Consider the following 112,789-nt stretch of genomic DNA (forward strand, 5'->3'; position numbering starts at 1 on the left):
CCCGGGTTCTTTGGGTTGTCACACTTGCACAGCAGCTTCGCTTCTTCACTGCCATCCTGGTTCTCTGAGGCACAAGAACAAAATATAAAATAGAAATTAATTTAAATCTGAATCTCGTCACAAAACGGCGAGGTAAGAAAAATAGCTCACCTGGAGAGAAATTACCTTTCTTTTGTGAGGGGAAAAAAAAGAAGCTATTTTTCTGAAGTCATAGGAAGGTCAGAAATGATTTCCTTTTAGGAGAACACAAATTATAAGTTAGCCCATTTCCTGTGCTGCCACATGATGGCCCGTCAACAGCCAGCTTGTGGTCGTTAATTGGGAGGGGCCATTTTGGTTTCAAATGACAATAATGTCAAAAATGAGACAACACAACCCAAAATGCAAGCCTTAGTTTGCTATTAGGCTTTTAAAGATTCAATTTAATACATGACGATGATCTGAACTCATGTGATATAGTGTTAAAAACATAAAAGTTGTAGTTCTCCACAGGTACATTAGGTAACTCATCAAAAAATTACTTTTTTCAGAAATGCAATTTAAAAGTGAAACTTATACATCATTCACACAAAGGAATGCATTCTAAATTTTCCATTTCTGTTTAGTTTGATGATTATGACACAAGCAAAGAAAAACCAACATTTTCCATGTACTATATTGAATATAGAATATTTGTATCACTGCATCAGTGCAGCGTGGCATGTTGGTGATCATTTTGTGGTTTTGATGAATCAAAGCCCAGGCTGCTCTGATAGCAGTCTGCCTCTTGTTAGTGTCTCTCATCTTCCTCTGGTCATTTTGCTTTGGCTATTCAGGTCAGGCCAGTGGCCTCATACAGTATCATCATCTCCAGGTACTTTGGAAGTGTGAGTAGGTGCCAAGAACCGAAGGAAACTGAAATTAGCGTCTTCATAAAGCTTATCAGCAGAGTGAAGGATGAAGTGCTCTAAAATTTCTTGGTTGGAGGCTGCACTGACTTTGGACTCAACAACACTACATGGACCAACACCAGGAGATGACCTGGCCCAAATAACACCGGACCTCAGGCAACTAGTAATCTGTGGCTTCACACTCTTCCTCCAGACTCCCGGACCTTAACTTCCAAATTAAATGAAACATTCACTCTCATCTAAAAATAAGTTTTTAAAATACTCAGCCACGGTCCAGTCTTTGTTCTTTTTAGCCAATGCAGGAAGCTTCTGAAATTGTTCTGGTTCCGGAGTGACTTATTGCAAGAAATGCGACCTGTCCCTGAATGAGTCTCATCCTCCTAGGGTGGCTCTGGAAGTACTGACTCCAGCCACTCTCCTAAACTCTTGTCTCTGTTGCTTATGAACTTTTTCCTGCAAGGCTTTTTTCCTTCCACTCAACCTTCCATCAACATGTTTGTATGCAGACTTCTGTGAACAGTCAGCTGGACTGTTCTTGGCTGCTACTCCTTGTTGACAGTGTCAGTGACTTTCCGCTTGGCAATTGTGAAGTCAGCGGTGTTCTCTGTCTGTAATAGCTGATATCTCTATAAAATATTCTGTCATTTTCTGACAAAAAAATTATATCTTCATTAGCTGTAAGCTACAATCATCAAAGTTGACCAAGAAACAAAACTTAAGATATATCCTTTTAGTTAATATTTTATGAGTTTCGTGTTTTGAAATAAACTAATAAAATGCTTTAACTTCTTAATAATATTAAATTCACCCATATTGTGCACAGAGTGACAGAAATATCCCCTTATGAGTTGCAAAGCTCTGCAGGAATGCGACTTTGTTTAAACTGCCAGAGGCAATTTAAAACTAAAAGGAAAACAGTCGAGCATATAAGACACTTGAAGTGGGTGGAGAAAATCTTCTGCCTCTCATTTACTTTGACTGCTCATCAAGTCACGAAGCTAGTAAACACTGGTCCTGTTTAAGCTTGTTGGTTGGACACAGACAGTTTCATTTCAGGGGATTGAACAGAACTTCGGCAGAACAAAACAAGTGAACGCTTCATGAGAAAAGCAAAAAACAACAACAACTTTACATTTAACTCACCTGCATGAATGGTGGAAGTCAAGAGAAAAACTCCTGCTAACAGAACCGTGAGCAGAGCAGGTCTTCCCATCACTGAGGAAATAAAAGAAAAGCTGTGTTAGCAGCAGTTTTTTTTTGTTTTACTTAGAAAGGGAGAAGTGACCCAGAGAAGCTCAGCTGCGGCTTGATTTCAGTTTACAGATGGTAACTTAATAGTTGTGTCCATGAGGAGCAGAGCAGTGGCTGAAGTCGAGGCCCTAAAGGAAGCTATGAGGTCAAAAACAACAACCAGAGGATCCAGCCTGTCTGACTGTGTTTAATTGCACTGGGTGGGAAAAATAGGGGCTTAAGGGGAAGCGGGCTGAGAAGGCCCTTGAGTGTGTTTGTGTTTGTGCGTTCTTGGACTGCTTGTGGCGCTGTGCTGCACGGGCTCCAGGCCTGACGACTCCACAGCTAGCCTGCTCACAGAGTAAATATTGATGGCTATGCTTCCTGCCATTGAGTGGCCCCACCCGGCTGGCCGGCGAGACTCGGGTCTGCTCATTGTTTAGGGCCATGGTGCTGGCAGTCACGCAAAGTGAGAGGATTGCGATACACACAGTCACACTCGTAACTTAAGAGAGCTCGGAATGAAGCTTTTATTAAAAAAGTGAAGCAACATCTTTCAACAGTATCAGTGGATATCATTCAACTTTAATTCACTTGTATTTTGTTTTTAGCGATTTTCCTTTACATCGACTAAATGAGTTTGGCTCGATTACAATTATTTTTCAAAATATGACAACCATAAAGCAGAATGTTGCAACAATATTTGCATTGCTTATATCTTTTCTACAAAATGATACACAGATGTTTTTGTTTTGTTTTCCTAGACCTTTGACTAGAAAATGTCTTTGCCAAATTCATTTGTTCATTATTGTGTTAGGCTTTTGCCGTATAACTTAAATTGTTTGCGTTTAGTTTCTTATTTTATTATTATTTCTTTCCTACTTTCATGTTTGCATTTTGATTTATTCTCTTATGTTAGTTTCAGGCCTTTTCCCTTTAATTCTATTGAGTCTTAGTTCAGCTTCCTTTGTTTTAATTAGCCTCTTCTAATTAACCACACTGTTCCCTTTGTCATGTTCCACCCATGCCTCAGCATTTAAGCTTTTGGTTTTTATTTGTTCCTTACTGGATTCTCAAATTACTCTGCCTGCCTTACTTCTCCCATTATAAGGTCTTCTGTTGTTCCTTACTATAACACCCTGGATTTGCCACAGTCAGTTCCTCTGCTTGGGTTATTTACTGACCTACAAACGTGACAAACTTGGGCTGAACTGATTTGCGATTTGTTTTATTCTCAGCAACAACACCAGTATTTGGGTTACTCTGATTTAAAAAAAAAAAGACAAACTTGGTTTCCTTAGCAAAGTTTAATAAATAAATAATTAAAATAAAAGCAGATTTAAGTGCACCAGCTTTTTCCTGAAGAAAAATGCTATTTGATAGTGACTTCGAAGAGAATGAATAAAGAATCATTTCATATATTAACAACATTTAGTAAATAAGAAGAATTGAATCTGTCTGTAATAACTTTAATCTAATTAAAAATAAATCATCTCAATCTGTATTAACCACCAGCCCCGGCTGGTCAGTTTTGTATGATTCTTGAGTTGAAAATGATGAATCTGGGACATGGGCTGCAATTGGTACCTGGGCCGCACTTAGGACAGAGGTTCTAAAGACTAGAGAAGAACTTCACATTGCTGGGGGTCAGAGATCCTAAACATAGAGCAAGAGCTCCAATGAAAGGTCTTTTAACCAGTTCAACAAGTTAACGTCTGTAGAAAACTGTTTTGTAAAATCTATAAAAGGAAGGAGCTCAAAGGTGTGTAAAACAGAACGGACGCAGACCACCGCCACCAGACCAGTGCATTTTCATGAATGAAGCAAGTCTAGTTTAAAGAATTGATAAATTAATAAAAAAGGCTTGTTCACCTCCACAATTCGGATCTCTTTACTGGTTATCTTGTGTTGAAATCAGTTGAATTCTGGTTCTCAAGTGGTTTTTTGTGCTTTTATTAAGATTTAAAGCTTGTTTTTTTTTTTTACACTAAATGTAGACGTAGCAAACAGATAGCTACAAATACCTCCTAAAGGAGGAAGGTTTTGATTGAAGAAATTAGTATAAATGGTCCACTGGCTCTCTGGCGCCTCTGCTTCAGTCAGCATTTATTTGGGAATAATGGGTTTAAGCATGACCTTTTTAAATCTCAAATCCAAGTTTATAAAGGCCAACATACTGAGAAGCATTTTAACACCTGCCAAGATATACAAACCTGCCTTTTGAGGTGGTTTGGTTAACCAGATCTGGCGTCAGTTCCTTTCTGTCTCTAGTTTGCGTGATTTCCATGTGCTTTCATGGATTTTCCTGCATTTAAACTAACAGCTAACGTCTGTTAGTTGTTAGCTTTATTGCTAAATTTAAAAAGTGTCTTTTGATGTGTGTGTAGATGATTGTTTGTGTCTGTGTTCCCTGCCACCGGCCCATTGACTACTGGCATATAAGCGACAGCATTTAGCTGACCTTTAACGGCATTATGTGAGTACAGAAAGAGGAGCAGTGGAACTACACGCGTGAATGTAACAGAACCATCATGATTTTGTTTTATTTATATTCCTCCCAGATGTGAAAAATAGACAACTTCAGCAAATGAGTCCAACTCTTGTCCCAGTTAACTGATGTTTTAAGAACATTTTCTGCGATGAGACGTATTGTGAATTTTAGTCACATTACTCAGAGTTGCATCCAGGGAGCCCTTTGGTAACTCCAGAGGAGCTGCAGACATCCACCGCTCATGTGGGAGAATCTGCTGATTGGACAGCTATTAGTTGTGTGGTCTAAATATCTGGATTTTGCAGAAGAATGGCAAGAACAAAACAATTGTTGGTAGGAAGCCATAAGAGATCTCAACACATCTGGCAGTGGAACCAGCACACTTCAGCCCACGGCGTTAGATATCCTCCTTTAGTTTAGATGCATCTGCTTTAAAAAAAATCCAAGTGCAGACTGCAGGAAGCCATCTCGCTGCATTTCAAAGGCAGCGTGAGATGTGACAGAACAGAAACCAGACAAACACCTGGTTTCATTGAACCTTTTTTTCCCTTTGCTGCTCTGAAATTTCTAATTGTTTTTTTTTTTCTCTCTCTCTGAAATTGCACAGTTCCTGCAAGTTGAGTTGAACTTCCTGACGACAGCAGACCATAAAAGGAGTTTCTTCTGAGAAGCAAAGGGTGAACTGGTGTGTTACATCTCCTCTAAATCCAGAGCAATCTGATAGCGTTGTATAGCAACCTCTAGCTCGAGACGCCGCTCCTGTCAGGGTTGAACTCGAAGTACAGAACGTGTTAAAACCACAACCGCCATGTCTTATCGCCCGGCACAAAGTGCTTCCTGAATCATGCAGCTTTTTAAAAATGTAACCTCAACCAAGAACGTAAATCTGATGGTTGGCCTCAACACAAATGCCACACGCAAACTGGACTAATTCTTGATTTAAGTAGTCCACTTGAAGAGCTAGCTATTGCTGAAATGTTTCAGAGATCTCAGTGAAGGGAAATCTCCCACCGCAGGCGTACAGACTTTATACTTAGCTCCTGTTTGTCTCCATTCTGTCCAAAGCTACACCCACGTGACCCAGGGGAAAACATCCACTGTCATCTCTTCCTCTCATCTGCATGGCTCTAATTCAGGGAGGCAGATCTCTCATTCCATCTGAATGACTGTGCGGTTACGGTGGTTGGATGTGTCGGGCACCTCATCACACACTGCTGCAGCTCATCACACACAAGCTTTCCTCTTCTTTAGATTAAATGTTGTTTTGTTTTTTTTCCTCTGAGAATGCATGCTGTTTTATTACAACAGCGTGTTTCATGAGGCCTAAAGCACAAAAGCAGACAACGCTTTTCCCCCCTTAAATCAAACCTGAAATGAATGTTTGTCTGAGAGAGGAAATGGGGAAATTCTTCAAACTCAGCTGCACACACAAACGCTGCCTCCCAAACAGAAGACGGAAAACAATGAAGGGAAATGCATGAAAAGAAAATAACAAACACACAGATATTAGTGTGAACAGCATGCACCTGATGAGCTAACACTAGCAGTGATATGGAAAGATGACCTGAAGTCTGGAAGGTCAAAACGCTCCAGCATGTTTGTGGTGGTGTATGTTCAGTGGGAGAAAAAAGAGAACTTAAATTTAAACACAACCACAAGGCCTTTGGTGCAGACGTTCTCATTTAGGAATTGCCCAAAATATATACCTAGACTGAATTTTTACCTATGACCACCGCAATCGGTTAAGGTAAAACATGTATTCTTTAAAAACGTAGCAACAAACAAACCGACACAGATTCCCTTCAATTATAAAACTGAAGGAGAATTATACACTCTTTGCACAGTTCTTTTTTTTTGTTTTGTTTTTTACAAATCATTTGAAATCTGTATTTGAAATTTGAAATCAATGTCAAACATTTCCCTTCCAAAGTCTCCTAATTAATAAATAGATCCCATCAGCATATAATTTAATTTCAGCATGAATTCAATCATGTTCAGCGAAGATTTCAAAAACAGCCTATTTATGGTCAGATAGCAAGAAGACTCCCAGTGGAGAGAGAAAGTTACATAAAGTCTGGTTTGTAGTTTGTTACAAGCCAAGAAGGGGAAGAAGATGTTCTGCTCACATGAGCTTGGCTCATTTTGCATTGGCTCAAGATCAGTCAATGCTTTACTGAACTAGAGCTCATAGCTAAGTTGCAGCATCTTAATTTAGCTATAAGATGTGCAGAGCTGGAAGATATTTATTGTCTTGTTGCTGTAACTGCAGGGGAAAGTAGCCTCATTAAGTATTGACTCAGTAAAACTGAATATAAATACACACAACACTTCTCATACCTTATTTGTGAAAAAACTAATACAAATCTAAACATTATCTTATCTTCTTTTTGCTACACTACCTTGTGTTTGTAAAGTTTGCGCTTACAGCAAAATGTGGAAAAGTTCAAAGGAAAGGCTAAAAGTACTCTTTTTAAAACAAATACATGAGAAAGAACTAAATATGCTTCCTCTTTTTCAGGCTAAAGCAATTTTGTTTATTATTATTCATTTAAACCTGGAAATTCAATAAAAATCTGAATTGCTCTTGTAAATATTTATATAAGTGAATATTTCCCTAGAATTACAGCAAAGAAATAATGCAAATATCTTGATTAATTACTTACTTCTTCCCATGTGAGCAAAAATCCCATTAAATGGGGTAACAAATAATTTTTTTATGTAAAAAGTTGAGTTTCTATGATCAATAACTGGACATTAGTCCAAATATAGGTGCTGGTAGATGGAAAACTAATAGTTTTCTGTCTATGTGACACCTGTTCACATCTGGAAACATGTGACCCGCTTCGAAAAGTGATTTAAGGAAAATTACTTTGTGTTGTTACCTATCAGCACTAATTAGGTTATTAGGGAAGAGTTAATAGAAAGTCAAAATGTGTTCATTACCTGTTTTCTGCTCCCCTTTTAACTTGTCAGATGGAGCCGCCACACGTAGCCCATATCACAAACAGGTCGAGTTAGAGTTTAAACCAGCGCCGGAGGTAAACCTGGCCTCATTGTGAGACAGAAATAAACCGGTTAAAAGTTGGGAGGCCCAGCTGCAGATGTTTCATCCGGAGAGACCTCACATCCTCTCCGCTGCCTCGACGACAAACCAGCCGCAGCTTCGTGGAAACAGCGAAACGATTCTGGTAAACCAGAGAGCGGTTTAAAACTTAAAAACGCGTCACTTCAACGCACACACGCGGAAAGATGAAAGTGGCAAGAAGAGGATCTCAGAGCGGGTTGTCTGAGTCCACATCGAGCTGAATGAAACCTATCTCATCTGGGTCAAAATCTGCGCTGATAAAACCCACAACAGGAACATCGTCGAGGGGTCTCGGACCAGACTCCTTCCGCTTCGACTGGCTTCACAAGAGACGGCGGAGGGTACTCGGTTCCCATTAAGTAAGAATTCTTCAGCCGCCGTCCGTGTTCCCGATTAAAAAGCGAGATTAGAGATTTTTAAATAGTTGTAGGCATAGAGTTGTCGTCCCACCCCTTATTGTTCCGTCCAGACTGCGCGCCTGGAATGTGTTCTCTTAGCGGTTTTCCTGTTGCTTACTAAACCTCTCATTTTCCTTTCCCCCTGTGGACTTGTGTTTTTGCTGCACTGACAGGAATGTGCGTCAAAGAGTTTCACCAAACTAACAAAAAAGTAGAGACGGTCCGGCCAGATTTCCACCCTCAGTGAAAGAAATGGTTAAAGTAGTGTTTATTGTGTGTGAATCACAACCTGCTTGCGGTGCTAGAATGCAAGCAAAGAACAAGGACATATTTAATGGATGTAAAACAGGACCTGGAAGCACTCTATTTTCCATTTGAGGAAAACAAAGTATAGTAGTCCTTGCAGATTTCTGGCTGGAACTTATTGCTGTACCCAGAAGTTATATCATTTTCAATGTAAGATCAGTGCAGATTCCACAAACTAAATTATTTCACTCGCATATTGCCAAAAGACACCTCTTCTTAATTCATAGGGTTTAGTATGATCCCACCTTAACCTAACAGCTCAAACCATCCTGGAAACATTTCCAAAAGGATTAAGATTGTTTTTATAGGATTTTTGATGTTATTGTTATTCCATATTTTTTGAGATCTGACAGTGATGTTGGATGAGAAGCCTGCTTGCAGTTTTTTCATCAGAAAAAGTGTTAGGACTTTTCAGATTACCGGTATTCCACATAAAACTCACTCATCCTTGTCTTAATAGCTCTTGCGCCAGCATGTTGAAACAGGAAGAGACCATTGCCTAAGAGCTGTTCCCACAAAATTGGGTGAATGAGATTGTCCAAAATTTCTTGGTGGGCCAAAGCATTAAGAGATTCTTTCTTTTTTTTATCATGTCCTGTCTGACAGTGTAGCACTCAGAATTGTTATCTGAACTTCCCTAATTGTCCAGAAGGCAACCCCCAACTAGCACACAAAATTAAAACGCATGTCCTTGAACACAAATGCCATAAATTAAGAACTTCTTAACCAAAGGGGCAACCCCATCTTTTGAAATAAATAAATAAATAAATAAATAAATAATAATAATAATAATAATAATAATAATAATAATAATAATAATAATAATAATAATTAAAAAAAAACCTGCAGAAGACCCTAACTTTAACTTCAACATATTGCAGTCAGGTAGGTAAGTGCTATTCTCTTGGCCAATCATCAAATCAGACTCATCTATTGGATCTCCAAACAGAGAAGTGCCTGCGTGCTCTACACCAGTGGTCCCCAACCACCAGGCCGTGGACCAATTGGTAATTAAATAATTAAATATGTCCGTTCTATGTATTGAGTCTGGAGGAGCTTTTATTTTGAAAATACTAAACCGGAAGCTGTCGGCTTGCGCGCCAACATGCGGCAGAATGAGTAATAAACAACGGCGTTGTGAGGCTTTGATATAGTTCAAGTACAGGCCATTTACCATTTAGTTGCATAGTTATTTTCTCTGGAAATATGCATGCATTATTCCTGAGCTGATCTGAAAATCACAAGGTCGTCACACAGGCGAACTGCTTGATCCAAGGCTTTGAACATCTCACAGAGTACCGGTACTATTTAGCCTATCGTCTGAAGATAAAAAGTCCTTATCACAACTGTAAATCTTTTGGGATATGGCTGTCAACCTAAACTGACAGGCTGCACAAGGAGAGCATTAATCAAAGAAGCAGTCAAGAGGCCCATGATAACTCTGAAGGAGCTGCAGAGATATCTACCTGAGCAAATCTGACATTTATGAAAGAAGAAAGCTGTTGTTGGAAGAAAGAAAAGTTAGATCTAATTTTTCTTTTCTTTATTTATGTACACAAAAACTCATGGCCCTGGATCTGCCACATAAAACTACTTCAGTAAGTGCAAAAATATCAACCGGTACTCCTTTGGTTGATCCCAGTTCTTGTTTTCTACTGTTTTTCTGTGTACAGCTCATTATTCGACATAATTTACAAATGCACATATAAAATAAGTGACACATATTACATTAAAAGCATTAAATACAATATTACATTTAATGTAACATAAAAGTCTACCAAAACATAAGAAAAAATGTGCACGCTTAGTAACTGTGGGAAGACATGATGACGCTAAATTGACTTACTTTATTGTGTGTGTTTAGCGATTGTGGCAGCTAATACCCATCATGAAGACAAATGCCAAAGGGAGTTCATTGTGAGACATTTCACTTAAAACAACCTTCTGCAGATGCCTTCATGTAATACAAATTTCCCTCCCTGTTCACAGGCTCTGTTTTCTCTCACGTTTGGCTCACGGCTGCAGACACCAGCTGGAAGCTTTCGGCTCAGTTGTCAAGTTGCAAAATGAGCAAATTGTTCTTTGCACTTTTGGGACTTATTTTTCTTAAACCATTAATCTCTGTAATTTGAAGAGCCATGTAATCTTGATGGTTTCCATTTGTAGCACAACTCCTTGGAGTAAATAAAATAACATTTCAGTCCTGTCTAAGCAAAAAAAACAAACCCAAAAAACAACAATTTCAGCAATAAGCGGTTCATTTAAATGCTGACATGTCTTATTCACGAAGGTGAAAATTTCAAGATATTTAGGTCAATTCTATCTGCATGAACAGGTTTGAATCTTAATTTGAGAAATTGTTCAACTAAGATGTGTTTCCTTCTTAACTCGAGCGAGGGATTTATTTTAGGGTTGACCTAAGGTCATCAAGTTCCCCTCTCTTGAAAGGAAGTGAGCTGCAGCTCTGAAAATAAAATAAGACATTGTTTTACACCATACCAGAAAAAGAACACGTTTGGCTTCTCCTTTTCCAACTGCCACTGTGAGCTTTTCTCCCACAAGAAGCTTTATTGTAAAATATAGTTTCATTTAAGTCATAACTTCAGAATTTGCTTAAACATGAGAGGTTGCCTTTGATCACATTTTATCACTAATAAAAGGTAATTGTTGTGTAATGATAATCTTGTGTGGATTAAAAGATTACTGGCAACCAGAGTTCAAAAGCCACCCCATACCACCGCAGAGTATTAAGTAGCTCAGAGTATCCTTATTTTAAATAAGTCAATCAGGTTACAAGACTAATCAGTCACATGTATTCTGCATTAGAAAATATCTCATTTCTAGTTTTTTCACATATCTGAATAAAGGCATAAATCCAAGATTTTTACAGCAGTTACAAATCTTTCCAATGTTATTCATATGTTATTACCACTGAATACCCTTTGCCCTAAAAGTCCCTTCAAAATGTACCAGTGGAAGTATGGCAGCTGAGCATTTCACAAAAATACGAGAAGCATATATGACCTTGTTAAGTAAAATATTTTTAGCAATATTGATTCCGATGGTGTCAAAACCTGACTCTGAATCTGCCTTTTAGTTGATGAAATTATTACTTTTGAAATGCTTGTATGTGAAAACAGTCTGAATCATATGATTTTATGTGTAAATTGATAGCTTGTTAACATTTTGGAAGTCAAAGAGATCTCTCCGAGTCCAAAGAATTAGTTTTAGAAAAGAATAGTTGACTCTGCTTTTCTTTGGCAGTCTAAGGGGATTTAGCTCTAATGTTAGCCAAACTCAGTGTCCAATTGGCTGACCAGTCCCTCATGGCAGCTCCTCTCCAGGAAGTGGTGGATTGCTGTGCTCTGGGAAACTCCCCCTCCCTGCCCCCCGGGACCCATCAACCAGGTTTGGCCAGATATACAAAGTGAGATTTGTTTCCTATAAATGTGTTTTTTTGTTTGTTTTTGTATCATATGTTTTGTTTGCATTTGTTTGTTTTTTTGCTCTATTAATCATTGGTAGCTAAATAAATCATAATCATGAGAAAATTACTGGAATATCCTTATTCTTACCTGATTGTGTAAACCCACATAATAATAAAACCACAACCACAGATCATCCTTCAGATTAATTTTTTTTGATAGATTAGGAGGTTGACTGATTTTTGAAGATGAATATAGCTTAATGTAGTGTAATATGACTATGCCACATCAAGCATGATGCCTTAAAAGAACTCACTCTGTGTTTAAAAGTTCAAGAAAGTTTATTTCAAGCTTGCATTACAAACACTCGTCATTGATTCCACACCTTAAATATGCCACAAAAATCCTGAGTGCTCAAAGTATTTCTTTTTAAAGTAGTCTTCAAACTTTCTATGAAAGAAGAGATTGCCTAATTAGATTGATGTCATAGATAGATATAATCTGTTACAACTGGATATGTTTTGGATTAATTTGCGTTAATAATTGTGTTACTTTAGTTAGCAAACTGAATACAAAAATATAATATTAACACTTTTTTCTAGTTTCCAAAAAAAATCCGATTGTGAAAAGTTCATAATTTAATAACCCTGAGTAACTTTTGGTACAGGCAGTTCCTCTCAGAGGTTCCTCGGGTTCTTCTTTTATCAAAAAGCAAAGTTGCACACAAAGAATGTTCTGTTGACTTTGTCTAACAAAACAAAACATTGTTGCAGACCTCACACCTTGCAAATGTACCATAAGTCCTTCATTCTCCACAATCCAACCGTGCAGATTTAGCACTTTCAGTTGTAAATGTCCGTAATGAGGGTCAAAAACATTTTGGAGTGTCGGAAAGGTGAAAAAGCCATAAAGACATCTGGTAGATGCTACATGTTGCAGGAGAAGTGGGAACTGGGTGGGCAATTAGAAAACAAACATCAGTCAGGAATAACAATATGAATGCCACCGTAATGTATGTGTTAGTCCTAATATACCTCATTGAGGCTTGGACCCCTGAAGGTGTGTCGTGGTACCACAATGTTATTAGTAGACAGTACATGTTGTGAGGTGAAGCCTCCATAGACAATTTGAAGTCAACACCTCATCTTGTGCTTTTCTGTACATAGTCTGTGGCAGTTATGAAGTGGATGGATGAATGGTTGGATGGCAGGACAAAATGTTCCCCACCAGAACATTCTCCAAACTGCCACACATAAGTTCCTTACATAAGCCAACCACATGATAGAAATTAAAAGGTGATCAGAGTAGGGCGTCATCTTCCTTTTGTTCCTCTGTAGTCACATGACTATTGTTGGCACCTTGTTTTGTCTCTTTTAGGTCCTTTGGATATAATAACTTATTTTAATTTAATGAAGATACTGGTGAAATTCTTCATCATATATGTCTCGTTGACAGTACAGGCTATTGGCTCTTTAGTTAGTATTCAGTTACTATAAAGCTTTTCACCAAGTATACATTGGTAAGATCCCCAAGAAAAAAGACGTATCTTTAAAACTGCAGCTCAAGCAGACAGTGTAAAGCAAAAGACTCACCAGGCTTAAGATGTAGAAAGACTAATGATGTTTAAATACAAATATCATTAAGAATAACATAATTTTGTGCCCAAGATGTCAAAAATTGTTTAGAAATATCACGACTTTCCAGTGGATCACAGTTTCTGTTCGAGCCAAAGTCAAATCCATTCATGATATTTGTCAGATGTTCGCTGCCAAAGTTGTTTCGCACCGACTTTTTCTCATGTTACAGAAATCAGTTACCATTATCTCACTGTTTATTTATTTTGTGCATGGCTATATCACAGTGAAATTTTATCTGGCTGACTCAGCGTTTGCTGGAGGATTTTTTGGACCCCTTAGATTTTTTCTCGTCTTCTTTCTCCTGTTCTTGTCTTTTCTTCTCTCTCTTTTTCTCCTCCTTGGCCTCTTTGTACTTCCAGATAGGCGGCTCCAGGTAGCCCATCTGCCTCTTCTTCTTTTTCTCCTTTTTTGGAGTGGGCTCCCCAGACTTTGTCACTTCGATCTTAGGAATGCAACCCGAGGGGAATATGCTGTTCCTGTGTGCCATGCTGCGGGGGAGGAAACTTCTCATGCCACCTGATGGCATGCTCTCCCTGCGCTCTGCCTCCTGGCAGCAGGATGTCAGAGAGACAGAGGTGGTGGACAAAGCTGTTGGAGACGCTGACGTGATGGATCCGTTGCTGTGGGACACAGTGCTCTCCTCCAGCTCCTTGCTGCTGTGCTTTTCAAGCAGTTCTGGCACGGCGTACCGTCTCTTGCCGATTTCAGGGGGACTAGTGGGGCAAAGCGGCCGAGATCCGGTAACTACCAGGGGGCTGTGAATGCTCGTAGTTATCCGAACCATATGATCCATAACCCCGTTGTCTTGGGGGTCATGAGGGAAGCTGAAAGAAAGGCTTTCTTTTAAGCGCTGTCTCAACTTCTGATTGGTTGATTTTGGGGCAGTGGTCTTTTCCACCAGCTGTTTCAGTTCAGGCCACTCGGGCTTGTAGCTTTCACAGAACTGCCCGGCAACCGGGTGAGCCTGCAGGCGCCGTATCCTGTTCAGTGTCTCAAACCGTCCTGTCCGAAGGACCCAGTCCTTAAGCCCTCTGCCTTGGACCAGGTCCACAGCATGCATGTCTGCACCTGTGCAACAAAAAGGATGGAAAACAACGGAAAGCTGTAAAAACAACAACATGAAAATGGGTCTACAGGATGTATTGAAACTAAACAGCTTTCATCAGTATAACACCACCACCATGTGGTTGTTTTAGTCGTGCAAATGGCTGTGTGGCATAACGTGGAGCAAATCAGGTAATTTCACTGTATGGGGGGAAGTTGGTATACAAGGACTTGAAAAATGAGTCACAGCCTCTTAAGCTTTGTCATAATTTCTCAGTTTATATCTCAAAATGGATAAAGTAGTAGTTTTACTTTTTAAAATCCTTTTAAAAGACGCAGGGTCCATTTGTATTCAGTATTCCTCGAGTCAATACTTTGTAGAGCAGCACTTTGGTTCGATCACTGATGCAATTTCTCTACCAGATTTACCCATCCATCATCTGACTTGTTATCTTTTTTTATTCTCAAACGGTTCAGTTGTATTGAATTGAGAGAATCTTTGAATGTTAATATAGATCCTAAAGCATTCCAGTATTGCTCTGGAGTTATGTTTAAAGGGTTTCCTCCAGGGCCACTCTATTTATCACTTGCATGACTTCTAGAAAATTGTTGCACTGAATTTTGCTGATGGGCATCAGAGCAATTGGCACACCACAATTTTGAGATTTTCTGTTAAAAAATATTAAATAATCTTCCGTCAACTGTGTTTTGTTGAATTGGCCTGTCACATAAAATACAAATAAAGAGGTTGTAATATGAAAAAAAAAATAGGAAAAAGTCAAAGTGGTATGAATACTTTTGTTATTGTTTGCAGACTAGAACAATGTTCTGTGTTAATTGAGGTTAGTGGATTTCAATAGTTCTCATATAGTTAATTTATCTTAATGTTACACATGAAAACAATTTTTTTAAAGTAAGCTGATTCTTGATGTGAATGATCAGGAATTAAAATTGTCTTGGATTTGTTTGTGCAATTTTCCTGTAGCAAGTTCTCTGGAATAATATTTTCTTTCTAAACTTTTCAGTCAATGTTATCTTAAATAGAATGCAAATAGAAATGTATTATTGTCCTATTCTAAAAGTGTCCATACAGGTCAGGCTAATCTAATCCCTGCAGCCTGCAGAAGGTACAGATTAGTTCCCAGGTCAGATAAACTTGTTTGACCTGTGTATCCAATGAAACACAGCATTTTAATCTTAGCTGTCTTTTATCGCAGAGTGCGCATTTTAAGACTCCTACTATCATTTTTTGGTTTTTAGACAATCCATTTAAAGTTAATTTTGACTTTCTGTGTGCTCTTGGCTCATACGGTTAAGGCCGCACTTGTCGGTAGAGTCTGAATCAGGTATCGCATTGCTAAACTTACCGTGCATCAGCAGGGCGGTCACACAGTCCTCTCGCCCCTGCAGGCCTGCCTTGATGAGGGCCGTGAAGCCACGAGGGTCTCTGAGCTCTGTCTCCACACCAGGATAGTAGTTCAGGATGTAGTTAAGGATGGTGATGAATCCTAAGGTGAGAGACAAAAAGGATGATTTTGTTTGTATCCTCAAAAGGGTTGAAGGCCTCGGGTTAATCCTGCGTGGCTGGGATTTTCACACGTACCGGCCTGTGCAGCTATCATGAGAGCAGTGTTGCCATCATTGTCTTGGTGGTTGATGTCTACGAATGGACATTTGTGCAGGAGGGTGACGATGTCCACAAACCCCTTGGACACAGCCAGCATCAGTCCATTCTGGTGCAGATAAAACATAAATCAAAAATATTTATCTTATCGTTCGCGAAAAGTAATATATAATTTCTTTGTCGCTTGCTTGCTCACCCTGCCATTGATGTCTAGCTCCATGACCTCCTCCTTGGTGACCCCTCTCTCCAGGATGCTGCTGAGGGATATGGGGTCGTTCCTGGCACAGGCCTCATATATCGTTTTCGGTGGCTCCCTATAGATTGTATCTTGTTCGTAGTCGGGAAGCACAGAGTCGTCAGAGAGTATGCTGCCTGAGTCAGAGTCATCCAGGAGGATCTCTTCGTCATTCGATGGGCCAGGACCCAGGTGTGGGTCATCGGCTGCAGCTGCCATCTTGGCCCCTTCAGTCAGGGATTACACTTGGGGGTCAGGCCCGCTGCACATGAGCCACACCTTAAAGAAAATTCTATATAAGCTGGATTTTTTTTTTCCCACCACAACCACATGCTACAAGAAAGACACGAGGTAACTACAGTATGACTTCATCCCCATAACAGGAAATGTTCTTTGCAAAAACTAAATACACAATTGTTTTACGGCATACACAATTACAACACTGATGTTAGACATTTTTATCAAACCGCTTGACACCGAAAAGGAAGTGCCTGATATTATTTTGTTATTTTAGTATGTGTTTTTGTTTTGGTCACATCCTTTTTCATTTTCTTGAGTTCAGATAATGGCACGGAGAAAGGTAAAGAGGATTAATTGGAGCTGCCAAAGCTTAATGTACCAAATTCCCAACCCAGGAGAAAAGACAAAGATGTTTCAAAAGTCTTAAACTGTGTTTTTCTTTTGGAGCAGTGGCAAAAAATAAATATGCTCCCTCTAAAGGGAACTAGTTTCCCTTTAGAGGGACTATATATGCCTTCTCTTTGGCTCCTTTTCACAGTTTCAGTTGTTTAAGTTGTAACTGTTTAACTGTCTTTTAGACTAGATATTGACAAATGTAGGAGTTCATGTGCTTCCCTCTCATTCCCTGCTAATGGAGGAAATGAGAGGGAAGCATGGGTGGCTGGGTTAAAATTGTGCTTTTGGAAAAAAATAAAAATCACATAGTTTAAGGTTGATCAGAAAAGCATGACCAGCAGAACCAAATAAACTCAGGTAAAACTGAAGCAAAATGCTGTGGGAATTCAACTACTAAGAAATGCTAAAAGTCATGTTTGCCTAGAAGTTTTCAGGATAGACTTCTATAAAAAAAAAAAAAGGGCTCCTTGAGTGGAAATGCACCTATAGATATGACAAGGAAGTTCTGGAGTGTAAATATAATTGTCCTACTAAACAATTATAACCAATAAAAAGCTAAGAAATGATAGACAGCAGTAAAGGTTAAAAATATGAGTTCTTACATGAAGGAAAACAATTTCAGCACATCTCAAGTGGCGCTGAGATTTAGTAATCATTCTATTTCCTCTTGCCTGGTGTTTGACGTTGATGTGCCGTACTAAGAATAGACATCTCGCACCGTAAGACTCACACCTACTATGTTAAATAGATCTGTTGACCTGAAGATATGATGGCTAAAGAGGATGAGGAGCTTTACCTCACCTTAGCCCTCCGGTCACAGCGGCTGATCTGTAAGCCTCTGATTTACACTGAGCATAGCATGAAATGCATATCTGTTTATTTTCTACACAGCAAGGACAAAAAAAAAAATTATTGATTTCTGTACTTAAACATTAACTGAAGCATGAATAGAAAGAACAATGTAGACTTGAGGACATTTTGCCCGTAAAACCAATGTGAATGAAGACATAGTGGGAGGAGGGGACTGGAATGAAAAAGGCCATATGGAGCTGGAAGCAATGGGAGGCCAGTTTAGTAACAGCATGTGTCATTGTCTCTTAACAGAGTCACAAAGCTCTGCAGAACAAGACATTGTGATTCTTGCTTTTGTTTTTATGTGTGATCAATTCCAATTTGGAGTATTCTGAAAGAAAGACAAACCAAGTAAAGTCCCCATAAGTCAATGGTTCATTGATCAATAAACTTGACTCTGCCTAAATAGAGCTTGTCAGTGTCCAGTTTTCATGAGGGTAAGTTCATGAAAATGATTGTTGTACTTTAGCTCTGACTCAACGTCCTGCTGAGCAAAACAATCGGATCAAACTTGTGCCTCTGCATCTTAATAAACAGGAGATTCCTCAGTTGCTTTCAAAATGCAAAATACTGCATGAACCAAACAAGAATTAAAACTTTATAAGACAAAAAATTAAGATCTCACCCAAAGGATTCCAGCCATGGATCAGTTCTCCTCTTCTTCTTTTGTCATAGATTTTTATTTTTTTTTCCCGGGTGTTAAACCATCTTCTGTCCACTCTTGTTGTTTGTGCACAGCAGCGACTGGTTAAGGTTACGTTCCTCAACCAGAACACAACTTCTGCCTCCTCCCTCCCTCCATTTCTCCTGCCGGCCACTTAGGTTGCCTCATCAGCCCGGTCCCAACATAGACTCCGCTGTCCTAAGTCAGGCAACGTGCTCTCTCGTTCTCATCCTGATTACAGAAGATTTGCGGATTAAGAGAAAGAAACAGACAGAAGCCAACCTTGCTCCCCCTGCTATCAGTTTGTTGAGTTATTCTGCTCTTTCTGTCATCTTCTTGACTCTCTCACAGACTCTGCCAGTCCACAGCTCTGAGCTGCCCGTCTGTTGTGTGATAGAAAACCTTGCTTGTTCAAAAAAAAAAAAAAAAAGTGTTCTGACTGAATCATTAAGGCTATGGGTCTGTAAAAAACCTCCAAAAAACTGCTGAATAGCCCCGCCAACCAGAAAAATACAGGTTTATTCAGTGAAATAGGAGGAAAAAAAATTCTCGCAAAATTTATTTGCTGGGGCAACAAAAGTTAGTCAGGCAGTGGTAAATGCTCCCATAGCAGGGATGATGCAGTCTGTGTGCACACACTGCAGAGTCCAGATCCTTACATGAAGGTAAAAGCTTTAGTTAAACCTTCAGAGCTTTCTGTGACATTTATACATTTTAAACTAAATCTTTCCTTTTGTGCTTTTAAAAGGATTAGTGTTATGTGGACTGAAGCAATGCAGAGAGAAATGTTGTGCTAATAAGTTTATTCATAGCGTCAATGACTCTTTGTCCCAAAGGTCATGTAGAAAGATTAACCCTTATATTGAAAGGGAACAAGGCCAAACTAGACTGCTTGTGTATGTTATCATAGTCTGTGTTATCCAATGCCTTGTCTCTGTTTGAGGGAATGTGACTGCCCCCTCCTGATCAAACAAGAGAATGCAATGCTTGTGCGTGAGCCCAGGTTTTACAATCTACGCTCACGGGCCAATTTATTAAGAGCACCTTTTCAATTGCTTGTTAGGGAGAAAGAGAAAGGTCGAAAGATGATCGAAAACCAACATCAGCTCATAGCTAGAACATTGTATTTAACCTCGAAGTAGATGAGCTGCAGCATTAAAAGACGACAATGGCTGCAACGCTTGGTGGATTAAAAAAAGAAACAAGCTACATTTGAAAGTGGGTCTCTAAATATTTGGCAGCAACAATTTTGAAATACATCACCTGGTTTGAGTCGCCCAGTGACTGCTGGAGATAAGCGTAAATGTCACTCCTTGGCAGCCCTACAAGGATAAAGCGGTACAGACAACGGATGGATGGATTACCTGGTTTGACGAATTTCAGATGGAGTCAGAACTTGGTGCAAAAATGAAAGCTCAATACATGAAAAATCAATACATGTCTCCATCCTGCCATGTTTTGACGATTCATAATGGTGGGGTTGGAGTCTTAGTGTGTCTTACCTCACTGCTACCCTGACCATGTAGCAGTGACCACAAAGTATCCATTTTCTCATGTATATTTCCAGCATAATAGAGCAAATCTCAGATCATCCCAAACAAGTTTCTTGGGTTCAATGCACTTCAATGGCCTGCACAGTCATCAGATCTAAATGCTAATGCAGATCTTTAGTATGTGGTGCAACAGGAAATGGATACTTATTGGACAAGCATCCATTGACATATGTTGACATGTCAAAATATTTCAGATGCCTTGTTTGTTTGCTGAATTTTAACTGTTCGGTATCACTTTTAATGAACATACAATCTCAGAAATGTAAATTCATCTTTGCAGTGTATCTAGATAAAAAAATAACACCTCATATAGTAGTTGTTTGAGTCTTTATGAGTATTTTTGATCACAGCCATCTAGTGGTGACACAGACTAAGTTCTCTAAGCTTGGAAAGCTGCATGCAATTTTTTAAATATTTTTATTTTTTTACCCAGATCGCTACCCTATTGGCTGCAAACTGAGGGATTGCCTCCACAACATCACACCAACCTGATCCATTACTCAAAAGGTGATGATCTATGTTTAGACACAAGAGCCTAAGCTGGGTCCTTGCTGATATGAAACTCAGGAAGAGTGAAAAGCGGGGACATTTAGGGGGGCAAAGATTAAAGTGCGAGGGACCAAAACAGAAATAAAATTGACAGGAAATATCAGGGGAGACTGTTTGGCACAGCAGGGTGGGGGTTTAGGATGTTTTTCTCCATGGAGAACCTTTTAGACATGCCAGAAAAGGCAAGCTGACCAACCAGATGAGGGCAGCATTGCTCATTCTGCCACAGTTGATCCCAGAGAACAAAAGCTTTAGCTGTGTAATTTTTTTTTTAGCCAAGAAAATAATCACAGAACATTTGTATCTGTTAGACGGCATTTTATTCTGGGACACACCTAATGAAAGTCATCAGATTTCCTTTTTAGGGTATTGAGCTTTGTTTTCTTTATTCTTTAAATTCTTCTCAGGGACTTTCACTCAACACTTCAAGAGGCAGCTTTTCTTCTCCCCAGACACCCCGGTACCCAGCTGAAGTCAGATGCGGAGCAAAAGAACTTTAAAAGAGACTTGGGAAAAAGTGAACTAAGTTTAGCGAGCTTAGTGACTGATTGTATGGACAGACATGTGCTCAGCTAATATTAGACTGTTGGCAGTCTCTTCGGGGCCGGTCTTAGCAGTGAATTGCTCAGACTCTGGGGGCTATATCATTTCCATCTATGTGACTGGCGACAGATCCTCTTCATGCTGTGTTTTCTGAAACCATCCAAAAGGAATCAGGTGAATGAAAGGAAGCAGGAAGGAAGCAGAGCTGAAGTCGCTCATGTAGGGCAAGGATTTTCTGGGCTGATGTGTGGGAGGGTTTAAAATGGAGAAATTGATGTTGGTGGCTTGTGCTTTGACAAGGCTGACGGGAAAGTTTGTAGCCAGTTTGATAATATACCAAGAAGATAACACTGCAAAAGGAGATTCCATATTACTAGCTATATTAATAAAAAAACTTTATTTTGCTCTAAATATACTCCTCAAAATAAATGTCTCAGTATTTACTGCAGGAAGTGCAGATTTCAAATTACTGATTGAGCTAAACCAGTCAAGACTGAAATTAGTCTTTCAAATTCAAGCACAAAGATACTATTCAACATCAAAGTTTCAATATTTAATATTGTAGAGAGCATATTCCATGTTACTAGCTGAACTCAACAAGATGTCTCCTTTTTTTTAACATGTCTTGCCTGTCAGCTTAAAAGAAACGTGATGGACACATTGACAGAAAAAAAAGGGGGAAAAAAAGGGAGGAAGTTGGGGGGGAAACCATTTAAAGGGAAATAAGGAGATAAGACAAAGTCCGCTTCTAGAACTGCAGAAAGAGAGGGAAAAAAAACAAACCCAGGAATGAGCTTCAAAGATCCATCCTTTATCTACAGAGCATTTTTCTAACACATACTTTGTTGAGAGGACTGAAGGCTCCTTATGGGGTCCAAAGCCCAAGTCCCATAAGTAGGAAGGATATTTTGGGATTACGGGTTAGGTTTAGGACTAAGGTGTGAATTAAGTTTAGGTTTGCTCTGGGGTTAGGCATGTTTTAGGAATGGCTTAGGGTAATGGTCACGTTACTGAACTGAATGACAAATGAATGGCAGTCAATGCAAAGTTAATACAATACAATACACAGACCCTCTGTAAAAGTAAAGCGCATGACAAGTGGCTGGTTTTTTCTGGACTAATGCAAAGTCCTTGTGACGATAGAAAGACATACTATCTGTGGGTGTGTGCGTTTGTTGGTGTGTCTGTCTGATTGCCTTTGATTGACACAGCAGCCAATCTGGTGAGTACTTGACGTCCTGTTCAGACTCACATGATACTGAAGACTTTCACTGGCAAGATAAAAAAACATTTAGAAGGTGCTTTAGAGAAATTGCTTTGTTATAGGCACAGGATGTCTGGTGAAATAATGTGCTAAATGGTGCCACTGATCATAAAAAATGTTCCGTTTGCATCTTGCTGAAAATGATCTAAGACATTTTAAAGGTTGAAACTGAGAATGTCTAATTTTGCTGCAAACACATATTTCCAAGAAGTTGAAACTGCTCGTTTCTTACCCCTAAATTTAAAACATGTTATTATGAAACAGTCTGCTGGCTGCCAGGATTATTTTCTGCATCTTCTCCATGCCCACAGAAACGTCAGAAATAAGCTAAGTGCTCAGAAATGTCTTTTGGTTTTCAGCATCATGTTGGTGAAGAAAGTAATTTCACGAGTACTGTGTAATTATCTTTATCTTTTAATGTAAAACTATTGCTGATGTTGCATAAATGTGTGCACATTGTGCTTCTCCAATTCTTCACCCTATTATCAATGTAGGATATTTCACTTCAGACAATTTAATTTGATTTCATTAAAAAAAACAAAAAAACAACACATTTTATTACTTTTTATTGATTACAAACCTGTGACTAAAGTACAGAGACAAATCTCGGGAGTTCAGTTTTACCAGCCATTTGATAAAAGGAAATACAATATATAAATGACAATTGATAAAAAATATGGGAAACATGGGAACCCTTTTGCAGGGAATGGTGGTGCGTCTGCAACAGTTTAGTCACCAAAAAATCCAGCTAATACAAAAAAGCATAAGTTTTATTAGTAACTATTCAAAAAAATAAAAATTATATATTTTTTTCTTTTCAAAGCTAAAATAAAGTCTTCTTTGTTAGCAATGATCTGGTAACATTAATACACATCTAAGAGTACAATGAGACAAAAAGGCGCTTATTTTTGAAATCCCCAAATCCATACAACTCACATTGCTGTGGCTCTGAAGCTCAATATGAACAGAGCGTTAGAGTTTGCCTGTAACGTTACTTAACATATCCTCTTGTTGAATATTTCACTGCTCACCTCTTACAGACGGTACACATATTTATTGAAACTTTAAATTCAGCCCAGCCCTTCAAATTGGTACACATGCCTCCAGTGGCCTTTGACGATATTTGGGAAATGCGTCTGCTGACCCAGGGTGTCCTTTAGTCTCGGGACAGCTTTAGTTCTCCAACGTCTGAGGCTTAAACAGGCCAAACCGCCTTCAAAATGCTGAGTAAGAAAGCTCTGATCACATGCACTAGTGTGTTATGTGTGTGATTTTTGCCATTTAAATGTGGCAAATAATTTATTCCTCGACAGAAATCATAACTTTTTAATTCCGTGGCAAGAACTGCTGCCGTCTTCGTCAGTTTTGAATCATGCTAGAATTATGAGTTGTTTTGATATAAACAAAGCTGAGTAAAATACAGCTTTAGTTGATTACATTCAGTTCAGTGCCATTCCCTCAGGCCTTAGTTGGGGTTGCCCTTACCGCTGAAGAGTTCACACAGTCAACGTGTTGCTGCGCACGTTTGTTGACAGTCCATCTCATTGTGACACAGTTAAAATGAAGCCCAGAACACAGAGATAAAAAAAAGATTGATTTACTTTGAGAGAGGGCAGAGTTCAGGTACTAAAGACAAGAGGGAAGGGGAATGATAGGAGAGGGAGAACGATGGCAGGAGGTGAGGTTTTTGGGAGGGAGGTGACCTTCATTGACCAATGGAGGATAAGTAAGAAGGATTTCAGGGAGGGAGATGTGAAAAGTCACCATTCTCATTTTCCGACTTCAGTGAAGACAAAATAAGAGGTAGCTTCCCAGACATAATTACTCAATAATGAAAAGTGTCCTCTTGAAGAGAGCTGACAAAGAGGACTCTGCATTCTCACAGGGAGGCCCTTCGAAACCTACTGGTCTCACCGGAAAAAGCTTCCACTGACAGGACGAGGCAGACGCTCACTGGACTCAGGCAGAAACAGACTCACCTCTCTGGAATGAGAAAGGGACAATTTCTGAAGGCTTCTGTGGAAGTGCGCACTCCCAGGTCCGGACAAACGTAAGCACCCCTCCTCTTCCTGGATAAGCTGTTCTTTTGCGTTGGGCTCCAGTGTAGAACGAGGTGGGCTCAGCTCCACACTGTGGCACAGCCTGAGAGGAGTGAAGGTTGTTAGGGCAGCTGAGGAAAAGATGAAGTCTCTGCAGAAGAATCAGGGACGCACCGACCAGATGTTAGGAGCCATGGCTGATGTGCTGACTTCTGTGGCAATGCCCAAACAGCAGTGGGTGAGTTACAACTCTGTTGTGGATCACTGTGTGTGTTTATGATTTGTGTTTATGTGAAAGCGTAGTTAGCACAAATTCACAAAGGAAGCCCACACATATGGAGGTGCTTTTCTGGGCTTGGAGAGCACAGGATTGCATCTTGTATTTGGCTCACTCCATTTCATCTCGAGGTTATTTTGATTTATTTTCCGTAAGTTGGTTTTCCACCTAAAATGGTCAAGGAAGACAAGTAGGGAGATGCCTTGTCCCTGTTCAGTGCTTGGGAGGAATTTTGAATGTTTCTGTGTAAGAGGAAGCGGAGTGGAGACGAACAAAACACGTGACCATAAACAAAGTCATGCTGCGTTAGTTTCCCTCTCAAGCTCTCACATAGCTTTTCTGTTTCAACTTTACTTTCTTGGATCTTCACCTTCACACAAGACTCAAATAAGAGATAGGAACTTGTTAGTTTCTCTATAATATTTGTGATGTCAGTCATGAATATGGATCCTTGCCAAAGGGTTATGTGCGTAGCACTGTTAATACACAAGGTAATTTAAGATGTTTTATGAGAAAACAAAGAACTACAAGAAAAGAAAGTGACATTAAAAATTGAAAATACGTTAAAAAAAGGAAAAATGTAAGCATTATAATAAAAGAAAACCTCATTTGGACGTCTTAAGATGGATGAAAAATATTGATGAAATAATTTATCTTCATGTAAAACCGTCGATAACACAAAAATAATAATGTTTAATTCTTATTAAAACTGATGTATGAACTTAGTCAATGCCTGCAAGAGACTATATTAAAGTGAAACAGGAATATAAAGTTGTCAATAGCGTGGTATTATGGTGAGAGACGTTGTAATTTTGGTAATTTGAGTTTTCTTGGGGGCGAGTGGACCAAGATATTGAATAAAAGTGGCATTAAGATTGAGCCATGGTGAACCCAACAAGTGATTTTTGTTAGTTCAAATTTATATTTAAGTGACAGATAGGATCCATATAAACCTCTTGTCTTCTTCATGCAGATTATATTTTAAGAAGGAGAGGCTCCCTGTCTGAAAGTAAAGTCTGTACATTTAACCACATCTGGCAGCAGAAATCAGACATTCAGAGGTCACAGTGCACCAGAACATCCAGTGCATTTCTCTTTGAAGGTCTCTTTGAAAAATGTTTATCATCATAAATCATTTCTCCCCCTCCTGACAGACAGTCCTAAAAACCACGAGAGGGAATCTGATCTGTTTGCCTGTCTGCAAAACGGAGATAACTCAGCTCTCCTTCGCTAAGCTCCACTTTGGTGCTGCTGGGCTTTAAATACAGAGTGGAACTGCTTTCTCTGTGGCAAAAGCAGGGCCTCATTTCCATTGCATTCCTGCTCTGTGTGTAATGGAGAACTGGATGAAAAAGATGCAGGGAATTGTGGAAAAAAAAAGAAGAAAAAAATCAGCCACTGGTATATTGTTCTGCGGTTATGTGGCCATAAGCGCCCGGTGCAATCTTACAATTGCTTCCTCCTTGAGAGCAGAGCTCCCATGCTGACAATGGCATCTCTGTGTGCAGGTCTCTGAGAGAGGCGAGGCGGACCTCCCATCAAGCGAGGAGGAAAAGGGACCAGTGCAGGGCCAGTGGGACCAGGATGCGCCGGGGTGGGAGCAACAGGCCACGGCCACACAGAACCCAAACGGGAGTGAACGAACAGGTAAGACCTGAAGTAGTTGCACTTTTGTCACCATAAACCTTCAGTGCTGTTTAAACATCACCCATCGCCAAACCAGTCAGAGCTAAGCCATGTCCCGGAACGCAAACTTTGAGATTCAGCTTTGATTTATTGTTGGAAACATCTCAGATTTCTCTGCAGCAACGTCCCCCCCCCAAAAAAAAAACGGTGGCAGTGACAATGATTTACACATGCAACACTGATGGATGTGTTTCCAGCGGGAGTCAGGGTGATAAACATGCATTGGATCTACCAGTGTGGTTGTGCAACGTGACGCAGCAGCCAGACTTTCTGCATGCTGACCATATGTGAGAGTCGAAACAGAACCAAATGCCATCTGCCATATCTGATGGAGGTCATTAGATGATAATAACTTCAGGGGAAAGTATCAGATTAGAGACACCTGAGAGTTAGTTCAATTTTATTAAGCTCCGCCCTCTTGATCTAGTAGTGCTGATGGCAGTAAATTGCTTAGGTATAATTTACAATCCATAAGTATGTGCGAGCGATAGAGGGAGAGAGAGTTCTCGTGTGTGTACACACATACACAAGCAATTCTTTCCAGATGGGGCAAGAAAACACACTTAGCTGCCTCCCTTCCCCTTTCTGCACCATCAGTGGTGGTGCAACTTCTTTTCGTTTTGCTGCAGCGGGCTTGCATGTGTTGTGATTTTTCCTGGAGTGAAATGGAACAAAAGGAGCTTTGTAGCTGGATCTGGGTTTGGGTTAGATTGCGTGTGTGTGTGTGTGTGTGTGTGTGTGTGTCTGTGTGTATATATGCATGGGTGACGTGAGTGGTCCACTAGCTATTGTGCAGAACAGTATAAGGTGCACAAAAGGATGTGAGTGAGGCCAGAGGAAACTGTTAGCGATGCTTATCTGTAATAGTCTCACTCGGTTATTAATGCAGTCAAAATATTGCTTTTGGTCACAGTTTCCAGTCCTAAAGAAGAATAAAAAAAAAGTTGTTATAGGTTTCACTGAGGGCTGGAGAAGGGGATGATAAGGTTAATGGAAATTGTTTATTTTATTTAGCATTGGGCTTTCTGATTGCCAGTTTTCCTCTGGGAAGCCAAATGGAAAGTCGGTGAAACATGTTCAACATCTAGACAATTTCTATTTGTCTGAGTACTGGATTTAAGACATATTTAGAGTCTTTAATATTTTAATATTTTAAAAAGTTTTGAAAACTTTGTATCCATCACCTTGCACTTCATAGTTATATGCTACCGTATTAGAAAATGTGAAGACGTTTTAGGGGTTTACATAACAAATGAGGAGATGGAAGACCTTTGAAATAAGACAACCTGCATGTTGCCTCCTTGGAAACACAAGACAGCGTCAAATCTGCCAACTCTGATAATCTTCCTTGTTTTGACACATTCCCAATCCTGTTCTGCTTTGCTTTGCTTTCCTCTGCCTTTCAGATCACTCCATCACACTTTCTCTCATCTAGTCCTGCTTCTTCCACATTCACATGCATCTTTTCTTTTAACTAAGCAGCAAGACAATGCTAATAGCTACCTCTTTTATTCATTCAGCAGATGTCATATATATGTTTTACTCGCTGTCCTCTGGTCATGTCTTTTTTTTTCTATCTTCCTTTTTATTACCGGGACATTACTGTCAAGAACAGAACAGCAGCAAAACTCTCTTATTACTAGATGTGAGAGATGGGAGACACCTACTGCTCTCAATATGCTTGGAAATAACAGACAAACTTGCCCTTTTGAAGTTAGCTTCATCCCAGTTTCAAATGTAACCGTTTAGTTTTCTACTCCAAAGAGTGCGAGTGTAAGTAGTGACGATGTGAGCCGTGGAGGCAGTCCCGGGCTTTGTCCATATCAGGTTTTGAGGGAGACTGGGAGCGTGTGTCCTCCAGGGAGAGAAGGAGATACAGAGGACTCTGGGAATACACTGCCTGTCTGTGTGTGACCTTAAAAGGACAAAGATCAACCTGAAGCTGCATCACATCAGGTTACCAGAGCCTGAGATTAGATAGCATTCGCCTCACTCAGGTGACCTACTCGGCTATGTGTGTGCAGTGCTGTCCTGCCTTGCAGAGAAGCAAGAAAAAAAGTTTGAAATCTTCATAAATCTTGGTACGTAATCTAATTCTAAAAGATTTTTTGCATTTGATTAAGCATTAAATTGATTAATTAATATGAGACAATATTGATAGGAGTGACTGGTGTACTGTATATAAAATGAATGCTTTAAGTTATGGCTTATAACAGGACAATCTGATTCCAATCAATTCTTAACATGACAAATGTAAGTGCTGTTTTTCCTGTTTTAATTAAGCTGATTGATATTAACAATTAGTTGGACAAAATACGCTAATTATCTCTATTGAATTACCTGCTTCTTTGACATTAATCAGGTTGTTTTTAAGTAGCTCCTTGTGGCCATTATCCTCTAATTACATACATTTAAATCCATTTAAACTGGTAATATTGATTAGGTTTCTAAATGTATTGTTTCACAGGCAACTATAGATTTTTTTAGAGCTGTTTCTGTGATTAGTGGATCTAATGATATTTTTTTTATTCTTTTACATAGATTACAAATAATATTAATAAAAAAGCTTAGCTTTAACTGCTTTTACGCAACACTTTACCCAGTCTTTATCAATTTTGCTTCATATTTTCTTTTCTCTCTCTCTCTTTTTTTTTTTTTTACTCCAGTAGGAAATCCAATGCCTTTTAGCTGCTGGGCAGCAGATCATTGAAAGTATGTTTTTGTTCTTCAGAACAGAGAGTAGTACAGGCGGATTGCTGTGTTTTCAGAACAAGCCGCCTCCTGCTGTGGCTAAAAATTACTCTACGTGAAGAATGGAAGTGGACCACAACAACAAAGTACGAACAGTTACAGTTACTCGAAGCTCACCAAAAAAAAAAAAAAAAAACATACTTTTTATTTCTGCTTCAAATAAATAAGTTATTCAACAGCAAATGCTTGTGTTAGCTTTGTTTTTATTTGTATGACACAGTGGTTCGGTGTGCTCTATTGTGTCTACCAAAAGTATTCAACCCCCTGGATGTTTTTCCCTTTTTTTGCTTTTATAAATCAATCAGGATGAACTGAATGGAACTGAGTAATAAAATGACCTGTAAGGTTTCTGTGAATTACTGAATAACTCAAACTAACTCAGTTAACTGAGCCCATTTCCCCAGAAAAATGCAGTGCCTACAAAAATATTCACCCCTTTGCATGTTCTACCCTTTTAATTGCTTTTACAAATTAAGTCACGATCAATAAAATGTGGCTTTTTGACACAGAAGATCACAAAAAAAAAAGACTCTTAAATGTCAAGGTGGAAAATTGATTTCTATAAAATAAGGCACAACTAAATAAAAAATATTTTATTTAGGGGGACTGGGTTGAGTTAACTGAGTTAGTTTGAACACACAGAAACATTACAGGTCACTGTACTTTTCAGTTCAGTTTATTTATATAACTCAAATTCACAACCAATGTCATCTTGAGGCACTTTATAAAAAATGTGAAAAAATATTTTTGTAAACTGCACATTCCAATTGATCGTAGTTATCAAACAGTACAGTTTCCACAGTTAATTATTGCTGGGTTTTTATTTATAGAGAAACATTTTTCCTCTCCCAAAATAAGCTGAGAAAGAGGCACAAGATGATTGCATGCTCACACGTGAGCCTTTTAAGTATTTGAGTATATTTGAGGTTGTGTGTATTAATCTGACACGGTGGGGATAGCAGAGATGCCAAAATATATTGAAACTTCATTTGAGCTGTTTGGTGTATAATCATTACACCCTGAAAAAAATGTTTACTCTAAAATATATGATTGTGACATTCATGTGAATTGTAATTGCACAAATATTAACTTTGTACTTATACTAAAATTTGAAAAATGAATCAGGCTCATTTTACTACATGGCATTTCTATAATATAGAACAAATGCTTCAGTCCTGGGCTTTTCAGTGTGTTTAATTAAGTTTTATAGTAACATTAAACCAAAGCTCTGGACAGAGCCAGCAGCAGACCCACACTCTCATTCTGCTGCTAGAGCAACATCTATATGAATATTTGAAGAAATTTGTGTAGAGGTGAAGTAGGGGGTTTCAGGAAGAGTATTTTTATAACTACAGCTCAAGTCATTTCCATACTTTTTTTTTCTTTTTTTTTTTAAAGAGAGCATATTTCTGCAAGAGCAGCTCTCAGTGTGTATGCTTTAGTGCAGCAGTGTCATATGAGAGCTGTTTACTTTATAAGACACAAGTCTACACGGTGGCTGCAGAGCTCACACTGTCAGAGAAGCACTAATGATGAGATGCTCTCACACTTGCCTGCACACACATAAAGCACACTATCGACACACCTGCCTGTCTCTGTGGTTTATGCTTGCACTGTGACTGTGGCCTAATGGATTAAAAAAAATATATATCCTCAAATCTTCCTGCAGCACAGTGCAAATAAGAACAGGATATTTACCCTAACTTCTTCTGTTCTATAGTGGAACCAGAGCCAAAAAACATTGAGAGAGAAAGAGAAAGAGAGAGAGGTAGAGAAAGAGAGAGAGAGAGAGAAAAATCCTCCTAAAAACAGCTTGTTCAGAATGCCAGTTTGCCTTAATTGGAGCTCAGTTTAGAAATGGGGGGGAGGGCGAAAGGAAAAGGGAGGGAAAAGAACTAAAGAGGAAAAGCAAAGGAGAAGAAGCTTGGAGAGTGAAGTGTAAGTGAGTATACTTTGGCTGGGTTTCAGCTGGTTGATGGGGTGAGGAGAGGCTAATGTCAATAGGGGGTTGGTGAACACACTAAATAAGTAACTGCAAACTCTGCTGAAGTGAGAATCGGTACCTTGACATCCAAACCTTGAAGTCTGAACTTTATAATTGCAGGTTAAGCATAACTTTTCAAATGCATTCCGAGGGTGTCACATCAAATAAAGATTAGGAAAACATATTTGGTTGCAGGAGTGGACTAAAATCATTAATCACTTCATATCAGAGCACACCCTATAAATCCATCCTCAGCAGCTTGGCGTTTAGGTAGAAAATTATCGAAACTTATTGAATGGATTATATTTCAAACGCACAGATAAATGTTAAAGAGAAGTCCACACCAAATACATATTTAAAGCTTTTCTCCAGTTGTCTGCATCTGTACATGCCTTCATGTGAATCGCATTAAATGCATTTGAGAGAGTGTTTCTGGGTTGGATGCAGAAAGAAGAAGGAGCAAAGGAGAGATAAAAAGAAGCAAGATGAATGTGTGCTAATGCAAGTATCACCTCACATCCCCCGCTCCTCCCTGAAAGCTAGAGGAGGAACATTTTTTCCATATTTCTCAGAACACTGTCATGTCTGCATGGGCTAATTTTAGTGTTTATTTATTAAAAGACTCCGCTCCACATGGCAGAAGAGATACTGGATTGGTGCTAAATGTCAGCACAGAAACAGCGATCAGAGTAACAAAATGTTTGATGCAGAACACAGATTTCCATCACGGGTGTGGCCATTTGTTGTCTTGTCTTTTTATTTATTTATTTGTAATGACTTAAATGGAAGGAGTTGATAGAGATTTCATTTCTAAATGACAAAAAGGACATGTTATTTTTAAAAATACCTTGCTGTTTCTGTCTTTGGTGCGCAGGTCCAACAACAAATCCCTCCATTTAAAGAACATTAGTAAAATGATCCAGCTCTTTAGGTTGCTGGCCTGTGCTTGGAGTATAATCTGGTTTTTTGTGTTGTTTTTTTTAAATCCTTGCAAGGAGAAATTCTAACAAAAAAGCTGAAATACCCTGGGTGTGCCAGTAGATGGCAATGACTTTGGTTTACAATTCCTTCAAACTGGTTACCCGTCAACCACAAAAGACTTATATTGTTGTTTTGTCTTCAAGCCCAAAAAGCAAAAATTAACATGTTGGCAGTAGATCTCTTGTATTTCTCAAATCATTTATAGAATCAACATGAACTGAACATTTAGCATTCTGTTGAAGGAAGATTCAGGGATTACAAAACAAATTGGACTCTGTGAGACATCTGAAGCTTAAATCAGTCTGATGTTTTTTTTCCTTTCATCAAAATACCACTTTAAATCCTCTGTAATTGAATATTTTAATGTCATTTTGCACAGACGGTATCAAGCAAAGCTCTGACAAGACAAATATAGATGCAAGTCCATTGTGGAGGACTAGGAAGAGATGATTGGTAATTATAGCCAGTGCTGTTTCTGTGACTCAATGATGTTTAACCCAGTCTTACAAAGTTAATTAGCAACAATTTTTAATTTGGTAATAAAGATTCATTGTAGGTCTGTAATAGTCCAAATTGCTTATGTTTTTAAGTAAATTAAAAATATTCATTAGATTCAAAGGGGAACAGCATCATGTGAAAATAGCCACCATATAAGAAGCAGGAAGCTAGAAAAAGAACAGCTGTTGTTTAAACTGCTGCGGTTAATGTACCAATAATAGTTGGCAGATATCATATAGTATCCAACTAATGATAATAAAATTATGTGTAAAATACAAGAAAAAATGTTCGTGTAGTTGTCACCACTAGAGGGTTATGGAACACATGACCCAACCTAATCTAATAAGTCAACTAATGCTGCAGTATGTTACTTTTTAAAAAATATATTTTTAAAAATATTTTTAAAACTGCCACAATGTCATAGCAGTACTACAAGAGAGAGAGAGATATTTTGTAAAATAAAAATAAAAAATTGAGCTCCTTTGCCTCCTTCCTTTTTCTACTATCATCTGTGGAAATCCAGCAAACCAGAAACAACCAATAAAAGCCAGGAGGAAGGTCATAGCTCTGCCAATCAAGCTCGTGTGTGTGCTGCTCGAGGTTGCCGGTTTGGTACAGCTGTGCTAATGCTAACTTACTGCTACAGAAAAACTATTTATCTACCGTCATGGGTGGCTATGCTTACTAGTTTGAGAATTAACGGCAGAGAGCAAGGGAACGTGAGAGCAGCATGTACTTAAGCATTATTGACAGCGCTGATACTCTTGTTGTGGCACTAAATAATTTTTTCTGACTGAGTGGAATATTTCTGCAGATGACGGTAAGAGCAGATTATTTCACAGATTATCTGTTTCATGTCACAGATATGAAACAAATCTGTAAAAAATCCCAAAACGTTTAAAAAATAAAAATTACTGGCTGCAGCTGTGATCAATTCTAAGTTTATAAAATAATTTCCTATGTAGATGTGTTGATAGTTTATCCTTTTAGCCTAATTGAAAGTTGCTTTAGATAATCATGACCTTTTCTTTTTGACTTCTGAGGAAAAGGCAGCCATTCATTAAAACAGAAGTCAGAAAATTCTTAATTTAATTGTAAACTCGACTGTTTTGGAGTTAAAATCTGATCTGTATCACGAGCACTCTCTGGGATGAAAAGGCATAAAGTAATTTAATTAATCTCTAAGCATGGGGGTATTTTAAAGGCTTATTAGTAGAGAGAGTGAGTCTTTTGTGTCTGAGAAGAGGGAAAGTGCAGAGTGTGAGAAACCAGCCTGCTAACTGAGTCTGAGAATAGATGACTTATTTTTCACTGTGGGGCTTCTCCTCTGCAGAACTTTCTTTCTTTTTTTTTGGAGTGTGTGTTATAGCTGCTTTGGCCTCTCTGTGCTTGTAAATGAAGACACAGTGAGACTGTTGTGCAAGTCAGCGAACTGTGTAATGGATGTGTGTGTGTGTCCCGCTTGCAAGGCAGATGGGTGAGGCCTCTCTGTTTGCTTTGTCACCTATAGATGACAGAGACAACGTGACAGCAGTCTGCCCCCACCCTGTCGCCGTGACGACATGGAGGCACTTGATGGTGTGCTTTGGAGTGTGTGTGGTGGTTGGATTGCTGCTGATCCTCACCTGTCTCTATACCATTCCAGGAATTAGCTGGTGATTTATACGGTTGCAGCTTTTGGTGAAAGAGAAGTGCAGCAAAATTGAAGTCATATCTTACGCCGAGTCACGATCTGAGCAGCTTGAAGTCTGAGAATGCCATCTCCAGGCCAGAATGTCATAGCATTTCATAAAACCTTTTTCATTTTTCTTCCTGCGCCGGGTCTGTCTGGAGTTATTTACTCAAAAGAACGTGTTTTACTTTACGGGCCCGCTCTGATTTCATCTGTAAGAAAGGCTAAAAATGTAAACTGTGTTTCTGGTGTTTTGATGTTCACATCTAAACATGGTTTGCTTTGTTTGTTCCACAGTGTTGGAAACTGCTTTTTTTTCTTTTTTTTTAGATGTAGGACTCCTCTGCTAGGTGTGCACATGTTTCTGGCGCCAGACAGAAAGAATGTCCAGTGCACGACTACAAATCGAACCCTGAACATTTCTAAGAGTTGGGAAAAGTAAAAAAGTACCTGCTTCATGCTTGAACAAAGATGCAGATGCAGTGGAACAAAAATTCTGTACTCACGAACAAATTTCACCAGATTCACTAATAAGGTTGATTTAGATTCACGAGTATTTTGGTTCAAAACATTTACTTCAGTTGTTAAGGCAAATGCATTGATGTAGCTGGTAAATTTGTACTAACCATGCAAACCGTAAAGTAACTCTGATTAGAAGTAAAATAGATTATATTTATTATTATAATTATTTGTACACATATCTAGATTTGTGAGGTTGTTTTTAGAGAAGTGATTATCAACACATTTATTAAAGCAGTCAAATTCACAGAAACAATACATAGCTTTACCTCTTATATACATAGAGATGCTTTGGCAGAAACATTGAAAGCTGTTGAAGTGAACAATGCATTAAAAACATTAAATAATACTGGAAACATGTTAGTTTCCCAGAATGTAGAGATTAGTATTCCAGAGCTTAGACATTGCAATCTGTGTACTTACAGGTTACTGGGCCCAGAGTTATGGGGAACTTTACAGAAACCAACTTTGTTTGGTTAAAACCAACATGTTGCAGTCTTAAACCGAGAGGCTGCTTTTTATAGCTATGACACGTTGTTTTCCCAAACTTTGGTGATTACTTAACTGGAACTTACAAGCTGCATGACTTACATGTTTCCATGTGAAATCTCTGTAACTCAGTGATTTTTTAAAAACATTTTTTGCCAGAACATGGAGATTTGCTTACCACATGTTAAACTTAAACGTTTCCAGAAGAGGTTACAGCAACATATAACAAACTTATATGTTGCTGTTCTGGAATTTCTGAGCTATCTCTTAGGACTATGCAACTTACCATTTTTGAACTTATGTGTTGTTTTCTCAGAACTTTGAGGTAAGTCTTCTTGAAATTAGAGATTGCTTTCTGGGACCTTTACTTTTCCAGAAGAGGTTATACTCTAAAGACATTCAGGATATTGTCCTGGATTTTTACAGTGGGACAGTTCAGGACTGAACATTACTGGTTACTATCCATGAGATTACATGTTACTTTCTCAGAATATTGAAATAAATTTTCTGGAAGAAAAAGGCTCTGCCCTTAAGAAGCATTAAAGTAACCTTCACACTCTTCTATGCTTTGCTTCTTGCAGAGGGACTGGACCCTAAGCTATTGAGAGACGATTGTTTTTGATTTTACTCTATTGCTAACGTTTGGCCAGGACCTATGTAATGCACCAGTTTGACATTATGAAGCTTACCAGAAATTGAACTATAATCAAACCACCCTACCCTCTGAGGACAAAAGTACAAAGCCAAATAAGATGGAATTGAGTGACTTTGTTCACTTCCTCTGCTGCCATTGCTAAAACTACAGGCAGAACACAATTGTAAAACAGGGCAGAAATAGTTAACAATTATCTAGCAATGATTGTTGCTAGATAATTGATTATTCATTATGCTAGATAATGATTATCTAGCATTAATTATGATTATGTATGTGCATAAATTCATAATAACATTTTTAAACAATCAATAATATGGACATTCAGTAGCAGTAAATAGTTTGGTTACATTATAGAAGGAATAATAATAATATAACAGTGGAAGTCTTTCATACCACATATTCTGAATTCATTGACCCCTTTGTTTTTTCTAATATGAATGAACAAGTTTTTGAAAAAATACTTGTACACAGAAGTTGTGATGGATCTAGAACATCAGCAATGCAATTAAGGTACAGATGGACAAGTCTGCACATTAGGAAGCCTTTATCTCTTCCGTAAATTATTCATCATTAAAAACCATTAATATTTAACCACAGACTCACAGGGTACTTCCCTGGAATCTCTGAGCTAATCCTTTGCTTATGTTTTTATGTAAGTATGTTACTCCATGTCAGACAAAGAGTTAGAAGTCTGCATGTTGAGAGTTACACACAGACACACACACTGTGAAGGAGTAGCAACATTATGAAATATGAGACTGTTTATTCGCTCCATGGAGATAGAGAAATAAAACGGCTACCTTAAGGATCATAAATGAACACGACTCTCTATGAAGAGGTGTGACCCAGAACCCAAAAACATGTCTTAAAGAAACTGAACCCATGTCTAACTTACTGAAAAACGCATGACACCCAACCTAATTCTGCATATGGCCTTTAAATAGCAATCAGTATAACTACAGACCTGGGTGTTACTATTTACAGATTCAGAAGTGAGCAGACGTAGGAGAGCACATTTAATCTAGTCCTGTCTAAGGCTCCCCATTAAGGATTGCTACAATGAGACTCAAGCATGTAGGAAAGAGGATAACAGACATGGCAGAGGGGGTCGCCGACAAGAGAGGAAATGGAACAGAGGAAGCTAGAAAAATCAACTAGGGGAGTGGGAGAAAGGATCGGAGGACCGTAGAGAAAAAAGAAAAAGCAAGGGAGTGGAAACCTTATACTGGAATAGCCGACAACTAGATCCGTAGACTCCACCCTTCTCACCCCTCCCCTTACTCTCTCTCTCTCTCTATCTCTCCCCTGCTATCTCCGTCTCCCGCTCTCTCTCTGAAACAGTCTCCCCGTCTGTCATTTGACCAGGCAGTTCACAGAGGCGAGAGCTCAGCACCAGAGAGAAAGCAGAGGCAGGAAAAACACAGAGAGACAGGGAGAAGAGAATACACGTTCAGTGTAATGATGAGCTCGCAGGAATATTTCACCACCTTTTAAAAAGAAAAAAAACAAAACAAAAAAAACAAATCCCCTGCTGGTGTGGATTCCCTCTTGCCTGCTTCTTTTGAGGACTGCCAGTGTCTTGGATGTGGGCTCCAGCACTGTTAATAGTCAACTGAGGAGAAAAAAAGGGGAGAAGAAGGAGGAAAAAGAAGAACAAGAAGAAGGAGGAGGAGAAGAAGAAGAGGATCAGCTGACACCTTTTTTTTTTTTGAGATTTACACTTTTGCTGGAGTAAAGCTGAAAAAGAGAGGTGGGGGGGATAGAGACTGATTGCTGGGCCCCATGCCCACCTCTGCTCATGGTTCAACAGCATGAAAGGGGGCCACCACCATCACCATCGCCACCACAGAGGCTGTGGCTGCCAGCACTTGTTCCGAAAAATCCTAGTTAAGTGTGGCTGCTGCTATGCCAGAGTCAGAGGTCAGTATTATGCTCATCCCAACACATAAGAAAAAAAAAAAAAAATCTTCTTTGAGTTGTTGTCAATCACTAAACTTAAAGCAGTACCTGAACCTCTCCTGCATGTTTAGCTAGACTGTTTTCTGAGTCGGTTTTCCAAATATATGCAGAGTTTGAAAATGTGGACTTCAGTTTGCACCTCTATCTAAAGCAACAGATGTGTGTGTGTGCAGGCATGCGTGTTTGAGTGTGTGTGATACACGTCCACAACCAAGCAGGCAAAGCATGTCTTTCCCCCCAGAAGACTGAACAGTGGGAAACAGGAAGGACAGAGTGCATCACACACACACACCCACACGCACACACACCCACACACGCACACCCCCCCACACACACACACTCCCCTTTAAGTCAGAGAGGGGAACACAAGTTTGCTTGTGAGTAGGATTTGGAAAGTGGACCTCGTCATTGTGATGAGTGTGTGTCACTAGATGATGTTTTGCGCGTGAAAGGCAGAACCGGTCTGAAACAACTGGTTTTTCTATTCCCACTGACACTAGAAGATGTGGACTCGAATCAGACTCAGTGCAAACATTTGATGACTTTGGACTGAATTTGATATATCACAGCAGACTCTGAGGTTCATGGTTTCAGCCTGAATGACTCGTGATGCCACATGGAACCTTCTGATTAGAAAAAATGACATATTAACATAAAGCCTTATCCGAGTAAACCTCACTCAAATTTATGAATTTGTATCCATCTTATACGATCTCTACATCCAATTCAGTTGCATATTATATGACCCTTTCACTGGACCTGTATAATGTCTACTAATTGCTGCATTTGGAGTTCAGTCTCTATCCGCAGAACCTCATCTGAAACCCAAGCAGTACTTTAGGGAGGCTGGATAGCAGGAAAACATAATAGCTTTCATGTTATGGTCATGTTAAACACAGACCCCAGATGGTGAGTACCAGATACTGGAGAAAAATAAAAGAAGATAGTGCCGTTCCAACAGAGTAGTTTGGTGCGGACACTCTTCTGTTAGTGACACACTGACACCCCAAAGCAGCATGGACATCTTAATACATTTTGTGAAGCACTAAACATAAAGCATCACCTCTACTGGCATACAAAGCAAATGCAGTGTATTTACATTGTCAGCTCATATTTATTGCTAACCCTTGGATAAATATGAGCTATATTATGCAGCTGTGCAGTGCATCCAATGTTGATACAGAAGGTGATTTAATGATTTCTTATAAAATTACTACCCTCTTTCCAATTAGCCTGCTTTACGGTCTGATATTGCTTGCCTATCATCATAGCTATTTTTTATTAATTAATGCAGATAATATTTATTGGACAAATTAATTTCAAAATTGATGTCAGAGCTTCTTCTGACCTCATGCTTGGATCAGATTGATGTGGAGCCACAGATACATCCACCAATCCAGACAACATGGTGTCGTTTCGCCTGAGGCCAACTGACTGACTTCGCTCCAGACATTTATGCTTTCAGCCCCCCAAAGACTGCATGTTGCTGCCCTGCATCACTCTCTGTAGTGCTGAAAAGTGATGAAAAGGAGAAAGGACACATTTTTAAGTGTTTTATGCAAATGTGTTGAGGAGTGGAAGTTATCTCAGATTGCTACAGTAATAACCGAGGAAAGAACTCCAGAACTCAACAAAGGAGCAACAAGAAGCTTCAAGAATCAGAACAAAGACGAACTGGAAAAAAAAGTGGGGTTGAAAAACCCAAAAGATATAGGACTTGATCTGCTTTAGGTAAACCAAAGACAGACTATGATACTTCTGTTCATACTATGGTCCTGGCATGTTTTCTTGTTACTGATTTCTTTATAAAGGATGTTGTCATATGCAAAGTAAGGACTATAGTCTCTTAACTTTGAAATGTCTAATTATTCTCATGTCCTTCCACTCTCTTTTTGCTGCTGTAGAATCCAGCATCAGTGTGCCAAGTGGAGACTTCTCCTTTCTTCTCTTGCAGAATTCACAATCAAAGTTACAGATCTTGTTGTGGTAGCGACAAGTAGTCATATGATCCTTTCAAATGCGCAGAGTATTGGCTGGAACTAATGACAAAAGTGTGTGAATAGCCAATCATTAAAACACAAAGTTTACTATTTTAAACTACCGGAAACCGCTATTTGAAGTAGGCCCTGATTTCTTCATGACTTTGGTATAAATGAGTATTTTCTCCAAAAGTTATGATTTTAGGCTTTTCCCCTGTCCTGGCAGGTTGTTCCTGGTTTTGCCATGGTGTTTTAACTTCACTTGTGATCAGAATCTCTTTCTTTGTGATTTGATTTGATAGTGGGAAGACTCAAACTTTACTGGCAGCTTGCAAAGCGAGGACTTGGTCCTATGTTTGTCCATCTCAGCCTTCGTGCCTTCTTTGTCTCCAAATCATGCTTTCTCGTTGTAAAGAAAAGCAGCATAAACTGCTGTAGAGCTGAAAGTTCTCCTGCTTAGTTGTCGCTAACTGTGTGCCAGTCGCCTCACTGTCCTTGCTGTTGCTTTGCACTCTTATAGAGTATGACCTCTGCTGCCGTGGCCCAAAGCAAAGTTAAAACAACAGTGGTGTCTAATTGCATGATATGAGTTTATGCCTTGGTTCCCTGCTGTGTGTTTGTTCCCTTTACATCAAAGGCATGTACAGTGGAGCTACCCACCGAGTCTCCGTACTCAGGGGGGCTCCTGGAGTTGACTTTCACGTTATTGGCCAGGGTTCTTGGTCGCATACCTTACATTCCTTTGGTTTTAATCTCTTATGTAATGGATATTCTCTTTTTCCATCGTCTGCTGCTCCCCTACTACACCTTCTCCATGTGTAATCATAGCAAATACACACACACACACGCTTAGCTCGCAATATGTAAACATGTGGGGGATTGGAGGAATTAAACATTTCAGACTATTAAAAGGTGCCTTAATAAACACAGTTTTCCCAATTTTAAACAACTTATAGTGTTTCAGGACTGTATTGGCAGTCAAGTACAACATGAGAGCCTACTCTCATTCTGAACACAGCGAAGTACTCTGTTGTTTCTCAATGAGCCACGTTAAGCAAAACAGTGGGCACTCAAGGTGCTCAGACATCTGCCAAAGAAAACAGTGTGTTGCTAGTTGACACGTTTCAGCCTTGGGAACTGTCAGCGGGATTGGCCGCAAAAATTATTTGTTTGGAGCAAAAATATCAACAGCTGTTGAACAGTTTGTGCTCCTTCAGAATGAGAGCTGGAGTTCACGGTCTGAGCTTGAGTCTATTAGTTGGAAATACTTCAGTCTCTGCAAATTAGCACATTTTTTTGACCGTCAGCCATGCACAACTACGCTTGGTAAGCTGAATGTCATCAATGCCCATTAACAGCTCGAGAAAGAAACCTTATTCCTTCATACAACAAAATGTGCTATTTCATGACTACATTGCTATTTAAAGAAGAACATGATGACAATGCAGGAATACAAAACCCAAACCTCTAATAGCTGCTGGAGTCTGACTCCAAATCGCCTCCAGCTTTAGAGGACTAACATTAATAAACACTTAGCTTCTCTCTTGACATGTTAAATTTTTTTTTCTTAACCACTTCAGTCTAAACACAGTCAACGCTGGCTCCAGAACAGCGAGGCAGTACCTACCAAGTGCTGACTTTAAAATTTCCCACAAGCTTTAATTAATTTTTTTTGCTATTTCATTTGATAAAACAATGCAACAACGAGCATAACTGTGATAACAGTTCTGAAAATGTGTTTTTAGACGATGTTGTTTAAAGAAATCTATAAGTAGTCATGTTTGATACAATTCATTTTGGGGACGATCATCTGGAAGAATGTCCTCCGGTCAGTGCAACCAGAACCTTTTGGCCGACATTCAAAGCTATATATGTAGAATATTACTAACACATCACATTATTAAATAAATCACATCCACACTGAAACGTGAAGGTGGCAGCATCATGCTGTCGGATGCTTCTCTTCGTCAACAACAGGGGAAAAAGATCAGCATTGATGGGAAGGTGGATGAACAGATTTTCTTTTGCGTTTCACCTCCCAGCAGGAGAACCAGCCTAAACATTCAGCCAGAGCTTTGATCAAAGTGACTATATGCTAGAGAGGCCTAGTCAAAGTCCAGACCTACCTCCAATTCATAACCAGTGTCAAGACCTGAACATTTATGTTCACAGATGTTCTTTGTTCAGCATGACAGCAAGAATTATTTCACATAATTTCTTTTAAATGCATAAATTACTGCGACAGACAGGCGACCTGTCCAGGGTGAACCCCGCCTCTCGCCCGGAACGCAGCTGGGGATAGGCACCAGCAACCCTCCCGACCCCATTAGGGACAAGGGTGTATAGACAATGGATGGATGGATGCATAAATTATTTTTGTATTTTTTTTTATGTGAATTTTATTTTGCTATTTTGAACATCATTTTAAAGATGCAGCTCAAACAAAAATATCTCATCTTTTCGCATAACTTCTCAAAGTTTTAGGGAAGCTATTTCAGTCTGGTAGAAACACAAAATGTATTTTATTTTGAAAATATCTTTTAAAACCATATAGCTTTTTTCTTTCGTCTCTCCTTCAGTGCTGTTAGTGTACCACATGAAGTCTACTGTAACAATTTCTTATGTCCTACTGTACTACTCCCTTGCACACTTTCTATTAATTGTCTGGAATTGTCTGCAACAACTTATGTACTAAACATCATTTCAGAGGGAAAATATTAGCCGGGGTAGTGCTCTACAACTGTTTTTAATCACCACCATTAAAATCTCATTACTTGCTTTGTTTCTTCTGACATCGCATAATAAATTTAAACCTGTTTACTGGAACATGCCCTCTGGTAGTACAACACAGAAGACCTCACTGTTTCTTCTCCCAGGCTGGATCTGGATATGCTGCTGTTTTCAGCGTCTTTTTTTGTGCCCGTCTGCTTGTATGTCTGCTGGGTTATGTGAATACTACCTACCGGTAACTAATGAACCAAGGCCAAGAGGTGAGAAAGGGAATACATTTTTTTAACGCTAACGTTGATCAGAACTCTAATACAACTCAACAAGCACACATAACATGGAAGAAACAGTGACCTCTGCAATAACTTTTAGGCGCTGTTGTGTTGTTTATAGGAAACACTGAACAATGCAGGCCGGACTTGTAGTTCCTCAGCCCTCACCATTGTTCTCATAGGTCAGGCATGTCACTGCAGCACATAATGTCTTTTTTGTCTTTGGAAGAGTGTTTCTAACAAACATTAGCTGAGACACTGTCTGGAAATCTCAGCTGGAATAGTTGAGGTTAAACGATAAACAGTGCCATTAAAAAACCCACTTGCAGTTTTCTTTGGTTTTTGAACGCTTAAATATTTCAGGTCACAACACTAGTTTTTATATGAGGCAATCATAATCTGAGTCAACACAAAATGCATGCAACTAATTATACTATGAACTACTGACAAAGAGTCTTTTTTTTATTGTTGTGGATACATTTTGACTCACTCCTTATTTTGAACCACACTGCAGGGTCGCATGGGAATGCTTACAGTTGTGACATATTAGTTGTAAGTTCAAACTTTGATTAGACCATTCTAAAAATATTTATTCTGTTTTTGTTCTGAGCTATTTTAGAGTGGAATTGCAGAGCTGGGGGTGAAGATCTCAAACTAATGGTGGGAAATTGTTCCTCAAGATGTTTTGGTAGACAGTTAAATTCAACCCTAACCCTAGCTGCCCCACACCATCACATTACCAAAGGCATGCTTAATGTTTGACCACAGTTATGTTGTTCTTTTTTTTAAAGGCTGGGTTTAGTTTTAAGCCACGTGTAACTGGACACCACTTCCAAAAAAATTCATTTTTGATTTGTCAGTCGACTGAATTCTGAAAAGTCATCAAAATGTTTTTTTGGGGGTGAAAATCTGAGATGGGCTTTCCATTTCTTTGCTGTCAACAGCAGTTTTGGTCTTCAAACTCCTCTGCGAATACCTTTTCTGCTTTCATGAGTTATCGACATCAGAACTAAGGATAAAATTGGCACTGGAAGTCTCCACAATTGACCATTTTTTCCAAATTTCTTTCCTACTTCATGTGTTAATATGTTCCATTGAAGTAATTTCTTGATTTTTGGGTGATGCAGTTCTCTGTGTATGGGTGGTGAAACTCAACAGATTAAGCACAATTTACACAGGATTTCTTTTCACAAAGGTCGTGGGTTATTTGGTTATCCTGTTTTATTAAGTGAAATCAGTAGCTCGATATAACAATAATGTAAATACAGGTCTTCCATTTATTCAATTCTATTTGGTGTTCCCCCAGGTTTGGTTTTTGGACCTGTTCTGTTTTTATAGTATTTGCTCTCCCTTGTGCCTGTCAAACTTTAAATACATTATTATGCAGAAGATATTCATTTGGTTTACCCAGATAAAATATCTGAACTCCACTGTTTGGTAAATTGCTTAGCCTTTACTAAAGAGTAGCTGGCAAACTTCTTTCGTCAATTAAATGAAAATAAAACTGAAATGATTATCTTTACAACAGGAAAATTTATGTTTGGGACTAAAGAGACCTTTGGACCTCTTAGTTATTTTGCCAAAATTCTTTGCAGGAACACTGTGATGCACTTTGATTCTGTTTTTTACTTTGGATGCATGTCAAGTCTCTGTTTTGTTCTTGTTCTTACCATCCGAGAAATATTGCCAATCTAAATACCATTTTCTCTCATCCAAAACATGATTATTCATGTTTTTGCTTCCTCATGACTAGATTATTGCAACACACTACAAATATGTCTCCTTAGAATAGCTGCGAGTTGTTCAACAGGCTGCTGCCAGGCTTCTATTAAAATCCTCCAGGTTTCCACATGTGACTCCAATCTGGATGCAAGTACATCTGGGTTCAAGTTTATTTCAGACTGCAAGTCTTTTTACTGACTTGGAGAGCTCGTCACAGAGAGGCACCAGATTTTCTCAGAGGGGTTCTTCACCTTTAAGTCCCATGCTCAGGTTCTACTGATGGTTCAAGATGACCACAAAGGAAGACAGAGCTTTCTGTTCACTGACACCGAGACTCTGAAACTCTCTGCTTTTGAACTTGTTTGTTAGTAGAAACATACTTTTTAAATATTATTTTTTCTAATTTTTCTCAGTTTCTTTGTACATAGCTTGCTGTGGTCACTCACATTTACCAATTTTAAGTCTTGAAAGGCGCCATATAACTTAATTGCATTTTACATGAATATAGCTTTTTGTATTTACTCAGGTTCTCTTTGTCTCTTTTATAAACAGAACCATTTAATTTTGAAAGAAAGGGAAAAAAAATAGATAAAAATACATAATGGGGTAAATACCTTTTCAAAGGACTGTGTGGCAAAGAAGTGTGAGCTGCCAGATTTCTGATGTGACCATCATCGCCATCGTCGTCAAAGCTCTTGTTTGGTTGTCCTGGACAAATCTGTCAATGAAAAATGTTGTGAGTCATCACTTCTGAAAAGGCTTTGCTGTAGACTCTGGAGGGAATGTCAGAGAGCAGGATGATTCATTTCCTACCTATCATGGAAATGATTACTTTATATGCTAAATGATGACATATCTATTTGCCTTCTTGAAACTTGCATGCAGAGAGAAATCAACTCCTCTCACACTTTTCAGAGAGAAAAAAAATAGAGAAACTTGTGTGATTTCAGCTGCTGTTATTGAGACTAAATGCCGTGCTAGATGGCCGTCGTTCCTGCGTGTAAACCATTAGTTTTTCCTCAGAAGATTGTGGGGCTAATCAGAGTCTTTCTGTGGCTTCATACACAGACACCCTTGCCACAAATTGTTTCCACATTTTAATCAATATGACATGAAATGCAAGCAGTACTTATTTGGAAAGCATGTCAGTGTGCGTGTGTGGGCGTGTGTGCGTGTGTGTGATGGGTTGCATGACTGAGACAATTTAGAAAGAATAATGCTTACCGTAAACATGGCACTGAGCAAAAGTTTCAAACCACAGCTGATTTATTCACGAAATTTGTTTAGGGGAGTAAGAAGTTGTTTTGATCGATGGTTCTCCAGGCCTTCTGAAGGTCTTTCAAAGTTTTCTATGGACTTTGTCAATGATGCAGTGTGAACAAGTGGATTGTTAACAAAGACATTAGTATTGTTTTCAGCAGATTAAAGGTATATGAACAGTATGTCTTCAGAAGACTAAAAAAGTTTAGACTTTACACAGATCCTATGCTCCTGCAATGTTCTACTGTTTACCAAGTTTTCAGCTAAGAGCTCTACGTAAATATGCGTCATACATCATGTTTGGCATTTTAAACTCTTCAGTTATACAAGAGGAAGGTGAACTGTCTTTGTGAGATGTTTGTATGCTAGCTATCTGTTATGAGTAAACACAAACTGGAGCTTGCCCCTCGAGTTTTAGAGTCTTTTTCCACTTCGCTCAGAGTTAAAATTCCTAACAAGGCAACTGAACAAGTGATTTATCAAAAAATATTCACATACCGGTAAAACTAATCTTTAATCCTTAGATCCAACACAGAAATGTGTGGGGAAAGACTCAAGAAGTTTGCACACTACTCTACTTGACATAAGGACAACACAGCATGGAAAGGACTATTGACTGAGTAGTCAATGTGATAGAGACAGCCAAGAGGACACTGTAGACAGGTCGAGGGATGGTAAAATGAGAGACAAAAGCACGTTCCACTTTAACTCTGCGCAACACATTAGCTGGCTACCTACCAGAGGGCCATTAGGGAGACCTGCTTCCCAGCAAAGACTGTTGACAAACCATTTGGAAAATGGTGTGCTTATGATGCCCACAGTCAATTAGACTCACGGTCCAGAGACTGGAAATCCAAGCTGCCCATTTAATAATGAAATAGATTTGGATAATGCTTATTTTTTTATGTGAGAGAATGCAGGAAAATAGTAGCATTTTGTGAAAGTAAAAGAAAACTCAAAGGCCATTCATAATAGAATGATCTCTGAGTTATAAACATCGGGAAAAATTCACAAAATGATGGAGTCATAATTGACTGGATGAATGGATGAATGGATGGATGGATGGACTGACTGACGGACGGATGGATGAATCAATAAAACTGACAGTAAGGAACAAGATATTCCTCCACCCAAAGATCCCAAACCAGAAAGTAGCACTTTCAGATGAAGAATCTTGACATTTGACTCAATCTGCTAATAAACGTAGCAAACTGCTTCACCTGAGCTCTGAGCTACTGGAAGAAAAGTGACTTTACATGGGGGGTGGCAGGTTAGAATCTATAGATTGAACTCTGCAGCTTTAATCTTTATCTATCTTTTCTGCAGTTTGTCTCCTGTTCTTCTCTAAAATGCCTCTTTCAAGTCTTCCTCTTGCATCTAAACTGTACATGTTCCTTTTCCCATCTGAGCTTGTTTGTGAGTAACGGGAACTGATGTTGACTCATGCATGCAGCGAGAACAAGGATCCCCCACAGCAATGACACACACGCATATACACACCACCACACACACGCACACACACACACACACACACACGCACACACACACATTTACATGGCTGAATTGTGAAGCTAGGGAGAACAAAGGCTTCTAAATAAAAAAATTGCTGAAAATATTTGATTAAGCTTTGCGTTTTAGGATATTATGACAGTTTTGCTGCGTGTGTGTGTGTCTAATTATAAAAGCCAAATCTCCAAATCTAGAATGACACACTTGCCTTCGAGGCAAATCATCCTCAACCTGCTGCACATAAGAGGGCACAATTAGATCACCCCCAGCCCCCAGAAAAAACAAACAAACAAAAAAAAAACAGCAGAGAGAATGCAATACACAGACAGTGATTAGAACACATGACTCATTGATTAGAAAGGAAAAAAAAAAACGTGAACATTTTTTTACAATTTTTGTGCATTTGGCCTTAGGGGATTAGTGGTGATGTGTTACAGACACAGAGGTGGAAGGGTTCAGTCTATTGCATTACCATGTCTGCTTTCAGTTTCAGTCGCCCCGACCCCCAAGTTTTTGGTTTCTAACCTGCGACCTCGGAGACGCGTGAATACACGTTGATAACAAGCCGGGGCCACTTTTGACAGAAAACAGCCCAGCTGGCAAATGCTGGGGGAAAAGTTCCTGTGACAGTCTTTTTATGTCTCAGCCGGAGGAATCGTCTTTGCTGTCATCAGCTTATAAGGCAGACTTCAGACAGTATGGAAAAAAAGCAACCAAAATAGCTGAAATTGAAGGTATGCTGGCCGGCTGTGGCCCTAGCCTTGTGTTTCTGAGATATTTTTAAACTTTGCACTCCCAGCCCCTCCTCACCTCTCTCTCCACATCACTACCTCCTCTACCCCCCCTACCACAGCCCCCCCTGCCTCTTCTGTATCGTGCAGCTGAGATGTTCTTTATACTGTTGCTCTTTGCACAGAGGAAAGCAGCGACGGACAGAAATGCAATCTGAGTGTGTGTGGGGGAGGGGAGGTGCGCGTGCGTGTGAGTGTGTGTGTGAAATGTGAAATGTAGTATGGAGGTGTGGAAGGGGAGTGGACCAATTGTTCCCAGTCTCCTGCTGTATGAAGAAATTTGCTGGTCAGAAGTTTGGGTTGATCTGCCAACTTGAACATTAGGATCCCTCCTGGGCCACTCTCATTTTCTCTTTTCTTTGTTTCCCCGCTGCTCTCTCTTTTTCATTCTGGTCAGCACACAGTCAGTCATCCAGTTATTAATCATATCTTAACCCTCCCACCTTTCCTTCTTTTTTTTCTTCATTATTTTCACTTTTCATTCTTCCTTCCTTTTTCCTCTACTTAATCGCCTTGCCCTGACATGTTTCCAGGGCTCCCATCTATGTCAGCCCCACCGTCTCCCACAATCTTTCTCCCTCTTTTTCCTTCTTCCTCAGAACTCTGTTTGTAAACGTGCAGACGAGAAGAATGAGGGAACAAATTATGAAACACAGGAGTGCATTCCATACCTTGTTTAGAAAGAATTCTCCAACAGTGCAGAGGGGGAGAGCAACCACTTTACCCCGGCAACCCTGTCCCCTCGTTTAGCGCAAATAGCTCATTTTATGTATGCGGCCATCAGGGAAATCTATGAAAATGATTCTTTCTGTACTCGGTTGCTGCCTTGTCTTATCTACTCGTTGCATTCTGGTAAAATACTAACTATCAATCAGTGCTGTGCTGAGGTGACTTTAGCAGGAATACAGTATTTGGTTATTTTACAGCTCTTTCCTTTTTAATCAGGTTTTTGCTCACAAAATATGTAGTTGTTTCCATGTCAGAAATGAACAAAGATGTAAAATGCATAAAAGAAAGAAAAAGTGAGGTCACGGCAGCCAAAGTGTAATGCGATTAGTTTTAGAGCATCAAATTCAGGCATCAGTGCGTACAGAAACACAATGGGCCACCCAAGTACAAAGTAGTGATGGGAAAATGTCCAGATCAAACCTGACTCTTAGTTTATATATCAAAGATTTAAATAGGGATTTGTTCAATGACCAGGAGGAAGTCAAATAAATAGTTCTCTTAGAGCAGTGGATGGAAACCTAGCAAACCGGTATACCACACATTTCCCTTTGGAGAAAAACTATAGTTTGAAAAGTTCTAGCAACTTTTCACATTTTTACTGATGTGATGCCCATGAGAAACGTTTGGTCCAAACAACTGGGTCGTCAGAATATGATGAGTGAATAAAGAATCTGTTAAAATCCATTTCAAACCAATACTCTACATGTGAAGAATGGAAGAGAATTTTAAAGACTCATTATCAAAAGTCTAACAACACCTCGCCTTGGTGGTGTCGCACGAATTATGTTTTATCATCATTCCTCAACTTTGATGGCTCCTTCTCTTAATTTTATGATTATTATTAATTTATAATCTCGCATGCATGTGTTTCCAAGTGAGAAACCTTTTCCTGGTGAGGAATGAGAAACGTTCCTGCACAGAGAATCATTTCTGTAAAAGTGCTAATTTTATCCTTTTTATGTTTAAGCAATAATTGGCCTGCATGATCTTTTAAAACGTTTTTTTAATAAGGGCAATCTTTTCTGTGAAAACCAGAAAGACACAGACTTGTCATACATATATGGCAGGGACTTTATGTTTCAGTGGAAATGACCTAGAAAGATTTTTTTTTGTTTTATAAAAGAACATTATCTGCCAATTTAAAGGTTAAGTGAAATTTATGTGTTTACTTAATCTGGATCTGAAATCAGACTGTACAGTATTGCAGCTATTAAAGTATCTTTTTATTTATCAGTGTCACTAGTGCATTTTTTCTGTGACTGTAGATTGACAACACATCAGTGCGGCTGACAGACCAGAGGGGGGTTTCTGATCCTGGTGACTCTCCTCTGCATTCTCTGCAGCTCTCTGCAGAGAATACTCAATGGAGAAACTTTCCAAAACAGTACACGAAGCAAAGCAAACGATGGGAAGTGACATTATTGAGAGCAGTGTTGGCATAGTTACTTTGAAAAAGTAACTTTAATCGGACTACTGATTACTCCTTGAAAAAGTAACTTAGTTAGATTACTGACTACTTGATTTGGAAAGTAACTAAGTTACACTAAAAGTAACTTTTTAGTTACTTTCAGCAGCTATGAGCTTTGCCAAAACTTAATTGTAAGCTTTTTTATAATGAACAATGTGTCTCCACTGATAAGGTTGAACTGAAGAGGAGATTGTAGAAAAAAACAGTACAAAAAAATAAAAAACCTGAGTAATTTGTGTGGTCCACTGTTGTCTGGAATTAATATTATACAAGTCACTTTATCCCATTTGGATTGTAAAACCCCACCCCCACCTTCACTCTGCAGCTCCACAGCTCAGATGGCTGCACAGATTTGTGACACTTATCTTAATATTAATAATTAGAATAGCGTTAAATTGCCATTATAATCATTGCCAACTACGGACACGTTTATTCGTGGCTGTTTTCACGTTTATTGCGCTGTTCATATTAGTCTCGATGTTTGCAGTTTTCTGGATCGCAAAGTGAATCTCGATGTCATTCATAGATAATACATTAACTTGACATTAACAAAGACACAGCGGGACGGATCATCCGGAAATGATGGACAAGGAGAGACTGAGTAAAACTACCTTAATGACGGACAAATTCTGGGATTTATTATGAGTCTCTGCTTATTTCCAAGCCCAAATGAGCAACTTCACGTTCAAAAACGAGCCAAAAAAAGGCGCAACCCGCCATTCATTAAATCTGCAAGCGACTTTAAAAAAAAGAGGAAGCCCAAAGCCGCTTATAATACTCGGACTTGGCGACAGAAACTCAAAATAGTTCCAGTTTTTCCACCAACAAAATGCGCACCTCCCTCCATTGTTTACATTTCTGTCGCATAGAGACATCGGTCACTCGACAAGACGAGTAGAGGAAATACGATTAAATAACAAAAGGAGATAGTAACGCACAGTGATTTTGATAAGTAACTGTAGTCTGACTACTCGATTTGAAATAGCAACGCGTTATATTACTCGTTACTGAAAAAAGTGGTCCGACGTCAGTAACGCGTTACAAATTAACGCGTTACTGACATCACTGATTGAGAGTGAACTTTGGTGCAATCTAAACTACACGTACCAGTTTCATCTGGTGGGATTTCATTGCACAAAGCTCTAAATTAACACATTTTCTGTTAACTTCTAGATGTTCAGAAAAAGACTCTTGAACATGATTAACTGCAAAATGATTAGGTGGTAAAAAAAAATACACTGTATACAGTTTGAAAGATATTAAGTTGTTTTCATTTGACTTGATTCTATAATTGTTAGTACACAATTAAGCACATGTAAAGCCCTTTGTCTTAAAACAAATACTACTGATTTACTATTTTTGGTTTTTGGTGATTCTTGACCCTCTCTTTGTAAGAATTAATATTATACAAGTCACTTTATCCCATTTTGGTGTTTGAAATCTAAAATCCATTCCTCAAATCTGCTGCGTTAAGTCAACCCAAAGTTTAATCATTTCATATTTCTCTGAATACTGGATCTGAAAATAACCCAAATGTGGTTATTTTTTCACACATATGTTTTTTTCGGTGTGTGCTTTAATACGAAAAATTCATTCAGAGTTCTGGTTCTGATAACATTTTTATTTGCCTAATTAATGAGTCAGTTGATGGCAGATTCTACTGACCTCAACTCTGACTGTCTGTAAAACGCACCTGTTCAAAGAAATAATATTGCCTCCAGTTCACTCTCTCCATCCACAACAGGCAAGACAAAAGATCTGTTCATGAAATCAGAGAGACAAGACTAGATCTGCAGAATGGAAGAGACCATCAGTACCAAGCCTCAGTTACCCTCAGCCTTCAGTCTATAAGATCTAATAGTAATCGAAAAGCTCTATATTGTCCCAAAGCTACACAGAAAGAAGGTTCTTCATGATCTAAAGGCAACTTGGTCTAGCAGAACCACCAGTGGATACGATCTACCTATGCAATATTAGATAAAAGCCTTGCAGCACCCTGTTGGAGAAGACATATTGACATAAATATCTTAAGCTATGTTAAGTTTATTTAAATTAGGATGACATCCTCATCAAAAAAAAGAAAAAAACAGCACGAGGTTGACCAGTTAATCTTTCACTACATGAAGATTAACTGATGGTTTATCAGTGACACGCCACAGTATTGTCTTCAGGATTAGTGGATTAGCAAAGCTTTGTTCTCTGTGAACCTCATTGATATTACAGTATTAGCCACAAAATAACCTTTGTGTAAACCTTTTCCTCTGTATTCTGCCTGATCAATGTATCATCGGTACACTACACACTGACTTGTCTCCTGTTTGTCATCAGATGACGCAGCGATTGTCACTGATCCATACGTACTATTGATCACTGCAATTGACACAAGCTTTCACTTTAAAGGTAGTCTTGGGAAACCTCACTGCAGCTAATAAACAGCTGCCCTGACGGACCAGATGATCACACTGGAGCACACACATCTCTTTGGCTTGAGCTGGTATTGGGAACAAGGTTCAAATAATGGGATTTCCTTTATTTCCTACAAATTAATTGTTATTAGCATATCCAAAAACATAGCTGCAATACTTGAGAAGTAAGAAACACTCCCCCCCCAAAAAAAAAAAATCAAATGGGACCAGGTGATAAAGATATTGAGCATTAATAAAGCTGTAACAGCTTTTTATTCACTGTAACCTTAAGGTCTGATTAACCTGAAAGCCTCAAGTAAAGATCCAGAGCGTGGATGTGGCCTGGGATGTAAATGTGGAGATGAGTGCTGAAGCTCGCCCTGCAACACTTGAATAGATTTTGATTATTCATAAGACATCCTGAGAATGGCCATATGGAGAGGATCTGATCTGAAGCACACAAAGGCTGACAGGTGCAGATGGTTTTTCTGAATGTGGAATTAGCTCTTCAGATGCATCCTCTCTGCACGCACCGTATTGTTTTACAAATGTCCACTAAAACCTGACAGTTTTATATCTGGGTGCTGGGTTTATACCAATCCACGCTAATGACTCATTTTGTGTGAATGTGTGAGAAAGAGTGCGGGAGCGCCACGTATGTAGCTTTATTGTATCATGATTTATTGTACGTGCCCACATGTGTAGGTTGAGCTTTTTTTTTTTTTTTTTTTAATGGCTAATCTCTTGTGCTGCTGTCCCTCTCTCCCTCTTCTACTGGGTTTAGTTGCTATGGCAATGAGTACGGGGAGAAATGCAGAGCTGTGGAAAGGAATGAAAATATGTGTCTGGAAATACCATCAGGTCTAACTGAGGATCGTTATACCACCATGTCTGGAGGCCAAGACTGTGTACCAGAGCAGAAGGAGGGATAAACTTCTACTTCAACTTTTGCTTTGTGGGTGTGTATGTCTAAATCTTGCAGTTGACAGATGTGATCTTCTGGAGAGCGTGTGTGTGATGTGTGCGATCCAGGTCGGGGCCAGTTGGAGAAGCTCCACGTCTTTGCAGCCCAGCAGGAAACTGCAGTTTTTGTGCCCGACTCTCCTTTCAGGCTTCCTTGCTGGCACTGCCACAGCTGCTAAGCGAAATCATAATTGGTTTTAATTTGCTGTGTGTTCTCAGGCACCCCAGGCCTTAATGGCAGCCTTGTTTGCCCCAAGAAATAAGTGTGTTCTTGGCGTTCCTTTTGGGGGAGGGAGGGGGTTTGCTGTGATAATCAGCCCTCTGTGAGCACTCTTGCAGCTGACGCAGAGAAGATCTTTACTATACTAACCAGGGCACACAAGCAGAGACATAAATACACTTTTACACACGATAAAATAATTTGTTATCTGATTCTGACAGTTATTTATTTATTTTATTTATTGTAAGTAATTTAAACGTACAAAATGGCCAAAACTAAGCAGGTCCGACAGACAGATTTAGACAGTTCTTTGAGCATCCGGTGTTATTAACACATGTCCAGCATTATTTTGGTGAGAAGTGTATGTTTCACCTCATGATATTCAGATTATAAATAAAAAAAAAAAAAAAATCATCAATCAGAATTTTCTGGTGTGTTTCTGATGAAAGCAGAACAGAGCATAACAACATAGAATAATGCTTAAATGAGAAAAGCATAAAACAACACTAGATTCATTATGGTAAATGTAGGATTAGTGGTATTTTAGAAAATGGTCGGGATACGTTTAATACTCCAGCTGGACGTTTTTGATTTATTTGAGAGAGTTCAGTTAAAATCACAGCGCCTGACCTTTTGTGAAAGTAATCCAAGAGAGAAAAATAATCAGCACCTACTCTGTGTGATTGAATGGATACGTTTTTCAAGGGCTTAAAATAAATAAATAAATAAATAAATAAATAAATAAATAAATAAATAAATAAATAAATAAATACCCCAACAGAACCTGAAACTCATCCTGAAGGGTTCTAAAGGAATGTCTGGAGATTTCAGTCCCAGTTACCACAAACACAATTCCAGTCTCCCACTCTGGTCTGAGGAAAACCCGTGCCTGTGGTTAGATTTTCTGTGTCACTCTGTCTCTGTTGCTCTATCTTTCTGTCTAGATCGTCTTTTTTTTCCCCATGAAAAGATCCAATTCAGATGCATAGTGAGCTCTGAAAGAACAATCGAAAGCTCATCTGAAATGTCAGGAGGATTATTTCAGCAGGGAGCAACATCTGTGACGTAAACATGCACCCTTCATAAATTCAGATGTATCACCATTCTGCTGTTGACCTGGTTCTGAGTGACACTCGGCATGCTTGATATTTGTCTAATAATTAAAGTTGTTTAAATCTCATAATGAGGAGACTCTCGATCCATTTTTTTTCACTTCCTTATAAAGACGACAGGATTAACAAAAGCATAATTTCTCTTTTTTTTGTTTGTTTTGTTGCTGGAGAATGACATCGCTTTGATCCTGATTAAAAAAAACAAAATCTGCCACAGAAGGTGACTGTGAGTGCTGACAGCAGGAAGCCGACCCTGGCGACTTGTTTGTGCGCCGCTTGATGTGTCTACCACGTATTTCCTTCTGTGCCCTGGGAATCACAGCACTTGTGTGTATGTGTGTGTGTCTGCTTGAAGTAGGTCAACAGGAGGACAGGAAACCACTGCTCACTTGTCTGAGCGCGGTGTGTGACTTTATGGACATAAAAACACTCGCATATGGCACACACAGGAACAACAACAATCGTGGAGCTGTCCTTCCTCCTGTCTTCTGTTAAACACAGTAAGACGATACCAACTCTCTCAGTGTTTGCTCTCTTTGTACTTTAATTTTCTCCTCAGTCCTTCTGGCAAGTGTTGACCTCTGTCTACTTTGTAATATTTCATAATGATGCTATAAAACGCAGACAAATTCCTGCGTTTTCCATTTGCCCAAGATTCACCTAAACACTTATTTGGTCTACTCTAATATACCCAGACGAAGTTTTTTTTTAAAAATCTACGTTTTCAAACGGTAGGTTTCAGTTTCTTTTTTTTTTTTTTTTCAGGGACCTTCACTCTGATATCTCTAAATAAAATAAAATAAAATGCAGTGCTACCATTTGCCCTCAGAAGTCAAATTATTTAGGAAATGCAGCCAGGCTTGGTGTAAGTTAATATCAGTGTAAATCAACCTTTTCTGTGGAGGCCTCAGGTTTGTCAAAGGACACCTGGGAACAAATTGCATCATGAAGATTAAGAGACCCAACATTTTAAGTTATGGGATTAAGTTATGAATTTGAAGCAGCTGAGAGACCCAGCAGTAAGAATCTGTGAAAATCTAAAAATCAGGTTGGAAAACCTGTCAATTCAATTAGAAGACCATAAACATGATCTTTATGGAAGAAAACTATTTTTAAAAGAAAAACCAGTTTGTAGCATTCCTCAAGCAATGCTAAGGACACCACACATATAGAAGAAGGTGTTCTTGTTAAGATGAGACCCAAAATAACGACTGCATGGTTAAAAACGAATACTTTAAGTTTAGAGCACCTGAACACACCACCGTCATGGCGATTTCCTTCAAAGACAGCTGACGGAAGCCTGCTTGAGGCCGCATAGCACTTCAAGATTAGAGTGGAAAGGTGGTTATAAAAAGTATTCGTATGCAAACACACCTTTCAGATCTGGAAAGGTTAAAGCCATGTCTCATTTTTCTTACTGATTCACAGCTGTGTGCTGGTCCGTCACAGAAATCTTGATAAAATGTTTTGTAAATTAGTGGCTGGGACGTCACAAAATGTGAGAAAGCTGGAGAGGGTATAAACACTTCATACTCATCCAAAGTCTTAATGTGAAATGAAAAAGGAATGCCTAGGAGATATTGGAGACACTTTTCCCTTTCCTCCTGTGTCACTGCTTCCTCTGCTGGATCATTTTGCATGCCAGAAACTGCGCTGGTCTCAGCAGCTTTGGGTCACAGCAGCGGAGGACATTGCATCAGAGCAAAGTGCTGAGCTTCCTGATTCTAAAGAGCAGGAAGTGGTTCCATTTTGGAAAAAAATGCTGCAATGCATAGAACAGAAGATTGGAGGGCAGGAAAGAGGGACAGGTGGAGGTGAGAAGTACAAAAAGGAGGCATATTGCAGGTTTCATAAATCAGGAGCGGAGCAAAAAGAAAAAGAAAAGAACATGCCTGGGGCCAACAGGATGTGAGATAATGAAAAAATAAATGTTCACAAGGACAGAAATATGAGAGAAAAATCTCTGTATTAGGGATCAGTATAAAGCAAGATTTTAAATTTTATGCTACAAACCACCTGGAGGTGAATGCTTAAAGTACTCTCGCATGCTTGAGTGCACATAGTGTCTGTCTGCAGCCTAGGCCTGCTGGTATATTTGCTCTGAGGGGATAAAGTGTAATTTTACTGGAGAATAAAGCTCTTTCTGGTACAATGATGGATTCACTTGAGAAAGTTACTATGCTTCATATTGCTTTGAGAGTTCTTCCAGTCAGCGAGGGCAGAGATGTGAAATTACAGCTCTAATACCTTGCACTTATTATCCGTGAGGTGCTGACAATGGCTGGCAGCTCCATCTCATACTCAGCTGGACATTTGACACGTTTTCCACTTCACAGGTGGCCACACTGCAGACTCGCACCATCTGGGTTGTGGAAAAAAATAAAATAAAATCAAATGCCCTTGAGCAGTTCGTCTTAACACACGCACGTTTCTGGGCACGTCTGCATGTTTGTGTTTATCAGAGGAGTGCTGCAATGCCTAAATTGCCTTTGGTCCTGAGAGACCGCGCAGGCTCGACAAAGAGCTCCACCGCGCAAGGGCTGCGAACAAGTTTGCTCCATTACAGCCAACGCTTTTAGGCTGATTTGCCGGCTCAGCAGCTCTCACTCTGCAGCCGATCGATACGGGGAAGTTGGAGGAGATGACTTCCGGTGGATCGTCAGTGAAAGCTCATAAATCAACTTCATTGTCCTAAATGTCTCTACTTTTTTCCTTTGTGATTCAATAATGTTAGGGATTCTCATTTGAACTTCAGTTTCTATTCAATATATTGTTATAATCTTTGCGAGAGAGTACTGTAACATCAGATTTCCCTATTCATCATTCCATTCATCAGCAATCAAACCCAGAGTCGATTCACCCTGAAGCACGATGGAAAAGATGGACACCGGTAGTTCAAAGTTCAAACCGGTCTGGGTGAAAACTCAAGACTCCATCCTGATTCAGTTTGAAAGGATGCACTGCTTGACTCGGTTTTTATGAATTAATTGGTCTTAAACTTCTGTTGAGTGAAAATAAATTAAAAAACAAACTGCTATTGATTAGATAGTGTGATTTTGAAGCTTGGAAATGGTTACAGAAACAAATGAGGTCATATTCAGTGTAAGAGGAATGTTGCTACCTAAAGTAGCATAATAACGTATTCACAGTCGTCCATTTTTCACACTTTGTCACATTTAAAGCACAAAATGTGATATATTTGATGAGGATTTTATGGTACAGATGTCATAAATGAACAACAGTCAAATGTGTTTTTTTTTTCTTCAAAGAAAAAAGGTTAGAAAGTGTGCAGCACATTTGTATTCACCCCCTTTTATTCTAGAATATACTTACAATACAGGGGAAATAAAAAAGTGCAGAAAGATATTGGCTCATGCAGGTCAAATCCAATACTTTTATAAGATTACAGATTTTTATTTGTAAAAATGTGTATTTGAAAGTCTTTAATGTAAAACATACTGACCACTTTGTGTTTAATTGAGAATCTAATAGATAAATTCTGAGTAAAGTTCATCAAATCAAGCAATCTGTATGTGCAGAAAATTTGAGAATTCAATGGAAATGAACACTCCTGCAAGGGAGTGATATATATATATATTTTAAAATGTTCTTACAAAGAACAATTTCTCAGTAGGCATTTACTTGCCTAATGGGAAGATCAGATATCAGTTGGGTGAAAGATATCAGAGGAAAATCTGTAACCACTGCACAACATCTCCTCGTACTGGATGTGAAGTCACAGAGTGCAGCACTTTTGGATGAGCCTCCCCTGCTCCCCGAGGAGGCACAGCAGAGCTTCTCAGACAATGAGTGGGCGACCGGTGAAAGCCCAGCATTAACAAATCACAGAGCGGGGCGGCTTAATGCGGTCTCGTCGCCCTGCGCCTTTGACTGTTAATTTTGCGAGCACCTAAACAACATTCAAGTTGCATTAGCAAAATCAGCCTGGGTAATCTTTGCTCAGTAGGACCATTACGGAGATGAATATCATCAGATTCCATCAGCATACAGCAAGGCAGCAAGTGGGAGGAATGTTTTTTCTTTTCTCAATTTCCTCTATTGTAGGTGTATAACAATATCGGTGTTACATATCTGGCAGTGTGTGTGGGGGGGAACAGAGGAGTGTTTCTTTTTTCTGTGGGGAGGCTCATCATTTTTCCTATTTATCAATTTTTTGCTATTTCACTATAAAAATCTCTCTAATAGCTCCTTCTGAGACAGTACTTAGGATATTGAGAGTAAACTTTTGCAGGGTCAGCAGAGAAGCTCATCTATAGCGTGAGCACAGTGATAATGCAGCATTGCCATGGAGACAGATCGAAAGGATCGTCATTATGAGCCCTGTGGATGATGTATGCTCTGTGATTCCTAGCTGTACACTTAACTGCATCACTGTCAGAGCGAATTTCCACACTGACTGGCCACATTATTAGGCACTGTTTTTTTTCTACTGCTCGACTGGACTTTCTCTTTGCCTTCAGAAATGATTTGTGACATAGTCATGAAGAAGCCACTAGCATCCTTCAGGGATTTTGGTTCACATTGGTGTGTTATTATGACACAGTTGTTGCAGATGTTGGCTGCATATCCATGCTTATAGTCTACCATTCCACAATATCCTAGAGGTGCACTACCCAGCTCAAAGTAACCACAAGTTACCAGTTAGCATTGCTGCTAAAAGAGGCTAAAAGTGAGAAAATATCCCTCACACCAGTGTGCCCCCAGCACCAGGTTAAATTAGTGACTGATGAAAGGAAAGATGTTTTCTTGTTCTTATGGCAAATGAGAAATCAAGACTCATCAAACCAAGCAACATTTTTCCAATCAGTTATTCTCCAATTTAAAAAGCCATGCGAATTGTAATCTCAGTTTCTTGTTCTCCGCTGATAGAAGTCAAACCCGGACAATTCTTCTATTTCCCATCTGCTTTAGGGCTGGACATGTGGTTCATTAGATGGCTATAATAACTGGTTATTGTTGCCTCTTTATCATCCCAAACCATTCTGATCATTCTCTTCTGACCAATATCCACACATCTGCTGGATATTTTTCTGCTTATGACTATGATGTAAACACAATGGATGGCTGTGTCTAGATAAGCAGTTTGTAAGGCCAGTCTATTTAGCACCAACCACCATGGCTCATTGATGCAAAAATTGCCTCTATGCATCTTTGTGGATTTCAGTCTATAAACACTGAGCAGGGAAATGTAAACTTTAAGGTTTGGTGCCTTGTGGACGATTATGTCCTCTCTATCTTGTAAAACTCACAGATGATTAATTATTTGTTTTGTCTTTTTGTACATCCCACAAGTCTGTATGTCATGTTTCTTATCACTCCCGTCTGCCCAGCTACTTGTTATGGTATGCTCAGATATCCTTACTGCCTCCAACTTAATAAAACAGGGTGGAATTTGTTGAAAGGGGAGATGCCAATTAGTTATACCAGCAACACGGACGTCTGGAACAATAATAGGGAGAAAAAACATTTTCAACCAAAATCTTTGTGTTCTGACAGGTATGAAATATCAGCAAAGCTACTGCTGGTTTTCTCCATTAAGATAAAGATTCTTGCATCTGTTATACACAGACTAGTAGTGTGTTTTGTTTAAGAGAAAAAAAAGTGTTTACAGGACAGAGGAGAGCTTTAAGTGCAGTCCTACTCTGAATGGTTTGTACTTTGTTTGCAGTCTGGGTCCACTTTGCTCAGGGCCAGGATAAGATCTCACTTTGAGGCCACCATAATAAACACTGTTATCTCCTTATAAACAAAACTGCAACAGATTTACAAACCTAGTAGAAACTTCCGCTGCAGAGTGCGTACTCAAAAACAAAAAGAAGTTAATTCAGCAGCCACAGCAGGTCGAAACCGGAGGTGAAGTAGATGATGTATTGGACCAGATTGTGAGCTAACAGCATGAGAAATGAATCCCTCTGTGGGTGATTAAGGGTCAGAGGTCTAAAAGCATAAAGATGGATGGCAAACATGACTGCACTGGAAATGATCACACGCTTTAGAAGAAGATTGCAGGACCGAGGACTGCTGAAGAAAATTTGCGGTACGATGGCGGGGGAAGAGGATGAGGCAGGATGGGAACTGAAGACAATGTAGAAAAAACAAACAGACTCAGGCAAGGATCCCCAGCCCCCTCCTACCAACCCATCATCTCCACAAAAGATTAAAGTGGATGTCCGGTCTCAACTAAACCTCCTGCTCACTTCCCATGTGCGTTTGACATCGCTGTGCAGCACAGATTCTGTAAATCCTCCAGTGTATTTTTATTTTTAGGCCAGATGTCAGCCGTCCTCACTCCTGTTGTCTTTCCTGCCTTGGAGTGGAGATATGTGTTGATGACACATGTATGGTAATAATGTAAAATTTACACTTTGGTTTCCTTTCTATGTGAGGCTGATTTTGAGGTCAAAGTGGATTTTTGTTTTTAGATTTTTCCACTTGTGTTCACTCTAAAAACTGCTGGGTTTGCGTTGTTCCCTCAAATATTGTGTTTAGGTTGTCAGGTCAGATGAAGTGGTGCTAACTAATCTAAACTGGATAAAAAAAAAACCTGTGACCCAGTTTGTTGGGTTAGAGAAGATGCCATATGCATCGTTCCTCACATATGGCCCATCCTCACCTACACAAAGACCTGATGAGATAAAATAGCAAAGATTCATTACAAATATGTGCACTATAATGATGCTAATGTTAGCAGGTTGTGTTATTGACTTTACAGTGACTAGAAAATGTATTTGTTTATGTAGGATAACTTCAGTCTTTTAACTGTGAAGTAGTTAGCAAATGCTAATGATAGTGATCAGAATTTACAAGTTGGTCTTAATAGTAATAGTTTTATGAAATAACTATGAGTTATACAATTTATGAGGTTGTCTTTTTTTCTTTAATAACTGATTATCTTTAATCTCGTTGGATTACAAATATAAAAGCTGCTCAGGGTGTACAGTAGTACAAACTACAGTTATTACTGTTGCTTCGAAGCAAGAAGATCCTAGATTTTTGTCCAAGCTGGGGTCTTTTGGAATGAAGTTGCACATTCTCCTTAAGTACTCTTCCCACAATGAGGTATTTTGGTTTCTACAGATTGCCCCAAGCTCTGAGTTTCTTTATGAGTTGCATGTCCTGAATGCAGTTTTTGTTAAATACTAAATAGTTCACTGCCCAGAGTATCATCAATCATTCTACTGTAAAAATAGGATTCCTCAAAAGGTTTGATTAACTCTTACTTTATTTGACAAAGCACATAAATAGGACTTTAGAGTTGTAGGAGTTTTTTGGTGTGTGACAAAACTACTTTAGTACAGGCAGGCAAAATACCATGATATGTGCATAGACTGGCCAAATATATTGTGAATCATAAAAAAAATGTTTAACAAAGAAAACTGTTGTTTTTTTGCCGAGCAGTTTTTACAGTGTCGACTCAGCTCTCTCATCACCAGATCTGCAGTTCAATTATCAGTCAAACGCTATCTTTCCTAAACAAAAATCTCTTTGCACTTTTGACACTTTTATTGATTAACAGAGAGCGTACCCTGCCCTGTGATGCAGTTACTCCTTATCTTGCAGTTATCACATTGATTTCTTTCTGCCCGTGTCCTCTCTGCAGACTCGTACTCGGCAGCGGGCAGCGAGGGCAGCATTTCCACCTCTGTGGCGTCGCTGCCACCACAGCCTTCAGGCAGCTCGGCCCCCAGCTCACCGAGCTCCAGACGCTCTGTTAGCGCCCTGACGAAGTGGCTTACCAACCCTGTGCGCAAACTCAGCGCTGGATCCACCGTCAAGGGGGACCGCCAGGTCCGGAAACTTGAGGGAAAAACTCCGCCTCTTTCATCCCAGAGCCAGGAACTTTTCAGCCCAGTGAGGCCCGATGAAGCGTTCACCATTCTACCTGTCACCCACAGAGAACAAGTGAGAGCAAGCAGTATCACTTACCACCAGGATGTTTTCTTTAATTTGTGGTCACATGAGCTAGTCAGACAAGTCTTGAGTTTGTAGTCTGGGTTTTACCTTATACAGGTGACTTGGTCCTCCTCATAAGTAAACTCAGAGATCCAAATTAGACCTAGATATTCTCATGACATGGTCCTATTGAAACCGGTTCTGAAGTAAATATGCAAAGTTTCTGCCTTGAATAAACAGAAATCCTGGCCATGTTCATGGTAAGCTGCTTCTTGTTGACCTTAGGTAGCTAAAGAGTGTAAGCAGAGATGAAAGTTTGACATCTTCAGTCCTACGCTGGACAGCAGCTGACTCAGCTGTTCTTAATGCAACAATTTCTGACCCCTGCTCCCCTTTTTCTGTTTTCTGCATTAGATTGACTGTGTCTCAGTTCCACATGGTGATTTCCATAATTTTTGTCTATATAAGTGTGTGTGTGTTTGGGTTTAAGGAGTGGAAAGATGGCCTGGCCAGCCCTGAGGACCTGTCGCCAGAATCCCTGCAGCCATCTGGTTTCATGACTGCCTTGCCGGTGGATTTCACAGCACTGCCAAACACACAGGTCTGTCAAACGCTCAATTTTAATACATCGTACTTGAACTTTTGGACATTTTCCCAAATGTACTCTTGGCCTACATGTTTTTTTTTTTTTTTTTTTTTTTTTTTAAATTGGGCAATTTTAAAGTTGAGTTAAATTGAACTGCAGTAGCTTTCCTGCAATGGAATCCATCCTTTACTCATATACTAATGCAGATCAGCTAATTACCTTCTGATTTCACTAAATCATGGAGTATTGAAGACCAAGTGCATTATGAAGACCAATTGGCAAAGCAGACAGGTCAGAGATGAAGACTTGGAGATGTTTAAAGCACAGTTGAGTTTAAAGCACTATAAAAAGCTTATATAATCTCACTGGGTGTTGTCCAAAGCATCGCTTGAAAATAAAAATACATACCAAAACTACTATAACACTTATTGAAAACCTGAAGTGGGCAAAACTGGTCATGCATTGAACAAGTCTATACAAGAAGAAGAAGACTCTTGTTGACAGAAAGTCAGAAGATATTGTTGTTCAACAGGGTTAGCGACTATTTATGGAGCCAGGGAGCTGATACCCTCATAGAAATGGTGTATCTATACTACAGATGAAATCACAGAAAAGTGAAATAAACTTTTAAATGAAATTGGTTGTACTAGAAATTACTTTGGGGCCTCAGACAAATGTAGTTAGATACAAGTGTGTACTTTCTGATTTTCATTTGTATAAAAAACAAACAAAAAAAACAAACAGTTGAGAGCCATGTATTTTTTACATAGTTAAGCTCTTGTGTTGCTCTATCACATCAAATTCCATAAAAATACATGTATTGGTTGTAAAGTGACAAAATGTAGAAAAAGTTGAAAGAGTATGAATAATTTTACAAAGTACTACAATCTATAAAATCTGAATCTAATACTAAAACATCTATGTGCACATATCTCCTCTGAGAACAAGCAGAAATAATTTCCTATCCTGGTGTGTAGTCTGTGCCTCCACTGTCCTCCATTACTGTCTGGAAATGGCTAACCCTGCTGCTGCTGAAGTAGCTCAGTGACCAAGTAATGGAAATATATAAAAGCCCCATTCTTATACAAGCACATGGCTGTGGGCCACTACTGTTTCATACAGAGCACACATCTACATCTCAGGCTGTCTAAATGGGTGCAAGGTTGTCTCACAGCAGAATGTTGTAAGAAGGATTAGAGGGAAGAGTCTGACAGCAACCTGTGTGATTCATGACTCACGTTTAAAATATTACAAAAGGACCAGCCCGAGAGGTAAACAGGAAACAGCACGGCATGGCAGATGAGATGAAAGAACGGCATATGAAACACACGAGTTTCCACTTCTCCATTAAGTCTCTTGAAGTCATCTGCTTGAGGGAAAGGAGCATCCCAGGTTGGGTGCTCATATGTTGCCTCTCGGCTGTAAATAAATGCTTGCCAGACGGCGAAGCTGCTTGCAAAGTGAAAACGTTGCATTAATCAGCTGCGCCCGAGGCATGTCAGAATGAAACAGCAACACGGATGTCTGAGTGCTATGGAGCATCTCCTGTTTAGGAATCAACACCTGAATCAAAATTTCTCTCCTGAAAGCACATCAAAAGGGGATTACATCAGTAGGATGAGGTCAGTTCTTTGGTGTTTTTATTGCTAGGCTTTGAAGACAGAGTTAAAACTAAACAAGGGAAGAGAGACAGAGAGCAGGCTGTAAAATCATGTAAACTTACTTTGTTACACATTTGTTTTATGGACTTAGCTCACCATTCATTCAGCAAACGGCGCTGTCTCACATGCACAATCAATCAAACTGATTTTTAAATGCTAGACATTTGTCAAAGTTTCAGCTGTTGAAGTAAAATATTGGGAAAAAAGCATTCTTGCTCTATTTAATGGGTTAGGACAAAAAAAACTGGTCTTATGATGGTTGTTGGGTCATTCTCTAAATTTGGTGCATGTTGAGTCCCACAGGTTTTCAAAGATTTTCATATAGCGCAAACCACATTTTTTGAGAAAATCAAGAAATGGAAATATCCATGTGTCTTGATAATATAACATGCAAATATATTTTAAAAATTGTGTTTTGAAAAATTGTATGGGTTGTTGAAGCGTAGAGATCAGCCAAATGACCATGTCCCCACTGACCAATGTTAATTTTTCACTGAATATAAAACAAATAAAAATAGTTAATAACTGCAAGTTATTTATACCATTATAGACATTTTTGGTATACTTTAACCTAACTAAAAGAAATCTGAGAAAAATACATGAATTATTTATAAAATAGCACTTCTCAAGTGCTATTTTAAAGCACTAAGTTACTAAGTAACGCGTTACTGACATCACTGGTTGGGAACTGGACCAACCCTGAATCCCAAAAGGGTGTGCCGTAGACCAACATCCTCCTTAAATGGAGCGGCCGCTCTACTTCTACATCAGTGACGTGCAGTGAGGTGCAAAGCTGGTGAGGCAATGACTTAATCATAATCAGGCATACGATTGTAGACCACCTGCATGTTATTGTTTACATAAGGACATTTCGAGCATGCGGACAACGCGGGAGAGCAAAAAGACAGTTCTTTTACATGCCATCCATAGCCGCGTTGCCGCGGTAGAGTAATTCCGTTAACGCAATGAAACTTGGAAATGTAGGTATTATTAATTTCGTGCTATGCTCCACAGCAAAGGGAAAACCCGTTGAAGTACAACTCAAAACCACTGCTTTCTTGCTCTCTGCATTGGCCAGGCGACACGCAGACTCGTTGTCATAGCAACTGACAACAAGGTCCCTAAAAAAACAGAAATATTTCCCACAGAACATTCAGTCTGTTGCAGTAGTATGGTTTTAGGCTTAATGTCTATTTCGCAATTATTAATAATTGATTGCTGTGGTACGTGGAGAAAATTATAAATATTTCGCTGCACTTGACTGTATAGCTAGCTCGCTGTTACTATATCTTACTCTGCAGTTGTGGAGTCACAATGTCTGGGACCACGAGCGCCCTCTGCCGTGAGGCAAGAGAACTGCTCTAATCTGTTCTCTGCCATTTCTGATCGCTTCTCCGCACACGAAACACGTTACACACACAGTTGGTGACAAAAAGCAATGTACATTATATACATACGCTAAATTAAGGGAAATTGGTTAATTTCCCTTCCAATAAAATGTTTTTTTTTTAACCATTTGATTGGCGACGTACAGACAACAGGAGCATGCGCTCATAGAATGGCAGCCAGTGCAGTTAGCGAGAGGTTGCGCAATCTCAGCTCGCTGCTGCCCCACCAACTGCACTTCCGAGCATTTTAATGGGAAAATGCGAAAGTTCAGCGATTTTGAAGAAAAAATGATCAAAATTTGTTAAGCTAATATTTCACAGTACAAACAGGGTGAAAATAGCAATATAATTTATTTTATCATTATATTTTTCCATTATGACAGGTGAGGCTCTGCCTCACTTGCCTCCCCTGACCGCACGTCACTGCTCTACACACCATGAACAAAAACACCTCTTACAAAATTTCAAACATGTTGATGGACGTGATCTGGACTCGCAGTCCAGCTAACCATTAATGCCTCTGTATTCTAGAGTCAAATGTGAGGCCGTCTCTTTAACTACAAGAGCCTTCCTGCAGTGGAGTCAGACAACAGAACGACGAACAGAATGACTGAAAAATATATTAATGTCCCACGTAATGTCCCACTTTAAGGTACTGGTGGTAGTTTTCCAAATCTCTGATTTGGATGTGAAATACTGGATTCAGCTTTACTTTACAAATAGTGACATTCCAGAAATTTTTTTTTTTTTTTTTTTTTTTTTAGACTTAAGGTTTGATTTTAAAACAGGGTAAGACAAAATTAGTCTTATAATGTACTGATAAAGAATAGTATGACTGAAGGAGCTATACTTTTTTCCCCCAAAATGACTGAAACTGTGATGTAAAGTACTTACATACTTGATATGCATTTATATTAGTTTTGTCATATTTTGTCGCTAACTGAAAATCAAAAAGCCAAAACAAATGAGTTGACTGCTGCTTAGTCAATCAGAATAACACTGTGTTATTCTTGCATCTCTGAGATTGGGGTGACATCATATGAAGAAGCATCAGAGAAGCATGTCTTCTTTTCTTTTTTTACATATTTTCTTTAGCTATGTCAGTGTGTGTGTGTGTGTGCGTGTGCGTGCGTGTGCGTGTGTGTGTGTGTTTTGGGATGCGCAAACATTTTCTTCATAATGACTTGTTTAATTAATAATGACATGGGGGAATCTGCGGTGTTTATAATTTTACCCATCGGAAATGGTCTCTAGCACAAGCTGTAATTTCCACAAAAGGCTTCTGTCTGGTTTTAATGCAGTGCTGTCTCAGCTCACAGGCATTCACATTTGCTTTCCAGCTCTCCCCCCTACATCTAGAGACATTTTTAAGACAATACATCTTTAGGTTATGTGATAACAAACTTTGCTTTGATTTGGTCTCAAAGCCAAACTAACCATATTAAATATGTTGGATTATCAGTATTTTACCAAACCATGTGCAAAGTGTTGTTTAGATTTTGTACATCTAATTTAAATAGAGAAAGAGATAGAGAGGGGAAGAGGGAGGGAGAGAGAGAGAGATCTGAGTTATTTTTAATGACTTGAATCAGACAAAGTACATCCAGTATAGCTTTGTGATCACTTTTGCAATAAATGTACAGTCTAAACATTTTTTGACCCCAATGTTTGTCATGTACCTCCAAACTGACTAACCTGTTAGGATAGATATTAGAAAAATAGTTCTTAAAATCATTAATTCACATTATTCTAGAATTGTTGTCCTCTTTTTCCCCCCTCTCCTGTGCTTTCTGAATATTAAAAACAAAATTTAGAAGAGAGGCAGATGGGAATTTTTCCTGTGGGTCTTTGCCACAGAACATCTGGAAATGATCAGGGAGCCAGGGAGACCTGTCAGCCAGGCCTGGGCTCCAAAAGCAGGGAGAGATGAGCCAATAGGAGCGGGGGGTCCAAACAGAGCCTCTCTGTCTCCCCCCTTCACTTTGCTTTGTCTCATTCCCTGTGACACAACAGAAAGTTCAACACTTTGCAAATGAGTTTATCAAAGAGACGACAGGTGAACAAGTTGAACTAGACCAGGGATGAAAAGGACAAACCGCTCTGCTGCTTTCAGCTGGATCGTGTGCAAGTGTCCGCCCATCTGTTTATTTCCCTGTGAGGTTCCCGTCTGCACGGGCTGTTAGAGAAATGTCTGTGGTGTGTGTGTGTTTAAGGTGCAAAAGCAATGCCTGTGTAGGACAAGGAGACGCAGAGAACTTTACGTGGAGACGGACGGTCGCTTTTGTAAGTTTACTTTGTCAGGAGGGTGAAAAGGAAACATGTGGCTGGAGGGAAAAAAAGGGCTAAAATTAACCCATTTTCACAACATATTACTGTGAGTAATTTTATTAGCACATATGTAGCATACTGCAGTTTTATGAAGTAGGCTAACAAAGAGTAGCACATAGCTTTGAAGGAAAGGCATATGATGCTTTTGACATTCTTTGGAAATAGAAATTTAAAGATTGCATTATTATGCACATTCAGCCAACTTAGTAGCAAATGGACACAAATTTCACCTTTCTGGTGTGCAAAGATGGCAGAGAGATGCTCCAAATGGCTTCTCTATTAGCAGAAAAATAAAATTAATTCATCCGAAAACTACACCTCAGACTGCAGACTTTTACTGCATTTAGAAAAAAACTAAAATCTAATTAAAATTTTTAGAAGTTCAGTGTTAAAACATTTGACCTATCCTTTTTCCTTTCACTTCACAATTACGTTCGTCTTCATGTGTCATACAAAATCCCAGCGAAACACATGGAGTTTGTGGTTGTAACGTGAAAAAGTTTAAGGGGTGAGAATATTTTTGCAAGGCATTGTATCCGCTTCGTCAGTTTGTTTTTAGGAGAGGCTTTGTGCCAAATAAATAAATAGTTAGTGGGTAAATGTGAATTCACACAGCTAGAGAAGATTTCAGCTTGTTTAGGCGAAACCTTGTGTACAGCGTCTATATTTTCCAGGAGAGCCCCATGCAAGGAAATGACATCAATTCCTGGAAAAAACAAGAAAAAATTAGATCATGTATACAACGCATGAACACAATTGATTAGGTTGAGGTAACCTTGTGTTTATCCTGTTTGCTTTGCAGCCGCACAGACCACACTTAGAGATGCTGACATAGATACAGTCGGAGAGATGGTACATAAAGAAAGTGAGAAGAAAGAAACCCCCCCCCCCACCCCAACAAAACATCTAAATATTTCTTAGCGTATTCTGTTTGTTTCTTTTTCAGATGTTGAAAACGCTGAGCCCAGTCTGCTGTGGTTGTAATTCCACTTTCCCTGGAGCAACAACTTTATCAAGAGTCTTTACAGTTTTATTAGATCCCACAGCTGTTTTGCTTGTCGAGTTCTGACTCTTGATTTATCTTTTGCAATGTGTGGCACAGCGCCGATCATTAACAGCAGCAATCTGATTCCAATCTCTTTATCTATCAATTTCTGCTCCTCATACCCGTCTGCTCCCCACCCAACCCCCCCGGTCCCCTTAGCAACCTGCATCATTACCATTGCTCTTCTGCTCTTTATCTCCCTTTGTTTGTTTTATTCCTGGCATGATCCACATTACTGGCACAAGGCTCCTGATAAACAATCCGTCTATCTGTCTGTCTCTGCCTCCTCAGGACACTCAGTCTGCCGGTCTTCCGCCCAAGGACAGCGATTCCGTCTTGATGGACGATACCTCCAGCCAATGGTCCGCTGTGGCTGACACCGAAGAGGAGAGGAGAAGTGCCTTCGAGAAAAGCATGTATGTGTTTAATCAGGATGAATGTCCACACATTATGCATGGCCCGGCAGTTGTCGTCGGAATATTGCAGTCGTACATTAAACGTGGCCCGGCACAAACAGCGTTACGTGTGGTCGCAGCTGCAGAACGTCACTTAGGCCAAGATTGAACCCCAGAGGCTTCGCCTGTTTGCTGGCTCTTATTGGAATTAATGAGCAACTTTTCGACTTAATGAGCGCTTAAAACAAGACGCCAAGAAATAATCAAATGATGACAGTTACATGACAGGGGCATTATCTGAGTCAGGCTACAAACCAATAACCCATAGCTTTCCCTTTGCTTAGTAATGTTGGATAATGTATAAGTAGGGTGGAAAATATCAAGAAATATGCTTCTTTAAATTCTACAATAATGGAATACACATTTTGCACTCAGTTAATTGGGTTTTTCAAATGTGATTCTTATGAATTAGAAGATAACTATTGCAATTGCACATATGACAGCAACAGACAACATTGCAGAATGACTTAATCCTGATAAACTTTATTTTATTGTGTTTTTAAGGATAGTAGCTGGAGTCCTGTTTTACCAAAACACAGGTAGATTTGACTTTTTTTTTTCATTTCCCCTGAACCTTTTAACATTTTGTGATGTCAAAATAGCAAACTTCAATTTATTTCAGTTAGTGGTGGGACTCTTAAAATCTTTAATCAAGTTTATTGCAGGGTCTGTAATTAATAACTCGTAATTAATTGCTAAATTATTAAATAACTAGACATATGAGCTCAACAGCAGAGATGTTTATTGTTTTTTTATCAGTTTTTCAGCCACCGGATTGGTTCAAGGTGCTATTACCATTCATGTTACGTCTTTATAAACTATGAAACTAACCTCCAGTGAGACATGGGGCTTTGTCATCCATCGCTGCCGTTTGCAGATGTTTCTTGTACGTCAGATTTACAGGGCTACCAAAAATATGCAAATACAAATATCCTGGCCCGATGAGGTAATGATTAATGGGTGGATGCGGCAGAGGAAAAAAAATCTGAGATAAACTGCTCTAAAGGATTAAATATATATTGCTTAGCTGGAAAAAGGATGATAGTAAAATTCAAGCTGTTTTCAGGAGAGAAGTGATCACCACCTACTTGTGGAATTAGATCATGTTGTCTGCACACAACCTGACTACTACATTTAGCATGACTAAACTCCTTGTTCGCATTGCATGAAAATGTAATAATAGCATTATTGTCTCAATTTTTGGTGTGACTTGTTATTGTCCTCACAAGCAGCAAACAAATGACATAATTTCATGAAACACGAGGAAAGAAATTCCAATTCTCTTGTCCAGAAAATATCAATGAAGTAATTTTTTTGTTTTTGTTTTGATACCCAAGCATCAAGAGCACTCACATAAGAAAGTACTGTGGGTCAGTCTCCATGGTAACCAGCTGATTCTCTGGCCATTAGGTGATGGTAGTCTTCTTCTGGTAATGTTTCTGAATTTTTCTCAGATGTTCAGTTTTGCACTTTGAAGGTTCGACAGAAGAATGTAATTTGTGTTATAACAATAGTTTGTCAGACTTCATTTTATCAAGCACCTATTTACAATGATCCTGCTGCCTCCTGCCTATAGATCCCCCAGCATCTGGAAACAGGACGGTTGCTCATGGTCCTCCATAAGTAATCGAAAGTTAATCTAATATCTGTCAAAACTGGGGAAAAAAAGGCATTGTGGTGCCAAAACAATATATACTTTTCTTGCAGTGGCTGCTGTTGACATTTTTAAACACTTAATGCAAGCAGAGTTTACTTTACATAAACTGACAGGCATGCAAAAAAATAAAATAAAATAAAAATTTAAAAATGCGCCTGAACTGCAGATGTATTAATGTATATACACCTGAAATCCCTCTGAGCTTCAAACCTGACTGGGACTCTTTAGCTGCTATCATATGTTAAATGTTTTATGCTGATCTCTTTCAAGTGACATTTGAGGCTTGTTGCTGTTCTTTAGGAGACACTGAAAAGGGATCAAAAACCTGCGACCCTCCACTTTTTTGTGTGTGCACAGGTGATTTTCTGTTTGCTGACTTCAAAACCTTTGCAGGATGTTTATTCAAGTAAAATAAAAAAGCGTCTGCGTTTTTCTGTGCGACATCCAGAAATCTGGGAACTGAGTGTTTTTTTTTTTTGAAAGGCAAAAAGAAAATTCCATAAATTATCAAAGTACTGTCATGTGCTTTAAGATGTAAAATAACTTCAGGAACACTAATCGTCTCCTCTGTCTGCTCCTCCAGGTATGTACTGAATGAGCTTATAGAGACAGAGAAGGACTATGTGGCAGACCTGGGGCTCATAGTGGAGGTAAACCTCACAGTCTGCACTGACATTCATCCACCCAGTCTATCAAAGAGCGGTCCAAATCCTAATCATCGCAATCCCTTCACTTCACTCCACGCTTTGGTCTGCTTCCATCCCACCGTCTCCAGTCCTAAGCAGATTTCATGAATTATAAGCCTAAGGAGTATTATATTACAGTGCAATCCATCTCCCGTTGCCTTAAATAGCAGCAGATATTTCGGTTTAGAGAGGAATTCTTGCCATCTGAAAGTTAATAAAAGCTTAGTATTATCTGGTGTGGGATTGCTGCTCTTTGCTGTAATGACTTAGCTATGCACTGCTGGTATGATCAGCTTTTTTTTTGTTTGTTTGGCTTGCTGGTTCTTCCTTTTGCAGGGCTACATGGCTACAATGAGTTCCAGAGGTGTTCCAGAGGGTCTGAAAGGAAAGGACAAGATTGTATTTGGAAACATTCACCAAATATATGACTGGCACAAAGAGTGAGTTGCAAGTCTTTAAGGATTTTTTTCCCCTTCTAAAGAATGTTGAAAGCTCCGTGTTTCAAAGCAGACAAAGCGAAAGGAAAACGGCAATCTGCAGAGTGTAATGTGTTTGCGTCTCAGTGGAAAACGAAGGAACAAAAGTTCATGAAGCAAATCTGAACTTCCGTTTTGGGAGGATGATTGTGTTTGTGTGTGCCTGAATGTGTGTGTGTTTTTTTTGTGTGCAGCTACTTCCTGGAAGAGCTGGAGAAGTGCTTGGAGGAGCCAGAAAGCCTGGCTCTGCTCTTTAGTAAACATGTGAGTACATTTAAACATCATGTTGGCATATACATACATGCATATTAGAGGAGTAGGTGGGTCTGTGTCTGCTTCCTTGCTGCGTTGGGTGTGATGGAAAAGAAAGGAAAGAAAACAGACATGGCTCTTTCCTTTCCTCGCTCCACTCCCAGCCTGGCTCTTTCCACTTCCCTTTCTCTGATCCTTCTCAGTCAGGTTGGGCTTTTAGCAACAGTACTCAGTGAAATGACTTAAACGGCTGATCTAACAGACTGGCAAAATCAAGCAAAAAAAAAAAAAGAAAGATTTTAGCCATAGATTTTTTAAATTTTTTTAAAGATTAATGGAGAATTAGTCAAAAATTCTCAAATCTCACCCATAATCTAACCTGGTCTACTGAACCTGAGGGAAAGGATCAGACAGATAATATGGACCACAATTAGAAAAAATTGTATTCAAAACAAAATTATCCAAAAACGTATTTGGAAACCAAGATGCATAGATGTGCCTTTTGTGTGTTTGTACCAGTTAAACGTCCCGTCCTGGCATTTTGTATCGGTTCAAGGACAGAAAATGGAGTGATTCCAAATAGAAAAACATTTTCATCAATCATAGGTTATACAAGCACTTATTATTGTTCCAACGTTTCTTGTAGACATACAAGGCTTTATTTTTCAAAAGAAAGATTGTACCACTCTGTTCACATGACATTAATGTTTAGGAAAAAATAAGGAAATCAATTTTCACACCCAAATTTGTGGGGACACCTTTCCCACATGAGGCCAGAGAGGGACACAGAAGGTCCTGCTGGACAATAACATGTTTTTAGTTGTTTTAGATAAAAAAAAATGAGAAAGTCCATACCATTCATCAACCTCTCTGTCAGTGAAAGGCTGGCACACAGAAAAACCTACCGTACATACAATAATACTGCTGTCCTCCACAATACCAAAAAAAATGACCGTGGTCGATTGTCTTCCATGTATTATTGAAATATATCATGATCTCTTTTTTTTTTTTTTTTTTTTTTTTTACAAATGAGGAGCAATCATTACACACCATGACAGACCCTGGCGAGGACTGCTGTGTTGACGCAAAGTCCTCTGTCTGTAACCCAGAACCATTTGGGAAGCTGAAGAGATGATCTTCAGTCCCATTGGGGGTCACACAGGGAGTAAAATTAGATTCATGTGTATTGGTTAAGTAGTGGCACATGCAGTCTAGGCAGACATGAACGGCCAATTCAACTAGCTCGGCTTTGCTTCTGCTTCAAACATAATTAAGTCAAAGATCTCTTCCTCTCTCCCGCTTTGTTCACTCATTCTCTTATTGAAGCTCCTTTTGGAATCCAGAGAGACTTAGCCCACAGGATAATCAACTTAAAAGGCCGGTGGGGGATTAAAAAAAAAAAAAAAGCTCCAACTAAATCTAAGCACGGTGTCAAACTGTGAAAACAAGCAGACTGGGAACAAGGCCCTAATGAAAAGCAGAGAGCTCGAGCCGCTTTTAACAAGATCCGTGTCACCAATATGCGCCATGTGTGCTCACTTACACACAAGCAGCCTGCAACACGTGTGAAAACAGATTTATACTGGAAGGCAGACACACAGAACAGTTGTTCATACGTGGACGGCGGCTGTTTACATGCAGTCCATAGTCTGCAGATCTGGGCGGGCTGGTTGCTAGGTGCTGTTATACATCGACAGGCTGTGAAGGCTCTGGTTACACCGAAGGGTGGCTTGGGGTAAATTATACATAACCTGGTGCTCATTTACATGTAAAGCCATTAGTTCTCTCATCGCTGCCATATCTGCTCTCCCATGCCAATTAGTTACAGAAGAGTAGGCACTACCAGGCAGAGTCGGCTTCAAAGGAAATCGCTGCACTTGCAGACAAATCATTGTTGTTCTGCCTGCCTTTCATCCCAAACAGCAGCCAGACTAACCACACAGTGAAAAACGGTTTCCTTTTCTCTTCGCTTTCGGAGGCATTTCATATGGTTGTGCTGCTATCAAAGAAACATTGTTCCCCCACTGGGACTCAAATTGGTATAATATTAGGAATAGATAATTACGGAAATACAGTAACAAAAAGACAGACATGACTTTTAATTAATTTTGAGAACAAAGCAGTAGTAAAAATATTTCAATTTACAAAACATTTAAATAAGTAAATTCCCCCTGTTGCTAATTCTCACCACATTTCATGGGTGTGAAATTATGTGATTATTTCACACCCACAAGCAGATCACATCTTATCATTACCATTGCATAGACCTTCATTTCTTTTGGCAGTAACATATTAAGGTAAATATAAATAAGTTCAATCCACAAGACAGAGATGCGTAATGAGCAATACCAATAATTCACATAGATATACATAAGACAACTTGATTCACGAAATACTCAAAATGCTCTGATAAAATAAGAGAAATGTGTGATTTGCTTGTAGGGGAATTTGTTATAATTTCATTGTATTTCGAAAGCCAACAGTAGTATTTATTAATCTGTACCAAGATTAATTTTGAGAGTTTTTTTGTTTATTGTTTTTTGGTCTTGGTTTTCAGGAGCGACGTCTCCATATGTACGTTGTCTACTGCCAGAACAAGCCCAAGTCGGAACATATTGTCTCAGAGTACATTGACACCTACTTTGAGGTGAGAAAAATCTGCTTTTTCTCCTGAAAAATTAACAACAATTTAATTTGTTTGTGGTTTTCGTTTAGTCTCAGCAGCAGTTTACTGTCACACCCTAAATTTTAGCATGCACCGATGTCTCTGCTATGTTTAGCACATGTGTGCGTGAATCCCTTTAGAGCTGCCACTTCATTTTTGGTGTCTATCCTTAATCACTTTGAGTTAGATGACGCAGGTCGTCAGAGGTCGTGTTTTGAGACGCTGCTGACATGTGAATTGCTGTTTTTCTTTCTAGGAGCTCCGACAGCAGTTGGGACATAGACTGCAGCTCAATGACCTGCTCATCAAACCTGTCCAGAGGATCATGAAGTACCAGCTTCTGCTGAAGGTGACTAATGGTTCATTGCTTCGCCGCTGACCAACACACCAGCTACCCAAGCACATGCACAGAGCAGCTGTCAGAACACACACAGCTATGGCATGGGGGCTTATGTAAACATCATGTGCCTAAAACATCAAGACACACACTGAGCATATTGTCTATCAGGCTGCTTTCCACTGACAGAGGAAGAGGCAAATTACAGAATGAGACTCTCTCCCTGCCAGATGATTCAAACAATAACATGTAAATGTCTTTTCTGGTCAGTTGTATAAAGCTCTTGCTTCTTTAAAACTTTACTTTATTGTACTCTAATGAATGAATGAATTAAACACCCATTAACAGACCACCAGATGGCCTCGCTTTACTCTGGGTAGTAAACCTGGAATGCTCCGGTGACCATGCTGTGTCTATTTCCACAGGACCTTTTGACGTATTGTATCAAAGCTGGGAAGGACACTAAAGAGTTAGAGGTGAGAGTCCTGACGGAAACATTCATGATTTGAAGATATTTTGGGAATGTGAGTGTCCAAGACAACAACTCTTATTCTTGTCTCGAACACAGAAAGCGGTGGAAGTGATGTGCTTGGTGCCAAAACGTTGCGATGACATGATGAATGTGGGCAGATTACAAGGCTTTGAGGTTTGTCTTTACAGCAGCTTTTCAACAACCCATTCTTGTTCGATACAAGACAAGCAACACTTTACATCTGGTTTTTTTGGGGGGTTTTTTTTGCTTCTTTTTATGTTTGTGTACCAGGGAAAGATCACAGCCCAGGGCAAGCTGCTTCAGCAGGAAACTTTCACTGTCACAGAGCAGGACAGTGGCTTTCTATCTCGAGCCAAGGAGAGACGAGTCTTCCTGTTTGAGCAGCTGGTAATTTTCAGCGAGCCCATAGACAAGAAGAAAGACTTCTCCATCCCTGGATACATCTTTAAAAACAGCATCAAGGTGTGTGCTTTTCTATCCTCCATGAAGCCACACAGAATGTAACCAAAAATAAACAGCAAAATACCTAGAAGTAAGAAATTGCAACACCCACCCAGGTTGTGAGTTACACAACAGATTTGTATCACACTAATTCTTCCCCCCCAATTAGCATGTTGTGCAACTCCTCAGTATGAAGTCTCCAGGGAATCGCAGGAGTTATTTAACAAGCGATTCAGCAGGATGTTATCCGCCCAGGTGTTAGTCAGATGTGTTGTTTTGCAGGTTAGCTGCCTGGGGGTGGAGCCCAGTGTTGATGGCGAAGATACGCGTTTTGTACTGACCTCACGAAACCCAGATGGGAGCATGGTGCGGTACCAGCTGCAGGGCTCCTCCGCTGAGATCTGCAGAGCTTGGGTCAACGACGTGGTTCAGATCCTGGAAAGTCAGCGCAACTTTCTTAATGGTATGATCAGCCTATGTTTTAATGACAGTTATTTATTTCTAAAAAGTAATAAATTGTTGATTTATTCATCAATCCCTGAGCATGTCATGAGATTATGTAGATAAGTCGATAAATGTTTGGGGGAATTTTTTTGGCATTATTTAAACACAGTGACAAAACGTACACTGTATGAGTAGACAGGCAATTGTTGTTTTTGGTGTCTGACAATAAATCATCCATTTTGTCAGTAAGAATTATCAAAATAATTTTTTAAAATTAAATTTTAGGCTTACATTCAATAATTCGTAATAGCCTTGGTGATCACATCATTTCACAGCATTTTAAGTTAAACTGAGGTAAGTCTGTGAAGATATTCTAAATGTACACTCCTCAACCACAAAATACCAAGAAGAAAAAGTTTGGTTTTATCCGTGGGTGCAATTTCCATTTGACCGAATGAGCCATTTTTCATCTGCTCAGGCAAATACTGAAACTTAAAAGCGCTCACTGAAAAGAATAGTTCAGAATGATGTGACTATTTAGATAATTATGAGTCAAACGGTTCCTTCATTGATCGCTCAGAAAGACTTTTGGTTGATTATTTTTGAAAAAGGGAGAGTTTTCAGGGGTGCAAATACATCGACAAATATTTCTCTGGCTGAAAATTTTAGATATGTTCCTGAGCTGCCCGGGGTTTAATATTGACTTCACAGTCATAACACTTTTAAATGCAAAGCTTTTCACAGGACAGATTCTGTCTAAACATAACCCTCATTAAACACTATTCACACATTGCCATGGAGGTGTAAAGCTTTAAGAACCCACAAACATCTTACATTAAGTATTTTAGATGCATTTTCGTTTTTATAAAATAAGCTATCAAAGACTTTTTGAAAGATTTTGCTAAATGAAACAAATGTTTAAAGTTTTGGTGATTTGTGGATGTGGATAAAACGAATTGAGAACATGTTTTTAGTCAATTCAACCTCATGGACAGGGTTACCAAACATTTAATAAGTGCTCATAAACACCCTAGAATTGTTTATTTTGTAGGTGACGTTAACATCAATGAGCTTCTGTGTGTGAATCTGGACCGATAAATAATGGATCACCGCGTGTCATAACACTGTAACATCAAACAGAACAAGAACAACGTTGCCAGATAATTAACATGATTGGGCTTTTATCCTCTCACAAAATAAAAAACACGCATCTGCTCCATGCAACTCTCTTTAGCACACTTATGGAAAGTTGCCAAAAGCTGACTGCGTTTTTTTTTTCTTTTTCTCTCAGCCTTACAATCACCAATTGAGTATCAGCGACGAGAGAGCAAATCCAATAGCCTGGGCCGCAGCATGAGGCCCCCTCTGTCTGCTGCGAGCGCCCTGAGGCCCCACTCATCTGCCTCCATCGACCGCAACAAGCTTCCCTCCCTCCGCTCTCACAACACCTCTCTGCCAACGCTCTACCTGCCGAGCCAAAGCCAGAGCCAAGGGCCGAGCGAGATGTCCTCGGTGAGGGGCGTAGGTATCTCAAGCTGTATCGCTCTGTGGGAAGCGCCACTGCCGTTACCCGTTGCACACTGTTTCACTGCCTGCTGCGCCAGAAACTCTGTTTTTCAAGCTTTTGTGGCTGTACATCTTAAATGTAGAAATAATAATAATAATAAAAAAAAAAAAAAACAGCAAACTGCTTCGTGCGTGACCTTCAGTAGTGAGTGATTCACCTGTTCCTTACCTACATCTGCAGGCCACTCCGGTCCAGCCATGCCCTGATGACTCCCACTCTGCTTCACCATCACACGTCCGAGTGGGTCTCTCTGATCAGTCAAACTGTCCAGCTGTATCAAATGGGCTGTACACGCCGGCCGCTCAGGGTGCACAGGTAGAGTATATGCAATTGATTAGGAGTTTATTATGACCACTGAGCTGTGCAGTCAACAAGCAGGGTAACCGAACAAGCTGCAGAATTACACACCACAGACAACAAGCCTGTGGGGAACTGCTTTCAGACCATGTTGCCACATCTAAACACCAAATCCAATTTTCTGTTTAATGCTAATTAAGCTGTAACTGCAACTCCTTCTGTAGACACAGACTGAGTGAAGAAATGTGTTTGACAAAAAGAGTTACACCTCCCCCTATTGGAGAACAAGTGCATTGACCAAATCTGCTGCAGATTATTAAGAAAACTGATGGACTAAACAAGAAGATTATTAAACAATAAAAATAATAAGTTAGTAAGTTTGAATAAGTTTGTTAACAGCAGCATTTTGTAAAGTTGTTTTTTTGTTATCAAGAAGATGTACGTCTGTCATCATTGGGCTTTTGTCCTCAGAGGGCTGACAGATTATGTTAAGCAAACAGGAAGTGGGCCTGGGCTACTTCCTGTCCAGGAGATGCCTATCAAATATGCATAATGGCTTCCCAGTCTGATGGGGTGTCAGATCCATCTCCAGTGCTTTGGAAAGTAGTCATAATCCTTTAACTTTTCTACATTTTGTCACAATACAACCACAAATCTTATTATATCTTATGTACACTACCAACATTTCGCTTTCATGCTTCATACATCGAGAAACTGAATTTTCCGTCAATTCGTTTTGCAAAGCTCTCTCCGACCTCTCTTCACTACCTCCTAGATAGAGAATTGTATGTACGCCAAAGAGCTCAATTTTGATTTAATCTGCCCAGAGCTCCTTCTTCTGTAAACTATAAACAAAACTTATGTTTTTTTTTGTTGTTGTTTTTTTTTTTCCACCAACAAAGTATTGTGTTAAAATTATTTATAAATGAGGCCTTGGAGCTGCAGAGTGCATGAGTCATCATATGACTCTTGGCTGCTTTTCTAATTATACTCTTTATTCCTAGCCTGTCAATTTAGAATGGTTATTTCTTGGTGATATTGTAACTATGCCCTATTCAATGACGTCATAGTTGTATTTTCTGCCCACATTAAAATTATGCATTGCTGTTGTTCTATCAGGTGAAATCCACTGAAGTATCTTGCTGTAACGTGACAGCATTAAAAAAGTTTAAGAGGCATGAAAACTTTTACAAAATGCCTTACATGCTAAGCTGTTCACATGCACATAATTTTAACAGTTTCCTTTACTGGCATGAATAGGAAGGATTTCAAAGATGTATTATAAATATAGAAAAAAAAGTGATTTCTCTTACATCAGGGATACCAACAGTTGGTCCTCGAGGGCCGGCATCCTGCACGTTTTAGTTCTCTCCCTGGTGGTAGTAACAACCTTTTCAGCATGTCAGTGTTCTTCTAATGAGCCATCATTGGATCCAGGTGTGTTAAACCAGGGAGAGAACTAAAACATGCAGGATGCCGGCCCTCGAGGACCGACTTTGGGCACCCCTGTCTTACATCCTGGCTCCATTAGGGCCACTCAGTGCTTTGATCAGTGTTCCCTTCTTCCCCAGCAGAGAGCAGTAGATGGTCTCCGCAGAGGCTCTGCTTCTGATGTGGTGTCAGGCCCCTCAGCCCGACGACGTTCCAGCAACCTAGCCCAGCTAGCTGAAGACGACATGTGAACTCTTCTGAATCAGGAGGACAACAGCTAACTAATGCTGTGAAGACACCAACTGTGTACTTGTTCGCACACCTGAGGTGTCTGCTTGTTGCGGGACTTCCTAGGAAGCTGAAATATAAAGGAGCTGTGGTCTATATATATATCTATATATATCTATATATATAGATATATATAGATATAAAGTGCTTGGCTCCCTTTTAGAGAGCCACTTGAAAGGGAGGTGATGTGGCCTTGATCACCTCCAGTGAGCAGCGAGAGCATCCAACGCGATGCTGTTAGGCTCAGAATTATAAAACACTCCTTGATATGACAATTTCTGCTTTCTACCTTCTGTTTTTTTTTGTTGTCGTTTGTGTGTTTGTTTTCTTTTGAAGAGTTTGTATTCCTCTCTTTGAAAGGGATGGAGCGAAATCTTGGATGATTCCATTCCTAATTGGGGCAATCACTGGAGCTAAGTGTGTGCCTGAATGTGTGTTTGTGACAATGACTTGTGGATATGTTGGTGTACATGAGAGCGGGCAAGGAGCGCCTCTTCTTGTTTCCTCTGCAAATTTCTTTAAGTTTCATTCTGATACCCTGCGATGGAGACAACCCCATTTATATTCTTTTTTTTAATTTTTTTTTATTTTATTTCCCTGCTGTCACCTGAGTTTGCTGTTTATGTTAACAAGAACGGGAAAGCCGGAACATTTGACGTGGTCATCGCAAGAACTTTATTTTCTCAAATTTCATTGAAGAGTGAGGAACTTTCTTTGTTGCAACAGTGTTGAGGGGCGCCCTGTGTGCTCCAATATTCTGTTTGACCGGCCTCCCTTTGATCTGGACAAGAAGGCATAAGGGAGCCCTCTGGAGGTTCTCTGTGGGTATGACGTCACCCCAGGTTTCTTTTTTCCCCTCTTCGGGCAACTCCTCAACAGTTGAAAACGCATCCTTAGAGACTCACCCGAAGTGTTGCATGCAACATCTCCGAGGTCGTCACTGACTCGAGCAATGCCACATTACACCTATATTTTGTGATCCTTAAATAAGAATTGATTTTTTAAAAAAATGTAAGTCATACTATAAGTCAATTCTTGTCATGTCAAGACGCTCGTTCTATAACTTTTGCCCTCATGGATCATATACTGTACATACTATAAAGAAAGCGTACTTCAACACAGCCACTTGAAGGATGAACTATGGCCCTGGTAGGCCAAGAACTCTCATCAGTCCAGCTGGTTGTTTGCATGATTCTTCTTCCTAAAAAGTGCCAAAAACAGCAGCAGCTCAGCAATTAGGATGTTTTGTGTCCTTACTATAGGGGCCGGCTTGCCATTCCTCTTTTAAAAAAAAAGAATCAAAGATATTAATTATCGTTAGTATTTAAATAAAGAGGAGTTGCAAAAGGAGAAGAGCTCTCCTATTTGTGGCCACTAGGGGTCCCTAAAGACTTTCGCCTCCAGTTCAGTTAGATCATACAGCTGCACCAAAGATCAGAAGGCCTCACATTTCAGCGCTCACGTCCAAGATACTCGGAAATTTTTTCACAAAAACAACAAAACAATTTACCACTTTCATTCACTTTGAAAACAAAACAATCCAGAAAGATAGGACATTGGCTGATTTTAACTTCAGTTTATTTTACAGAGCTCTCATTGGAATGACTGATCAATCGGTTTTGCATGAAACACACAAAGGAATACCTCTACAGAGAACCAAAAGTAACAGGTGTAATACAGAGAGAAGACTGGTTGATGTCACATTTGAGCGACTAGAAAGAGTTGAATCATATAAAATAAAAGTGTCTTTTTGAAACTGAGCAAAGTGTGTGGGTTTATGTGTCAGAGTCTCTTCAGTTTCTTCCAAACATAATACAAGGATTTTTGTCATGCAACAAGTTTACTTTTATTTTGTTTACTTGTGAACTCAAAATTTATTTGTGAACTCAAATGTGTTTTTATACACATCTAGCGTGTTGTAACTATTGCTAAAATTATTTAGCAATTAATGCTATCCCTTAGAATGTTTTTTCTAAGTGCTGCTATCTCCACTTTAATGTTTGAACTCATCTGTTCATAGTTTTACCTTTCAAAGACATTAATAAAGTCAGATGGTCAGATTTGCATTAGCAACAAGTTCTGCAGACTGTAAGTCTGAATGCTGCAAGAACTCTGAATGTTTACATCAGCTGAGTTTCTGTTCCAGTGACTGGAATGACTCTAAATAACTTTTAAAATGTCGTCACTGTGACATTATCATCAGTTATGTGGTCATTGCTGGAAATTAGTGCTTTTATTAATAGAAATAGAGCTAATTTCCACAAAGTTTGGCTTGACAGTACTTGACTTTTGATACCTGTGCAGTACTAGCCTGACCGCACTGCTCTTAGCCACACTGTGGACTCTGCTGTTGCAGTAAAGAAAAAGAAGTGTTTTTCACTCTCTCACAGAATCAATTTAGCTACATCCCAGGGCTTTTATCTAGGATAAATTTTAGATTTTTTGACTTGGCCCTGGGGGTTTCTGCACAGGCGATTCTCACTCTGATTGCACGAAAATAAACCGATGGCAGCAATAAAGTACAAATGTCGCTTTGGAATCACTCGGCCTCCACTGTGGGACTTCTAACAAAGACAACAGAGTTCACTTATTTTCGCTTCCCACCAGAGGAAGTTGAAACAAAGAGAAGAAACCCCTGGATGATCAGACATCTGGTTGGCTGGCCATCTGAATAAAGCCTCATTCTAGGCTGTAAAAGCAGAGCCCATCGTAACACGGCCGTGATATATGGAGGTCTTGGGTGGGAGGAGGGAGGGAGGGAGGGGAGTATTAACTTTCACAAGGGTGCAAAATCAAAGGGAGTTCCTGTCACCACAGAGGGGTCTCGGGAAACAGGGGTCCCATTCACAGGGAATTCCTCTTCACTGCGCCTGTGATGCAGCTGTTGACTCAATCCTCTTTATTGGAAAAAAAAGAAGAAGAAGAAAAAAGAAAACACTCATTAAAAAGCCACATGACTGTGAACTTGATTGCAGCGGGCGGTGCAAATGGCCCCCCATCAATGGTATGAGTATTTACTTTGAGGTGTGAAAATCTTTGAACAGCCCCAGCATGTTGGGTGTTTTTTAGGAGCTTCTTCCTTCACACTGGCATCACAATGGACAGCATTTGTATTCTAAAAGCAATCAAATTACCATCGAAACAAAATACTAGATCTTTCTGAATGGACAAACTGGTGAGAAAGTTAAACTCTACAAAACACAGGAATGATGCAACAAGAAACTATTTTTCTTATTTTTTTTTCCATGACAGTGTTTATTCAAATTTACATGCTGCCAAAACCCAAATAAAATCGTTTTGAATAGTTTTACATGACTTACAAACAATTTAAAGCTTAAAAGAATTGATCTGCAGCGTATTTGATCACTTTGCCTCTTAAAAACAGACAAATCCAAGAGTTAAAATTTCTAAACTATTTCTGGGCGACAGTTGGACAAATCCAGAATGAAAACCGAGTTAAGATTTGCAATTTTTCCCCCCAATAATTTCAGAGATAATTGCAGTTTTCCAGCTAAGGCATACATTTATATTCAACTTAATTCTTTAGAGCACATATTAAGGTAGAACCCTATCATCAGCTGTTTAACATAGTCAAATATTTACACAATAAAGTCTGAAAAAATAGACTTTCACACCAGTTGAAATTTAAATAAGATTTACATAATGAATATCAAAGGCTCTTTAATCCTTCTCACTGAACTATCACAGTATCACTGCAAAAGCTTCATCTTAGGGTCAACAACAATCAGAATTTCACTCAACCAAAGTCCAGGTTAGTTCAAAAGCAGGATTCTGACAAGGAAGAATAACATTCAGGGAGCGCTTACCCTGTAGTGCAAATCTATGGCAGTCAATGGGATTCTCACAGTTATAATTTATTTTTTTCTTGCTTTATTTTAATCTGTATAAAGCAGATCACTCTCTTTTAATACTAGCGAGCATTGGGTCTGTGCCCTGAGGGGGCTGCCCGGACCGACCCTTCCTGCTCTGGTGGGTTTTCACGTGTTTGGACAGGTGGTCGCTCCTCATGAACCTCTTGCCACACTGCTGGCACCCGAACCTCTTCTCCCCGGTGTGCGTGCGGAGGTGCCGCTGCAGCTCGTCCGAGCGCGTGAAGCTCTTGCCGCAGAAGAGCCAATTGCAGATGAAGGGCCTCTCCCCGGCGTGCCAGCGCAGGTGCGCCTTCAGGTGGGAAGTCTTCTTGTACACTTTGCCGCACTCCGGGATGTGGCAGATGTGCAGTCTCTTCTTGCCGAACTCCAGCCCCCCGCTGTTCGTCTGGCAGTTCGGACATTTGCATCGCCGGCAGCGGCGCGTGGAGCTCAGCAAACCCTTGGAGGTGCCCTGGAGGAGAGCGGCTATCTGCGGCTGGTGACCCAAAACCAGCTGCCTGCCCAGGGAGAAGGGATGGTTAGCTGGAGCGCTGTTGGTTTGTGGGAGGCTCCACCACTGCTGCCCGTCCTCCACGTGGCCGCCCGAAAGGTGATGCCTGGCGGAGGAATTCTGCAGAAAGCTGGGGAAGTTTTGGCCCACGCTGTTGTGTTGGGGGTAATAGGGGCTGCTGGACTGCGGCTGCGAAGACAGCACCTTAACAGGGGACAGTTCGAAGGAGTAGGAGGACGCAGGTTCAGCCGGTGGGGTCAGAGGCAGCTCGTGGTGGTGATGATGAGGATGGTGGTGGTGATGATGATGGTGGTGACCCAGGCCGGACTGCATGTGCCCAGGAAATTGCACCTTGGGCACCGTGAAAGTCATCTGGTGCGTGCTGAGGGCAGTGCTGGGGGCCATGTCGTTGCTCCATAGCTGAAACATTCCAGCTGTGGAACTGACCGTGCCTTCGTAGGGAAACTGTGACCCATCCGAGCCCATGGTGCTGCCCACCTGCCAGGCCTGGCTGCAGGTGGTGGCCAGGAAGGAGAGGGCGTTGGGCGCTCCCTCCGGAGAGGAGCTGGGCGTCCGGTCCTGTGCGGTGACACACAAACGCATCACCATTAAGAAAAGTTATGTTGTTTTACCTTTTTTTTTTTTTTTTTTTTAAATAAATATTCTCAAAAAGTTGGCCAAATTCAACTCAAAAGTAGAAATCGATATTTTTACACAAAGACTTTAGTTTATATATATATATATATATATATATATATATATATATATATATATATATATATATAAATATATATATATATATATATACTGTAAATATATATATATATATATATTTGTATATAATGTGTAAAGGTTAAGAACAGTACAGTCAAAGGGGAACAATGCAGAGGAAATCAAACATAAAGTGATACCAGTTAAAGACAAAAGAAGCAAACCTGCAGGAAGGTGTGTAAAAAGTTGTCAGTCCTCTGTATCGTGAGCGCAGCCATCTGTCCTCGCGCTCCTGTTCCCCACCCGCAGCACAAACTGCACCGAGAACGCACGGAATCTGAAACTATCGCTGGAGATGCTGCAGAATGCGTGCATCAAGATTTTTTCTTTTTTTCTTTTTTTTTTTTTTTTAAACACTCCGACTCTGGGAAATCCTGTTTCATTCAAATGTTCCGGGTAAAAATGTATTTTCTGTTCGCAGTCAGTTGAACCAGTTGAAGTTGCCAACAGAGGTGCGCGCGCTGCAAAAATCCAGTGCGAACAACTCAAAGACGCGCGAGCCGCATCTTCTCTTTATAGAGAGAAAAGATCCTCTCAACGGGGTCTCCAGTATGATGCAGGCGAGCCCATCAATAGAGTGGGGATGAGACGGAGGAAGCAGGAGGGGGGTCTTGTTAGGTGAAGGGGTGGGCTGCTCATAATTTCACTCAATTTCAACCAAATGCTGACCCCGAGAACTGACTCCTCCTCCAATTGTTCTAACAAAAAGACCTTGATATATAAAAAAAAAAAAACTGAAAAAAAAAAAACATCTCAATGAATATCTTTTCCTCCACGCTGTTTTTCTTCACTGGACATGTTGTGGCTGCTCTCATCTTAGAAAGAAGAAAAAAGAAGTACTTCACACATGTAGGCCTCTCACACTAAATTAATTTTAGAAATTGTTGAATAGTAACCGCTAAGTAAATTTAATTTTAATCCAGCGTATTAGTTTGTAATGTACGGTTTATCGATTATTAAGTTCAGTCATTAGTTTTAGCAATAAATCCAACAGATATTTGGATTATAAATCAGATGAAGATGTTCATTCTAATGTCAAGCAAAAATTGGCATGCTTGATAAAATTCCTCTTTTGGAGGAAGAATTTGAGTTTTAATCCAGTTTCAGCTAGTTTAGTGACAATGCTAATGCTAAAGACAAATCTGGATGTAAATCGAGCTTTTTAACCCTTCAAACAGCTATTTCTAATGCATGACACAGCCGTGTTTGTGTAAATGTTGTTAACCTGTCATCATCTCATTCCTTTAGTTTATATTCAACTTCAACTAGTGTAATGACAGCACCAATGTCAACATCAAACTTACTAACAAGTTAACATGAAGCATGCCAGCATGTTGGATTAGATTTAGAAAATGTTATCACTAATATTTATATCACATCTTACCTTAACTACTAACATTTTTTGTTTTTTTCTTTTCTAACATGGGAAGACAAATAAGGTTACCAAAATTATCATAATCGGTCACTATTTGTTAGTTTACAGGTTTCAATTTACCAAATGTGTTAAATTTCTTTAAAATGTTAAACTTAAATATTTTTTTTACCAGAGATATAAGACTCATTTTACTGAGCCCTAGGATATATTCAGCAAGTTTGTTATAATAATATAAGGATAAGTTTTAAAACATTACAAACCTTTAGAACAGAAAATATAAAAGAATAAGGAGGGCCAACTTCATCGTCCACAGTATTTTTGCAAATGCGACTTCTTTGTGAAGCCATTTTAGAAATGAAAACATTGAAGACACAAATGATCCCAAAGGTTTCTGGCACAACTTCAGCTCTGCTTGCAAGGTGCATGTAAAGGGTAAATGCTCTGTATTAACACTTGAAAAACAGGGGAAACAACTTTATTAGCATGATGGCATATTTTTTTCTTGCAGCGTTCCTCTGGATCATAAATGAGCCTAACTTATTTGATATTGTATTTTAACTCAAAATGGAAATGTGGTTTCCCAAAAAATAAATAAATGAAAATTTGTAGCTGCTAAAATAGTCTTGAAGCTTGTGATTTAGGCACAATCACTAAATCTCACTTCTGTATGTGTGCGGAGCAAATTAAAAACAAAGCTATACTTCTTGTAAATGTGTGAATCTAAACTTAAACAGAAATGGATTTCATATTTTTCTCCTATCTTGTGGATAGTTCTGTGTCGAGCTTCATGACTTCTACTCCAGTCTTATTAATACATGGAAATAAAATGCATGCCAATTGTCAAACTGATTTTATTGCTTAAATTCCAGCAGTTTGCTTCATCAGGGTAGAATCTCAAGTGATTGCAAAACAAAGTATGTATAGCTGCATTTTTGTTCATGTCTACATATAGTGTGTTGTGGATGAACAAAATGCTTACTCTGGTAAAAGTTCTAAGATTTCTAGAGCCACCTCAGTGAAATAATTTGCTCACACTGGGAACAAAACATTTGCATACAACATCCAGCCCTTGGTGGGATATGTGAAAAACATAGAAAATACAAAAATGTATTCTTATCAAGTATCAGTGATGCTTGCAAAATCACCAACTATGATCTTACTCAGTCACAACAACTACATTTCTCTCATTTTAAGCCATTTATTGAAAAAGTAATCTTTCAAAGTCTGAAACTTAATCTTGTTAAGGCAGTTACAGCATGAACTAACAAATAAACGAATGTATCCAGACACTTTTGTTGTGAATTGTGTCTAATTAGATTATCCAGATAAGTATTTTTTGTGCTTACAGGAGGCAAACAGTGGTCATGATTGGCCGGCGTGGGGCTCAAACGCTCCCAGGAAAGTCACAGCATTTCCCCCCCCTCACAGAGTTAATTGATAAAACTCAATCAAAGCCTTTCCAAGTTCTCACCAGTAGGCGACATGTCAAATAGGCCGCCCTGTGTGACATTCTCACATTTCAGAGTTCAAGTAGAGGCCACTTCAGATCATGCCATCCATTAAATGCAGATTGGGAGGCTTAATCTCATTCTGTAAGTCTGCTCACCATTACAATGTTAAGAGTTTAAATCCAGGCTGGGAACCTGTTCTCATGTAAATCCCCTCCCCCCACCACCACCACTCCCATCACCCCGCTTCTCGCAGATCTGCTCCTCACTGTTTTCTACTGTGTGATCCTTAAATAAACACGGCCTCAGGAGAAGGAGAAGCCACCTGAAATTAGGATTTGAACTATAAAAAGACGTATGCTTTAAAATGATTTTGAAACCAATGGGAGAGTTTAGTTCATTAATCCTAGGGCACTTGGACTGACAGTTTTAGGCTAGTGTCAGCAGACAACACCCAACTTAAGTTGCACCCACGTTTACATGTTTTACTGTAGTTCAGGTGTTGGCAAAATCCTTTTTCCCTGTACAAATATATTTTATTTTTACCATTACCTTATCACTATGTATGTAATACTTGAAGTTGAGGTTAAATTCCCTGTTTGGGCACGCAGTCTTGGCCAATAAACTCGATCCTGATTCTGATTTATTAGTCCGGATTAAGCTCAAAATGAACGGATTGAGCTCAAAATTGAGGGGAAACATCTTCGATACAACGGAACGGCGTTAAAGGAGTGCTTTTTGGAGGCAGAAGTGTACCGTGTCTGCGGTTTATTACTGAGCAGAAGTTGTTAATTACCCCGATTCTTATTTCCTGTCCCCTCTCCCCACCACCCCACTCCACCCCCACTGTACTGCCTCCCAGAAGAGTGTCTTTGAAGTGCAAAGTACTCTCTCCTCACTTTGAACTGTGAAAACAATGCTCATGTGGTGGTGCTTACCTTCCCCATGTTACCTCATTTAAATAGACCTGGATAAGGCTTCCACAGTATTCAAGGGAAAACTAATTTCCAGAGAAAGAGGTCCCTGTGTTCATTAAACAGCTGGTTAGACTGCTGGTAATCAGAGCCACTCCGTCATGTGCTGCGCGTTCCTCTCTGACTGAGCGGCTACCAGCAACTTCAAAACCCACATCCCAACAAGATGATGCAGATGTTCTTGTGTACCTATTTCTAGACAGCAAAATACATTCAGGAAAACAAGACAAGTGATTCTAAAACTTCGGAAGAGGTTCTGCGATTAACGTTCCCGGAGTCTTGAAGCGGTTATCCTGTTTTCTAGATACAGAGAACAAATGGTGTTTGTGTTGCAGACGCAATCTTAAACTTGTGGTGTAGAATATGCAAGAGGGTACTCAAGCTGTTTTTTTTATCATGCCTGGGGGGCAGTTTAAAAGCCTCAGATCACTAAATTGTCCCAGCTGTCTCAACCATCTGCACTTGAAAACGGGCCTCCACAGTGGAGAGCAGCCTTTGTGCTGGTGGCCATGTCAAAAAGCCAGTTTTACAGCACTGAGCTAACTGAATGGCCCTTGTGTGACAAATGCGGCCTAATGGATCTGACAGACAGACAGCATGTAAAAGCCTTATGCTAACTGCAGGACTCAATGAGTGACCGTTCTCAAAGCTGATGCTGGCAAGGTGTTACGTTAGCCTTTATTTTCTTGTTTCTTTGCAAAGAAAAACAACACAAACAGCTGGACCTTAGAGTACGGCAAACCGATGCTTCCGATGGCGACGCGTCGGAAACAGAAGGAGACTTTAAAAAGACAGAGATGCAGCTATGATGCAAAGTTCCTTTTGTTTTTAGGCAATTTTTTTGATATATTGAGTATTTTAATAACTGAAAGTAACATACTTACCTGATTGAGCCATAAAATGTCACTATGTTCCAGGAAAATACATAATAATGCCCTCCATCTCCTTTGTAGCAAACTGAATAATTATAAACCATGTTTTGCCTTTACAGAAAGGTTGCAGTAGAGAGTAATATTTTAATCAATCAGTAAAGGTTATTTGAAATATACTATGGCCAAAGGCCATCATTAGGCCACCACTGTAGTGGCTTTCATTAGTGGTTTAAAAATGGCTGAACTTAGGTTTTCTTTGTGTTGGTGATCTTGGGTGAGCTGTTTTGACAGAGGCTCCTTAATGATTGCGACGTTTTTTTTAAAGACATAAATAGATCAAATTATTGACATCTGGATCATGAGTCTGTCTGTGCTTGTTACTGCGTCTAGATTTCTGGCATAAGCTTTAATTCAAGACAAGTGCTGACTTCTATCCTTGTATTTTGGGACCAAAACAATTACTTTTGTCTTGTAAAGATTAAGCTGTGAAATGCCTGATCCTTTGACAAATACAAACAAACTCAATGATAAACAGATGTGAAGTTGGGCTTGGAGGACATGCCACTCGACTACTTCTCTGAAAATGGGCTGACAATAAAAGAAAAAAACAGCCAAATAATAAAAATAAATGCTTTCAAAGACCAGTATTCAAAATATGCATTTTATACAAATGCAAGTATAGAAATATATATGTTGTACCCCAATATAGAAATACAAGCCAGTATGTATTTCTATATTTTGACCTACTTTCAAAATATGTGTATGTTACAAAAAACATCTAAGAAAATATGTACCAAATGGTGGATGACGTACAAATTGCACTACAACATTTTTCCCAGTTCAGCCAGTTAAAACACAAAGTGGTCTTTGCCTCTATCTTCACAGTTTTAAAAACATCCTCCTCTGTTAATATTCAGGCTCACATTTTGACCTGATTTGTCATCCACTTACATTATTTAGTTTTATATAATATAATAAACAGTATATTTCTCAAAGAATGTAGAAATCAGATTTTGGCCCATAAGGATTTTAATTTTGCATCCTTTGATGTTACCACTCTTAGATTTTTTTCATTACGTCTTTATCCAGTGTAAAAATAAAAGGTTGCGTTCGAAGATGAATAATTACAGTTAAATGACACAGAAATCATATAATTAGAATAAATTTTTGCAGCGTTGCTGGATTCTGTGTGGGTTCCCAGCCATCCACTGCAGCTTCCACTGCAAGGTGTGTGAGAAACAGAGAACTACAATAATTCCCTCATCTCATGTCCATTAGCATGTACAAAACCCCCCAAAATCTCTAGTCTTGGGCAGACGCATGCAGACAGCACGCATCTCCGCTTGTCAAAGAAAACTTTTATCAATACCAAGAGCACTTGAAGTTTGTTTGCATTTTGTTTTCCAGCACTCTTAACAACTTCAGAAGTCAGATCACAGGAGTATCTGATCAAAGCGCTTCGTGGTTAGTTCTGGAAACACAGGAGTGCTACGCCACGCTTTGATACTCCACATCAATATTTCAATTCAACAATCACTTGACATGCACCCATACTCCCAGAGACGAAGACGAAAGGGGAGAGTGCAAAGAGAGATCCAGCAGAGGCTGACGGGCTTTGAGAAGTACAGTAAAAGAAACGGATTGAAGAAATCTCTGCCTTACTCACCTTTGGAGAAATGTTATATAAACTGAACAGAGATGACCTGTTTGATAAAAATCCAAAGCGCTAAAATCTGCTCAGCCAGAGAGGCTGATGGTGTCATTATATATCAGAAAATCAAACTAAACACAATCATCTTTAAAACATAAACTCACAGGACTTACAAAAATATCACTCATATTAAAGCACTAAAACACTTGTCACAGGCTAAGAGCTGGAGCAGAGCGAGTGTTTCATGTTTTATCAAAGGAAAATAGTGCAGAAACACTGACAGGATAAAGATGAATGGAGTCTATCTGCCGAGTGTCACTTCCATGGCTCTTCATAATCATTTCATCATCTCAACAGGTTAAGACATGTCTTAAAGGTGTTGGCCAGATTATATGTCGTATTGTCAAAAAAGTAAACAACTTCTAATATAAAAAAAACCCCCAAACAAATAAAACTGATTTGATTCAAGGAATATTTAAATAGGAGGCTGTTTTATAGGAGCAGAATTTCTGACTGAAATGAATTGAGTCATGTTATAAATCAAAAGACAGTAAAGTATAATAAAGGTCCCGAATGAAAGCAGCGCAAAGATGGCCAAATAAATTAAAAAAAAAAAAAAAAAAAGAAGAGATGCTTCCTTGCAGATTTTTGAATGCTCTGTTTTTGATGCTTAATAAGAAGTTAGGAGCAGATTTGGTATTCACAAAACATACTGCAAAATCCGTCTGAAGTCAAAGTGGGGAGGGATTGAATGCTGGGAAAGACTATGCGGGCTAATATGTAAATGATTTAAAAAAAAAAAAAAAAAAAAAAAAAGGGAGAAGATTTGAGAAAATCACTGATTTGGAAAAGAGACCAATGCTGTGGATCTGCTGTGGAAGAACTGCAGAGGGGTTAATCAGCACCTCTGCATAAAAAAATAAGAATTTGTTGTGTAAGTCAAGAAAACATCAATGACCAACAAATTATACACATGCAGAAAAAGAAATTAACAGATAAAGAAGATAAATATTCATATGAACACAAATGAAGAAGATTGAGAAACAATATTTCTCAATCTTTTTAGAATTTTTAATTCTAAAATCTGCCATTTTAGAATTAAAATGTAAAATTCTTCAGAACCGGAACCGCTGATTACAGTGTGAATTATCTTTGGTATTTTTGGTGTGGAAAATGAAGCAGACATGAATAAAAATGGCCAAGCACAGTTTAAAATTTAAGTGGAGTGTTATTTGCATTATTATTTTACCAAGTAAAAAACAAAAAAAATACAAAAATAGTCCTAAAATTTCTTACATCCCACAACCTCAACCTAAGGTGTTTGATCTCTAAAATATGCTGCCTTGTTTAAAATACACAATTTTCCACATTCAGCATTTCAGATATTCCCCCCCCCACAATATTTGCTGTTGGGTGTCTGTGACGTTTATTTTACCTAAAACTATGTGATTTTTCAGCTGTTGTCTAAATTTCCTGCCTGTTAGTGGAGAAAACCCTCATTTCTTCCTCATGACCAGTAAAAACTGAATTGAGATGTCTCTGTCTCTGCCACTGCCGGTACAGTGACGTCCTCTGTGAATTTCCTGTTGGTGTCTAAAGTATCCACACAGGCGCCCTTTCTTCAGCGTGCAAAGTTTATGGTAATTCATTTTCCCAACACAGCATTTAAAATTAATGATAACTAATTTACCCGGAAAGTGTGAATTGTTTATTCATAGGGTTTGCTGTGTAAATTCCCCAAAAAGACGAATTCCCTACAATTGCCTGTCGGTGTAATTGGCACATGAAATGAATAATAAAAAACCAGAGACAAAAGAAGAAAGACAACAATGGGCTTATCAGCTGTGAAGCCTATAGGAACATTGGTAAATAATTAGCTGTAACACTCGACATTATAATTTACAGCCATCAAGTTCATCTGGGTATTGTAGCTTGCAGGGACATTTTCTATGTGGGAGAGAGTGCCTGAATATTTAAATCATAAATATTAGTTTCTGAAAAGATAAGATAAGATAAGATAAGATAAGATAAGATAAGATAAGATAAGATAAGATAAGATGAGAAAAGATTTTTATATATCTCTACTATTTACTGAAATTGAAATTTATCTTCAACATCTGTCAAAAATAGAATATTAAAAATCCTGAAACACATAAAGCATGTCTTGAGTAAAAGATACATATTAACTGAACAGAATTAATCAATCATTTTTGCACTGAGACAAATCAATACATCTGTCTATAAAAAGTCGAGGAGTTTAATTTATTTAAATGTACCACTCATCCAAATGCTATCACTATAACATACAAATAGGATCAAAGTGTGAAATTATTGGTTCCCTAACTAGTATATGTATATGTATATGTATATGTATATGTATATGTATATGTATATGTATATGTATATGTATATGTATATGTATATGTATATGTATATGTCTAGCTAGTATGGATGTTAATGAAACCTTTTATGAAAAGATCTCAGTTCAAACTGATATCACTGATATCTGCGCTTTAAGCTAAACTCAGTTCGAACTGAGATTTCTTTTAATGCAAATACATGAGATTGTATAAATAAATAGAGGGGATTACAGATCTGCAATCGGACTGATATCACCTTATCTGTTCTAAGAGAAAGGGAAAGCAGGGTTTGAAGTTTTCTCTTCCGCATCAATTTTGATCAACTAAGACAGAATTTTCCCACCTCATTGGAAATATTAGCTTCTTGCTTTCTTGATCTCAGGCTCTCAGTAGTCAGCTCAGACAGCCAACTTGCTTCTTAGCTCTCTCATTTGAAAGAGCCTTTGCCCTCAGCCCTGATGATTGCCCTGGGTTGCTTGCAAGAATAAAAAAGAAGACTGAAAAATAATAAACAATTACAGGGGGATGGGTTTCCTTAAAACTGTTTCTTGTACTGTAATTGTTTTTGATTGACGCCAAATAAAAGTTAAATGAGAAAAATAACCATTTGTGATAACAGTTGCCCAGTAGGAAGCAAAATCATTAATTTGTCAGACAAATCTTGATTTAGATTGAGTAGCATCAGCCAATCACTGCTGCAATTGTTTCCAATTTCTTCCATCCTCACAACTCGTTTCAGGTGAGAAGATCAGAAAAACACCAATGTTGTTTCTGACAAAAGCAAAAAAAAAAAAAAAGTAATGAAATAAAACTGAAATAAGCACATCGCCTTATATACATTTTAGTCCAGAAATCTTAAAATGCCTATATATATATATATATATGTATATATATTTTTATTTATTTATTTTTTTTTTATTTCCAGTGTGGTTACCTGATCTCAACGCGGGACTCCAGTTAAAATCATAAATGCAAAGCAGGATCGCAGTTACAAGGGCTACATGTGCAGGGGAGTGCCACACAGCTAGAGTGGTGGGTTTATTTGTAAACGTGCGCCTGCGATGCCACTATCTGTTAAGCCCCTCAGTCAGCTCAGCCTGCGTAATGTGAGGGGAAGTGTCACCCTGTCACCGCCATGCCAGGGATCAGCCCGCTGTTTGTGTGCTGCGAATCAAGCCAAGCTTTGAGGAGGAGGGGAGGAAATGACACCAGACTCTTTCATCTAATCCTTGCAGTGTAATTTGCACCTCAGTAAGTTTAATTGATGACTACTGATCAAATGCTTGCCTTTGAAAATAATAATAATATATATATAAAAAAAAATCTTTGGGATTGTTATTTTCCCCTTCAACCTGCAAAAAGAATTCTTAATGCACCTGGTGAGACGGCCTCCATCAGTGATGGATCCCTTTCGGAGAGTTTTGAACTTCAGCACAGTTCAGAAAATAACAGAAAGTTATGCCAACGCGTTGTACGTTTATCCCTCGCATCGTCTCGAAATTTGTACAAAATTCATAAAGCGAACTCGAAGGAAGCCGAGTTTTTCTCCTCACAGCACAGCTGCAGCTTGTGCACCTGGTTTCTCTGCGCTGCATCGCTTCCTCCAGAGATCCAACCTGAACATCAGTGTCATTCAGACAAACGGATAGTGACAGGCCAAGCTTATCAACGTCACCGTCAGACTGCTCACCGGGACTTTGATTCCGCTCTTTTCCCACAGCTGAACAGAAGGCTGGTGCTTTGCAAAACAAACCAACAAACAGGAATCCTGAAGAGTGATGATGAAAGAGTAAACAACACGGCCCGGTAACATGCCCCACAACCATGACACTTCCTAAGTAGGTTATCGCAGAGGGTAACCCAATTTAACACGCGAGTCTGATTAAGCTCAAAAGTTTAGGGAGTTCATGGCCCTTCCCCCTTCAAAAAAACAGACCTGCTCATACGGACTGACCAGTCTCAAGACGTTGGCCTTGGGAAAGACGCACCAAAATAACCTCAGAAAAATGGGGCCCACCGATGCCCTTGCATGTGCACAAAGGAGTTCATTATAGGGAAGAATTACAAGGAGTCATTCTATTGATGTTGCCTGACTAATTGTAAAGCAGGAGATTCAAAAGCAGATGTTGCATTTCAAAGCTGTTGTGAGCAAGGAGACAGGTTATGATTTATGCTAAAATGTGTGGCTTCAAAGCATCCAACGCGGCTTCTAAACAAATTGAACAAGTCAAGCGCTATACACCCAGGACCAGGAGGGAGCCCGGCGCGTGTAGATCAGAGGCGCGCGGCTGCCGCTTGTAATATCACTCAGTGGAGGAAGAGAGAGGGGGGCTGGGGGCTTTTGGGGTCCCTTTGGGGTGGACTGGGGTGTGGTGGTGGGGAGGGGGCAGCACAAAGAGGCTATAACACCGAGCACCGAAAGGAATTAAGCGCCGAATGCAACTGCAAGCACCTGTGCAAAAAAAAAAGAAAAAAAAAAGACACCACCCTCTGCAAGCCCTCCCTCTGCTACGCTCCCAGAGCATCACCCACTCCACCCCCAAAGGGGTGGGGAGGTGGGGTGGGGGGGTTCAGGGGAGTGGAGAAGGGTGGGCAAGCATCTTGAGACTTGACATCCTTTCTGATGATGGCACTATTATCTGGGAGGAGAAGGAAGAGCTGGGAGAAGGTACGGGGCCGGTGTCAACATACTGATGCAATTTGAGTAAACACGGATAAAGCTGGGTTAGCTGCTGGGAAGACTGATGGAAGAGGGAGGCCCACGAACGTGTTTATCCCCGTTGTCTTCTAAACGAAGCAGACGGAGGGAAATGTGTGGAGCAATATCGGCTTGTTTGAGTAAAGTCAGGCTGAGCCTATGAATCCAACAGACTTGCATTCAGAGTTCTGGATAAGTTTTAGCATAAAGCAGAAATTACAGCTTTACATATCCCCTAATGATACAAGAAGAACTGAAAAAGGTGGATGAGGGGAATATTACATCTCTGAACTAGTCCTTGTTGTCAGCGATGCCATACATGTAAAATCTACAGACTGCGCGGACTCCTCTCATAAGTTCTTTTTTTTTTTTCACCCGTCTGTTTTCTTCCATTTGATGCAGCCTAAATTGGGACGGGGAGAAACGAATTGCTAAATTTTTAATTAACTTCATAACATCTGCACTTGTGCTTTGAGAGAGCTGCGAGATTTCCTTTTAACCTATTCCAGCACATTTGCACACCAAGGTAAATCTTGATGCTGGCACTCTTACAGAAAGGAAGAGAGAAAGAGAGAGAAAGAGAGAAAATCAAAAATGGAAATGAACCCTCACTTGTGTGTGCAGATCAAAGAGGCAGAATTTTTCAACTTTTTGCCACAGCTTGATCTTCAGAAAAGAAGCGTGGGGAAAGTAGGGGAAATCTTAGAAGGATGAAGGAGTTTTAGTTGGAATGTTTCTTCAGTTGTTTTAGGAGTGTTAAATTCCTCATCCAGCGTGTTTTACTCGACTTTAATGTCTCAGAACAGGTATTTTTTCTTCACTCTGCAGGTAAATGTTACAAAGACTTCTCCGAAGTATGCTTAAAAAACCAAATCCCCATCTCTGTCTCGAATTTATATCGCTTTTGTGTCCTTAACTTGCACTGGTATTTTTCTGATGCAGTGCCTTACAAGCATTCAGACTTCAGACCTTTTCACCTTTTTGTCACATTACAGTGTATTTTGTTGATGCAGCACATGAAATCAAATCAGCACCTCTACATGCAGTAAACTTATTTAAGTTCTAATTCCTGTTGAGCTTCAACGTAGGCACACATTGGTCCACTTAATGTATTAATTATGCGATCGCGTTGAGCATCAAGATAGACTGGCAAAGAGAATACCAAGATGCATATATACTGTGACTGAAATCAATGTTATTCCTCTAAACATTGGTACTGTGTTCTTTAATATCAATATGAAGCTGGTTTTTATTTTGAATAATTAGAAATTCAGCTCAAAATGACTCAAAATGACTTTTGTGAGCTTTACATCATGTTATAATGTTATTCCCTCATCAAATACATACCTGGAGTTTTGCTTTGATTCGTCCATACATGTTTGAGAAATCCTTTAATCTCCCACGGCAACCATTCATCTGTCCAAAACGCCGACGTGTACCTAGGGTTCGTCTTCGAGGCGCAGCTCGAGCTGCAGTTTCCAAGTTTTTGAGCTTCCACCTCACAGATCAACCCCTCCCCACGACTCCCCCACTCAGCTCCTTCAAACTAGCCAGCAGAAATTAGCAAACACCTGGTGGAACTGCTGATGAAAAACATTGTTAAAGAGTTAATAGAAGTTACTAGAGGTCTGGGCACCTAAACAGCTGCTGAGTTCGCTATGCCTTGGGCCAGCTTTGTCGTCATCTCATGCTCCTGTGGAAGATTACCTGTCAGTCACTGATGCTATGCGCAACATTAAATAGGTTCACAATAGTTGTGAAGATGAAGCAGCAAAAGTAAAGTACAAAACATAAAGATGGTGGGCCATCCTCTTGTTCTGGATCTGGTCTCTCTGCCACATGAGAAGTCATCTAACAGCAGCTTGAGTGAGTTTAGCCTTGTTTTATTTTTCTCACTTCAAAATGTCTTTTTGTTCTCATGGTAATTGACTTTTACTATTGACTCAGCACTTTCAACATTAACAATTGGGATTTCTTGTGCAGCTTGTGACAGATAATTGTTCACTTTTGTTCTGAAACATAACTGAGGTATTTTTACTGACACACAGTTTCACTCTGTTTACCAGCTGGATGACCTCTGAAGGTCATTTGTTGAATTACATTTTATTTTGAGGGGTGACAGGGACTGAATATTATTGTGTGCTACATTTTCAGACTTTTAAAACATTTTGAGAACCAAGTGTTGTTCTTTCATCTTCAGTATTTAAGTACATTTTGTGTTGCTTTAGTCCATATAATAAATATAATAAACATTCATGAGACTCACTTTCAGTATTAACCTGACTAATTTCATGAAGAAAAATTTCACAGATGAATATGTTTCCTTAACTACTTTTACTACAAAGAAATTGAACTTATTTCTGACTGAGCTGTAAATAATGGCAGAATTTTATTTCATGTAACAATGAGGAACAGCAGAGCAGACTTAGATAAGAAAGAGCTGTTGAGGAATCGGCAACAGCTACTGAGACAGACGAGGGGGCACACGCATTTATTCAAAGGCTGCTCAGACCCAAAACATCCCTGCTTGATTCCCTCCCTTCTATCCTTACAGGCCTTCCTGTTTGGCTAGTGTAGCAGTTATTTAATGCAGTTAAAGGACTAGATGGCATATAATACCAGAAGGTTAGGTTCATCTACTGGAGCTGTTGTCAGTAATCAATAAAAACAATACAAAAGAATAACTGCTTTCATTATTATGTATTTTAGAGAAGGAAAAATAAGTGAACACCACAAGACACAAACATACATGAAAAACAAAAAAATAAAGACAATAAATATATACATACACAATACTGCAGTAAATCTTGTATATAAATGTGCACAAAGAGTCCTATCTTTCCCCAGTAGTCAGCACATTGTCTGACTGACACACAGTTAAAAGTCCATAATTTAATTGTCCAATTGTTTGAGATGAAAATGTCCAAGCGCAATTTGTTTCCACCAGAGAAGGGTTGAATAATGAATTGTGTGTCTTTATAATGAGATGGAGGGGGAAATGTTGTGGACCATCAGACTCCTACCAGACCAGTATAGAGTGAGTTTTAAGGTTCTCCTGGCTCCAGCCAGTTGTCAGAAGCTCGCCATCCTTTGACCCTACCAAGGGATCACCTGGCCAATTCCATATATAGTTCAGTACATGACAACTTCACGACTCCAAGCTCACTGGATGTTCAGATCTGTAGCTCCTTTGTCTCCAGCTCTCCCCCTCACACCTGACAGGGAAAGCTGGAGCAGGCCTGATTAACCACTCAAAATGCAGTGATTGGCTGAATGCACTGTGTGACTGACTGTCACTCTAACCAATGGAGCAGGAAAGGCGGGAATAAGGGCAGTTTTTACCCTGGGTTACAGCCTCCCCCCCTTAAATCATGTACGTCCCGTGACATGTAAACATTAGACAATGTGAACAGTGCTGGAAGTGGTGGGTGTCGCAATTAAAGCATCAGACAAATTGTGCAATAATGCCTGAACGACTGAAATAAGCGGATTGCCTAAAGTGGTATATTGAAGCCGTTCAGGTGCCACTCTATGTCGTATTGAACGTTTTGGAGGATTGTCATTAATTTGATTTATACCATCAAAGTTTGGGGATCTGTTCAAAGTAATTCCAAAATCAGGAGCGGGAACGGTTTCACCAATTGGGCTTCCAGGATCAGGTAAGTCTTCAGTATAAGGTGGAACTTGTTCTGCAATCACATCAGGTTGCTCTCCAACACAGGATTCTGGTTCAATTGATTCCACTTCAACAGCTGACTTCACACTCTCAGAATCTGAAAGTATTTCAACAGATTGTTTCTTCACTGGAGAAACTGTTGGAACAACAGAGTTTTCTACATCATCAGGAGGTGATGACTTTCTGAGTGTTTTCTCCACTTTGAACTTTACTGGAGGTGGAGCTAGATGGAACGGAATCTCTTCTTGTTCACAGTCCTCACCTTCTGCAGAGTCATCAGGAGATTCTTGCCATTTCTTGGTTTGTTGATGTCTGGGGTTTTGTGACTGGAACTGTCTCAGTTGATCTTTCAGTATCTGTCACAGGAAGAAAACCACATGGAAGGAGAAGGTCTCTGTGTAGGTGGGCCATCTTTGTACTCTGGTTTTACTGTATAAACTGGAAGATCGCCAGCACACTTCACCACTACAAAGACATCTTGTTCCCATTTATCACAGAGTTTGTGTTTACCTCTGAGTCTGACATTCCGCACAAGTACTCGATCTCCGACTTCCAACTTGGATGGTAGAACCCGCTGATCAAACCGAGTTTTGTTTCTTTCAGCACTGCTGGCAGAGTTCTTTGATGCCATTTGATAACTTTCTTTCAACCGTGACTTCAGGTTCTGTACATACTGAGAGTGTGATGGACATTTCTTTTCACAAACAGGAAGACCAAAAGCAAGATCAATTGGGAGTCGAGGACAGGCCCAAACATAAGCTCATAAGGAGTATATCCTGTCACTTCATTTCTGGTACAGTTGTACGCATGAACAAGAGGTTTAACATATTCTTTCCATTTTGACTTCTGTTTTGGGTCAAGAGTTCCTAACATTGCTAACAGCGTACGATTAAACCTTTCTACAGGGTTTCCTCTAGGGTGGTATGGTGTTGTATGACTCTTTTGGATTCCTGTCATAGCACACAACTCTTTTATCAATTTGGACTCAAAATCCGAGCCTTGATCTGTATGTAGTCTTTCTGGTATTCCAAAATAAATGATGAAATTGTCCAAAAGACATTTGGCGACCGTCTTTGCCTTTTGATTTGGCGTTGGAATGGCAATGGCAAACTTGGTGAAATGATCGGTCAGCACAAGAATGTCTTTGGTATTGCTAGCATCAGGTTCAAGACTCAGGAAATCCATACAAACGAGTTCCAATGGACGTGAGGTTTGAATGTTGACCAGTGGAGCAGCTCTCTCTGGCAGACTCTTCCGACGAACACAACGTCCACATGTTTTTATTTTCTGCTCCACATCCATAGCCATTTTAGGCCAATAGAATCGAGCTCTAACAAGGTATAGAGTTCTCTCTATTCCCAGGTGGCCCATGTCATTATGAAGACTATGAAGAACAGATTCACGAAGGTCTGCTGGAAGGACCAGTTGGTATACATGTTGATCGTTCTCTTGTCGCTTTCTGTAAAGAATGCCATCAATCATCTCCAATTTAGTTAATTCTCTAAGGAGAAGAGGAAGTTCTGGAAGTTCACCCCTGACTGTTGGAGGAATCTTTTCACCAGTCTCCAACTGATGGATAACTTCCCTGATACTAGGATCAGTTCCTTGATGGTCTTTTAGATCAGCATGAGACATTGCAGGAACAACAGGAAGTCCATGTGAATCTTCAGAGTAGTCCACAGGAATTATATCTGCCCTGACTGAGAGTGATTCAACCAAAAGGCTTTCAACTCGAGTTCGAACCAGACGACTTTGGCAAATTGCATTAATCACTTCAGGTGATATCTCATTATTGCTACTATCTGAAAGATGTTGTTGAGCAAACTGAGAGATAAGTTCCTGATCTTTGTGGGCAACTTCATCTGTGACAGATTTTCCACAAGGCCGACGAGAGTGCATCAGCATCCAGATTGTGTTTCCCTGCTCGATACTGCAGCTTAAAGGAAAAAGTAGAAAGTGCGGCCAGCCAACGATGACTGGTAGCATCCAGTTTAGCTGATGTCAAGATATAAGTAAGTGGGTTACTGTCAGTGACAACTGTAAAATCCGCTCCATACAAATAATCTTGAAACTTTTCTGTTACACTCCACTTCAGGGCTAAGAATTCAAGTTTGTGAGCTGGATAACGACTTTCGCTAGCTGACAAACCCCGGCTAGCATAGGCTATTACCCTGAGCTTCCCTTCATGTTCCTGGTAGAGGGCAGCACCCAGTCCAGTGGTGCTGGCATCTGTATGGAGGATGTAAGGTAATACAGGATCAGCAAACCCCAGGACTGGTGCAGTAGTAAGTTTGTCAATCAGGGTATTAAAAGCCAACTGACACTCAGGACTCCATCTAGAACCAAAAGGTTGCTTTGGATCAAACGGTGGACACTTATTAGATTGTACCCTTGAGGTTTTATTAGTTGGCGGGTACCCACGGGTCAGATTGTTAAGAGGCTTGGCAATAGTGGCATATCCCTTTATGAAACGTCTATAATAGCCAGTAAATCCCAGAAAAGATCTCAAGGTCTTCAAATTGGTAGGAATTGGCCAGGATTTCACTATGGAAATCTTTTCTGGGTCTGTCTCAACACCTTTCTCTGAAACAATGTGGCCCAAATATCTAACAGATGTTTGGAAGAATTTACATTTTTCCAGAGAAAGTTTTAATCCAAACTCTTTCAACCGATTTAGAACTCTCAATAGACGGTTTTCATGTTCTTCAAGACTGTTGGAAAATATAATCAAGTCATCCAAAAACACCAAAACCTCTTTCAAGTGCAGATCACCCATACATTTCTCCATCAATCTTTGAAATGTTGATGGTGCATTAGTAACCCCTTGAGGCATCCGATTAAACTCCCAAAACCCAAGTGGAGTAACAAAAGCGGTCTTAGCTTTATCTGTTTCATTCATTTCAATCTGATAATAACCAGATTTCAGATCAAGCACAGAAAACCATTTTGATCCTCTAAGTGCTGTAAATGATTCTTCCAAATTGGGCAAAGCATATGCATCTTTGACAGTTTGTAAATTAAGTTTACGTTAGTCAATACACAGTCGAATATCTCCATTTTTTCTTAACAACAACAATTGGAGATGAGAAAGGCGATTCAGACTCCCTGATAACACCAGCCCAGAAGTTCACGTAAATGTTTGCGAACAGCCTCTATGTCTTTTGGGTGAATAGGTCTTGCACGATGCTTGAAAGGAGTATTGTCATGAAGATTAATGTGATGTTTCACTTGCTTGGTGCAACCAAAATCTAAATCATGATGGGAAAAAACTTCAGGTATAGCATTTAACTCTGTTATGATTCTTTCCTTCCATTGTGATGGTATTGGTGACTCACCAAAATTGATGTTCAAAGGTGTTGATGTTTCCTCAGCTATATGGTTGGTCACATGGTGCTCTGAGATGATACCTGCATAGGCTTCTAGTTCAGCAATGATACTTAAAGCTGATATAGAAGTGTCTTGTTTCGTTTCATTAGAGACAACTACTGGAACCCTATTGTGTGAGCAAGCTTGAAGTGCAACCAGACAGCTACTGACAACCAGACCACCCGGCAGGCCTAAATCCGGGTGTCTAACGACACACCGACTTGCCACACTAGAAAGTTTGGCACAACCCTCAACCACCACTGTGCAACCAGCTGGAATAAGAACAGGGGTTTTGCTGTGGAGTGTCACAACACCCAAATGGTTGCCACAGTTCTGCTGATGCATTAACTGATGCAGAACTGTTTTAAACTCATATGAGGTAGGTTTAAATGTTGGACAGTCACTGGAGCAAAATTTTTCATAAAGAATTTCAAGTGTATTCATGCCTATTAGCACTAAAGCTGGAAATCCAGGTCTCACATCAGGAACAACTAAAGCAAGGGTTTCAACTGTTAATTCACTCCCAATAAAGTCTTTTGGAAATGTTATTGGTACTTCAACATAACCCAAATATGGAACATGTTGACCTGCAGCCCCTTCAACATGAAGTAGGTCATTTAGCGAGTGAACTGGTTGACCTGAGAGATGTTTATTGAAGAAAGAAACTGGTATTGTAGTGACTTGAGAGCCGGTATCCAGAAGACATTGAGAGCTGTAGCCAGCAATGTTGACTTCTGCTGTACATCTGGAACCGATTAATCCCTTTGGCAAATCAATTTTGGGTTTTGTCTGCAATTTGGCACACTTAACAGACTCTCTCTTGCGGGACAAGGTTGGTCCAGCTCAGCTCCTGTTCGCCTCAACAGGAACTGAAACTAGTTTAAATGTGCTGAAGTAGAGGGATTTTGTCTCTGTCTCTTCTGTTTATCATAAAATATTTTCCGCTTTGCAGTAACCAATGCTGGATTAGGCTCATTATCACATTGAGGCTTAACATGGCCATCCTCTCCACAACGGAAGCAAAACCCAGGTTTAGAGCTAGAATTGCTAATATGTACATCTTTAACAGTCTTTTTCACATTAGGCTTTGCAGTAGCTTTTGCAGCAAAAGGTAGCTTGGTGCCCATCTGACCTGCTGTTAAAGCAGTGAGCTGCTGCTGTATTGCTGACATCTGTTGTGAAAGCTGTTTAGTCATGTTGTTCAGAGCAACACACAGATTAGTTTCCTGGTTAGTATGTGCAAACTGGACCTGAGATGAAACCTTTTGTTTAGTGGTACCCAAATGGTGCTTCATCCGCAGGGTTTTTGCTGCTTCCCTGTCCTCTTCAGTTCTAAGTAACAACAAAAAGTCAGCAAATGAAGGTGGATTAATTTTTCTCTGTTTAAGTTGAAGTTCTGATATTAGGTTGTTGTCCCAACATCCTCTGCAAAATTGGGTCAACAGTCGCATCCATATCCTTCTCCAAAACACCTCCTCTCTTCACTGCATGCTGTAGCCCAACCTGCAACCGCTGCAAATAGGCAGATGGCTTTTCTCCACTATCCTGATAAGTGTCCATGAATTTAACATACAACTCCTCTCCATCTTGAACAGTTCCATAGGCTGAATCAAGTTGTTGCATGTATACTTTTGGTAATGTATCTGGACTCAAATGTTTCACTATATCACAGGCAGGTGGAAGTAGACTATCACGAATTAGTCTGGTACATTGCAACTGTGACATAGAGGGATCTTGAAGAACTAAATCAACACTTGTCCGCCATGTGTCGTAATCTGTCTCATGACTTGGCCTGGGGACTTTTCCAGAGAATGATCTCAATCTATGTGATGAGTGCATATGCAGAGAGCTGTCCCCACTCCTGACAACATGCTCCACAACATAGCGTTGCACCTCAGGAGGACTGAGATCACCAGCAGAAATAGATGTGGACTGCTTCTCCTGACCTTGCACTTCAGTTCTGCTGGAGATAGAAGAACTGGATGGAAGAGGAGCGGAGTGTGGAAGGGATGACAGAGGAAAAGGGAGTTGAGTAGTAGCATGAACTGATGGCTGCTGTGCTTCAGCTTTCTCTACAAGTTGTTCCTCTTTTGCCTTCACTGGCACCACAGGACAGAACTCTGCAACAGACTGCTGTATCTGGGACATCACTTCTGTGAGGACTTCAGCATATTTTTTCCCAGACAGCTTGGCAATTTCTTGTAAATCTGCCAAATACTTATTTGTCTTTAAGCCACCAACTTTTGAGGCATAAATCTCAGACAACCTTTCAATATGAAATTTATCACCCACATCTGATGTAAATGTATATGGTAATATTGGAAATAAACGTGCTAAAGATAATCCAGAATCATATTCAACAACCAACATTTGATCAAATTCTGAATCACGCAAATCTATAGTAGTTTTCTGCTTAATATCACCATACTGTTCAAGAAAATCAATAAGTTCATCTGTGGGGTTTTCTGAAACTCCATCAATCAATACTGTATTAGAGATTTTTAAACCAAGAGTTTCAAAACTTCCATGATGGAAATTGAATTGGTGAGTATGAACTAAGACTTATTTGTGCAACTTTATTCAACCTGGTTTCTATTAATTACTGATCAAAACAGCTCCTGGCTAGCTCGCCAATAATGTAGCAGTTATTTAATGCAGTTAAAGGACTAGATGGCATATAATACCAGAAGGTTAGGTTCATCTACTGGAGCTGTTGTCATTAATAAATAAAAACAATACAAAAGAATAACTGCTTTCATTATTATGTATTTTAGAGAAGGAAAAATAAGTGAACACCACAAGACACAAACATACATGAAAAACAAAAAAATAAAGACAATAAATATATACATACACAATACTGCAGTAAATCTTGTATATAAATGTGCACAAAGAGTCCTATCTTTCCCCAGTAGTCAGCACATTGTCTGACTGACACACAGTTAAAAGTCCATAATTTAATTGTCCAATTGTTTGAGATGAAAATGTCCAAGCGCAATTTGTTTCCACCAGAGAAGGGTTGAATAATGAATTGTGTGTCTTTATAATGAGATGGAGGGGGAAATGTTGTGGACCATCAGACTCCTACCAGACCAGTATAGAGTGAGTTTTAAGGTTCTCCTGGCTCCAGCCAGTTGTCAGAAGCTCGCCATCCTTTGACCCTACCAAGGGATCACCTGGCCAATTCCATATATAGTTCAGTGCATGACAACTTCACGGCTCCAAGCTCACTGGATGTTCAGATCTGTAGCTCCTTTGTCTCCAGCTCTCCCCCTCACACCTGACAGGGAAAGCTGGAGCAGGACTGATTAACCACTCAAAATGCAGTGATTGGCTGAATGCACTGTGTGACTGACTGTCACTCTAACCAATGGAGCAGGAAAGGCGGGATTAGGGGCAGTCTTTTACCCTGGGTTACACTAGAAGGATATGAAATTAGAGCAGGCAGCCTGCCCAGTCAAGGCCTCACCCCCACCTGGTTGCAAAGCACCTGCACAGGTAATCCTGACTGATGTGGGTGATATCACAGCACACCAAAGCTCCTTTTGCAGCTCTCCCTTTGATACAAAGGTCACAATGGTTTCTGTATAGAAAAACCTTTTAGGTATGTCTGTGTGGGGCATGAAGTCTCAAACAAGAAGGGAAGATGGTTACTAAAAAAAAAAAAAAAAAAAAAAAAGGCTTTTGCTTGTCAGTCTCTCACCACTAGAGGACACTGCTCCCATATTGCATTCAGAAAAAGTGACCACAGAAAGTTCTATTTTTAGTCCTTTAAGTTAATGCTTCAAGACAAAACAGTGAAAATTTGAACACCAAAAGCGTTCTTCTAAATGAATTATTATTTTTAAAGCAAAGGCCACAGATAATTATTTTTAGCACTTTTCTCTAAAGGTCTTTATTAATTTTTATTGAGTTGATGATATCTTAGAGAGAGTAATCAAATTAGCTGTTTTGTTTTGTCCTTTTATGTTAGTGTTCTATAAAAATACTCTTTGCTCACTTCACTCCACCATGGCGCCTGAAGTGCTACAAATTGTTTTTTGTTTTAGAAATTTATTGTGTTGAAATAACAATATATGAAAGACAAACTTGAGTAATATTACTTAAGGATAAAAAAAACATTTTGTGATTTCTTTTGCAAAAACTGATGGCTCTTTCAGTCGCGATTTACTTACTATATGGACATTAACATTTGTTACAGCAAATATATTAAGAAGGAAACAGAAGAAAGAGAGAAAATAAGGAAAAGAAAGAAGTCAAGAAAGAAGGAAAGAAAGAAAGAGAAAGAATATAATGGTCACTATAATGTGGTAGATGGGGGCAGGCCCACTGCTTTGTCTGTCTGTGGATTGGAGCCATCAGATAACAGTCAGGACAATGGCGCTCCATTCTGAAGGAGTCACTTAAATGAGCAGGAAGCACCAGTGAACGCTAGCGGAGGCTTCTGGTAGACTCCCAGGGGTCCGCTCAACCCTGATGGAGCACGCCAACGTTGAATGGCTGCAGAGCCTCAGAGGAAATGAGAGGCTGGTAGCCACCCAGCTGGAGCCACGAGTCCCCTTTGATGCCGAATAAGTAGAGTTGGGAGAAAGGTAAAGGTGATGAGGACATGACAAGCAGTGAAAACAAAGCAAAAAAGTATAATAAGAAGAGAATAAGAGAAAAAGAAAAACAAAGTCCTAACATTTATGTGTAAAGAAGTAAAGTTATGATTTTACAAGAGAAAGTTATCTACTCTGAAGCTACAGATTGCACTGAGTGCCATGGAGGATTCTTTATCACAGCATGTTATTATTTGTTGCAACTTTTTTATAGTAAGCTTTCAGGGTTTTTTTTTTTTTTCACCATCCTGCTTACTGCACATCTGGCTTATAGATGAGTGCAAAAAAGGACCAGATCTCTGTGCTGCGTTCATATTACCACTACAGGAAAAGAAAAGAACTTAAATTCTTGTCAACTTGTAATACAGCATTAAACAACAGAAATGCTTCGGTGACACTTGTTTTAAAGACATTTTTATGGATACTAATAACTGTGTGACAGTACACAACCAACAGGTATTAGATTAGTTTATGGTGAGCTTCTCCATATATTTGTGTGCTTGTAGCTACATGGTACATCCAGGTCCAAAAACGTTTTGTGTATTGTAGGTGGACCAAGAGTCAGAAAGGATCCTGGAAGTAGCAAGGTGGGAGAAAAAAAAAAAGATTTAGTAGTGAAAATAATAAACTGTTTAGTCCCTGGTTACCAGTTAATATTTCTGCTATTTTTGAAATGCAACTTTATTACGATGTATTTCTTTTTTTTTTTTTTTATCATTGATTACAGATGATATAGAGTAGGGTTTCTCTTTTCTAAATATATAAGTTATTTTTGTACCATTTTGTCTTCAGAATCACTTCCCTGGATTCAATTTCTAAGGAAACTCAATGATCATAAAGAATGAGAAAAAGATTTTTGTTGCACTTCCATTCAAGGCCCAGACACAAATTTAACCTTTTCTTTTTCAACTTAACTTGAACAATTTGAACAAAACCAAAACAAATAAATACGACTACAAAAACATGTTTCTTCTTTACAGTATTTTAGTCAAACCTCTAAAAACGGTTGAGTCAGCATCTCCGGGCAACGAACGCAGCTTGAGGTAAGCTTAACTGCACTTGTGATTCTCAAGGACCCACTCCATTAAAGCCCCATGCACAAGATACACTGAACTAATGCAATGCAAAATCCCATCCACTGTATGCTTATCACTCTGGCAAACTTTTCAATGATTAGGCTGATTTCTGTAAAATATAACCCCAAATCTTTGTTGCAAAAATAATCCAATTTATTCGTGCTTAGAGAACAGTTTATTTCTATATAATTTTATTCTTAATGCATATGGGAGCAATCATTAGTCTCTGGTGACCAACAGGAGAAATGACAACATGAGGAAATGTTGTGCACTGCTCCTGAAAGTGAATCCAGTGTTGACAGAAAGTGTTGAGGTGAAGCAGACAATGGTTACAATGTGGTTCAAGGCTGTGTCGCCACTGTGTACTTCAAGCTGCACAATGCTCTGGCCTGGTCTGGGAAGTGACATATCCCAAAACTCTGGACTCTCCAGGAATCTGAAGTACTCAGAGGATCAAAACAGTTTGTTGACATACTCTGGCTACTTTGGTCTGCTGCAACGAAGCGCTAAAACGGCTCCTGGCTGACAGAAAAATAAATAAATAAATAAATAAATAAATAAATAAATAAATAAATAAATAAATAAATAAATAAATAAATAAATAAATAAATAAATAAATAAATATGTATATTGCAAGGCCAGTTTTAACTGAAATACAGAAATTGCTCCTATGAGTGTGCATGTTTTTTTTTTTTTTTCATCCCTGTGTAGCAGCATCCTGAAAAGAGAACTGTAGGACGGGGGACTATCAGTGGAAAAGGAAGGTCATTTGGGAATCCCGTCTTTTGTTCTGCTCAGATTTCAGGTCACATAAATATGGCATAACCATTTTTTTTTTAGGTCTATTTTGCTATGGCTATTCTCTAACATCAATTATATTTAGTACTGTTTAATGCAGACCACAAAGAAGAGCCTTCTTTTAAATAGCCTCTGAACAATTCCGGAGTCACCAATTTAGAAATCACACGGGGTGAGGAGTTGAATACAGGGTGATCCACATAAAATGGCTGTAGCTCTTTGTGTAGTGAATGCACGTATTTGATTTCAGAATTTTATGGCTTTGCATTTTGACTGATAGAAGATCAAAACATGGAGGAAATCTCTCCAGCCTGAGAGCACAGTTTACGGGCCACAAGAAGCAAAACAAAAGGGCAGACTGGAGCGAGCACAAACCAGCTGAAACCAGAGTTATCCAGGCGGTTAGGCGTGGCCTTGAGTACCACCAATTTACAGTATGTGGCAAATGTACGAGAACATCAAATTTAATCGTGAAGGATGCCTGTTAGAATGCATTCTCAGGTCCTTTTGGGACCCTGTTGATGTGAGCAGCCACTCGCGTCCACGCCCAGGAGATGCATGACCCAGATGTTTGATGAATTGACCCGACTGTGTAGGTGTGGTGGAGGTCAGAAGACGTTCATCGGGAATGAACAGGAAACAAGCAACTTATTTTGAAATCCACTGTACTCACGCAAAGCTTCGATTAAAAAAAAATAATGAAAGTTTTTACAGATTTAGAAGCACAAAATGGAAATCCCAACACAATGTTCAGCCAATGCACGACTCACTGAATAAGTGGTAAGGGGGCAAAAACATGCATTATCATACAATGCTTTACTTTATGTGTTGCTGAAATGCTAAACCCTGACAAGCTGCTTGATAAGATAAATTTATGACTACATATCGAAGGCACTTTGCCCCTGCAGAAAAAAACAAAACATTCATAACTCCACGAGTTATGTTTCGGTGAAAAGGCAAACAATACTCTGACAATACAAGGAGAGACACTAATGGATAGAGACGAGCATCAAGCGGAAAGGGCAGGGAGACACGAGGAGAGGTTTGGCATCCAGCAGTTGGCCTCGTGGACAAGGTCACTCCCAAAGCAACTTTCTATGGGGGGTCGGGACAAGCATCCCATAAAGCAGATAAAGAACAATAACAGGAACTATAGGCCACAAAGTAACTGGAGACTCTCTGTGGAAGAGAATAATTGAAAGACACACGCTCAGCATGAAGGAGACAGGATGGATA

At 39.5% G+C, this 112,789-nt stretch overlaps 4 protein-coding genes across 10 annotated transcripts in view; 1 reads left to right on the forward strand and 3 right to left on the reverse strand.

Annotated features, from left to right (window-relative positions):
* Positions 1-8,454, reverse strand: part of acvrl1 (activin A receptor like type 1) — a 14,348-nt gene extending 5,894 nt beyond the window's left edge. Inside the window, exons 1-3 of the mRNA XM_044112407.1 lie at positions 7,555-8,454; positions 2,034-2,105; positions 1-64 (exon numbers count right to left, since the gene is read on the reverse strand). The exon at positions 1-64 is cut by the window's left edge and continues 215 nt beyond it. Coding sequence (XP_043968342.1) covers positions 1-64; positions 2,034-2,103 — 134 coding nt within the window. The 5' untranslated portion in view covers positions 2,104-2,105; positions 7,555-8,454. The remainder of the gene's footprint in view (positions 65-2,033; positions 2,106-7,554) is intronic.
* Positions 8,455-12,182: 3,728 nt separating this feature from the next.
* ankrd33aa (ankyrin repeat domain 33Aa) lies at positions 12,183-18,908 on the reverse strand. The gene is made up of 5 exons (XM_044112420.1): positions 18,479-18,908; positions 16,327-16,644; positions 16,110-16,239; positions 15,874-16,014; positions 12,183-14,530 (listed from the first exon to the last, which is right to left on the reverse strand). Exons 2-5 carry the CDS (start codon positions 16,582-16,584, stop codon positions 13,707-13,709), a joined length of 1,353 nt encoding a protein of 450 aa, XP_043968355.1. The 5' UTR covers positions 16,585-16,644; positions 18,479-18,908; the 3' UTR covers positions 12,183-13,706.
* Positions 18,909-24,309: 5,401 nt separating this feature from the next.
* arhgef25a (Rho guanine nucleotide exchange factor (GEF) 25a) lies at positions 24,310-82,504 on the forward strand. Of its 7 annotated transcripts, none has more exons than XM_044112432.1 (17): positions 24,310-24,703; positions 26,251-26,389; positions 62,715-63,016; positions 63,498-63,608; positions 70,307-70,431; positions 72,711-72,777; positions 73,150-73,253; positions 73,484-73,553; positions 76,099-76,188; positions 76,463-76,555; positions 76,969-77,019; positions 77,112-77,189; positions 77,307-77,498; positions 77,760-77,940; positions 79,213-79,442; positions 79,669-79,803; positions 81,357-82,504. In XM_044112432.1, the coding sequence occupies exons 1-17, from the start codon at positions 24,608-24,610 to the stop codon at positions 81,465-81,467; spliced, it is 2,175 nt and encodes a 724-aa protein (XP_043968367.1). In that variant the 5' UTR covers positions 24,310-24,607; the 3' UTR covers positions 81,468-82,504. The 7 variants fall into 7 exon arrangements, with proteins under 7 accessions (XP_043968367.1, XP_043968383.1, XP_043968375.1 ...); XM_044112448.1 differs by having other exon boundaries at positions 79,213-79,433; XM_044112440.1 differs by having other exon boundaries at positions 24,314-24,703; positions 81,360-82,504.
* A 555-nt stretch (positions 82,505-83,059) lies between these two features.
* On the reverse strand, positions 83,060-87,217 carry sp5l (Sp5 transcription factor-like). The gene is made up of 2 exons (XM_044112498.1): positions 86,823-87,217; positions 83,060-86,466 (listed from the first exon to the last, which is right to left on the reverse strand). The coding sequence occupies exons 1-2, from the start codon at positions 86,874-86,876 to the stop codon at positions 85,420-85,422; spliced, it is 1,101 nt and encodes a 366-aa protein (XP_043968433.1). The 5' UTR covers positions 86,877-87,217; the 3' UTR covers positions 83,060-85,419.
* Between the last annotated feature and the right edge of the window lie 25,572 nt (positions 87,218-112,789).

The sequence above is a fragment of the Gambusia affinis genome, linkage group LG01 (assembly GCF_019740435.1).
Source record: "Gambusia affinis linkage group LG01, SWU_Gaff_1.0, whole genome shotgun sequence".
In the NCBI taxonomy this organism is placed as follows: domain Eukaryota; kingdom Metazoa; phylum Chordata; class Actinopteri; order Cyprinodontiformes; family Poeciliidae; genus Gambusia; species Gambusia affinis.

Bases quoted from the DNA above. Each gene is read 5' to 3' on its own strand.
- sp5l (XM_044112498.1), bottom strand. From the start codon at position 86,876: ATGGCTGCGCTCACGATACAGAGGACTGACAACTTTTTACACACCTTC. The intron at 86,467-86,822 runs GTTTGCTTCTTT...GTCACCGCACAG, and splicing joins TTTTACACACCTTCCTGCAG to GACCGGACGCCCAGCTCCTC.
- ankrd33aa (XM_044112420.1), bottom strand. From the start codon at position 16,584: ATGGCAGCTGCAGCCGATGACCCACACCTGGGTCCTGGCCCATCGAAT. The intron at 16,240-16,326 runs GTGAGCAAGCAA...TATCTGCACCAG, and splicing joins AGCTAGACATCAATGGCAGG to AATGGACTGATGCTGGCTGT. The intron at 16,015-16,109 runs GTACGTGTGAAA...CTCTCACCTTAG, and splicing joins CATGATAGCTGCACAGGCCG to GATTCATCACCATCCTTAAC.
- arhgef25a (XM_044112432.1), top strand. From the start codon at position 24,608: ATGAAGTCTCTGCAGAAGAATCAGGGACGCACCGACCAGATGTTAGGA. The intron at 73,554-76,098 runs GTGAGTACATTT...CTTGGTTTTCAG, and splicing joins CTCTGCTCTTTAGTAAACAT to GAGCGACGTCTCCATATGTA. The intron at 77,499-77,759 runs GTGTGTGCTTTT...GTTGTTTTGCAG, and splicing joins TCTTTAAAAACAGCATCAAG to GTTAGCTGCCTGGGGGTGGA.